The 144,179-nt window shown below is 33.7% G+C and overlaps 2 protein-coding genes and 1 long non-coding RNA gene across 4 annotated transcripts in view; 1 reads left to right on the forward strand and 2 right to left on the reverse strand.

Moving 5' to 3' along the window:
* Window positions 1–2,583: 2,583 nt before the first annotated feature.
* LOC102801116 (gamma-2-syntrophin-like) lies at window positions 2,584–105,722 on the reverse strand. 2 transcript variants are annotated; one of them, XM_085507802.1, is made up of 19 exons: window positions 105,511–105,722; window positions 64,386–64,557; window positions 24,326–24,451; window positions 23,339–23,371; window positions 22,244–22,300; window positions 18,544–18,601; window positions 18,220–18,263; window positions 16,035–16,076; window positions 15,192–15,276; window positions 14,721–14,800; window positions 13,553–13,692; window positions 12,926–13,055; window positions 12,189–12,227; window positions 11,012–11,128; window positions 10,296–10,367; window positions 9,806–9,958; window positions 8,436–8,528; window positions 7,832–7,945; window positions 2,584–7,548 (listed from the first exon to the last, which is right to left on the reverse strand). In XM_085507802.1, the coding sequence occupies exons 2-19, from the start codon at window positions 64,512–64,514 to the stop codon at window positions 7,411–7,413; spliced, it is 1,650 nt and encodes a 549-aa protein (XP_085363928.1). In that variant the 5' UTR covers window positions 64,515–64,557; window positions 105,511–105,722; the 3' UTR covers window positions 2,584–7,410. The 2 variants fall into 2 exon arrangements, with proteins under 2 accessions (XP_085363928.1, XP_085363929.1); XM_085507803.1 differs by lacking the exons at window positions 64,386–64,557; window positions 105,511–105,722 and adding an exon at window positions 49,734–49,967.
* Window positions 105,723–128,812: 23,090 nt separating this feature from the next.
* Window positions 128,813–129,972, reverse strand: LOC146734380 (uncharacterized). The gene is made up of 2 exons (XR_014931477.1): window positions 129,875–129,972; window positions 128,813–129,151 (listed from the first exon to the last, which is right to left on the reverse strand). It is a non-coding gene; the product is annotated as an uncharacterized LOC146734380 (long non-coding RNA).
* A 2,382-nt stretch (window positions 129,973–132,354) lies between these two features.
* Window positions 132,355–144,179, forward strand: part of LOC144349980 (transmembrane protein 18-like) — a 17,215-nt gene continuing 5,390 nt past the window's right edge. The window contains exons 1-4 of the mRNA XM_085507804.1: window positions 132,355–132,464; window positions 137,485–137,602; window positions 138,324–138,378; window positions 142,018–142,111. Of these exons, the coding sequence (XP_085363930.1) occupies window positions 132,375–132,464; window positions 137,485–137,602; window positions 138,324–138,378; window positions 142,018–142,111 (357 nt within the window). The 5' untranslated portion in view covers window positions 132,355–132,374. The remainder of the gene's footprint in view (window positions 132,465–137,484; window positions 137,603–138,323; window positions 138,379–142,017; window positions 142,112–144,179) is intronic.

A 144,179-nucleotide genomic window follows, 5' to 3' on the forward strand; every position in this document is an offset into this window, starting at 1 on the left:
AACAGTTTATCCCATGTGAGTGTTCATCTGTCTAGATGATGTTTGTATGCATAGTATGGACATCCTAACAGTTTATCCCATGTGAGTGTTCATCTGTCTAGATGATGTTTGTATGCATAGCATGGACATCCTAACAGTTTATCCCATGTGAGTGTTCATCTGTCTAGATGATGTTTGTATGCATAGTATGGACATCCTAACAGTTTATCCCATGTGTGTGTTCATCTGTCTAGGTGATGTTTGTATGCATAGCATGGACATCCTAACAGTTTATCCCATGTGAGTGTTCATCTGTCTAGATGATGTTTGTATGCATAGCATGGACATCGTAACAGTTTATCCCATGTGTGTGTTCATCTGTCTAGGTGATGTTTGTATGCATAGCATGGACATCGTAACAGTTTATCCCATGTGTGTTCATCTGTCTAGGTGATGTTTGTATGCATAGCATGGACATCCTAACAGTTTATCCCATGTGAGTGTTCATCTGTCTAGATGATGTTTGTATGCATAGCATAGACATCCTAACAGTTTATCCCATGTGTGTTCATCTGTCTAGATGATGTTTGTATGCATAGCATGGACATCCTAACAGTTTATCCCATGTGTGTGTTCATCTGTCTAGGTGCTGTTTGTATGCATAGCATGGACATCCTAACAGTTTATCCTATGTGTGTTCATCTGTCTAGGTGTTGTTTGTATGCATAGCATAGACATCCTAACAGTTTATCCCATGTGTGTGTTCATCTGTCTAGGTGATGTTTGTATGCATAGCATGGACATCGTAACAGTTTATCCCATGTGTGTTCATCTGTCTAGATGATGTTTGTATGCATAGCATGGACATCCTAACAGTTTATCCCATGTGAGTGTTCATCTGTCTAGGTGATGTTTGTATGCATAGCATGGACATCCTAACAGTTTATCCCATGTGAGTGTTCATCTGTCTAGGTGATGTTTGTATGCATAGCATGGACATCCTAACAGTTTATCCCATGTGTGTGTTCATCTGTCTAGGTGATGTTTGTATGCATAGCATGGACATCGTAACAGTTTATCCCATGTGTGTTCATCTGTCTAGATGATGTTTGTATGCATAGCATGGACATCCTAACAGTTTATCCCATGTGAGTGTTCATCTGTCTAGGTGATGTTTGTATGCATAGCATGGACATCCTAACAGTTTATCCCATGTGTGTGTTCATCTGTCTAGATGATGTTTGTATGCATAGCATGGACATCCTAACAGTTTATCCCATGTGAGTGTTCATCTGTCTAGATGATGTTTGTATGCATAGCATAGACATCCTAACAGTTTATCCCATGTGAGTGTTCATCTGTCTAGGTGCTGTTTGTATGCATAGCATGGACATCGTAACAGTTTATCCCATGTGTGTGTTCATCTGTCTAGGTGCTGTTTGTATGCATAGCATGGACATCCTAACAGTTTATCCCATGTGTGTGTTCAACTGTCTAGGTACTGTTTGAATGCATAGCATGAACATTCAAACAGTTTATCCCATCTGTGTGTTCATCTGTCTAAGTGCTGTTTGTAAGCATAGCATGGACATCCTAACAGTTTATCCTATGTTTGTGTTCATCTGTCTAGGTGATGTTTGTATGCATGGCATGGACATCGTAACAGTTTATCCCATGTGTGTGTTCATCTGTCTATGTGATGTTTGTATGCATAGCATAGACATCCTAACAGTTTATCCCATGTGAGTGTTCATCTGTCTAGGTGCTGTTTGTATGCATAGCATGGACATCGTAACAGTTTATCCCATGTGTGTGTTCATCTGTCTAGGTGCTGTTTGTATGCATAGCATGGACATCCTAACAGTTTATCCCATGTGTGTGTTCAACTGTCTAGGTACTGTTTGAATGCATAGCATGAACATTCAAACAGTTTATCCCATCTGTGTGTTCATCTGTCTAAGTGCTGTTTGTAAGCATAGCATGGACATCCTAACAGTTTATCCTATGTTTGTGTTCATCTGTCTAGGTGATGTTTGTATGCATGGCATGGACATCGTAACAGTTTATCCCATGTGTGTGTTCATCTGTCTATGTGATGTTTGTATGCATAGCATAGACATCCTAACAGTTTATCCCATGTGTGTGTTTATCTGTCTAGGTGCTGTTTGTATGCACAGCATGGACATCCTAACAGTTTATCCCATGTGTGTGTTCATCTGTCTAGGTGCTGTTTGTATGCATAGCATGGACATCCTAACAGTTTATCCCATGTGAGTGTTCATCTGTCTAGGTGTTGTTTGTATGCATAGCATGGACATTCTAACAGTTTATCCCATGTGAGTGTTTATCTGTCTATGTGATGTTTGTATGCATAGCAAGGACATCTTAACAGTTTATCTCATGTGTGTGTTCATCGGTTTAGGTGCTGTTTGTAAGCATAGCATGGACATTCTAACAGTTTATTCCATGTGTGTGTTCATCTGTCTAGGTGCTGTTTGTATGCATAGCATGGGCATCCTAACAGCATGTACCATAACTTAGGCTCAGTATGAAAATGCAGCACATGTCATGTAATGCAAATAGTAAGAATAGCTCTACTACTAGTTGTTGCAATAGACAAGATGTATAATTACTACATTACACAAACAAATAACATTGTTAAAACAAACAAGATCAATATGAACATCACCAAGAATTTATTAGAAAAGAATATGTAACTTAGATTTTGAAGTACAGTGATACAAAATGAAAATCTCATGATATTGTGAGTTCCTTGTACACATCCAAGGAAACATATTTTAACAGAAATGAGTGAGATAATCATTAAAAAAAACAAAAACATCTGTAATATGTTTTGTGAATACCAGTATGCAATAACACTAGCAAAAACAGCTCAAGATGAACACCAACCAGGTCACAACTTTTCATATGTATTTCTTGAAATGTAATTATGCTATAATATGCTATTATGTGTTAATCTGGCAATTGATGTGATTTCATATCAAGATCAAGATCACGCTACTCTTTATCTAATAAATCCTTGATATTTCTAGGATGTACTTACATATATAAAGTATGAAAAAAACACCTTAATTGGAATCTATAATATGTTATCCGTTTTATATTAGAAAAATTTACAGCTCAAAATTCTTAGAAATGTTTTATTTTTCACCCGAAGAAGGATGTCTTCCTTTGATCATAAAAAACACCTATAGTTAGACCAAAGCACAAAATAGATTCTATAAACCAAATACATTTTCACTGACAATTTGCAAAATGCATTGTTAAACATTTTTTCTCAGGACTCACAAAATTAACAGAAATTTGTGTATTGTGAACTGAAGTAGTTTTAAAATTTCTTTAGAGTGTGTAGTTACATTACTAATGAAATGACCTGTATTCAAATGTAGCAGTAATATTCTGCACTCATGCATGTTAAACAGCTAATTTGCATATACATAAAGTGAGTGCATATTTCATAGTAAACAGATAAAAAAAGTAGTGTCACATTACAAGTGCATTCAGCAAATATTTCAGCCATAGCAAATAGTATATTTTACTTTTCAAGTAAAAGATGCAATGTGAACAAAAGAAAATGTTTTCCTTCATTAAAGAATTCAGAAATGAATACATTTTTGTTGTATTGATATGATAGTTTGATTTTAGATGAAAGGAATAAAAATTCTGAGATACCAGATACTGGATTCTGAATACATGTATACTGACACAATGAGGCACTCATATTTGAACAAACAAGATTGATTAAAGCAACATTTTCGTACAAATAAACTTTTTATTTCAGACTAAATATGGACCTTTTGAACAAGATGATTTTTCTACCAAATTGTCATATTTATTTTTTTCAATAATTTCTTTGTTAATTTTGAACAAAATAAACATATTTTTTAATTACCAATTCACAGGTCTTGCTCAAACATTTTAGAGAAAAAAAATAAATGTAGGTTTATTTTGTGAAAGGTCATATTGTTTAAATATCCATACTAGGGGCTTACGCGATAAGATAAAAATCCTAATTTTAATATCATCCGGACATGTAACAATTGCTCTATTAGTTGCATAAAAGCTCAATTCAAAAACAACAAAGGTGTGTCTATAATCTATCAATGATCTACTATACAATTAATTCCATTTTTAGTTTTTATGTGCATTTCTGTTTGAGATGTACCTACTTCTAATAGAACAAATATTGGATAAATCCACTCTTGAAAATAGATGTGTGTTGGTGCAGTCATAATCTTCTTTGGAGTATGTTGTCATTTTCGGATATAAAATTAAATAAATTCTTTTTCGTCTGATTTGCACATTTCTTGTATTATATATCATGTAAAATGAACAATTAATTCAAGTATGCGAACATTTAAAGTCACCTCTAATGTATCTTTTTCTTAAATAACAAACATCTAACATCTCCTTCATTCAATTTGATTTGATCTATTCTGTCCATTCGATCCAAAAACAAGAAAAGAATTTGGAAAACCTTGACCAAATAGGTTGGCAAGTAAGTTAACATATTTAATGTATGTCTTGTTTTCAATCAATGGGCAAGTCTACAATAGTTTTGCTATGTTAAAGTAGAAGAGAATCATATATATACATAATAAAGAATTGTTAAACATTCTGACAAATAATTGCATAGATTTAACCCCCAAAATAACATTCTTTTTCAGATTGGTCAACAGCGCCACCTAGAGGCAGGAATCTTTTATTGACAATGCGTAGGAAAAGCCATAACTTAAAATCAAGTTAAACAAATGAACTTCAAAAAATTCTACAATTTTGTTTTGATGTACTGATTTCATCAATATCAATACTGATTTCATCAATATCAATACTGATTTCATCAATATCAATACTGATTTCATCATTATCAATACTGATTTCATCAATATCAATACTGATTTCATCAATATCAATACTGATTTCATCAATATCAATACTGATTTCATCAATATCAATACTGATTTCATTAATATCAATACTGATTTCATTAATATCAATACTGATTTCATTAATATCAATACATCATAAAGCGTAGGAAAACATACTTTTTAATTATACAAACAATTTGTCGTCATAAACTTTGATTGGTTAAAAAACCTGGCAGTATTAATGAGGTAAACTGAGGTAATTTAAATATATCATTATAAATCATTGCCCACAAACAGAATAACTCAAAATTTCAATTTAAACTTCAATCTTGATTTCACACTATTTGATTATTACAGAACAAATGTGGTAAGCTTATAATAAAAACTATCATCAATGAAATGTAATTGAAAAATGCATGTGTGAACATTTATTATTGTTGTTGTCAGCGTGGTATTCGTATCAGTGTGTTGACATTTGCTGTATACAAAGTGTTTCTTGATAAAACACATGGGCTTGGCCATTAAAATCTGGGGAGGGGGCTTGATATTGATAAAAATAAAGAAAGAAACTGTTGCCAACAAAATTTAATAGTGAAATGACAGAAAAAGAATAACATATAAAGGAAAAAAAAAAAAAGAAGACATTGGGCAGTGGAGAGCACCAAAAAAAAAATTGTTTACCCCTCCACCTGAGATTCTAATAGTCAACCCTAAAGCTAAAAACCTTACCTTGATCATCTGAGATTAAAACCAATATAATCTTATCTGGTATAAAAACTACCAGGTATACATGTTACAGGGCATCTACTGAAATGTATACACTTCTAATGAAGTAAATATAGAAGTAAAAAACTGAATACAAAAATTATCATTATCCTCATTTTTGATTACTCTGTGTATATATACAATTGATTGCATGTAGAAATAGCTATTAAACTTGAATGGCTCCCAAATAGTGACTTTTTATTACTTTTATATAACATAGTTAAACTCTGGTGACCTTGCCCTTTGTTATATAATATAATTCCCTTTATCATAGTTTGTTTCAATATGAATATGCATTGTCATAATTAATTTTGAATACAAACAAGTTTTGGGGTTGAACCAACAGTGGGGAATCAGTCTACCGAATGTCCTTGATTGATGTAAATATCTTACAAAAACATTGGTGCCAAATTTGTTCAATTATTTTAAGGGACATAATTTCCAGCTTTATTCAATGTAATTCAGATATTTTAGCATAAAAACAAATGCCTCATCTTGGAAAAAAAGTGCTGCATTTAGATGTGTATAGATTTATAAAACATGAAGATAAACAATTTGCTTAATTGAACACATACAACAATGCATATTTCCACTGAGATCAGTGACCTTTGAATGTGTATCACCAGTGATCAGTCAAGTCAAAATATTTTATCAGATTTTCACAATTTTTGCATGATATTTTCACACAGGACATCTGTCGTTCATACTAAGGGAAGAATTGTTACTGAAGAATTAGGTGACCAAGTTTGAAAAAATTTGGAAAAGAATTATTAAAGTTATTGTGCACACAATAACAATTTTCAACATCGATGACAACGACAACGACATTTTCCCCTTAACATATTCATCCCTTCCATCTTTGATGATACAGGAAATGTAAAAACCACTAAAAAGCTTGTCTAGATCATTGAGAATGACATTTTGTCACATCCTACTAACAAAGAAAATACTAATTGGAAGATGGTACAAATATTTATTGAGTTTGACATTTTTAATCTGATCAAGTGTATGTGTCATGTTTGACATGGGTCCCGTTCAATGTATACAACTTCTGTAACATACACTCAACTACATTTGATTTAAGTTCTATGATAAGATTACATTTTATCTCAGATTTAATATTGCGTTCTATGAAATTAATCCCAGGATATATATACCATATTTTCTTTATTAGTAGCACATACAGAGGTGTATCTATGCTTTAAATATTCAGCATATAATCTATGTAATTTTGAGTTGTGCTTCCAAAATAGCAAATATGGTATTAACAAATCTTTTTTACATCCAGTTCTGCAGGAAAATAAATTACTACTATATATCAAGTTTGGCAGTTTCATAGGTATAGTGTAAACCCCCCTCCCCCTCAAAAATTTTTTTCCAAAATATGATAAAAATAATATAAATAAACCTTGGTTAGCATAGACTTAAAATGTAATATTAAAATACAAACAATAAAATAGATTGCTGCAAGATTTATAGAAAAGATCAATGAGATAACTGAAAGCAGTACTGGTTTATAAAGGAAGCACTCCATAGAAATGTACTTCATAACCGTATTGTTGCCATATACACAATTGGTCAGTCTCTTGAAATACTATGCATAATTTTGCATATTCATAGACTAGATCAATCACATCACCACACACAATCAGGTGACACCACTTGACCAATCAAGTTCGACCATTTGATCACATGATGCAGGAAGTTGCATATTCTATCAATCGGAAGAGAAAAGTACATATACAATGCATGTATTGCTTGTAATACCACCTGACCGTCAAACAAAACAGTTTTCTGTGGGAACTTCGAGCTGTGCAGCATTCTTCATAAATACTGGATCAACAGCAGCGAGTTTGGAGGACAAGAAGCCATGCATACAGTAGAGTAACTTGGTGAGGTTTGGACATTCCAACTCCTGTAAAAAAAACCAATACACATTGCGGTTACGGCCTTATACATGCAGACTGACATACTAGATTTGGGTTATAGTACAGTACATCAGAGAAGTTGTGTGTTAGATCTCAGCAGTACAAATCTGAGTACACGCGGTATCCAAACAAGTGGTATTAGATTTAAGAGACTGGTTTGCAAATGCACTTGCAATGAGAACAAGAAAAACAGACACAGCAAAGAACAGAAAAACAATAATAGAACACTAGTATACATACATGTGCAGTTCTGTCATTTTTACAACTCACCTGTGTTTCTATCAGATTCACTGAGGAATTCTGAAAATGAAGCTTCACTTTGGCTTTGCCATCATCAGAAGATCCTTTCAACTGTGAAAATCTATATTTCCATAAAATTATTTGCTGGAAGTGAAGCACACATAGTACTTTAGGATACATTGTGGTTCACACAAAGTTTAAGAAAAGTTCATGTCCAGTTAAAAAGAGTCAGTTTTGTCTTATCACATTTAACCATTGTTTTCTGTAGTGTTTGTTTTATATGAAATCATGGGAATAGTTATTCAAGGACTTTGAAGCAATAAACTTCTTTGGGATTCACAACAAATCACCAAAAAGTAGCAGCCAAGGGACGTAGTTCGGCATGAAAACGTCTGCTCACATTGTCCTTATTTATCTATTTCATGCACTATATGCCAAATTTCCTGAAAAGTGTTATTATAAAAAACATCATGTTCGTGTAGTCACAGAGTAGACGTTTAATACTGAATGCGGTAATTGTTAAAGCTTTGGTTAAAAATGGGGATCCAGTTAGTGTCACATTCATATAAACAGAAAGGTCAAAATCAGTCCTAGATTTGCAAGCTTCTTTGTCCAAAAGCAAATAATTCCTCACCTTATTTTGTGCATCAAATAATGTAAAACCATTATTCCAATCTAACGTCAACCCAACAACTTTACCTCGCCATGTACATCCGTATGTTTTACTCTGAAATGTAACAACACCTAGATTACGAACGGTATGATTGGGTCTAAAATGTAACAACACCTAGATTACGAACGATATGATTGGCTTTGAAATGTAACAACACATAGATTACGAACAGTATGATTGACTCTGAAATGTAACAACACGTAGATTACGGGTGGTATGATTGGCTCTGAAATGTAACAACACGTAGATTACGAACGGTATGATTGGCTCCGAAATGTAACAACACCTAGATTACGAACGGTATGATTGGCTCTGAAATGTAACAACACGTAGATTACGAACGGTATGATTGGCTCCGAAATGTAACACCTAGATTACGAACGGTACGATTGGCTCTGAAATGTAACAACACGTAGATTACGAACGGTACGATTGGCTCTGAAATGTAACAACACCTAGATTACGAACGGTATGATTGGCTCCGAAATGTAACAACACCTAGATTATGAACGGTATGATTGGCTCTGAAATGTAACAACACCTAGATTACGAACGGTATGATTGGGTTGGTGGATGGAAAACAATACCCCCAAGTGATTCCTCAATCACAAACAATGCTAGCTACCTTTATTTTACAATTACTTCAATTAATTAAACAAGCGTTACGGCTGTCCGAAAAGAATATTGTGGTAGCCAAGTTGAGCAACACAGACCCATAAGATTGTTCTTGAAAACTGCCAGCTCAATTTGATATCAAGTATCAAAGCAATGAAGCTGGTAGTTTTCAAGAAGTTGTCGAAAATAGCATTTTTCAACAAAAATGACAAAAATATTTTCCAAAAATAGAGAATTGAAGATATCAGGAAATAAACAAATCGGACAGAGGTCCACCCAAGGTCCACCTACATACCAAGTATCAAAGCAATTGAGCTAGCAGTTTTCAAGAAGAAGTCGAAAATGCAATTGTTTACAGATGACGGACAACCACCTCATAAAAACCATTAATATTGGCAAATTATCATACCAGCTCAAAAGATGGATCATAGTACAGTTTGGGGTGAAAAAAAAGATGGCCGCCACCAACTTACCAGCTTTCAGGCAGATTACCTAGATTTCATTATCTCAAAATAATTGAATCTGATTAAGATTCTACTTCTCCCAGGAAAACTTACGCAATCTTGACGTTAACATACTGCCCTCATAAACCTGTACATGGTTATACTGAGAAGTCACATATCTGACCTTGGTAAAATACTATATTTTTGATGACTTGAATATTCAATTCAGCGATGTCCCAAGAAAGGTCTGAGTGACAGTGGTGAGTTACTTACCCCTAGTTTGGCTACAGCTGAATTAGAAGCTTTCTGTATTGCATTGAACCACACATGCATTTCACCTTTACTTTCACTACTAAGGTAATGCTCTTCATCTGAACCACTCTTCAAAGAAAAACTGTTCTGCCTGTCATCCGCAAGTTCAGACTCCTGAAAAAAAAAATGGTTGAAGATAGCCTACTACTAGGAATAGTCACATTCTTTCAATAAAACAATACTGAAAACATACTTTAAATACACTTGTTAATGCTCCAATACTATTGATACAGTGAATTGCCAACATTTTACTGTTTAATGGTGAAGCCATATTACCCTCCAAATTATTTATGTATTATTTCGGTTTTGTAATTTTGAGAAAGTCAACATTATTTCCCATTAATGAAAATTCTTGATCAAATTTATTGAAAAAGTATACAATTTATTTCGTGACAAAGGATGACTTTAGCTCCAAAGGTTGAATACAAAAACATAATCAAATTGAAGATACCTTGAATGTTCTGCATAGAACTTCATATAATTTGTAAGTTCTCTCACATCGGACCCAGTCTCTTGTATTGACCTAGAACAGATAAGAATTGATGATGACGATGGAGATAACTGTTCATCTGGCAACAATCAAAGATTGGCCTTATGTACTAGTTCAAATTATTGTTTATGATATTTTGAATTATAAGTGAGCAAACTTTGTGAATGTTTTCGTTACTATTATCTGAATAATTACATGCATGTCAGTGAGTTCATTTCGCACACAGAAATTTGACAACATTGATACCAGTGTGAAATCAAAATTGACCAAAATTTAAGTGCAACATTCGCCACATTTTTTCATTATTTTTTGAGGTTAATTTTGGACATAATTTTGGAGACATGACATAATTTCCAATTGGCTACAGATGCATTTTGTGAATACTGCTGTGATCCAGAAGGTTATAAATATACAATTGGGACAAATTTTTAATTGACCAACTTTGGTTATTTTTCCAGAAGAGACAAATATTAATTTTGTTAATATATGACATTAACAGAAAGTTGCACAAATTGCACTGCGTAATTTGGAGAGATCCCTGAGCAAACTGTACAAATGGGGGTACTGAGCAGTGGAACCACCACCCCTACTCCGACCCCGTGTGTCTTTCAATATTAATGACCTGCTACTGTTAGTCAATCAAATTAAGCTAGTAGTAACCATAGCAACCAACTTACTGGTGGTGATTCAAATAACATAATTTCTGATCCTCTTATTGCCATGAATTTTGATTTCCAGTGTTGCCATGACCGACTTGCTGGAAGACGCTCACTTATCCACCCCATATGTAGTACCTATGCAACAAAGACAAGAAAAGTTGATGTAACTATCTGAAAGTCAAAAAAAGTTGAAATAACTATCTAAAAGTCAAGAAAAGCTGACGTAACTATCTGAAAGTCAAGTTAATTCCGATTATCATGATCTTAACACACCAAAGAAACAAAGTGGTCGTAGAAAGTAGTGCAAAGTAGAAATTGAACAACACTTTGTTGTGTATGAATTTTTAATCATACAGGGAACATAAACCGCACTTATGTGAGGAAACATATAACAAACTTTTAAACCCAGTAGTGAATTTAGTGATAAATTTATACCATACGCAAGTATAAAAGTTTTACACAGATTTTGAGTATCGATAACAGGAAAAATTGAAAAAAGATGGGAGATAAAAAGTAAAATTATACACAAGCAAATCACTACGAATGTGATAATTTGATAAAGAAGCCATGCACAGATGACACATGTACATACCTGGTTCTATTGTGTTTGGGAGGAAGTATGATTGCAAAAGCATCTCATAAAGGAAGCAAGGATGTTAATAGGAGGAGAAAACAGATGAGGAGTTGATGATAGAATTAAATGCTGAATTATGATTGGCTGATATGGCCAGGTGAAGGTTCCAAATGCTAATGAGATGCAAATTTATTTCAGTGAGTCCACCAATGACAAAGCAAAGATAAAACAAAAGACAAGTCATGCAGAATGGTGAAGTAGTCAACATGCTTTTTATTTATGTTTTTTTAATTAACTTTTTGAAAGCAATAATTCTTCCCGCCAAAAAAAAATGATGCAACATGATGCACATTTTTATTTATAAATGTGGAGAAATGGTTACTTTGATCTATACAGTAAACTTTATATGTGCATCACACAACTCATCAACAATAAAGTTCGGTGATTAAATCAGTTTATCATTTACACAGTCAGTCAATAATAATAAAACTAAATATGACTGTTAAAAATATACGTATATTAGTTAGATTCTTAGCATTATGAAAAAAATGTGCTGATACCAACATATAATTGTAATATATAGCAGAAACATTCATATATAAATTCACACTTTAGGCTTACCTGATCAGTGTGTGGCAACAAATTATTAGTAATTTTCATCTGTAATAACAATTACAAATATATTTTATTAACAAAAACAAAAAAACTCTTATTTGGAAGTATTCTTGGAATACAAAGAATATATTCAGTCTAGGTATTTAAATCTAATTGGTTATAAATTTAAAAGTATTTAAATCTGATTGGTTGTAATTCAAAGATAATCAAATCTGATTAGTAATAATTCAAAGACATTCAATTCTGATTGGTTATAACTCAAAGATATTCAATTCTGATTGTAATAATTCAAAAGTATTCAAATCTAATTAGTAATAATTCAAATAACACTTTGAACACTACAAGTTTATTGCCAAAATATTTGTACAACATTTTACATATTTTTATAAATTTTTCTAGAATTGTTTTGTTAAGTTTGTGCTAAATGAAAAAAAAATAATTGGATACAAGTCTGTGGGTTTATAAAAGGTGACAAAAGTTGTTAATTCTAGCATTGATGGTATATTTGCATAATACACAATGTATGTTAATTCTGCCAAACATTCTTGGTACATTTGCACAATATGTTAATTCTACCCAGAATTGGTGGTATATTCCCACAACACTGAAGTTCTTTTCTTTCAGGTAAGGTAAGGATCAGTGAAAATAAAATTCAGTGAAAATATTGCTAAACACAACATTCATAACTAATTCACAAGATGTACTAAAGTTGTTGTCACGTTATTGACTGTTAAATCACTTACTGATTGCGCATTTAACGTGGCGATATTCGCCGATATTGCTTTCATCCAATCAACAAGCTCTGCTAAATCACTACAGTGTATGACACCTGATGATGTGCCGTCCATTGCACAGACCTCAAAGGCTAAATTTCTGAGAAAAAGAGGATAAATATAATGCTTGATTACCAAGTACCAAAAGATGAGTATCTGAAAAAAGATTCCCCTCTCTCGATCTATTCCCACCTCTGTAAAATTATAACAGAAACATTTCATGTGTTTGGATACAGTACAAGAACAACTTCAACAGGTTTTGTTACACTGAAAAAATAGTTATGATGAATTCAAAGGTTTTTGAGATTAGTTTCGAGTTTGTGTTTAAAATAAAATGTTGAATTTGCTTAAATTAACACCATCTTTGATTGGGGTGAAATTAACATGGCATCTCAATAACAGTTCACCACTTACAAAACTTTGATGGGTTATTTGTAAATCAGTTTCTTTGTCTGACCAAATTGTTGAAATTTGTAATACATCAATCTTTATTATACAACTTAATCTTAATTCAAATAATAAATTAAATATCTTCTCATTGGCATTTTTTTCTTTCATTTCACAAATCATCAGCTGCGCATTTGACGATATACATACCTAAGTTTATCACTACCAGGCATATATCTTGTTATCCGTGCCATTAATAACGGCACCATTAAAACATCTGACCACCTCTTTTCTAACTTTGGTGATGTCGTTGTTTCATCTATTACTATAGCATCAGCACCACTGGATACCTGTTATAAACAGTGTCCTCAGGAGTTTGTTACAATGAAACTTTTGTTTTTACAAAACATACATTGAAAAATGGAAAACTTTCTCAGTCAGTTCAAATATATTTCATAGTGACTTCATTAAGAGACAAAGTTGTCACATTTATAGAATTTTGTCATTCATTTTTTGACACTATAAAAGCTTGTTATGAATCAGTAACTTTTACAAAATTCAAAATGATCACTGCAGATTGAGTTAGCGCTCTTGTCCAATAATGCATGGTGATACCCAAGCTTTAAATAAGCAGTACTATTGACACTTTCAACTACTCACATCTTTCAAGCAGCATTTCTAGTTATAAATTTATGAAAAAGCACAGTATAACTTAACCAAGAATCTTGTATAGAAAATAAGAACAAAGACGTGTACCGGTATATGTTATTTTTAAAGTAGCAACATTGTCAGAAGCACCACACAGTCTGTTTGTACGGTATGAATTTAATTTAATTTTTGCTATATTTTTATTATTTTGTAATTGTTTTTATTATTATTATGTATTTTATTTTGTATTAATAACTATTGCCACACTTGTGCGCTTTCATGATTACCAAAACTTTTAAAAAACTGCCAGCAAATAAAAAAGAAATTCAAGTGTATGATAAAAATAAATAAAGTCCAAATTAGGATCTTATTTTAATCAGATTGACCTACAGATAGCAATTAATTGTCAGAGATATGCTGAAGTCAATTGCACATTTGCAAGCAAGCTTTATTAAGTATATTCAAACAATTGTTTTATGCTAGGTTGTGGTTAAATGTTTTTTGTGATGTACTGTAACAATGGTGATCACTGGTCAAGAGCAATGTTTATATTATGAGCTGCAAATAGTGCACACTATGCAGAAAAAGACAAACCAGAGAATAATAGAAATGTAGAATATGTAGTTATTTTAAGGTTCACAGTCATCATGCAGCAAGTGTTCACATTTTATATCAAACATAACACAATGCATTACAGCGACTTTGACTATCAAATAATACTTTGCTCTACCTCGCTTCCTGAGTCTGGTCCATTGAATTGTGAGTTTTCTAGTCCACCATTTTCATTGCTAGCTTCTGGGTGTCTTTTTGCTGGTGAATGAAAAAATACTGATTAGATAATAACATGGTGAATGAAAAAATAAATACACGTTGGATAATAACATGGTGAATGAAAAAAATACAGATTAGATAATAACATGGTGAATGAAAAAATAAATACACGTTGGATAATGGTGATCTTTTGGCAAATGAGATACAACATTTCTTCTGTGTTTCACATCGCCTAATGACGCTGTAGATATCAGCTATATAGCAATACTACTTTTTGTCTCATTGTTATAACAGTCCGTTAATCATAAATAGTAGATGGTATTTGTTCAGTATTTATAAGGAAGTACTTTTTCTTAGTTCCAAACAGTACTGGTTTACTAGTTTCTTTGCACAAGATTTTTGCTTGAAATATAGCGAGATGGTTTCTTACCGTTTTGTTTGAGATAAGGTGTTGCGGCTTTAAAATGACGAACTGTTAACGTAACTTCTGGACCTGCATTCTTTAATGCAGCTACCTGTAAGGATAATTATTGCAAATTTTTAGGAATGTTTGCAGTGTAATCAAGGAGTGCATTTATGTGCTTGTCATGAGAGAAATGTTTTTAGTTTTTACACTGTAGGTGATCAAAAATATGCATAACACTTAACTGCAAAACACAGACAAATATTGGAAGTATATTTTAGCCAATCAGAGAATGAACAGATAAACCATAAACCCTTTGAACACAATATCATTTTTGTGTGCAACATAATTATGTAGTTTTCTACAACTTCCTCATTTTGGATCAAATGGTCATCCTTTCTCATTTTGAAACAAAAACATTATGCGAGCTCATTTTGTGTCAAATATTAACTTAATAATAAATGTGCCATAAATATCAGATATCTAATTTCCAGGTTAATCTAGCTAAAATAACACATTCTCTAATAGACAGTACTTTTTAAGTACATATCAGGGAAAGGTTTTATACCTCCCAATTCTTGATGCATAGTCAAATGTATTTCAATTTCAGGGAATTGTAACATAATGAGGAAGATCTAAGTTGCCAAGGAAACAGGGGCAGAGCACAGAGTTACCATGCATTATTCAATCTTCATCAATCACCAACAAGACGACAGGTATCCTTGAAGATGACGGATAATGTTGATGCATAATTATAGTGCTAGAAACATTTTAACAACCGTGTCCACTTTTAGTTTCCTGGTAATATGACACATATAGCAACAATGAAACATATTTATATTGTGTGAAATGTAAACCTTGCATACTTACAGCATCGTCATGTGTGGCATCCTCTATACTGACTCCATTAACCTGACAAACAAGACCAGAGTTAATAAATTGAATAATAATGCATAGTGTATGAACGACAGGGAAGCAAACACGTGGATGTAAAAGCATAAATATAATTATTATAATTTTAATAATATGATGTCATACTCCAAATGCATCATGGTCATTTTGTCAGATACATGGTGGATATGAATATATATATTCAAATAAGTCATGAAAAAGAATTAGAACCTCATTGGTGTGTGCCAGGGCTTGGGTGGGTATGTGTCAGGGCTTGGGTGGGTATGTGTCAGGGCTTGGGTGGGTATGTGTCAGGGCTTGGGTGGGTATGTGTCGGGGCTTGGGTGGGTATGTGTCGGGGCTTGGGTGGGTATGTGTCGGGGCTTGGGTGGGTATGTGTCGGGGCTTGAGTGGGTATGGCTCAGGGCTTGGGTGGGTATGTGTCAGGGCTTGGGTGGGTATGTGTCAGGGCTTGGGTGGGTATGTGTCAGGGCTTGGGTGGGTATGTGTCGGGGCTTGGGTGGGTATGTGTCAGGGCTTGGGTGGGTATGTGTCGGGGCTTGGGTGGGTATGTGTCAGGGCTTGGGTGGGTATGTGTCAGGGCTTGGGTGGGTATGTGTCAGGGCTTGGGTGGGTATGTGTCAGGCCTTGGGTGGGTATGGTTCAGGGCTTGAGTGGGTATGTGTCAGGGCTTGGGTGGGTATGGTTCAGGGCTTGAGTGGGCATGTGTCAGGCCTTGGGTGGGTATGGTTCAGGGCTTGAGTAGGTATGGCTCAGGGCTTGGGTGGGTATGTGTCAGGGCTTGAATTGGCATGTGTCAGGCCTTGGGTGGGTATGGTTCAGGGCTTGAGTGGGTATGTGTCAGGGATTGAATTGGCATGTGTCAGGCCTTGGGTGGGTATGGTTCAGGGCTTGAGTGGGTATGTGTCAGGGCTTGGGTGGGTATGTGTCAGGGCTTGGGTGGGTATGTGTCAGGGCTTGAATTGGCATGTGTCAGGTCTTGGGTGGGTATGGTTCAGGGCTTGAGTAGGTATGGCTCAGGGCTTGGGTGGGTATGTGTCAGGGCTTGGGTGGGTATGTGTTAGGGCTTGGGTGGGTATGTGTCAGGGCTTGAATTGGCATGTGTCAGGCCTTGGGTGGGTATGGTTCAGGGCTTGAGTGGGTATGTGTCAGGGATTGAATTGGCATGTGTCAGGCCTTGGGTGGGTATGGTTCAGGGCTTGACTGGGTATGTGTCAGGGCTTGGGTGGGTATGTGTCAGGGCTTGGGTGGGTATGTGTCAGGGCTTGAATTGGCATGTGTCAGGTCTTGGGTGGGTATGGTTCAGGGCTTGAGTAGGTATGGCTCAGGGCTTGGGTGGGTATGTGTCAGGGCTTGGGTGGGTATGTGTTAGGGCTTGGGTGGGTATGTGTCAGGGCTTGAATTGGCATGTGTCAGGCCTTGGGTGGGTATGGTTCAGGGCTTGAGTGGGTATGTGTCAGGGCTTGAATTGGCATGTGTCAGGCCTTGGGTATGTGTGAGTGTCAAGGCTTGGATGGATATGTGCCAGGGAGTGTATCAGGGTTTGGATGGGTGTGTGTGTCAGGGATTGAGTGGATATGTGCTGGAGCTTGGATAGATATGTACCAGGGCTTTGATGGGTATGTGCCAAAGCTCAAATGGGGGAATGTGCCAGGGCTTTGATGGATATGTACCAGGGCTTTGATGGATATGTACCAGGGCTTTGATGGATATGTACCAGGGCTTTGATGGATATGTGCCAGGGCTTTGATGGATATGTGCCAGGGCTTTGATGGATATGTGCCAGGGCTTTGATGGATATGTGCCAGGGCTTTGATGGATATGTACCAGGGCTTTGATGGATATGTGCCAGGGCTTTGATGGATATGTGCCAGGGCTTTGATGGATATGTGCCAGGGCTTTGATGGGTATGTGCCAAAGCTCAAATGGGGGAATGTGTCAGGGCTTGGATGGGTATGTAGAACAACATAGCCAGGGTAAATTGGATTTTTTTGCTACAAAAATTTTATTTGATTATTTTGCATTGTCATGTGAACTTAACTGATAATGGTGAGTGCTGTAACAGTGTACATGCGTGTGTCTGTATGGGGTCACACACAGCGGATATACAAAGTTTTATAACTTTAATAATAATATTGCTCACCTTTATAATAGCATCTCCAACATAAATCTGTCCAGTTTGATCAGCTGTTAAAGACGTAAAACGACGACAATAATAAATAAACTCAATTTCTTTGCATTTATATAGAAAGATTTCAAAGAAGTGCAGGAATCTCAGAGAAATATAGTGATTTCAGAGAAGTGTTTCCAAGAATATAGAAGTGATAACTGAAAACTCTCTATAAATGACACTTTTCCCAGTCTCACAAACTATATACACTAAGCACCTGTCAACCAGACAATGTTCACAGACCCATTGATACTCAGTTTTTTACTTAATTTGATTTATTACATTATGAACACTAACCTGCTTGATCTTTGAAAATTCTTGAGACTAAAACAGGAATATTATGTTCAGCACCACCCTAGATAGAAAACAATATTAATAGTTCCAAAAATAAAACAAAAATGCTGCCAAGCTGAAAATGAATCCACCGACTGTAGAAGTATTAATTTTCAATATTCTTAGCATACTAATTTTCTATTGTAATTTTAGCATATTCAAATTCACAAATTTTCTATTGTAATTTAGCATTTTCAAATTTACAGATTTTCTATTGTAATTTTAGCATTTTCAAATTCACAGATTTTCTATTGTAATTTTAACATATACAAATTCACAGATTTTCTATTGTAATTTTAGCATTTTCAAATTCACAGATTTTCTATTGTAATTTTAACATATACAAATTCACAAATTTTCTATTGTAATTTCAGCATATTCAAATTTTCTATTGCAATTTTAGCATTTTCAAATTTTCTATTGCAATTTTAGCATTTTCAAATTCACTGAATTTCTATTGTAATTTTAGCAATTCAAATTCTCAGAACTTCTATAATTGTAATTTTAGCATTTTGAAATTCTCAGATTTTCTATCGTAATTTTAGCATTTTGAAATTCTCAAATTTTCTATTGTAATTTTAGCAATTTCAAATTCACAGATTTTCTATTGTAATTTTAGCATTTTCAAATTCACAGATTTTCTATTGTAATTTTAACATATACAAATTCACAAATTTTCTATTGTAATTTCAGCATATTCAAATTTTCTATTGCAATTTTAGCATTTTCAAATTTTCTATTGCAATTTTCGCATTTTCAAATTCACTGAATTTCTATTGTAATTTTAGCAATTCAAATTCTCAGAACTTCTATAATTGTAATTTTAGCATTTTGAAATTCTCAGATTTTCTATCGTAATTTTAGCATTTTGAAATTCTCAAATTTTCTATTGTAATTTCAGCATATTCAAATTCACAGATTTTCTATTGTAATTTTAGCATTTTCAAATTCACAGATTTTCTATTGTAATTTTACATGGATCCAATTTAGTGCAAAATAGCAAAATTAAGTTATAGTAAATGAATGCATTTACAGTATTTTTTTATAAACTGTTATACAGATAACATTTATTATGAGAAGGTTATGCTAATTTATACAGACAGGTATCAAATATATTATACAGTATAATCTTTTATGTACTTTGAATGGCATCATTTTGGCACAACATTTTTAAATATTTTTCTACAATTGTTATGTTAAATTTTGGATGAAATGATATAGGTACAGGTTTCAGTCAAAAGTTTGAAAAAAAAACCCTTGTATTAAAGATTTGTTTGTGAAAGGTGGCAGATTAACATAATCAAACAATGTAATGATACAGGCATCACAACGTAGTGTGATAAAAGCAACGCTCTAATACAAATCACAAGAACAAAGAAGAATACCAAATTTAAAATTGCAATGTTTCTTTACTTTAGTATTATATGGACTTAAGTGCTGTGACTATTTCAGACACACCACTTAACATAGTTTGGTTTCGGTTACATCATTATTTCAATGCCTGACATTCTTGTTTAAGTCCACCCTCTTCTTTCACATAACTCAGTCCAAAAAGTGGACATTCCATCTACACAAATACAAAACCATAATACTGTGTGTACAGGAATAAACTGAAAACACAATACTGATAATAAATTCATCTTTCAGTCAGAACTATGGTGACATGCTTGCTTTTATTGGCAACATCAGTGCTCCAACTGAATTCTATATCAGTTCAGTCCAACTGAATATACTTTAAACACTTTTAGCAATTTGTATTAATGTCATTGTCAGTGCAAGTGGTTCCTATTGTATACTGATTACACATCTGAACAAAAAGTGGAACTGTGTCTGCAGACTTTTGAACGCTTAACTTGAGTGAACTCCAGAAAGTGAGCCATTTCTACCAAGACTCTCCTTGGTTTGTAAATTAAACAGGGTATACCTAGGGGCAGGCAGGATAGGTGTGGACCCCCTACACCACAGTGAAGAACACTGTGTGTTCTTGACCAGATAGAATGTTGGATCTGATTTGTTAAAGAGTTGGTATGCTAAGTTTTTACTGAGAAACACCCTCCTGCTTTTTCTGAATGGAAAAACAAAAATTAATCAAAGAAAGCTTAGAAAGAACTCCCGTGTGCTGAGAGTTTTGGAGACACATTAAAAATTAATTCAAAATTACTTATACTTGAGATATTGATGGAATAGCTGAAAACTAATTATGCAAATAAGGTAACTAATATGAACAGATTTAAGTGTAAAACTAATAAGGTCTGCACAATGTACCAAGTTTCATTGAAATGTGATTAGAACCAAAAAAATATTAATTATTATGCTAATTAGAGAATTAATATGAACAGATTTTAACCCAAAATTAATCAGGCTGTCTATTGTCCTAGAGCATTTATGGACCAAGTTTTATTCAAATGTGATGATCAATACTTGAGATATCAGTATTAATTAATTATGTTAATTAGGTGATTAAGAAGCATAACTATTTACCAAAAACTAATATGGTGCATAGTCTTAGGTTCATTGAAATGTGATGGGTACTCTTTAAAAGTTTCATTGAAATCCAATGAGTGGTTTTTAGACATCAGTGCAACAGCCATAGAACAGCAACAAATTAACTAATTATGCAAATTAGGTAATTAATAGGCACAATTATTTATCCCAAAATTAATCAGGTCTCTGCATAGTCCTAGAATATCTATGTCGCAAGTCTCATTGAAATGTGATGATTAGTACTTGAGATATCAGGTGAAAAGCTGAAAATTAACTAATTATGCTAATAAGATGATTAATATGCACAAATATTTACCCAAAAACTAATTAGGTCTCTGCACAGTCGTCAAGTAACTATGTACCAAGTTTCATTGAAACATGATCATTACTACTCGAAATATCAAAAGCTGAAAATTAATTAATTATGCAAATTAGGTAATTAATATGTACTGATATTACCCTAAAAACTATCAGGTCTGTGCAGTGTCATATGACACCTATGTACCAAGTTTTATTGAAATGTTATGATTAGTACTTGAGATATCAGTGGAAAAGCCGAAAATTGATTATTCATTATGTAAATTAGGTAATTAATAATATTAACAGATTTTTACCCAAAACTAATAAAATCTGCGCATTAGTTCAGAGCATCCATGTGCCAAGTTTCATTGAAATCCAATGAGTGGTTCTTCAAAAATCAGTGGAACAGTCATAGAACAGCTTAAAATCAGTTTAACTTAATTATCATGCAAATTAGGTAAACAATATTCATAGATTTTTACCCAAAACTAATCAAATCTGCACACTAGTTCAGAGCATCCATGTGCCACATTTCATCAAAATCCAATGAGTGGTTCTTTAGATATCAGTGGAACAGTCTTGGAACAGCTAAAAATCAGCTAAGTATCATGCAAATTAGGTAATTAATATTCATAGATTTTCACCAAAACCTAATCAACTCTGCGCATTATCCCAGAGCATCTATGTACCAAGTTTCACCAAAATTTGATTAGTGGTTCTTGAGATAACGGTGGAACAAAAAAAGTGACATACATACATACATACATACATACATACATACATACATACATACATACAGACATACAGACAGGGTAACTGCAAAGACTCCCTTTTGTGCTTCGCACAAAGTACAATAAAACACAACAAAATTTATTCTCACCTTAATGCTGAGTCCTAGACCCCCGACTCGCTGTCTTTTAATACAAACTGTTCTCTCCTTAAAAAAACAAAAATCAAAATTACAGATAAACTTATCGCTGTGACAATTAATTTTGATGAATACCTCTTGTCCATTTGTTCGAAAATTAAAAAGAAATTATAGAAAAATACATAAAAATGTTCAAAACACATGCATGGTGGTTGGATGATGGTTAATTCATATTGTCTGAGATGAACATAAAAATATTCAACAATGAATTGCCAGACATCTGTGAATGGTTAGCTGATGATAGGAACCATTCAGTGGGACATACATTCTATATTGATAATTGCCTCATATTTGCTTTGTATGGGGGTCATGACCTGATATACGATTCGCTGACTAGACATAGTAGAGACAAATTGAATAATAGGATCATCCCTTGCCATTTTGGTAATTCAAGCATTGTATTTTAATTGCTATGACAGTCCCTTTAATGATTTTACTGAGGAGCCATATGGACATGTACTTCACTCAAGTACGATTCATGTCATAGGATTATGAGCTGCGTTTTTTGACTCCCAGCATTTCTGTTACTGATAGTGCCACCGACTTCAGTCTGACTACTATTCTATTGTCCTTTCATCGACAAATATATTTGTATTTGTATAAACTTTGTGGAAGTAATAACTTTATTGTTATCAAATCTGTTGAGATATAGTTTGTACTGCAAATAATACCTCAAAACAAATCCTGAGCTTCAAGAGGCAATATTTCAGGTCACATGGCTTATGCTTTACAATATGCAAAAATCAAGAAATGCATTGTTGTTCAAACAAAGATGAGCTGTATTTGCAGAAGTAAACATCCGGGCATTTTCATCAAATGACCACAGTCAGTGAAAACAGAAGCTGAAAACTCTTAAACAAGCATCCTGTTGCGAACACAATTGAAACATTTTTTTATGAGTCCTTATTTTTGTATTCAAGTACCGGGTACATCCTAAAACTGTTTGTCTCATACATATATTGGTACCAAAGCATCATGGGTCATTTTGCAGCCATTTTGAATTGCTACTTAAGAAGTGCTGTGTTAATACATCATACACTAACATACCTTTGTTAATTCTTCCTCATCTGGTAATGCAGCCTATAATGCAAAAATAAATATTCTAATAACATTTTTTTTGTCAGATTTTCTGTCATATCTGTGCTTGACCAACACAGTAGAAAAACTTTGCAAATTATTTGTTTTGTTGTGGACAAAGTCAGTTTTCTCTAATATCAATTATTTTGGGATTGACAATTAAAAACTCTGAGAGGAGGAATGGTGTGTTTTCCTTAATTTTGAGCTAGATTTGAGTTGCTATTATTTGATTATTTGATAGTTATTTTTCCTGAGGGATTTTTCTGTGCAGATCCTCCCCAAATCTACTACCCTGAGCTTCTAATGGCCAACCCCTTAACAAGTTTTTTGTTTTTTTATTCAGAGTCCCTGTTTGACCCCCTCCCTCCCCTACAACAAAAATGCACCCCATTCAGGATTTCATAAATTTCAAATGGTAGTTGTCCAATGAGTGAAAAAGGGTAATGGACCTTATATAATAATAATAATAAAAATATTTATTGCATCTTTAGAAATACATTTATTTCTATCAGTACAGTAGCAATAACAGTATAACAAAGTAAAATGTAATGTGTTAAATTTGTTACTAATACTAATAAGATTAATAATAATAAAACTATAAGACTAATAATAATAAAATTCAAAACTATCAACTATCTATCTTTTCTTGAAAAGCTTTGTAAATAAACTGTGAAACCTTTTTTATAATTTCACATTCATCTGCACTGAGCAATCGAATGAATGTATTGTGTGCATCATGTGATAGAAAATTAAATTCAGACATAAGTTGTTGGCGCAAGTTTCCATATTTTGGACAGATCATGAGAAAGTGGAATTCATCCTTAATCTCATTCATGTTGCACTGTTTGCACTTTTTTTCATTTATTGAATTGCTTCTATAGCCAATAAATTGTATTCTTCTGATAAAAATTCATGCCTTCATGAAGTTCACTGTAACATCAGAATTGCTCTACTTACATACTGTACTACTGGAACGCTTACAAATTCTTCTTTTTGTAAAATTAAAGCTTCTCTTGAAAGCTGCATTCGTACCGGCTCTGGTTCATGTTTACCATCACTTACAGAAAAGTAACCAGTCTTCACCTGGAAAAACAAATCAAATTTATCATGTCAATATAATATATAGAAAACTAGATTAAAGTTAAAACTACTAATTTTGATTGGCTGATTTGCATAATGACCGTGTCAATTTTGATTGGCTGAGTTGATTGGCAAGGTGACTAATTCAAGTTAATTTTGATTGGCTGATTTGCATGATGAACGTGTCAATTTTGATTGGCTGAGTTGATTGGCAAGGTGACTAATTCAAGTTAATTTTGATTGGCTGATTTGCATGATGACCGTGTCAAGTTTGATTGGCTGAGTTGATTGGCAAGGTGACTAATTCAAGTTAATTTTGATTGGCTGGACTGATTTGCATGATGAACGTGTCAATTTTGATTGGCTAAGTTGATTGGCAAGGTGACTAATTCAAGTTAATTTTGATTGGCTGGACTGATTTGCATGATGACCATGTCAATTTTGATTGGCTAAGTTGATTGGCAAGGTGACTAATTCAAGTTAATTTTGATTGGCTGGACTGATTTGCATGATGACCATGTCAATTTTGATTGGCTGAGTTGATTGGCAAGGTGACTAATTCAAGTAAATTTTGATTGGCTGGACTGATTTGCATGATGACCTAGTCAATTTTGATTGACTGAGTTGATTGGCAAGGTGACTAATTCAAGTTAATTTTGATTGGCTGGACCGATTTACATGATGACCTAGTCAATCTTGATTGGCTGAGTTGATTGGCAAGGTGACTAATTCAAGTTAATTTTGATTGGCTGGACCGATTTACATGATGACCTAGTCAATTTTGATTGGCTGAGTTGATTGGCAAGGTGACTAATTCAAGTTAATTTTGATTGGCTGGACTGATTGGCAAGGTGACCTAGTCAATTTTGATTGACTGAGTTGATTGGCAAGGTGACTAATTCAAGTTAATTTTGATTGGCTGGACCGATTTACATGATGACCTAGTCAATTTTGATTGACTGAGTTGATTGGCAAGGTGACTAATTCAAGTTATTTTTGATTGGCTGGACCGATTTACAAGATGACCTAGTCAATTTTGATTGGCTGAGTTGATTGGCAAGGTGACTAATTCAAGTTAATTTTGATTGGCTGGACTGATTTACATGATGACCTAGTCAATTTTGATTGGCTGAGTTGATTGGCAAGGTGACTAATTCAAGTTAATTTTGATTGGCTGGACTGATTTACATGATGACCTAGTCAATTTTGATTGGCTGAGTTGATTGGCAAGGTGACTAATTCAAGTCAATTTTGTTGTTGGGCTGATTGGGGTACATAATATATTTTAATTGTAGCAGTAATTGTAAAGAAACCAAACGATTTGTAATAATGAGGGATGAATATAATGAAGCAGACAAAGACAATTTTAATAGTTGTACAGTTACAGTTACAGAAACAAGCTACAAATTAATAAAAATCCAAATATTGCGATACATATTTCTTGTTTGTACCAAAGTACATGTAAAGAGAATAAATGTGTCTGGTTATAGTAATAGCATACCCCCATACAACAAAGTGATTGTCATTACAAGTGGCAGGTGGCTTTAATCACGACTCATTCAACTGTGAAATTGAAAATTTCATCTGCACACTTGCATGAAGAATGTTTGAATTCTTGGCTAGATTGCCCTCATTGAATGCAATACAATTTTGAAGCAATATTTTATGTATTTTTGAATAAATTCTTTTTGTACATGATATACATATTTTCTATTGGCTAAAGTACCCAATCAAAAGCAATTGGAGTAGTAGTTTTCAAGAAGAAGTCTAAAATAGCATTTTTACAACTCACTTTTACAATTCATTAAAAATAAAAAATTGAAGATATTTTTACAAAATGTTCAAATCTAATAGATGACCACTCAAGGAACATACTGTATGTACCAAGTATAGACTATACAGTTTTTAAGAACAGATCGTGGAAAAAAAAAGTTGACATGGGATGGCAATGGTCAACAATCATCTATATCAACAGCTTAGCTAGTCATCTTTGAAAGAGCTATAAAAGCTGATAAAACTTGCATGTAATTAGTATGCAAATTATCTAATTAATATGCATAATTTCAAAAGATTATTAGATAATGATCTGCACAAACAGTATGCATGAAGCTGTAATGATACAGAATAAAATCAGATCTTGTGTTCATGGTTTATAGCCATCTACCAAGTTTCATTCCAACCATTACGACACAAGATATTGGTGAAACAAGATTTGACACAGACAGACAGACGGACAGACATATGTTGGTATTTTCAATTAAATGTAAATTATAGAAAAATTTTGGCTAAAACAAAAATCACGACAAATGATGGATGCAGTACAGGCTTCACACCACAATTAGAAATTTAATTGCAAGTGATGCATAAAAGCAATTCCATTTATTTTCAGAATAACAGCTTGGATTTCAGCTTCATTCTGTAGATACCAGACTACAGTAATCTACATTGGTAGTTTTAGATTTGTGTACAGTTTGTGTAGAATGTTCAGTTTTAAGGAGATATTTTATTACACTAGTTTTTTGCTAGTATGTATTACCAGCATCTCCTACCTTTGAAAATTTTCCAAATTTTTAAAAAAATATGAAAAAAGTATTTTTCATTCATTATAAGACACACAATGAAGTGGGACATGTCTGTTAAAATTGTAAAACAAGCAGCCTATCGGCTGAGATAGCTCCGCTGTTAGAAATGCACATTTCAATTAAAGAACTGAAGACATCATCAGAAAATGAACAATATGTATAGTATCAAAGCAATCGGACTTACAGTTTTTAACAAGAAGTCGAAAATATCACTTTTTACCAAAAATGACCAAAATATTCACGAAAATTAGAGAATTGAAGATATCATCACGAAATGAACAAATCTGAGAAAGGTCTACATGTAGTATCTATATATGTAATATCAAAGCAATTGAACTTTTGGTTTTTAACAAGAAGTCGAAAATATCACTTTTTACCAAATATGACAAAAATATTCACCAAAATTATAGAATCCAAGATATCATCACGAAATGAACAAATCTGAGAAAGGTCTACATGTAGTATCTAAATATGTAATATCAAAGCAATTGAACTATTGGTTTTTAACAAGAAGTTGAAAATATCACTTTTTACCAAAAATGATAAAAATATTCACCAAAATTAGAGAATTAAAGATATCATTACAAAATGAACAATTCTGAGAGAGGTCTACATGTAGTACCTATATATGTAATATCAAAGCAATTGCACTTGCGGTTTTTAACAAGAAGTCAAAAATATCACTTTTTACCAAAAATGACAAAAATATTCACCAAAATTAGAGAATTAAAGATATCATTACAAAATGAACAAATCTGAGAGAGGTCCACATGTAGTACCTATATATGTAATATCAAAGCAATTGCACTTGCGGTTTTTAACAAGAAGTCGAAAATATCACTTTTTACCAAAAATGACAAAAATATTCACCAAAATTAGAATTGAAGATATCAACATGAAATGAACAAACCTAAGAGAGGTCTACCCAAGGTACATATACACCAAGTATCAAAGTATTCAGGCTTGTAGTTTTCAAGAAGAAGTCGAAAAAGTAAAACATTGACACGAACGACGACGGACAATCACTCACATGATAAGCTCCGCTTGACAAAGTCGACAGCGGAGCTAAAAACTGAGGCACACAGAGTCACAAACAACCATTTGTAAAATCGTCCTTTTTCATCATGAGCACACTCAGCAATCATGGAACAAGACTCGAGAACTTACATATTATAGGTACAAAAATCTATAAATAGACAAAAAGTAAAATTCACTACATACAGTCATTCCTCACGTTGTACATTTTCACCTATATTATTTTTATGGAAAAGCATTTTCTTTTGACATCCCCCACACCAAGCAAGATATTTATCAAGAGTGGCAAGTTGAGTTGCAACAGATATAGAAATGAACAATAAATAGGAAATTATCGGCTTTATTTCCCCTCAGGGAATTTCAATCAATCCAATGTCATTTCAAAATTCCCTAAGGGGAAGTTAGGAAAAACCACATGTTAATAAACTTTGTTCATTAAAGAGGGAAGGTCATATTTCTGGAGACCATATATTCATGTAATTTTTTTTATCACAAAAATAACTAATCTTACCTATAATATTTACAAGTCTGCACCAACCAACAAAACACACAGGATACTGGTCAGTATTTATTTCAATTCTAAAATGAGTTAAATTTAAATTTGTTCATTCACAAAAATTTTTTTTTTATGTAAATATTAATTTCAACACACATCATCAAATTCTCATTAATTTTCTTTGAACAGTTGAAAATTATTGGGGAAAAAATTGTAAATGATGAAAAAACAAGCAGCCTATCGGCTGAGATAGCTCCGCTGTTAGCAATGCACATTTCAATTAAAGAACAGAAGATATCATTAGAAAATGAACAATATGTATAGTATTAAAGCAGTGGGACTTGCTGTTTTCAACAAGAAGTAAAAAATATCACTTCACCAAAAATTACAAAAATATTCACTAAAATTAGAGAATTGAAGATATCATCACAAAATGAACAAATACGAGAGAAGTCCACATGTAGTACCTACATATGTAATATCAAAGCAATTGGATTTGCGGTTTTTAACAAGAAGTCGAAATGTCACTTTTTACCAAAAATATTCACCAAAATTAGAGAATTGAAGATATCATTACAAAATGAACAAATCTGAGAGAAGTCCACATGTAGTACCTATATATGTAATATCAAAGCAATTGGACTTGCGGTTTTTAACAAGAAGTCGAAAATGTCACTTTATACCAAAAATTACAAAAATATTCACCAAAATTAGAGAATTAAAGATATCATTACAAAATGAACAAATCTGAGAGAAGTCCACATGTAGTACCTATATATGTAATATCAAAGCAATTGGAATTGCGGTTTTTAACAAGAAGTCGAAAATATCACTTTTTACCAACAAAATTACAAAAGTACATGTATTCACCAAAATTAGAGAATTGAAGATATCAACATGAAATGAACAAACCTAAGAGAGGTCTACCGAAGGTACATATACACCAAGTATCAAAGCATTCAGGCTTGTAGTTTTCAAGAAGAAGTCGAAAAAGTAAAACATTGACACGGACGACGACGGACAATCACTCATATGATAAGCTCCGCTCGACAAAGTCAACAGCGGAGCTAAAAAAGGACAAGGTCACCAGAGTTCAACTATGTTTTAGCTATAGTCATTTCAATAATGCTATATTTTTTTCAATTTTATGTTCTTTAATCTTTGTAGTGAATGATTAGCATTTACTTTATAAATAGTTGTACTGAGGAATCATTCTTAGAGCTAACTTAGATACAGTATCTATTATTACATGTATGTTTTCACAAAAACCTAAGAGTACAAATCATTAGAAAAAATGCCAGACTACCTACTCAGTATTTTTTATCAGGTCGTTATTTGGCATTAGTAAATCAGGTGGGGAAAGAAAAAATCATTTTTAAGTGCTGCTCAATCATTGTCCAGGTAACAACTGAATAAATTCAAGTGATATTCATTAAATATTTATTTTTAGGTTTATTAGCTTTAGGCCTTTTTGATGAAAGATACACAGTGTTACGACAAACGACAAACGTAACGATTGAATGGACAAATATAAGCATTCTCAGCATAACAACTACCAACATGGCTATCAGGTGGCTTTGACTTTCGCTTTGACTTTTCTTGAAAACTTACAAAGCAAGTATTGTTGTCAATTTAAACATATTCTTTATCGTATTCACCCATGTTAATTATATGGGATATATTTAAACAAATTGCACAATTTTGCTAAGTCAGCCTAAAGCTACCCAAGTCAGCCTAAAGCTACCCAAAGTCAGCTGAAAGCTAGCTAAGTCAGTCTAAAGCTAGCTAAGTCAGCCTAAAGCTAGCTACGTCAGCCTAAAGCTAGCTAAGTCAGCCTAAAGCTAGCTAATTCAGCCTAAAGCTAGCCAAGTCAGCCTAAACCTACATGTAGCTAATTCAGCCTAAAGCTAGCTAAGTCAGCCTAAAGCTAGCTAATTCAGCCTAAAGCTACCCAAGTCAGCCTAAACCTAGCTAATTCAGCCTAAAGCTAGCCAAGTCAGCCTAAAGCTAGCTATAAAGTCAGCCTAAAGCTAGCTAAGTCGGCCTAAAGCCAAGTCAGCCTAAAGCTACCCAAGTCAGCCTAAAGCTACCCAAGTCAGCCTAAAGCTACCCAAGTCAGCCTAAAGCTACCCAAGTCAGCCTAAAGCTAGCCAAGTCAGCCTAAAGCTAGCCAAGTCAGCCTAAAGCTAGCCAAGTCAGCCTAAAGCTAGCCAAGTCAGCCTAAAGCTAGCCAACTCAGTCTAAAGCTAGCCAAGTCAGTCTAAAGCTAGCCAAGTCAGCCTAAAGCTACCCAAGTCAGCCTAAAGCTAGCCAAGTCAGCCTAAAGCTACCCAAGTCAGCCTAAAGCTAGCTGAATGTTAAGTTATGTCTGGACTTTATGTGTATGTATCTGCATTTTCAAATATCAACAAACCAAGACACACATGTTCTGAAGTCATGAAAGGTAACACAAGAACCAAACAAATTATTTATAAGATAAACTAGAAATGAACACAGGAGAACTGTCACACAACTATACTTAAACTTTAAATAAATATATCTGATCTGAGGGAATATATAACTGTAGTAGAATTCACAATATTTCAATTTTTATTTATAATGTGTATTTAATAATTGTTCTTACATCCTACTTTATTTTATTGTGAGACAAAAGTACTATAATGACACAGGTGTGAAATGTACATACCTGTGCTTAAAAAAACACTCAGACTAACAGACCGACAACACTGAACTCACATAAGAAGGATGGCAAGCAGGCAGGCAGGCAGACAGACAGACTAGTTTTCAAACAAAATAATTTGAATATATCACGGCCCAGCATTTAGCAAGAGAACTGCCCTAATAACCGCTAGAGCAGTGACTGTGAAATCTACATGGAATTACCGTATAATCAGTATAATAGATATGATGAATGTTCTGCTTTCCTTCACAAATAAAAAGGAAGATTCATTTCCAGCCTCATGCAGCTAACATTTTGTGATGTCACTGACAAATTGTGTATAGCAAAGAGACCTTTGGGGCGTCAATCATCTCAGAATCAAAAAATAAATATTATTACAACAGTTAAATTGTCACATGAATGTATTATAACTGCACGGTGTTCACAATTATTGTTAAAAATAATAAATAGCTACATGCCATTTTTGCGAATTCCATGAATTAAAATAACTGTTATAAACGGTATATTAATTTATCGGACTTCTAATAAAATCTTTAAATTTAAATAAAATTCTTATTACACACAGTGCATTGTGGGTGAGAAGAGCTTCCCATTGTAGAACTATTAAATATTCACATGTTTTTAATTTTGCAATTTCAAAAAAATTAATACTTGAACATTTTTTGTTGCATTTGTTCATCATGTCTATGTATCACATCTGTGCATCACGCCTGTGTATGCCAACTGTGTATCCATCTGGGCATCACTTATGTGCATCAACTCTGTGCATAACGCCTGTGTATGCCAACTGTGTATCCATCTGGGCATCACTTATGTGCATCAACTCTGTGCATAACGCCTGTGTATGCCAACTGTGTATCCGTCTGGGCATCACTTATGTGCATCAACTCTGTGCATAACGCCTGTGTATGCCAACTGTGTATCCGTCTGGGCATCACTTATGTGCATCAACTCTGTGCATAACGCCTGTGTATGCCAACTGTGTATTCGTCTGGGCATCACTTATGTGCATCAACTCTGTGCATAACGCCTGTGTATGCCAACTGTGTATCCGTCTGGGCATCACTTATGTGCATCAACTCTGTGCATAACGCCTGTGTATGCCAACTGTGTATCCGTCTGGGCATCACTTATGTGCACCAACTCTGTGCATAACGCCTGTGTATGCCAACTGTGTATCCGTCTGGGCATCACTTATGTGCATCAACTCTGTGCATAACGCCTGTGTATGCCAACTGTGTATCCATCTGGGCATCACTTATGTGCATCAACTCTGTGCATAACGCCTGTGTATGCCAACTGTGTATTCGTCTGGGCATCACTTATGTGCATCAACTCTGTGCATAACGCCTGTGTATGCCATCTGTGTATCCGTCTGGGCATCACTTATGTGCATCAACTCTGTGCATAACGCCTGTGTATGCCATCTGTGTATCCGTCTGGGCATCACTTATGTGCACCAACTCTGTGCATAACGCCTGTGTATGCCAACTGTGTATCCGTCTGGGCATCACTTATGTGCATCAACTCTGTGCATAACGCCTGTGTATGCCAACTGTGTATCCGTCTGGGCATCACTTATGTGCATCAACTCTGTGCATAACGCCTGTATATGCCAACTGTGTATCCGTCTGGGCATCACTTATGTGCATCAACTCTGTGCATAACGCCTGTGTATGCCAACTGTGTATCCATCTGGACATCACTTATGTGCATCAACTCTGTGCATAACGCCTGTGTATGCCAACTGTGTATCCGTCTGGGCATCACTTATGTGCATCAACTCTGTGCATAACGCCTGTGTATGCCAACTGTGTATCCGTCTGGGCATCACTTATGTGCATCAACTCTGTGCATAACGCCTGTGTATGCCAACTGTGTATCCGTCTGGGCATCACTTATGTGCACCAACTCTGTGCATAACGCCTGTGTATGCCAACTGTGTATCCGTCTGGGCATCACTTATGTGCATCAACTCTGTGCATAACGCCTGTGTATGCCAACTGTGTATCCGTCTGGGCATCACTTATGTGCATCAACTCTGTGCATAACGCCTGTGTATGCCAACTGTGTATCCGTCTGGGCATCACTTATGTGCATCAACTCTGTGCATAACGCCTGTGTATGCCAACTGTGTATCCGTCTGGGCATCACTTATGTGCATCAACTCTGTGCATAACGCCTGTGTATGCCAACTGTGTATCCATCTGGGCATCACTTATGTGCATCAACTCTGTGCATAACGCCTGTGTATGCCAACTGTGTATCCGTCTGGGCATCACTTATGTGCACCAACTCTGTGCATAACGCCTGTGTATGCCAACTGTGTATCCGTCTGGGCATCACTTATGTGCATCAACTCTGTGCATAACGCCTGTGTATGCCAACTGTGTATCCATCTGGGCATCACTTATGTGCATCAACTCTGTGCATAACGCCTGTGTATGCCAACTGTGTATTCGTCTGGGCATCACTTATGTGCATCAACTCTGTGCATAACGCCTGTGTATGCCATCTGTGTATCCGTCTGGGCATCACTTATGTGCATCAACTCTGTGCATAACGCCTGTGTATGCCAACTGTGTATCCGTCTGGGCATCACTTATGTGCATCAACTCTGTGCATAACGCCTGTGTATGCCAACTGTGTATCCGTCTGGGCATCACTTATGTGCATCAACTCTGTGCATAACGCCTGTGTATGCCAACTGTGTATTCGTCTGGGCATCACTTATGTGCATCAACTCTGTGCATAACGCCTGTGTATGCCAACTGTGTATCCGTATGGGCATCACTTATGTGCACCAACTCTGTGCATAACGCCTGTGTATGCCAACTGTGTATCCGTCTGGGCATCACTTATGTGCACCAACTCTGTGCATAACGCCTGTGTATGCCAACTGTGTATCCGTCTGGGCATCACTTATGTGCATCAACTCTGTGCATAACGCCTGTGTATGCCATCTGTGTATCCGTCTGGGCATCACTTATGTGCACCAACTCTGTGCATAACGCCTGTGTATGCCAACTGTGTATCCGTCTGGGCATCACTTATGTGCATCAACTCTGTGCATAACGCCTGTGTATGCCAACTGTGTATCCGTCTGGGCATCACTTATGTGCATCAACTCTGTGCATAACGCCTGTATATGCCAACTGTGTATCCGTCTGGGCATCACTTATGTGCATCAACTCTGTGCATAACGCCTGTGTATGCCAACTGTGTATCCATCTGGACATCACTTATGTGCATCAACTCTGTGCATAACGCCTGTGTATGCCAACTGTGTATCCGTCTGGGCATCACTTATGTGCATCAACTCTGTGCATAACGCCTGTGTATGCCAACTGTGTATCCGTCTGGGCATCACTTATGTGCATCAACTCTGTGCATAACGCCTGTGTATGCCAACTGTGTATCCGTCTGGGCATCACTTATGTGCACCAACTCTGTGCATAACGCCTGTGTATGCCAACTGTGTATCCGTCTGGGCATCACTTATGTGCATCAACTCTGTGCATAACGCCTGTGTATGCCAACTGTGTATCCGTCTGGGCATCACTTATGTGCATCAACTCTGTGCATAACGCCTGTGTATGCCAACTGTGTATCCGTCTGGGCATCACTTATGTGCATCAACTCTGTGCATAACGCCTGTGTATGCCAACTGTGTATCCGTCTGGGCATCACTTATGTGCATCAACTCTGTGCATAACGCCTGTGTATGCCAACTGTGTATCCATCTGGGCATCACTTATGTGCATCAACTCTGTGCATAACGCCTGTGTATGCCAACTGTGTATCCGTCTGGGCATCACTTATGTGCATCAACTCTGTGCATAACGCCTGTGTATGCCAACTGTGTATCCGTCTGGACATCACTTATGTGCACCAACTCTGTGCATAACGCCTGTGTATGCCAACTGTGTATTTGTCTGGGCATCACTTATGTGCATCAACTCTGTGCATAACGCCTGTGTATCCGTCTGGGCATCACTTATGTGCATCAACTCTGTGCATAACGCCTGTGTATGCAACTGTGTATCCGTCTGGGCATCACTTATGTGCATCAACTCTGTGCATAACGCCTGTGTATGCCAACTGTGTATCCGTCTGGGCATCACTTATGTGCATCAACTCTGTGCATAACGCCTGTGTATGCCAACTGTGTATCCGTCTGGGCATCACTTATGTGCATCAACTCTGTGCATAACGCCTGTGTATGCCAGCTGTGTATCCGTCTGGGCATCACTTATGTGCATCAACTCTGTGCATAACGCCTGTGTATGCCAACTGTGTATCCGTCTGGGCATCACTTATGTGCATCAACTCTGTGCATAACGCCTGTGTATGCCAACCGTGTGTCCGTCTGGGCATCACTTATGTGCATCAACTCTGTGCATAACGCCTGTGATGTCATGCATGCTCTTGATCAGTTAGCACTATAAACAGCAAATATAAATGAATAAATGACCATTACTGTTACTGTTATACCGGTACATAACAAATCACTAAAAAGTAACAGTGAAGTATTAAACACAGTTTTGGTTGATATTGCTGTTATTGTCTGTGCACGCTGTCCGCATTTGATTATCTTTTCTTTGTGTGGTGTACCATGTTTTTTTTTTTAAGTAAGATCTTGTAATTGTATTGTAAGAATGGTTTGATCCAACAAGATAAAAATAGATAACATAAATCTGTTAACCAAGTAGGTATAACAATATTGTGGTTTCATTGTGTAAAAATGTATGCCAATCACAGAAAATGTAACAAATGGAAAATAAATTATGTAATTTAATACTTTCAGTAAAGAAGCCAAGCTACACAACAATTGCATGATGGTGAACCTAACATCAACATGCTTCAGTAATTCACTGGCGTTATTTATTAAAACCATACAGATAACAGAAACCTATGCATACTAAATGGGTTCCTGCAGTGAAGAAACTCCATGCAGCTACTCAAGGATACTGCGAAGACAGGAACAAACCAAACAATTTAAAACTCTCTCTGACTGAACTCTAATTTCACAACAATAATAGCTGCAAGCCTAGCCAGAGGATAGTATGTTTTTTTTTCATGGTAGACGAAGCAGCTGACCGAGGTTGTCGAACCTACAATCTCCCCAAATGCTGAGTGAACACAATATGGTTGTTAGTGACCATTAAAACTTATTCCCAGATTTTTTGACGTTTACCATATGGCTTAATTTTATGTTGTTGCTCATATAATCTATAAAAAATGAATGTCCATTGAACAACTTTGTGCACAAAAAAAAACCCAAACCCCCCTGAAAATGGTGATATTTGAGCTATTCACTATCAGTCCTATACATGTATGGTAACAATATTTTAGTCATAATTCAAAATTGCATGTGCGTGCATATGATTAAAAAAACCATATCGGTAATTGAATGTATAAAATGAGTACTTATGGTTGTCCCAATTTCTGACAAAATGTGTTTATTTTTATGCTCCTTTTTCATATGTAAAATGTCACCCATAAAGTAGGAGTTTAGTGTTTGGATCCTTGTCATTCATAGTTTGAATGCAGGAAATATTGATTCAGATGTCTTTGTTCTAAATCATTAAAACATCATAATTCTTTGACATTTTGAATTAAATTATTCAAATTTCTGATTATTCTAAAAATCAATTCAGATTTATGATAAGTTGCCTTTTATCTCAGAGCATATACTTTTAACCAATAAAACACCATAATTATTCGGGACAAAATTTTGATATTGATATTTTCCATTGCCTAAAAAATAATTTTTTTGTGTAAAATCTGGAAAAAAATAAACTACCGGTATTATTCTTTTTTTTTTCATGTAAGTTATCACGAAAAAAGGTTGACATGATTTGCAACAAAGTTTGCTTGAACACAATCGGTTAAAGAAGGGAGCCAAACAATTAGAAATAAAAATACAGTATATTTGTGGAAAGTGTAAAACGCAGCAACTCCCCAAGATGCAAATAACGCTACATAGCAGTGTCCTGTAACTGTTGACAAATGCATCAAATCAAACTCAGAATCCGACTTGAAAGTCAGTTTGGCACATCATTTTAAATAGAAACAACTATTGAATTAAATATCCTGAGATTGCTATCATCTAGCACAAGATAAATAAAATTAATATTTAATTCAGTTCAGATTCAATAAATGATATGATATCATGCAATGAATCACTAAATGATTGTGTTTTGATGAAATAAGCCTGTTGCCATGGTAATACATCAATATTCTCATCACCTGCAATGATACTGAAGTTGATTAAAAAAAATCCTATCAAGTCTTAGCGATCTCATTGGTATCCACAACTTTCTTCATTTAATTGTAAATCTTACACGACAGTCTTTTTACTCAAAAGTCGCAGATTTACAGATTTCCTAAGGGTCTATGCAATTTTCCTCACTGCAATTGCATTTCAAACTTATTACATGCTTTACAATTTAAAACTAGGAATAAAGAATTGCCTCCAGTATTTTCACAGCTTTTATTCACAGATTTGATTTCTTATATTGGATGAACATCACGACGCTGGCAAATATTCATTATAGAAGATAGTCAGATAAAAGCTTAGGTGCAAACATGTGACACTGGCTGAGCAGATAACCAGAACAATGATGAAAAGTGGGTTGCTTAGTTGAAGAGCACAATTACATCAAGCTATCATCAGGAAGCATTTAAATAAGTTACAAAGAGAAAGCATCATGTTAAATACTACGTGTCTATAATTAAAAAATAAATTGTTTGCCCAGGTATATACAAAATTATGCTGCACAATGAAGACAACTACCATTGACCTATAAATGCAACATTGTGGACATTTGATAACCATTATATCAAAACATGTATTGTTGTACATAGGGTTTGTGCACTCCATAACCCAATGCCAATAGATACATGTACATCAGCTCTCTCTTTTTCAGGTAAGTGGATCGCTCATGAGTAAAAAAAAAAAAAAAAAAAAACTTTTCTTATTTCACATGTACAAAATTATTTCTGAACACATTAAAATGACTCCATGATTTGCCTCATTGCTTTTAGGATATTTATTTTTCACTCTCCAGCCATTTTCGAAAGGCGTCAGCATGAAAAGAACTGTTTAAATTATAAAATTACTTTGAAATTTTGAACTGATCAATTTTTGGAGTAAAAATCTGTGACTTATTATAAAAACATCAGGTAACGCACTGTGGAAAAGATTTATTTATGAATATGTAAAATACATTTTATTTGTTATCATGAATATCAAAAATTATGTCAATTATTTTTACTGTAACCGAGCATTCTTGTCCATCGGCTTTTATATGTTAGTTACAAAATGTTTTAATAAAACATTCATGTAATCCCATAGGTCACTTATATAGCAAATACGATAATTCCCATTCCAATTTAAAAAATCAAAGAAAGCTTAGAAAGAATAATTAATTCGTCTTATTATCACAGACCATCAATGTACCAAGTTTCATTGAAATGTAATGATTAGTACTTGAACTATCAGCGGAAAAGCCAAAAATTTACTAATTATGCAAATTAGGTAATTAGTATGAATGGCTATTAACCCAAAACTTGTCAGGTCTGTGCATTGTCCTATGTCCTAAGTTTCATTGAAATGTGATGATTAGCACGAAAATTTAATAATGATTATGCAAATTAGGTAATTAGTATGCACAGATTTTTACCCAGAACTAATAAGGTCTGCATATCGTCCAAGAGCTTCAATGCACCAAGTTTCATAAAAATCTAATCAGTGGTTCTTTCGATATGAATGGAACAGTCATGGAACAGCTAAAAATTAGCTAATTATCATGCAAATTAGGTAATTAATATGCATGGATTTAACCAAAAACCTAATCAAATCTGTGCATCAGCCCAGAGCACAGGAGTCAAAAACACAACCAATGTGTGAATGAGAAATACATGACAGAGCAGTTGATTTACTTTACATGCCACAAACTTAATCCAAATATTGGTATTTGAAAAAACTATAAAATAACTTAATTTAGGTTTAACTGGGAATGTTACAGATTGCTTAATTGTTTAGACATTCAGTACATGCAGGAACTATATGGAATCATTGCGTATTATCGATAGTTGCTAATATGATATTATCATTTCATATTGTGAATTATAATTGTTGTTCTTACACAATGCTTTATAAAACACGCTTTGAGTGCCAAGTCAAATTTGATCACCTTTCAAATAATAAACCCACATCATGATAAAATTATTAACATGCATAAAGAATTTACTGCCATACCAATCAGGATCAGTCAGAACATATACATCATAATCAGGTTCTTACAAAAATAGCACACTATGCTACAACTTACATAGCAGGCTTGGTTAAAAACATGACTGCATACATATACTGTAAAACTAATTTTCATTAATTGAGCATATTCACTGTGTTTTAATTTCAAAAATTAACATATTTATTTAATTTAGTTGATTTCAAGCTGTAAACAAAGATAAAATCCTAGCGACGACAAAATCTTATGGGTTTCAGATGCACTTGATCATTGGAGATACGGCAATTTGAAATAATGTTCTTCTGGTTGACTACATTGTATGTCCTTACATTAAGTGCAATCATTACCGTGAAAGAATTAATCATTAAGAACACCTAGAATACAAAATCAACAAGTCATCAAAATCAAAATATATCCTTATACCAATGTAGTTTTATGAAATACATATTTTGGGTGACATCTTGTTAGAATACCATCAATGCTTCATTTAATAAATTAACTGAAGCAAAAAGTAGAAAATCTGAGTGGTCATCCATAACTTATTCTCTAGGCATATGGTTGCTAGGTTACGGCATGTAGTGTACCCTGCAATAAAACAACATTACAAGTAGACAGAGGTCTCATATGGCAACAATCCTTAGGATCGGATGTGTCGCTATGGTAACAGCTAAACGCTAGTTGATTTTACATAACCACATTTCCTCTTCAGTGTTTAATTCTCACTCCGTTTATATCTGAAGAATTTTCAGCTTTTCTTTTCAACGTTTATGCAAATGGCAGTGTGTAGAGCTTTCATACTGCATGTCTTATACTAACTCATTGAAATATGGACTACCAGACTGAGTATATTTGTTTCAAAGTGATTTAGTTTTAAGTAATAAAGCTAATATAGGCACAATAACATACAGCTGGTCATTTCACAAGATCAGTTTAGACGACAGAAATAGAAGTGGAGTGGTATACATAGCAGTTGTTATATTTTGTAGATATACTAATAGAGATACTATACACAAAGACTGTACAAAGTCTTGTTGACCTGTATGTAGCAGAAGTTGTCACTAATTACTGTCTTGTTGCATACTTTGCGGATTGTCATAATAACCATATATGATACCTAGGACTGGGTAAGGTGGTGGAGTTTATTGCATTGAAGCTCAAAACATGCTTACCATTTTGGAAATATTGTGTTTTCATTTCCTGATATAATAGAATGCATATGTCTCGCGTTGCAATATTATAAAATTATACTATGCTGTAATGCGTTGCTACAGATGTATAACAACAAGCAGCCTTTCACTGTTAGCAATGCACATTTCAATTAGAGAATCGAAAATATCATTACAAAATGACAAATCTGGAATCGGTTCACATGTGGTACCGCAATCGGACATGTGGTTTTCAACAAGAAGTTGAAAACATCATTTTTTACCAAAAATGACAGAAATATTCACCAAATTTAGAAAATTAAAGATATCATGAAATGAACAAATCTAAGTGAGGTCTACGCAAGGTACATATACACCAAGTATCAAAAGTATAAAAGTTGACGCTGATGATGGACAATCACTCATATGATAAGCTCCGATCGACGCTAGCGGAGATAATAAAAATACAATAACTAAAGAATGTTAATTAGTGCATACAGCCCATAGTGTGTAAACGAGAATGATGCAACTATGTTATTAAAATTGTCCTTGAATCCCAGTAATACCAAAAAATAAATGTAAACTCACCCATGTAGAAAAACAGGTCATCTGTACATAGACATTGGGGTAAATTTATGCATTTAATTATCTAAGTATAATCTGACATGGTCACTGTGAGTTGCAGCATTCTCGTCAATGGATTCACTTCAATGCATGTCGGCTGTAACTCACACTGACCATGCCACACTATGTTGTTACTGTTGATTTAAACCATATTATATATTTACAAACTCCTGATGATAAAGAACCAAATATATCTCCAAAGGTGTACACTTGAATCAAAATGAATTGTAAGGACAGATTGCTATATGCTGCCAACTATGCAAAAAACATGTCACCTGCTCAAGACAAACTTGACTACTTTTCATATGCATTCAAACTCCCTGTGTATTTAGGGATCACTATGAGCTTGGTAAACAACTTTGATATGACCTTCAAACTTGATAAAGCCAAAATGGTGTTTTTTTGTCCAAAAACTCAAAATCTTTGTATCATAGCTTTAATGAATATGACATCATAAAATCTATATTGTGAAAGTATAGCTTTAATGAATATGACATCAGGGCAACCTTGTGACAGTAGTTTTATTAGAATATAAAATCAAAATTAAGAAAACAGCTTTATTTAATGACATCATAAATATTAACCAAACATACTGGTAGGTGCTGTGCCACATTAGGTCCTAGAAGTCTAATAAAGATCTAAATTCATTAACAGATACTAAATAATTTTAATGTATAATAATTAAGCACTAGCTAATTTAAACTATATGACTTTGACGACATTTATTACTGAATTAGGTTAAATTTTACTATCAGCAACCAAATCGAAGAAATATATAAAAAAAAAAATATCACCAATAAAATGGTGATTATTGAATAATGTGAAACACTAATTTAAAATTTTATAAGTTGCATTTTCACAAATCCAAGTTCTTGGCTAAGGTCAATAAAACTAAATATTGCCCTGACTACATTAGTTAGGGTAGGTTCCAATGAAAGTTATGACTAACATATGGTCATACCACAGGACTATAAAATTTGATCATAAAGTTGAGATACCATCAATAAACATAAATTTTATTGTAACATCAAAATTAAATCATAAACCGTGATTTTAATCTTATTTTACTATCCATGCAGTATTTCATTTTCATTTAATCTTTTATTAATAGAACCTAATTTTTCTGCTAAAATTTAGTTTTTTGATATTTTTTTCATAACTTATTAAAACAATTATTTTTATTAGGAATTAGTAACAGTGACAAATGCTATTTAAATGATAAAGAACATTGTAGGTGGTGGTCAACTGAAAATAAAATATCGTTTAAGTTCTTACATGCCTTAACAGACTTTAGTAAATATATAGGCAACATATACTGTAAAATCTGTATTAGAAACCGCGGCTTCTATTAAAATGGTACAATGCAACAGAGGGAATGCGGCTTCTATTAGAGCATCTACACATATGAGAAATGATGAATTTTTGGTTCTCAATTGTTCAAAAAGAATGGGTGCGACTTCTATTAGGGATGCGGCTTCTAATACAGATTTTACGGTACAAGTACATTTTTGAACAAGTGAGTTTAAAAGATAACGTCAAGCCCTGCTGATATTATAAATATGAGCTATCACTATTTTTGTTATAAGTTTACTTATTTCTTTATCTGACACAAATCCCTTCATGGATTGGGAAAATAAAGGCATGGATTAAATAACGACTAAGCAAATATTTGTAAAGCTTGATCAATCTATAAAGTAGGTTGACCACATTAAATGTTATAATGTGTATACAACTTTTTAGAATACTGGCCTTCTAATCTCCTTTCCAGATAAATTAAATCTAAATCAATCTCTTTTAAAATTTCATCAGGACAATTCCCAGTGTTAAAAGGTGATGACATTTGAACACATCTATTCACCCCAAAAAAACATTGATAGCTCTTGGAGGTACTTATTTACTCATGTGTGGAAGGACGCACTAAACAGTCAAGTGGCTTGCCCATGAGTATAATGCTGAATCGCGGGCGTGACTTAACCTCCTGATCTCTTATTGTGAAGTCAGTCTTCCCACCATAGAATAACTTGTTGAACACCAAAGGCAACTTCGTTCACTTTTTACAAAATAAAACCAACATTTTTTTTCATATTGTTCATTTGCTCTAAAATTATCAATTTTTTTTTTAGAAAAATGCAAAAATAAATGCAAAATGTTGTACTAAAATTATAGCGAGGAAAAGATGGCACACAAAGGGTCCAGCCATACATGTACTTATAATGAAAGGCATAGTACAGATGTTTCACTTGGGTCGAGGGAATCAAGGTACCTTTCACTGGGTTTTTTGGGAGTCACAGCAACTTTCACTGGGGCCTAGGGAGTCAAGGCACCTTTCACTGGGTTTTTTGGGAGTCACAGCAACTTTCACTGGGGCCTAGGGAGTCAAGGCACCTTTCACTGGTTTTTTTGGGAGTCACAGCAACTTTCACTGGGGCCTAGGGAGTCAAGGCACCTTTCACTGGGTTTTTTGGGAGTCACAGCAACTTTCACTGGGGCCTAGGGAGTCAAGGCACCTTTCACTGGGTTTTTTGGGAGTCACAGCAACTTTCACTGGGGCCTAGGGAGTCAAGGCACCTTTCACTGGTTTTTTTGGGAGTCACAGCAACTTTCACTGGGGCCTAGGGAGTCAAGGTACCTTTCACTGGTTTTTTTGGGAGTCACAGCAACTTTCACTGGGGCCTAGGGAGTCAAGGCACCTTTCACTGTTTTTTTTGGGAGTCACAGCAACTTTCACTGGGGCCTAGGGAGTCAAGGCACCTTTCACTGGGTTTTTTGGGAGTCACAGCAACTTTCACTGGGGCCTAGGGAGTCAAGGCACCTTTCACTGGGTTTTTTGGGAGTCACAGCAACTTTCACTGGGGCCTAGCATGGAACTATAAACCCCAGGAAGAACAACCACTTCGTTTCCTTTGAACTATGATAGTTGCCGCGATGTCGAATGTTTATTTTGACTGTTTATTTCGTCGCATTAAAAGTAAGCCGATTTACGCAAATGAACGTTTATCTCCGACTATCGGTACTTTTCGGAGTCAATCGGGCGACTTCGAGAGATCACGTGATCGAGTTGTTTCGGTTATAGCATAAAAAAACAATGGCGCCAAGACAAAAACACTGATAAATGAGCGACATTCAACGGGGAAAAAAAACACATTGCCACTTATGGCGATCGAAGGGAAACACGGAATAAGTCGGGATATCTCGACAACAAACAGCATACCAAACCCCATGTTTCGCAAACTTTCGCAACCTTATTTTTTTGAGGGTTGAAAAAAACAAGAAGTAATCTAAAAACGACATTGAAAATTATGAAAACTCGCTAAAACTCCGACCCGTTGCATGATTTCCGATACACTGAAGGTCACCCTGCAGACCGACTTGTTTGCGCATGCGTAGTGAACGAAATATTTTACTGCGCAGATATGAAATTTTTTTTCAAGTTTTCCGTTTCCAGCAAAGCGGTTGATACGGGCGTATCGGCGGCAACTAACATGGAGTATGACTAATGTTGTGGAAACAAAAGCGAAAGCACTGTAAGATAAACTAAGACAAAGGTTTTTTTAATCCTCTTAGTTTCGTTGTTCTTCCTGGGGTTTATAGTTCCATGGGCCTAGGGAGTCAAGGCACCTTTCACTGGGTTTTTTGGGAGTCACAGCAACTTTCACTGGGGCCTAGGGAGTCAAGGCACCTTTCACTGGGGCCTAGGGAGTCAAGGCACCTTTCACTGGGTTCTTTCAATATTTACAAATCCACATCTGTATCTGAAAGCTATGATCTGAATATTCATGTGTTCATATCTGTGTTTGGAAGCTATTATTTAAATTGGCAATCTTACACCCCTAAAATTGTAAAGCAGCTAAAATACTGTATGTGTTTTAATCTATAAATGTGCAAGGTCAAAATAACAGCTACATAACAACTGAGCAAATAAGTTTTTGTCACATTTGACCAAAAAAAATGGCATAATTTTTTTTTTCATATTATTTCAAAAATATTAAGATTTGTTGAGAATGGATAACTAGGTACAAAATTTGATAGAAAAGACTATACAGTGTTCAAAGACCAAAGCATTGCACTAGACAAGAACAACATCAGATTTCAGATCCATGTGAGTGAATTTGCTTGCAGCAGTAGACTCAATTTGAGTGGCAATAACAGTAATGGCAAATTAAGTCAGTTAGGGGTTGGCCATTAGAAACTCTGGTAGATCTACAGCATAAAATACAATTTTCCTTCATTGAGTATTATTTAGCTATTTTTACACATTGTGTTTTTGCTTTTCTCAATCAAATGTAACCCAGAAAGTGGAGTATATTTTTTTTCTGTAATTTTCCAAGTACAATTTTTTTTTTTTTGAACCCCCCACTTCTCTAATGATCAACCCCTTCATATAAATTAACAACCAACTGCAGATTTGAATATGTCTGACATTCTCCTCTTTTTTTAAAGATGAAAAGCAAGATTATCCAAATTATTTTTATGGAGAGACATTACAAAAGCAAAAATAACATATTCTGTACAAAAATCAACAAATTCTATCCAAGATACCCCATTTAAAAAAGAAAAGATGGATGCCAGTCAGCCATCTTTGATCCTATATGTATGTGCCAAATATGAATGAAAATGGTCCAAAATCAAGAAGGTCACCAGTAAGCCATTTTTGATCCAATTTTAAAATAAATTGTCATGGACATGTAATATACAATGCATAATGTATGTAACCAAATTTGAACAAATCTGATGAATCATGCTTAAGATACCACATTTTCAATAAAAAAAATTTTGTTCGAACAGGGACTAATAAACCTGAGTGTTGACAAACTGTCATCAAACTGAGGGCTACTGATGTACAAAACAAGTGCATAATTTAACGTAAACTAACATTTTGAAAATGCTACTGGCAATTTTTTGTAAACACAAAGACAGCTGAAACTGAACCGAAAAATAGGTCAATTTGACTGTCGCTCAAATGTTTTTGCATTTTCATTTGGGAGTAGGACAGTGTATAACACTATTATATAGCACAGATTTTCACTGAAGCCTCATCAGGTCTGAATATCATCACAAAGCATCATCAAAATCTATTGAAAGGTTCTTGAGATGAACTAAACTGCAAAGACTCCCATTGTATGTTGAAAATATATAAAAAAACTTGATGACCAAACATCACAATAATTCAGCTAATAGATTTTCAGATGTAGATTTTAAGGGATTTTCACTAAAACCTTGAAGTTATCAAGTTTAGCATTATTTGTAAACAGCTGTATACTCAGTTGTATTGAGTTATATTAGCGGTTCTTTAGTAGTGAACAGCCACATATACCGGTACATGCATCTCAAAACTAGGTGAAGGAAAAAAATAATTTTGCACAGTATTTCTATCCTTTGAAAGTTTTTATTGGTCCTACCCCACTGTTCCTCAAAACAGTTGATAATGATAATTATTGTTACCTCAATTTTCTAAATCACAGCCATGGTAGTTTATATGGTTGTTGCTATGGCAATTGCAATTTTGGTTAACTTGTTACAAACCATAGAAAAGTAATTGATCTGGTAGATTTTAAGAAGATGCTGAAAATAGCAAAAATGACAAAAATATTTGCTAATAATTAAGAATAGAGGTTATCATCACAAAATGTATAAATCTGACAGGGGTCAAGAAGTACAACTGTACACAACAAAATCAAGTAAACATGTTTTTTGAGAATAAACCACCCACAACCATCCAGACACTGGACACAGAACCACAGCCCACTGTACCTATGATGTATAAAGCTAAAAAAACATTACAATTTTCAAAAAGTCTCTTTTCCTGTGAAGCTGTACAACCAAGATTATTTAGTCAATCGAACGCGGCGCGTTCATACAACCTGTATCACTACACCTCTGCACACAAACCTCACAAAAGTGAGTGTATTTCACCATTGACTGAATGAAATCAGCCAGAAATTATTACCACGCAGGAGATTAATTGGTAAATCAAATGTGAAATGCATATATCGATTACAAAGCAGAATTGAACTTTAATTACATTTAGTAGATCTTATCTTATTGGAAGTATAGGTAGTCAACTGACCTACTTTTATCTTTGGTACAAGCTTACTTCAATACTGATGTATGTGAAGAGTATTTACGCAAAATGTATACATACTACTATTACACAAAGTTGACTTGTCAGCAGTCACCAAAATAAACTTGGTAAATTTTTTCAAAAAATGTTTAATATCAAGACCTATAGCCAATTACTGAATTAGTAATTATGTTTATTTAGTGAATAATTAACAAATTGTAGCAAACTACAAAGATTGTTATGAAATGTTAATAATGCAATAACTTGTGAAAGAATGCATTTCACATGAAATTAAAGAGTATTACAGAATACACTCAAGAAGAAATATTAATTTGCTGAATATACAATAAATGCAAATGAAATCTCAAGATGATATAGTATTGGGACGATAAAGCAGTAGATATGTCAACAGAGAAATGATGAGTGTGAAGTAATATAATGATAACAATAAACATACTCTGAATCGGGTCATCATTGAATTATGTTAACAAAAATAGCAGACGATAAATGTGCATGTATTGGTGGCTAAAAATAGATTTCAACCACCAGACACAAATATATACCCTCTACCCCTCTACGCCAACTGAAATGGAATATACCTTCAAGAGAAATTATATGTGTTCATATATTAGATCACAACAATTTGGAACCTGATTTTGCGGTGAAAGTGAAATTATAAAATTAAAAAATAAAGTCACAACATGTGAAAATAGCTGAGCAATACATTTGATTCAATGAATACATTTTAATCGATTTCTGTTCTTTATTGTATTGTAAAATTGAATAGTTATAGTAAATAATTTGAATTATATAAAGACAATTTCTGTTTAATTTTTGTTAGAAAAATTTGTATTTTAAATTGTAGTGGAATAAATTTAAATAATAAATAATTTAAATAAAGTTACAAGATACCACAGCATAATATATGTTAATCCTGAATGAAAAAAAAAAGAAAAAAAAAAATTTTCATCAGATCTCTAGAATGAAAAGATATACAAAGTGAACATTACAAAATGTTTAGGTAAACTGACGCTGCATTATCAAAATCGTCTGTGGCAAATTACAGTCTAGTTGTGATTTGTTTCAAAAAATCTGCTGGTTATTCAAAAGTTACTACATATTATTTGCTCTATTATTCACACATGCGCTCACATAAACGATAAAAGTTGAAGTTGTCTATCAACAAAATAAGAAAGATCCTGTATACAATAAATGTAATTCATTTATATTTTAAAGCAATTATGGTATGTATGCTATCTAAGTTACAATGGTTAATAACATTTCATCAAACAAAAAAACTAGGGGAAACAAAATTTAGAGTTTTGTGTTTTAGGCAAATGATTGAACACTGTTTTTGGGAAACAATATAGACATTTTTATGACAATTATCCTGAGCTCACTTTGTCTTCTAATAATTATTATTAAAGCAAACAAAAACTCATTGTACAAAAATTACACATTTTTTTTGAAAATCAAGAAATTTTTTTTTTTTCACAATTAGAGAATAAGTGGAAAAAATATCATAAATGAAAACATGTTTCATCATAAATATATATATTTGATGTTATAAATTTGAACAGAATATTTTGTTTTTTCGGTGAGTGACCAGCTATGTATTCTGATTGCAAGCATTGCTTACACACAGGAAGACAGCACTTAAAGCAAATTACTCAAGTACAAATCAGCTGTTTATACTATTGAAATTCAATCAACGGAAAAAACAACATAACTACACAGACCAATGTAGCCTTGAACTGCAGTTAAAGAAAGCACCAGAGAAGCCCTTTTTTGATGCGTATTGGTTTAACAATATGATACAAGCAGTCACATGGCCATATAAACAGGATTAACATTTCCAGATTTTATCTTTTACTGAGATAATCTACCACAGTTGGGATTAAAGAAAATTTTTTATATTATATTGTGAATTATGAGATTTAATTCCAAGTTTTTTGATTTTTTTTACACAAATGAATGCTTTTCCCAAGTTAATTTTTAACTAAAAATGAAGTATTAATTCAATTAAATGTATTAAAGTCATAACAATTCTTATAAAACTGCTTAATAAAAAAAAATGCAATGATTTGAAAATGGTGATAAATATTAAACTACCATATATTTAGAATTTATATTTATATATTTCCACACTTTGGTTTCAGTGAATGTTTCAGTGTTACACAGAACACTAGAAACAGACTACACTTTCAACACCGTCAAAGTAGAGCTTTCAATACTAAAGTAGTGAATAAACTCCCAGGAGGACTCATGCACTTTGAACTATGTCAAGGTAACGAATAAATAATACAAAAAAGTTACATAAGAGAGTTTGTTATGAAATATTATTAAACACAGGTGCTGCTGACAACTGAGACGTACGCTATGATAGACAGAAATGTAAACTCACCCGTAGTCCACCTCTGCGCCAAGCATGGCGATTGTCAATATCCATGATACAGCCACTAGTCCCTCCAGCCACACTACAAACATCAGTGGTCACACAGGTGACAACATACACCACTTTTGTAACATCGAGGACCAATAAACATCAAACGCTCTAAGCTATAAACATCACTGAGATCAACACCTTCACTCACTGCACAAATCTGTTGTAGCTTGAATCAGTCCCTCTAACTCGCCCATCATTTCCACTTGTTGATATTTAATTACACCAACTTAGGGGGAGCTAAATGTACTCCTGAAGCATGCTGTACGTTGTGAATCAGATACTTTAAAAGTACAGAGGAAACATGCACCCTAGCACTTTAACATATAGCTAGGAAGTTTTAAGCTAATATGTACTTATTCTGTAGTAGTTGCCAACAGAATTTAAACCAGAAAAGAATAAGGTATATGTACTTATAACAAGTTTAAACTAAATTTTAAATTTGAACTATATTTAGAACAAATCAAAAATGTGCAACACAGAGTTTCACATTTCTTCTCACTTTTTGCCAATTAGACAACTTAGGTATAATAAAACACCTTTATGTTTGTACTCTATAAAGAAATGAACAGGCTATGTTTCATGTTTAAGTGCTTGCTCGTTGCTAAAGATAGCTTCCTTGCCAATTGCTTGGAAAAATTTATTGATAAGCTTTAGTCAGAGTCCCTCTATCAGTTTATAGAGGGACTGTGGTTTAGTCAGAGTCCCTCTATCAGTTTATAGAGGGACTGTGGTTTAGTCAGAGTCCCTCTATCAGTTTATAGAGGGACTGTGGTTTAGTCAGAGTCCCTCTATCAGTTTATAGAGGGACTGTGGTTTAGTCAGAGTCCCTCTATCAGTTTATAGAGGGACTGTGGTTTAGTCAGAGTCCCTCTATCAGTTTATAGAGGGACTGTGGTTTAGTCAGAGTCCCTCTATCAGTTTATAGAGGGACTGTGGTTGAGTCAGAGTCCCTCTATCAGTTTATAGAGGGACTGTGGTTTAGTCAGAGTCCCTCTATCAGTTTATAGAGAGACTGTGGTTTAGTCAGAGTCCCTCTATCAGTTTATAGAGGGACTGTGGTTTTAGTCAGAGTCCCTCTATCAGTTTATAGAGGGACTGTAGTTTAGTCAGAGTCCCTCTATCAGTTTATAGAGGGACAGTGGTTTAGTCTATTTTTGTTTTTCTTGACCATTGATTTATTTAGGTTTTTGTTTTCATTCATACTAAATTTTGTATGAAATAAAAGTACAGTACAGTACATTTACACATAAGAGCTTTGCAAACAGACATATATGTTTACGTGTCTTTGAGACTCCATATTTTATATAAGTGTTGCTTCACATAGTAAGGAGTGGGTTATTTAAAACTAGGAGTCAGGGGTGGGGTGGTGTTCATTCGATTATATTTGAAAACTGAAAGGCATTCCAGAAAAAAATCTCTGCATTCATGGTTTATCTACTTTTAGTCAATTCAACAATCAAGATTGAAAGATATTGAAGAAGATGAGAAATAAACATTATTCTTTTGAAGAATAAGAGAACACAGACAATGCTGGAAATTATGGTTCCAGGAAAGAGTGAAATATAATCAGTATTCAGCTGTGGCACAATTTAAAGACGACATGAGGATGAAGAATAATGTCCTACCATAAAATAAATTAAAATAAAATAAACTGATCATAAAAATATGTAAAATGCAATTTAAAATTCAAAAGATTGAATTACCCACTCATTCAATTATTCCAACAATAAACTTCTTGTAACTTTGCAAATTTTTAATTTTCAAGTTCAATATCACTCTGGTGATTACAATTTATGAATTCATGAAAAAAATAATGTTTTGCTACATTTAAAACAACACGACTACATGATATGTACCTCTGATTAAATAGCTTGCTCAATATCATTCTACCTTTTTAAGTCTTTTAGATTTGTGTAACCTTAGTGAAAAACATTAACATTTGCAATGATTGTGGTCTGATTGAACAAAGCAGATAAACTGTGACAGGATATATGTGCTAATAATGGGCATTAGTGTGCAAATCGTTTTGCTAAGTGCTGTTAGCACAGTCTATGTCAACATAGTTTCTCATTTGTTGATTCTGACAATATGGCTTTGTATCTGTTGATTCTGACATCATGGCTTCACATATGTTGATTCTGACAACATGGTTTCACATTTGTTGATTCTGACATCATGGCTTCACATTTGTTGATTCTGACAACATGACTTCTCATTTGTGGATAATAACAACATGGCTTTGTATTTGTTGATTTTGACATCATGGCTTCTCATTTGTTGATTCTGACAACATGGCTTTGCATTTGTTGATTCTGACAACATGGTTTCTCATTTGTTGATTCTGATAATATGACTTCTCATTTGTTGATTCTGATAATATGACTTCTCATTTGTTGATTCTGATAATATGACTTCTCATTTGTTGATTCTGACAACATGGTTTCTCATTTGTTGATTCTGACAACATGGCTTCTCATTTGTTGATTATAACAACATGGTTTCTCATTTGTTGATTCTGATAACATGACTTCTCATTTGTTGATAATAACAACATGGTTTCTCATTTGTTGATTCTGACAACATGGTTTCTCATTTGTTGATTATAACAACATGGCTTCTCATTTGTTGATTATAACAACATGGCTTCTCATTTGTAGATTCTGACAACATGGCTTCTCATTTGTTGATTATAACAACATGGCTTCTCATTTGTAGATTCAGACAACATGGTTTCTCATTTGTTGATTCTGACAACATGGCTTCTCATTTGTTGATTCTGACAACATGGTTTCTCATTTGTTGATTCTGACAACATGTCTTCTCATTTGTTGATTCTGACAACATGGCTTCTCATTTGTAGATTCTGACAACATGGCTTCCCATTTGTTGATTCTGACAACATTGATTTTCATTTGTAGATTCTGACAACATGGTTTCTCATTGTTGATTCTGACAACATTGATTTTCATTTGTAGATTCTGACAACATGGTTTCTCATTGTTGATTCTGACAACATGGCTTCTCATTTGTTGATTCTGACAACATTGATTTTCATTTGTAGATTCTGACAACATGGTTTCTCATTGTTGATTCTGACAACATGGTTTCTCATTTGTTGATTCTGACAACATGGCTTCTCATTTGTTGATTCCGACAAAATTAATTTTCATTTGCAGATTCTGACAACATAGTTTCTCATTGTTGATTCTGACAACATGACTTCACATTTGAAAAAAAGTGGACGTGATGACAACAATCACCTACATCAACAGCTCTGTCTGTTATTTTTGATGACAGCAGAGCTAAACAAAATTCATGATATTTTGCTGAATGAGAAAAAATAAATTAATATGGTTATAACATTGAACTGAACCTGTTCCCATGGAAACACTAACAATGTAATTTCCCCATAGTTTGAAGTACTACTGTGGCAGCCATTTTGATTTAAAAAAGAGCCCCAATATTTTGTTTTTTATCTAAATCTTATCTTCTTAATACCATTGTATTGAATACTAATCCCCTGTCAATCATTGCTTCAATTTAAGAAATGTATGAAATGTCAGTTTTAATTGATATGTTTTGTCGCTGCCTGCTTCTAGAGGGTGCAAGTTTTTTAAACAATTTGTCTATTTTATGTTTTGGGAGATTTGGCCTGATATCAACTGTATTTTGATAACCATTCACATCTCTGCCTTAATGTTTGAACAAATGCTAAGTATTTACTGAGGCACAACCATAAAAATTATAATTTTATGCTTTTTCACATGGCGAACTCACAATAATGTATTATGGGTATGAAGGGAATTAAACAACAAACCTGGTGTCTTTTAACTATAGCACTGCATGCTGGGAGTTTGCTACTGAACTGCATGCTGGGAGTGTGGTACTGAAGGTGAGAATAAGATTCTATTTATAGTTATCTACACTAATCTATAAAACATCAGGATTTAATCTTCCCTTGATTAAACCAACAGAGATGAAGACAAAGATAATATTGCATTAAAGTGTATCACATTACAGGAATTCAATCAGAATATTATAAATACCAGCTGTAACACTAAAGTCACAATATAGTGGTGGATATGGGTTACTATGTATACAGAGCAGTGTTTGCATTAAATAAATAAATAACTGCTACAATTTAGAAGATGATTGCTACAGGGTTATACTGGTTTGTGGTTTGCAATTACATGTATATCTGGACAGCGCCATCAAGAGGTGACATAACGCAATTTCTATATGTTGCCAAGACCTGTATCATAATCAATAAAAATATATTTCACTTCCTAAGATTTTTTGGAGGCTGTGTTTCTTTCCATTTTTCAATATCTTGGCAGAAACCAGAAAAAAGTCAGTGGCCCCTTTTGCATGTTCTGAGCAGAACCAAATTATTTTTAGGGATCAAAGCTTGCATTGCAAATAGGGGATGTATGATTTGATATAAACCACAGTTTTGAATAGGTCACTTGTAAGTAATTATATATAATTAAAAAAAAAATGTTTTTCCAATCTGTACTGAATTTTTAAACACAACCTTTCATTGTTTGTTTATTTAATTCATTATTCACATGTCTTGAATAACCTTTATACACTCCTAGAACTCAAAACTTAGTTATTGCAAATGTGTTTTGTGCAATTGGAAGTGGCATTCCAATGATGGGAAAAATACATTCCCCCATTTTACCACCTGTGAAAAAGATTTTTTTTTACTATTTTTACTATATTGTTGTGTAGAGCCATTTTGAACATTTTAATGTGAAAACAAAACAAAACAACAACACAGTTCTACTTATACAACTACTATAGTTGTCTGGGTAGCGTCCATGCCTGGGCAAACACCCAACCCCAATTTTAATACAATAAAGAAATTGAGGTCATGTCCAGGCATACGCCTAAGGGGGTCTTTTTCTACACTTGTAATAAAAAAATTAAAAAAATCTATATTTGTTTGTTGTATTAACAGTTGATTTCCTTGCAGTCTGTCGTAATTGTGATAAAAAATAAATGTAAAATGAGGGGTGAACATGAGATAGCTGTGACAGCAAAATAAGTAATTTTGCATTTTGCCTTTAGGGCAGCGTGTTCACAGTTGTCTACGTAAATTACATTTATTTTTCAAGATATTTTTATCAGAATCATAACAGTCAGCAAGTCTACAAAATTGTATATTAAAGCAGAAATGTAGTTCTTTTTTCAAAATATGTTGTGGCCTTGAAAAGAGCCATTTGGTTTGTGCCTCCTTAGAAACAATTCAGGCAAATCTTACAGTATAAGGAGAGCCGCGAAGCAAGTGTCACACTCGTTCGGCTTTAGCATCATCAACAATGAAACCAATGTTGCAATATTGTAGGAACCCGTACCTAGGAGAGTGGCTGAAAGCACATTGTTTTGGCTTTAAATATTTGGTAGCAGTTTGCGAATCCATAACTGGGGCCAGCAATTTTGCAATGTCACGCCGAAGACTAACAACTTTTTTCCATAGTGTAACAATCCAATTGCCGAAACTTGCTGAATGTCCTTTGACCTTTGACCATGAGTGATGAGCATCTAGTCTGATTCATGTTGACTTGACTTCTATGAATACTAGTAGTGATGTCATTTTTGGTCATTCAGTAAAACAGATGCTTAAAGGTCAAAGATGACTGACATACTAAACAAAAGCTTCGTGTGCCATTGTAACATTGCGCGCGACCCCATTTTTCTTGTCTCTCCTGATTGTGATTAGAAATCAAATGTCAAGCATCAAGTGTCAAGTGAAAGTGTCAAGCCTGTGTATTAAAAGTGTTAAGTCTAGATTGTGTACAACGACATCAACGAACTTCAGGACAAAGCTGCTGGGATTTTGTTCGAAGGTGACAGTGACACTGATGATGGTGATGAATGTACAAATACAGATCTGAGAAGTTTTTTCAAACAACTATGAACTTTCATAGTTTTTATTGTGTAATTTTGTAAATTATTATTGATCTTGTTTGACTGTTGATCTGGTAATTGTCAAAACCGGAAATAATTTTTCGCAGTTTAACCTCTGACATTTTAATTCATTTTGAGTTCACGCGTATTGGGCGTGTTTGTCGGCGGGGAAATCCTAATTAAAATGATTCTTCATTATCGATTTTTATTATTTCTGGTTTATTTGTCACATTATAAGCACTAAATTATTTTTGTTATACTTCTAACGTTGCATATTTCTCATTCATTTCCGTTGCAAGGGATGTCCGGACATACACAAACCCTATTTTTTGGAAATTTTCCATATTCAGGACCCTGGGCGCTTACCCTGACTACTACGGTAAGTAGTAACTACTGCAGTAGAGAAATTTGAATTTCATTCTCAAAGCAGGTGCCCTCAAAAGTGAGGTTTGTAAGTTTGAACTCAGAGGGCGCCCCAACATACCAGAACCAGTTAGAAGGCATTAGTTTGCTCGTAATGACTAATATAACTGTATTAACCATGTAGGTTCTGTTTTTGGCACCATTCCATCTACACACTATATATTAATTGTTACACTACATATTAAGTTGGAGATTAGAGAGGATTATAACAGCTGATTGACAAGCTGAAGATATTAATCATAATCCCAGTAGATATTAATTTCAATCCTTTAAACTACTCGGCAAATCATTTATGTTGCAGAGTGATTATAAAAGCAGTTGTGTTCACTTTAGTCAGAACCAACATCATAATCATCTTGGGACACACTTGGCTAGTGTCGAAATCATGTACTCTTTCATTGATATGTTATTTGACCCAAACATGGCAGATGATAGACATATACATGTCCGATTCAGCAGCTCCTGAGAGTGAGGATTTTTTGTAGTTATGTTGGTGATCGTCGCTGTGTCTGCGGAAGTACTATGGGGGATTGCATGATGGGAATGATAAGTTTTTTGATCGGTAAAATATTTTTAGAAAAGTGAAAACTAGAGTGACTGTGAAATGAAGGTTGGTTTTAAATATTAAATATCATGGAATCTGGATGAGATAATGAAAGGAAATTGAACTGGTATGAAAGGGCAGTAATATAGCTAGAATGCAATATTAGAATCCAAGGGTCAAAATACGTCACAATACATTCATCATAGCCTGCAAAGTGTCAACAACTATGTGGTATTAGCCTCGATTTGTAGTTTTCATGAATGGCCGGGAGGGGGGGGGTATATGCAAATTCTGTGCTTTAGTAACAGTATTTGCTGCTTTTTTGGGCAATGAAAATTAATACAAGAATAGCTGTCAACAGAAATTTCCTTCTAGTAAACAAAACAATATTGGGAGGTTTATCCCTTGGAACAGTCGTTCTTGTGAAACAATGAACATACTTCTCCAGGGTACCAAGGGTACCAACCGCTGCATTATCAAACAGCAAAGTTCAATATCATTGGCCAGAGTAATTACCCAGCATATTAATGATTGGCCTAGGTTGAAGACAATTTTACAGAGATGACTCGCGAGAAGTATGCGCTATGACTCCGTACTTTTCATTCCAGTTTATACTACAACACTTGTAGAGACATTGTTTTCAAAAGTGTCCAACAGTGAAGATGTGTCATTGAGCATGATCCAGTAAATAGAATGGACAGCATTTTTAAACTTCCTGTTGCAGATCACGTTACAATATTAGGTTTAGTTTCCATGTTTTATTGTTTTTTGTTTCTAAATTTCAGTTTTTATTGTTCATTTACAGTAATAAAACAGTTTTCCATTCTGAAACCATGTCCAGTTATCATGATTGTGTACACAATTAAACAGGATGATATGTACGGATATGAGTGAGTATGTTTCATAGATTAATAGGCCACTTCTTTGCTTCAATTCCAACTATATCTCTGGAAATGTCACTTGCTGTTTATCATCCATATTTTGATATCCCACAATGTGTCTATTGCATGTCTGGTAATTCAAACTAACTACCGGTACTATTCAAGTTTCGTAAAATGTGCCCAGCCTTGCTATCATTTAAGTCAACTCCCACATTGCCCTTCACAGTGAAGGTTAATGCAGATATATTGTAAAATACATAGAGGTAACACTACAATATATTTCCCTTTCATTACACAATAATCTTTGTGCTGAGGCAGTTATGGTTCCACAACCATCACTAGATTTCTAGTGCTATTTGCTGTTATGGTATTTGTCATGAGTGCACATTGATGTAGCATTGCAAAAAGAAACCAGTTGCAGCAGCCGCACCGCTGACAACGTTCTGCATTCGTTTCATTCATTACTTCAGCATCCAATCACATTCCCTCTAGATGGTTCTGACCAGGCTGGCTGCACTTTTCTCTACCACCATATCATATGAATCAGTATATGTTTTCTCAAATTCACCACTGAGGGCGTGATTTCAGTTTTGGTTCTGACTCTATTTTTGGTATACTGTGCTAATTCAGTCTCGACCGTTACCGCACATGTTTTGGAATGTACTGACTCAGTGTTGACTATTGGCTTGTGCTGAGATCTGTAACATGGACACCATCTTAAGTCTGGCCGATTATATATTATGTATGCATTGTCGAAACAAAACTAGGGCAAAATTTCACGATTTTCATTGAAAACCGACTCTCATAAAATTAAATCTGTCTACAATTAGTTTTGTTTTCAATAAAATAGTTGACTCAATGTTTGGCAGAGGGAGAGGGATGCACTGCATTTTTGAAGCTGCAGGACACTCCCGGACTTTCCTCATATCAAAGTCACTTATATTACTTATATTACACTTATACTTTTATTGATGGGCATTGTAGTATAAAAGCATTAATTTTCACAGTGATTTTAAATATGCTCACTAGATATTTTGAACATGTGCACTTGGTTTTAAATTCACACATTCCTGTAACCTATTACATTCGAATAAATATTCTACCCATAATGCAACTTTTACAGACTGTGATTTAATGATTTTAGACAAAATGGCCATCAATTCGTTAAATTTGATTGTACCGGTATCACAAAATAACAAAACTTACAGTGAGGATAGTACTTGTGTGCAAACTTTAATCTGAATCAGACGATGTATTTGTCAGGAATCAGCAAAGACATGAATAAATACAAAATAGCTGCCAGTCGGCCATTTTTGTTTGAATCTCAAAAAAAAATTAATGTGCACCTGTAACCCATTATGTATGATCATGATAAAAAGTTTGAATAAAATTGACCCTTCCATCTCTGAGAAACATTTTTGGACAGGTTTAAATACTGGAATTTAGCAAATTTTAGGTCCGACTTCCGAGGGTGTCTGACACAGTAAAAGGAATGATGTCAAAACAGCTGCATTAAATAAACTCATAGAGTGCGATTCTAAGATGGTGGTCATAGCACGGTGTATGATATCAGAGGTACATTACTTGGGGTTTGCAACTCGCATAGTACTGTATGGTGACATCATGTCAAGATCCCATTCATGTCTCTTCTCGTAGATAGCGAGACTGAGGCTACGACCTTCTGACATGATATATATCAATGTTCAAGGTATGTAATGAAAAAATAAAACTTTTCTTGCCACTATCGTAGTGAAAAATGTAATACATCGAAAATGTACAGAAAATATAGTTCTCGTAATCCGTCATATCGTGGGCAGCTATTTTGATCCACCTGGACATCCCAGTATCCTAGTTACCTCGGGCATGCGCATTCGCATTTTTCTGAGTTGGAACGCTTATGCGAGAGCGAGATTGTAACGGGATCTTGGTATCATTTCACCGTAGTTGCAAACCCCAAGTAATGTACCTCTGGTATCATACATGATGATACCTGTAACAGATGGTTATAGAATATGTGGTGTTCATGAAAAACAACGATGATTTACAAATAATGTAACTGTTTTTATTGTTTTTTTTTAATTAATTGTTATTGGTAATTTCATGTTTGCTGTTAATATTAAAATTATTTTTTTTTGTTAATTTAGTATTTGTGTAATTTGTCTAGCATTATTACTGTACAGCTATCCACTGTTTGATTTCCTATTCTCCCCTTACACTGACTCAGATTATCATTTCCTTAGATATTAGTAGATAACAGCCACATATACACCCATCTTAAAACTCGGTAAAGAAAAAAAAATAATTTGCACATGAGTCTTACCCTTCAGAGTTGTTCTCTGTAGAATGTCTTCCTCTAAACAAAGTTTATAATGATCTATATAGTGATATACATGTATTGATGATTTGCTACGGATATTGTTAATAACATTTTCTTAAATCACATCCATGGTTTTCAGGAAGAAGTTAAAAATGACAAAAATATTCACCAAAAGCAGAGAAATGAAGATATCTCTATGAAATGTACAAATATGACAGGGGTCGGCCCAATACATGTGCACTATCAATATCAGACCAAACAGTGTCATAGTAGAAGTCATTTCAGCATTTTAATAGCTAATTTGCATAATTCTTTGCAGATAAACATCTCATTTCCAATATACTTATCAGCGGCGAAACAAGTAAAGTGTAAAAGAGTTAAGCGTTTTTTGGAAAGTCGCCCACATCCAGACATTCAGGCTTCAGTCCCTGGACACATCACCGTCTCTATACCACAGTGGATGGTTCATTGAGCTAAAAATTAACTTTATTAATTGAAAAACCGGTCACTAACGAATGCGACTTTGGGGGAACCTTGGTTAAGGTCTGCAGGTGCTTGTGTTCGACCGGGCCTGGTAGACACCAGGATAGCGCATTACAAATTGCCATTTGACAGAGAGATGGCCACACAGCCCTGTCATGTACATGTAGTCCCAAACATGAATATGACTTTTGTGGCAAAATGCACGTGTCGTCACTAGCACTTGCAATTTGCACATACAGAAAAAAAAGTCAGGAGAGACAAAAGTGACACTCAACGTCCAGAACTGTCGCCTGGCACAAAAAAAAATATTTAAAAAAAAAACAAAAAACTTTATTAATTGCCCAGGGTCTGGTAAGTCTCAGAATTCTATATTCTCATAATGAGAGTCACATGTATCAATTTACACAGCTGCTGACAACATAAACATGAGAGCTTGACCTTGGGTGACATTACTATAAATTTCTCAATAGTGAAAATATATATCGAGATTTTTTGTGTAATCGAAAACAATGATGAAGAATTTTCCACAGACCCTAATAATTTTTACAATGTAAATTCTGTTGATTCGTAAATAATATTGTTACAGTAATACATTTTTTTTTGAACATGTTTTGCTTTTTCATTGTTTCAATGATGATGCAAGTCATTTTGCAATTTTTTTTTCACCAAATAGATGTAACATACATGTATTCCCTAATCTGGCACCTGGTTAATCACAATTGTCATGTGAATAATTTCTTGAGGGGGTAATGTGGCTACAATGTTAAACAAAATAAATGTTTTATCTTTTCTGAAGTTATCTTTGGGTTTACGCCCACTCCGAGGTTACCCAATTCCAATGCTTTGGAAACAGGAATTTCTTGAAATGCATAAAACTAGACACAAAATGCACAACAAAATGTGATGCTGCCAGCAGTATAAAAATGCAGAATAAACAAAATAAAACCGACCAGCGGGAAAATGGTAAAAATACTACAAATGGTAAAATACTACAAGAGATAAAAAAGACAGACATTTCGAGTTCAACTTTTAGTCACTGACGAAGAGTTGAACTTGAAAAGTCTGTCTTTTTTTATCTCTTGTAGTATTTTACCATTTTCTCGCTGGTTGGTTGTATTTTGTTCATTCTTTCTTGAAATGCATGTAGTTTGTATTTCCATGGAAACAAGTTCAAGTATTCATTTATTTGATGGAACCTTTTACTGAAATTATCAAGAATTTGTAGTGGTTTTAAATTTTTACTCGTTAGCTAATTCAATACAATATGCACCAGTGCATCATGTGAAATTAATTAAATGCATGGTCTGACAACTGGGATATTTGAGGATCTGTTTGCTTTAATAAATTTAAGAATTGAATGTGTGAATGTTTATTTATTTATAACTTTCTCAGTCATTTTTTAAGACTTTGACATAAGTTTGACATACAAACTGGTGCTGGTTTCAAACAAATAGTGGAAAAAAGTTTTTTGCTTTGTGCTGTACCTCACAGTGTGTACATAGCCATTCACACCTCTTCCTCATTAGTGATGTTCAGGTTAGAGATGTTGGCACATGCCAAGACCCTGGACTAAGTCAGCACATGCCGAAATGTGTGAGTCTGCTCATGCCAAAAAAAACTTGATCTCAATCCCAATAGATGCTCAGGACTGAAACTCAGCATATAGTGAGATTTGCTGCCCGAACACTCGACACAAACCGAAATCACGCCCTCGGTGATGAGTTGAAGAGAATATACCGGTATACTGATTCAGTATGACATGAAGACAGAGGAAAGTGCAGCTATATGCAAATGTAATTAGCCATCTGATTCAATTAATCACTTCAAGATGTGTATTGAAGGTATTTGTGCCTGGCTGAAATCGAACATGTTGATTCTCAACCCTGACTAGATGGTTGTTGGAAATTATTTTTCATTGCGCTATAAAAAGAACATTGAGATGTTGAACTCATTGTGAATTTGAAAAAACAAAAATGGAGTTGAAAATGAAAATCGATTTTAAAAATGAAAGTGGATTTTAAAAATGAAAACAGATTTTAAAAAACGAAAATGTATTTAAACTGGTTTTTTAAATAAAATTAAATCGGCTTAAAATAAAAACAGATCTCAAAAAACGAAAGTGGGCTTTAAAAATTTATTTCAGAACCAAAATTGGTTATTAAAAAGGAATTATAAAATGAAAATGAATTGTGAAAATGGTTTTATAAAATTCCATGTTGTGCGACACCTCGGTTGCTGTAGTGAAGACTATAAACGGGACTACTTTGTGAATTTGTGATGAAAAGAGGGAACTGGCGGTGAAAAAGATAAACAAAAAAGATTTCATGATATGTATAGTTCACCACTTTTGTCTTAGCATGCTGGGAACATGGTCAGTTGGATTACAAGTGATAATGAAATCTTCCAATATTAACTACATGTATATGGGGCAACCATCTTAAATACGACTTGAAATTAAATAAAGAGATAATTTGTGAACCATGTTTTTCAGATTCTTGCAAATCAGGGGGAAAAAATCAAAGAAAGCTTAGAATGAACTTCCTTGTGCTGAGAGTATTGGAGACACATTAAAATTAATTTGAAATTACTTGTATTTGACATACATGTATTGATGGAAAAGCTGAAAACTAATCATGCAAATCAGGAAATTAATATGAACAGATTTGAGTGTAAAACTAATAAGGTCTGCACAATGTAAAAGACCACCTATGTACCAAGTTTCATTGAAATGTGATTAGAACCAAACAAATTATGAATTATTATGTTAATTAGGAAATTAATATGAGCAGATTTCAACCCAAAATTAATCAGGTCTGTCTATTGTCCTATGACATCTATGTACAAAGTTTCATTGATATGTGATGATTAGTACTTGAGATATCAATGGAAAAGCTGAAAATTAATTAATTATGCAAATTAGGTAATTAATATGCACAATTATTTACCCCAAAACTAATCATGTTTCTGCATAGTCCTAGAGGATCTATGTACCAATTTTCATTGAAATGTGATGATTAGTACTTGAGATATCATTGGAAAGGCCGAAATTTGACTAATCATTATGCAGATTAGGTTATTAGTATGCACAGATTTTCACCCAAAACTAATCCAAACCTTGCATTTTTAATAACTAGTCCTTAGAAAGTGAACTTTTATTAAATATAAAAAAAAATATGAAATTAGACAGGCAATGAAAAACGATGTTCCTTTATTTCAAAATTAATTTTACAAAATATATTTCAGAAGTGTTCTTGTTGTATTGGGACAAACAAGGAACACAATTGACAATAAACCAGACATATTTATTACACAATGTAATGGAGAGGGCGCCCCAATAACTGCTAGAGGGTAGTGTACCCATTACTATGGGAGGATACTAACTGAACTGAACCCCCTACAGACCATAGAGCATCTGCTGCCTAAGGCATGTACATGTACAGTGAACTGAAAAAAAGTGCCTGAATTAAGTAGTTTGATACAACAAAATTACATTATTAGGATATTGGAACTGAAACAAAAATTAAGGGTATCAGAAACAGAAGTCCAAAAATACCCCCTAAAATGGCCAAAATTAACATTTAACACTCGATTCTATCAGAAAATTGAAATCGAGAAATTTTTTCACATCTCGTGATCAGAGATATTAGTCATATTATTGATATTAATCTTAATATTATTAAAAAATAATTTTTTTTTTACAATATAGTGAGTTTCCAGTGTAATAATAAACTATAAAATTCTGTTATGATTTAATTATCAGCTGACAAAGACACAGAATTCGATACATGAAAACAAGTTTGTAATTGACTAATTTCATTTCACCTAATCTCACTTTAAACCAATCTATAAATAAAATGAAATTCAATTCTGATGTTACTTATTTTAACCTTAGAAGCTATATCACATGTGCAGAGAATTATAGCTACTTAAATATTGCCAGAAACTTAACAGCTTTGGGGTAGACACACAGCTGTTTACATAACAACAATAATAATAAATTGATGCTAGCATCTATTAGAAATAGTGGAATAATAAAACATCAGTCTTACCCCATACTGTGGCTTGAGAGATGGAACATCACTACCTGTGGCCGAAGGTTTAGACATGGTGCGGCTCATGAGTAGAACAATTGGTTCGAGGCCGACAGAAATCAACGTATCCTCAAACCAGATTGACATGACTACATCGCCTCACGTATACTTGCATGCAATCTTGCTGCGGCTGGAATGGGCAATTGATAAGTTGGTTAAAATTTGTGGGTGTCAAAATTCACATATCAGCTTGCAATAGAGTGCCAGCATAACAAGCAATGGTCAAGGATTGGACACCCCACTATGCGGAGCATTTCAATATCTTACAATCCAACTGTGACCCAGTCATAAAAAGTATCCCCAGCATCTATTTGTATAAATGCAAGTAATAATATTCACAACCGACATATAATACTCATCGTGCGAGGAAGAGCGGCGGTAGAGGAAAAAATAAGAGACAGGTAGTTAACATAAAAATCCAATCGAGCTCTTATCCTAAATCACAAATCCCTTGAGAGCTAGCTCTGTGATATCACGGACTAATCATATTAGCTGACTTCTGCACTCAATAATGTTCACAAGTTTTGAATTAAATATTCACCATCAATAAAATCTTATGTTACGGAATGATTTTTCCTTTGTTCTTATATTATTTAAAGTCATACTTGGCCCTATTTATAATTGGCTTTGTAGTAGAAACAATTAGAATGCTTTTTACTCTCAGCGAATAGTAATGTTTAGAAACTAACAACAGGGGAATAGTTGGAAGTAATATGGTAGTCAGAAAGCTTTACATGATAGCATTTGTGGAGGAAACTATACACATGGAAATTCCCAACACGGAATAAGACTAATGGCCAATCTCCATTTAGGTCACAGACTTGGAAGACGTTTTGTACACTCAAAATTTATCCAAGGCAGATTTACTAACAATTCAGGTTAAAATCGAGGTCAAAGCACACATTTTTTTAATTAAGATTCCAATTTGTCAAGATTGTGATTTCAATTCAAAATTACTAACTGAGTAAAGTATTTGGAAAATCACAAAACAGCTGTATCCATAGAGACAACTAAACCCACTTTTTGTTACTGACTTTCAATATAATTTTTGTTTCATATTTTTATCTACAAATATGTATAAATTCGAAAAAAATGAAGTACATAGTATTTAAATGACTGTGATAGCTTGTCAACAATTATAAAGTTCATTAACAAAATTTAAAAGAATAAATTAAATTAATTAATGCATATATGAAACTAACAGTTTATGGACCACACAGAACACATTAAAAATGTTACCAGATATAATTCTGGTGGATGAGTGCATGTTTGAAAAGGAAAGAGATGTAGGAAAATTCAAGGGGACTGATTAGATTTTTTTTCTGACTATTCTTGTTTTTTCCCACATACCCACATTAATTCTTATCATGGCAGTCATCTATCGAAAGTTGTTAAGAAAATTCAATTTAGGATTGTTTTATTTGTTCATCAATTGTAATTAAAGTAGTAACAAGATTCATTGGATGAATGAAGGAACAAATAGATTCAATTTCACCAGCTTATCAATTTTTACTTATGAATTATGGATTTTCCAAAAAACTGCTGATTTGATTTATTTAATTCTCTGACGAGACTATAAAAGGATGTACATGTTAATTACAAACACGAAGAATGTCAGAGAGCATCAGCTTCAAAAGAAGCATCGCCAACATTTAATTCCCACAAAAACTTGAGTGCAATTTTCTCTATCTATTTTCATGGTCAATTTTGAACAAAATAGATATAATTTGGGAGTGAATATATATTTCTAATGATAAATGTTTTATAAATTTGTTGAAATGATTGAAGATACACCAGACGACTTTTTTGCAAAAGATGATTGTAAGATGAATGAATGCTAATTTTAGCCACAATTGACTCTCTAAGGTGATGGATTAAATAATTGTCCCCCTAGGTCATTATAAAATCTCACATGCACCAGTGAGAATTTATTTCACATTATGATGACAATTGTTGAATGCTTAATGATACACATATGTGTTTAATTATTTAATTTAAATAAATGGAAATGGGTTCTGCATAATAATTAAAAAATTGAAAAACAGTAATATTCATAATCAACGCACCATGTGGCATCTCACAATATTTTATTCATTACCATGGAAACAATGTTATTGAAAAAACAATTTGTATATGTATTCATACCTTTTAAATTCACTTTAGAATCTCCTGAATAATTTTTAAGTTCAAGTGGTGTATGACTGTCAGGCTATGCGAGGTGATTATCTGCCTCAAATATGCTAATTTTCCCTGGAGAAGTCTTATTTGTACATCCACTAACCACTGATTACGGTAAAGTATTGAAACACTGCATTTACTTCAGAATGTTTCAAAGTTGTATTTAAGGGCAATGAAATACAACTGGCATATACTCTTGTACTCATGATGTGATTATTTTTATACAAGACTTTTTGGGTTGATTGCAGTCATACAGTAGTCAAGTTGCTTTGAGGTTAGTGAGCTTGTCCAATTTCAAAAAAACTTGATACATTGAAGTTCTAGGATGATTCACAGACCTGAATAGTTTTTGGTTGGACACAGTGCATATTAATTATCAAATTTTCATAATGATAATTTTCAGCTGATAAATGAAATTACATTAGATAAGACTAGGTAATTATTGATTTTCATATACTGATTTACTCCTACAGTCCCTTGAAACCAGAGTTTCAATAACACATTATTAACTGACTTACTAACCCCTACAGTCTATATTGAAACTCTGGTTTCAAGGGACTGTAGGAGTAAATCAGTATATGAAAATCAATAATTGCCTAGTCTTATCTAATTGTTGGGCTGGCAAGTCAATTTTTGGGGTTGGTAGCAACAGACCAGAAACAAAAATGTAAGTGTCAATGGCTGTATCAGTCTGCCATTACAAAAACACCTGATTCACACTATACAAGCATGCTATCTTTTGCCTAAAGTTATTTTCAAAATAGAGAGAATCACATTCAGGTCACCGGGACCTTTGATACAAATTATAATTGCGGTGTGAAACCTATAATCTAACATCATGTACTTACATGTACATAAAACGTCTTTTAAACATTAAATAATAACATTTTCTATTTTTATTCAAAAGACTCACTTAATATTGATAAATCAATGTAAACCACATACCCCTGTTACCCATAATACACTGCCCACAAAACAACTTTAAGTGAAATTGATGTATGAATGTTAGAGATACAAGAGTGAATGGACGAAGTACTGACATAAGCAACCTAAATTATCAGCATCCTTTCAGATGGGGCTAATAAAAATTAAAACAGGCAATCCAGTTCAACACTATGTCATCTTCAATAATTTAAAATTTATCTTGCTAATATGAGGTTAATACGAGGATACCTCAAAGTATGCATGAAGACAGTACAGCGGGAGTATTGACCGACGCACAGCATCTTTTCCTTCCAAGGATACATCATGGGAATGCCGAAATCCCAAAAGTTTAGAACAGATTTAGCGAACTTCTTTGTGTGGAGTCTGGTCAAACCCTGGTGGCAGCCATGTTTGTTTTTATTATTAGAGAACGCTCACACACGTAATCGCTCCATATATGGTATTCGCATTTCCTTATATGGTAGGATGAAAATACCCCGTAAAATACCGCAAAATTACGACACGCTGTAACTTATGGCGTTAGGGTGACAGATGTATAATAATAAGGAGTAACACAAGCGGAAGGTGACGGGTCAATAAGCTAAATAAAAAGTTGTTTTAACGCCATAAGTAAATCAAAAATGACCTTGCCAATAAACTCATAAATAGCATGGTACATTGTATAAATATGTAAGTCAATTATTTTGAATCTGAACTTGACATATGTAAAGTTTGATTTGGTGCTATTCTGGAATGGCCGAATTTGACATCATTCAGGTACATGTATCTTGTATTAGATTGCAGAACAAATTGCATGTGTGTGACATGATATATGATGTATTTCTCAAGATTGAACATAATTGGTCAAGGCATATTAGAGATATGCTTCTGAAATGCATTCATCAAAAAAGAAATGGCCGTCAGTTATCAATTGAATCTGATCTGAAAAACACAATGATGTGGCGTTCAAAGAATGTACTAAACTTAAACAAAATCCCTTTTTACCAAAAATGACAAAAATATTTATTAAAATTAGATAAATGAAGATATCATCATGAAATGAACAAATCTAAGAGGTCCACATGTAGTACCTACTAGTATATGTATAATATAAAAGCAATCAGACTTCGAAAGTCGAAAATATCACTTTTTACCAAAAATATTCGGAAAAATTAAAGAATTTAAGATATCATCACGAAATGAACAAATCTGAGAGTGGTCTCAATGTAGTATCTAAATAAATAATATCAAAGCAACCAGACTTGCTGTTTTCAACAAGAAGTTGAAAATGTCACTTTTTACCAAAAATGACAAAAATATTCATCAAAATTAAAGAATAAAAGATCATCACGAAATGAACAAATCTGAGAGGTCCACATGTAGTACCTATATATGTAATATCAAAGCAATCAGAAGTGCAGTTTACAACAAGAAGTCGAAAATATCACTTTTTACCAAAAATATTCATCAAAATTACAGAATTAAAAATATCACTATGAAATGAACAAATCTAAGAGAGGTCTACCCAAGGTACATATACACCAAGTATCAAAGCATTCAGGCTTGTAGTTTTCAAGAAGAAGTCAAAAAAGTAAAAGTTGACATGGACGACGACAGACGCTGATGGACAATCACTCATATGATAAGCTCCACTCGACTAAGTCAACAGCGGAGCTAAAAGTCCCTCAGACAGTGGTACATGTAGTAGCATCAACCTGTGCTGTCTCAACTCATTAGTTTGATAATAATTTTGTAGCAAAACCTCGTTTTAGTATGAAGCGAATTTATCTATTATCAAATATAGAACATTGTGTTGTTGTGTAGTTTTTAAGTTTCTGTCAGTTTCAATCAACTGTTTCAGATTCACTATTACAACCTTTAGCAGATATGAAGTCGTAACGCCCAGTGAAGGAATTTGTCTATGAGAATCTGAATGAATTCTTAAAAATATTAGAAAAAATAATTTACTATTTGTCATTCATATTTATTTATTTAATACTAATTGGAAATATGATTGGAATAATTAATATGGCATAATTCTTGGCCAAAATAAAAACATTTTGAAAATTTTAACAATTTAATAAATTTGCAATGTTTTTTTATTGAAAATATATACAGGTATAATGAACAACTTTATTAAACCTATTCAAAATTATTTTGGACACCATTACATGAATAAGTGCAGTTTGCAAATCTGATTCAAATATCAATTGAGAATTGCAGATTCATTCATATCTGAAAAAGCTGGGCAAACTATAAAAATACACTAGAAAGTACCGGTAGTGACACTGCAAAGCAAATGACAAAAGCAATTCAACATTCACTTCCTGAATGAAGGTTCAAATTTCCATATATGTTTGTACAGGAATTGTAAAATTAATTGAAAGAAAACACTGAATATTTTTCCATTAATGTTTACATATGTATATCAACAAAGACTTAGAATATTTATAACAATGTCAATGTGGGATAAAAATACACCAAATATTATCACCTACATGTTGTTTCCATGACAACATCACTTTTAATGAAATATAATTATCTAATGGACCTTGATTATTATTTATCAGCTCAAATGAAGTGAAAACCAATGTAATATCATTTTTGTGCAATTTCTTACCTATAAAGCCAGGAAATGGTCTGAGCTGGTTACACCAGAATTAGAGTCAGTGGCTATTAATGAGTTCTATAATCAGTATGCCAAACATGTTAAGTTAATGGTTTTCTTTCATCACAGAACAACAGGATGCTCTAAAAATCCTTGCAAACTAACTCTCCAACTGTACACTGACTGCTTTTATACTCATTCAGGGATGGAGGACACACACATAAAAAGTATAGTTTGGCAGATTCACAATTTGAAATTTTGAGTTTTTTTGTGTAGTATTTTGCTTGGTGGGTGGGGTGGGGGCATTTGTTCATGCTTGCTGTGGTTCTTTTCTTGTATTAAAGTGACATTTTAATAATTTAAATGGTTATTTTTCAAATACACACATATGACTGGTAAAAAACATTCAAACAGTATGTGTTCTCACATAAATGAAAATAGTCTTAGTATTTCATCCTCCCCCAACATTTTAAGTCTTGTTTTTTTTAATTATTCAGATTTTAATAATTTTTCGAAGATTTTTTCAAAAAAAAACATTTTATTCTTCTTAGCATTGAAAATTATGAATATCATCTAAATTAGGGAATTCCATATGAGCTTGTTGGACAACCACAATGATAAATGCTCTAAATATAATATCATTTTGTATTTAAAGGAAAATTTTACATCAATAGAACCTATACAGTGAATGAGAGTATACTTTTTAAAACAAATGGGCACTATTGTATTTGATTGGCTGACATGCTGTAATACTATGCAAGCATGCCAAGCAGTTCTGTGATTGGTCAACGAAGAAGAAAAGACAGACACTCATTTTGAATGTGAACATTTTATAAATATATTTTGAATTTATTTCCTGAAAAGCACAATATTTCAGATTTGATAATTTCTAAAAAAAAGAAGTTTTAAGTGAAAGTCGTAATAAATGTGGGGCCAAGTGAAGGAAATGAATAAACGTTTTAAATGACATATCAGTAGTGCATTACCTCCCTAATAAGTACATCCAATGGGCCATTCCAGTTTATATCTGCACCCCCCTGTTGATGAGGTCGGATTTCCAGCACTGTATGATGGGGAAAATACCCCGGAATTCCAACTGTATATGGAGAAACAGAATCTGGAAATCCAGACGAGTATGGGAAAAAAATTCCTGGAAATCCAGGCAGTTATGGCTACTAAATAAAATATGGCCATGTTTATCTCGCCACATACCGGTTGATGAGGTTGGATTTCCAACAGTATGACTAAAAAAACTGGAATTCTGACTGTATATGGTAAAAAAATTGGGCCAGTATGAAATAGTTATTACTGAAAATAGATAAGGATGGTGGCACGAATGAGCTCATCAACACCGTGAATCAGGACTAGTTTGGATTTCCATTATCAAATATAAAATTTTTAACTTGGTAAATTAGCATATGATGAAAGTTATATTTGGAAATCCTAATCTGTATGGTGTCACAAAGGAACTCATCAATACCATAAGTAGGAACTATAGTTTTGGATTTCCATTACTGTATGGTGAATGGTGATTTTGAAATAAAACTTTGTATGACTTATACACCCATGGAAATTATACCCTGTATGAAGTAAACACACAAGCTCATCAACAGGGGGGTGCAGATATAAACTGGAATGGCCCAATATAAGCGTACATAAACCAAAACTTACATGTGTTGTATACCAAATCATTGGAATATAACTCTTTTCACCCATAATGCACCTAAAATGGACTTTGGTCATTGGTTTATTTTCGTAATCTACATGTCTCTTTGTCTTTATGCTAATTGTAGACCAACCACACTTGTATTTCTATGCAGTGTAATTTTTACAGTTGCATTCATAAGCTAAGTATGATTGCTACAGATAACTGGTATATTTTGTAAGACAGCATTGTCTTTCTTAGCTACATAACATTGGTATATCAGACATTGCACCTTGACTGCACAGCTTTAGTAAAGGTACAACGTCTACAGTTAACGAACACAGTCTTCCTCCTCAATTATTGAAAAGTTGGGAAGGAAGGGGTTTGAATTCACAACATCAACCATAGCAGGTAGATTCTCTAACAACTGAGATTTGGATTTCCGATGGGTATTATAAAGGTCATGTCAATGTCAAGTGTTATGCATTGAATTATTCATGAGCTAATGATAAATTGTACAATACACTTGTTGTATAATATGTAAATTAACATACAGTGCTGTGCAATGGCAATGTAACTGATTGCTGAATCTTTTAAATGTATCAGTTTTTATGGTATAAATCTGAAATACTCACTCAATAGTGTGGGTTTACAGATATAACAACACAGTTTTGGTCAAAGTTTTGTAAATTGGATGCTAGCATCCTTGATCTATTTATCTGATTCTGACTGAAACAGTTTGTTTATATTTGTAAACTTACTTCACACTTTTTTGTGAGTGTTTCAGTTGAATTGATTTTTAGCTTGAACTGTTAAGATGTACATGTTATGTAAACACAGAGTGAACTGTTAGCATGTACATGTTACGTAAACACAGGGTGAATTGTTATGATGTACATGTTATGTAAACACAGAGTAAACTGTTATGATGTACATGTTATGTAAACACAGAGTGAACTGTTAGCATGTACATGTTATGTAAACACAGAGTAAACTGTTATGATGTACATGTTATGTAAACACAGAGTGAACTGTTAAGATGTACATGTTATGTAAACACAGGGTAAACTGTTATGATGTACATGTTAAGTAAACACAGGGTAAACTGTTATGATGTACATGTTATGTAAACACAGAGTGAACTGTTATGATGTACATGTTAAGTAAACACAGGTTGAACTGTTATGGTGTACATGTTATGTAAACACAGGGTGAACTGTTATGATGTACATGTTATGTAAACACAGAGTTAACTGTTATGATGTACATGTTAAGTAAACACAGGGTGAACTGTTATGATGTACATGTTATGTAAACACAGAGTTAACTGTTATGATGTACATGTTAAGTAAACACAGGGTGAACTGTTATGATGTACATGTTATGTAAACATAGGGTAAACTGTTATGATGTACATGTTATGTAAACACAGGATAAACTGTTATGATGTACATGTTATGTAAACACAGGGTGAACTGTTATGATGTACATGTTATGTAAACATAGGGTAAACTGTTATGATGTACATGTTAAGTAAACACAGGGTGAACTGTTATGATGTACATGTTATGTAAAAACAGGGTGAACTGTTATGATGTACATGTTATGTAAACACAGGGTGAACTGTTATGATGTACATGTTATGTAAACATAGGGTAAACTGTTATGATGTACATGTTAAGTAAACACAGGGTGAACTGTTATGATGTACATGTTAAGTAAACACAGGGTAAACTGTTATGATGTACATGTTATGTAAACACAGGGTGAACTGTTATGATGTACATGTTATATAAACATAGGGTAAACTGTTATGATGTACATGTTAAGTAAACACAGGGTGAACTGTTATGATGTACATGTTATGTAAAAACAGGGTGAACTGTTATGATGTACATGTTATGTAAACACAGGGTGAACTGTTATGATGTACATGTTATGTAAACACAGAGTTAACTGTTATGATGTACATGTTAAGTAAACACAGGGTGAACTGTTATGATGTACATGTTATGTAAACACAGGGTGAACTGTTATGATGTACATGTTATGTAAACACAGGGTAAACTGTTATGATGTACAAGTTAAGTAAACATAGGGTGAACTGTTATGATGTACATGTTATGTAAACCCAGGGTAAACTGTTATGATGTACATGTTAAGTAAACACAGGGTGAACTGTTAAGATTTACATGTTATGTAAACACAGGGTGAACTGTTATGATGTACATGTTATGTAAACACAGAGTGAACTGTTATGATGTACAAGTTAAGTAAACACAGGGTAAACTGTTATGATGTACATGTTATGTAAACACAGAGTGAACTGTTATGATGTACATGTTAAGTAAACATAGAGTGAACTGTTATGATGTACATGTTATGTAAACACAAGGTGAACTGTTAGCATGTACATGTTACATAAACACAGGGTGAATTGTTAGAAGGTACAATGTTATGTTATGTAAACACTAACTAGACAGCTGGAAAATTATTTTTTATTCACAAAAATTCTTTTCCATGAAAATTGCATTAGCCTAAAAAAAATTTATCAACACATGTGAGTGGCAGATATCCTATGTGTACGTTATATCAGGAAATTCATTATAAAGGTGTTCATTATAACAAGGATAGTATATGTCATGTGACTAACCATATTACCATGTGTTAATATGGATTAGTATTACACATTCAATAACAGACCATGCATGGCACAGTCCCTGTTAGTTATCAAATTTAAGATATATAGTTTTGTTTATACATGTATTAATATAGTTGGAACATAAACATGCCAGCAATATCCAGTTCCTGTTTGCCAGAAATGTTTGATTTTTGATGATTTTTTAGCTCATAAAAAGGCCACCATTTGGTCATTTTGAATCAGATAGTTGGTACATGATGTATAATGAATATATAACATTTGAACATAATCCTCGATAAACTTTCTTATTCATTTTTAAAAATACTTAAGACATTTAAAAATTCATTCATCAACATATTAGGAAACAATAAATTATATTCCTTAGTTACTAATACAATCCACAAAAAAAAACCTTGTGTAAACATTTTTTTTTGGATATACATGTATTTTATAGAATAGTTCACTCATTTATCAATGGGACAACAACAACAGAAAATTTATTTGCAGTGATCATTAAAAACTTTTAAAAATAGAAAACAGAAAGTATTTTCTGTCGCAAAAATTATATTGGTAATTTGACTGTATTCATGGTGATTAAATTTTATGAAATCACAGTGAATCCTCGCTTTTGCAACTAAAATTCTCTGTTTCCTTATACTGTGAAATTTGCTGATATGTGTTTCATTAAATGATAGCATTTACCATCATTTGCCCTGGGGAAATTTAGCCTATTTTCATCATTATATCTTACAGCTTATAAGTTAATGATACATTTTATTATAGAATTTACCAAGTGGAAATCTCTCAATCCGTGATTCTAATCTCAATCTACTTTACTAAGATAACAAGTTTGGGAAAAATAAAATATATCAAATCCAGAGTGACAAGGAATCTTAGGAGATACCTAGTATCTTCACTGGCAGCTATATCATGGTTTGAAAGTTTGCTATCTTTATACAGAAAACTGTTCAATATTTACTCCTGGAAAAATCCCAGACTTGTACCTTATTAAGTGAAATGATCACTGCAATAAAATTCTGAGATTTCCTTGCTAAGGAAAGTCTCTATCAGTTACGTAAATTTACCTTTCTCAGCTCTGCTTATGAAAGTCTCTATCAGTTACGTAAATTTACCTCTCTCAGCTCTGCTTATGAAAGTCTTTATCAGTTACGTAAATTTACCTCTCTCAGCTCTGCTTATGAAAGTCTCTATCAGTTACGTAAATTTACCTTTCTCAGCTCTGCTTATGAAAGTCTCTATCAGTTACGTAAATTTACCTTTCTCAGCTCTGCTTATGAAAGTCTTTATCAGTTACGTAAATTTACCCCTCTCAGCTCTGCTTATGAAAGTCTCTATCAGTTACGTAAATTTACCTCTCTCAGCTCTGCTTATGAAAGTCTCTATCAGTTACGTAAATTTACCTTTCTCAGCTCTGCTTATGAAAGTCTCTATCAGTTACGTAAATTTACCTCTCTCAGCTCTGCTTATGAAAGTCTCTATCAGTTACGTAAATTTACCTTTCTCAGCTCTGCTTATGAAAGTCTTTATCAGTTACGTAAATTTACCTCTCTCAGCTCTGCTTATGAAAGTCTCTATCAGTTACGTAAATTTACCTCTCTCAGCTCTGCTTATGAAAGTCTCTATCAGTTACGTAAATTTACCTCTCTCAGCTCTGCTTATGAAAGTCTCTATCAGTTACGTAAATTTACCTCTCTCAGCTCTGCTTATGAAAGTCTTTATCAGTTACGTAAATTTACCTTTCTCAGCTCTGCTTATGAAAGTCTCTATCAGTTACGTAAATTTACCTCTCTCAGCTCTGCTTATGAAAGTCTCTATCAGTTACGTAAATTTACCTTTCTCAGCTCTGCTTATGAAAGTCTTTATCAGTTACGTAAATTTACCTCTCTCAGCTCTGCTTATGAAAGTCTTTATCAGTTACGTAAATTTACCTCTCCCAGCTCTGCTTATGAAAGTCTCTATCAGTTACGTAAATTTACCTCTCTCAGCTCTGCTTATGAAAGTCTTTATCAGTTACGTAAATTTACCTCTCTCAGCTCTGCTTATGAAAGTCTCTATCAGTTACGTAAATTTACCTTTCTCAGCTCTGCTTATGAAAGTCTTTATCAGTTACGTAAATTTACCTTTCTCAGCTCTGCTTATGAAAGTCTCTATCAGTTACGTAAATTTACCTCTCTCAGCTCTGCTTATGAAAGTCTTTATCAGTTACGTAAATTTACCTCTCTCAGCTCTGCTTATGAAAGTCTCTATCAGTTACGTAAATTTACCTCTCTCAGCTTTGCTTATGAAAGTCTCTATCAGTTACGTAAATTTACCTTTCTCAGCTCTGCTTATGAAAGTCTCTATCAGTTACGTAAATTTACCTTTCTCAGCTCTGCTTATGAAAGTCTCTATCAGTTACGTAAATTTACCTCTCTCAGCTCTGCTTATGAAAGTCTCTATCAGTTACGTAAATTTACCTCTCTCAGCTTTGCTTATGAAAGTCTCTATCAGTTACGTAAATTTACCTTTCTCAGCTCTGCTTATGAAAGTCTCTATCAGTTACGTAAATTTACCTTTCTCAGCTCTGCTTATGAAAGTCTCTATCAGTTACGTAAATTTACCTCTCTCAGCTATGCTTATGAAAGTCTCTATCAGTTACGTAAATTTACCTCTCTCAGCTCTGCTTATGAAAGTTTACAGTTATGTATACAAGATTGTTCCTGCAGGTGGCCTATCACAGTGTATATCACTTATCAAAGCAAGGTTAATCCCACAGGACTAGTATCATTGCCATCCCAGTTTCTAAGTGTTTGAGAAAAATTAAACATAATCGTTATGAAAGATCCCTCCCCCCTCCTTAATACATGTAGTGAAATCAGACATGACAGGTTGGAGCTAGAATTCCAAGTTATTCTTCAAGCATTTAAAGATTGCCATAAAATACCAAAATCATAATGTATGTACGCTAATGTATTTATTAATTTTCTATCTTTCACATTAGCTATATTTGTCACCATGGTGATATACTTAATTCCTAATAAATTTGAACAACTAATTTGTGTATATATGATTCATATACGCATACATAGTATATTATGTCCTAAAACTACATGTATACAAAACATACATATTGTATTTGCATGTGATTTAATTTATATTTTTAATAAATGAAATTTTATGGTATTCCAAATTAAAAAATGTTTCAAAGAAATTTCAACACAATTCACAAGTTCAATTGATTCTATTTTAATTCTAGCGTGTGAAACTCGGCAATGTCTGCAGATGAGTGAGTATTTTATAGAAAATTCTGAGGAATCCAATAATAAATGTTATAAATGACTTACTTGAAAGTCTTAGTACAAATTTTGCACGCTATATCTCCGGAATCATATTAACTAAAAGCCTGATTAATCTAAATGTTGACAGTTTACAATTTAAAATGGTTGCCATGATTTTAAATTTAATACCATGGTAATATACATATTGAGTAACTTTTTTTTATTTACATTGTATTACAAAGCTTCATGAAGATTTCACAAATGACTATAAATAAATTTGTGTCAAGGACAAAATGTTAAAGAAGTGAATATCGATACATGCCAACTTTGGTAACATTCTCAACAAAAAAAAATTTTCCATTTTTTTTTCAAAAAAGAACTTATAAAAAAATATTTGAGTAGGTTCAAAATGTTGCACTCAAATGGTGGTAAAAAAAAACTATAGCATTACAAAAATGCAGGCCAGAGGGCCTTACTTTACATTGTTGACATAAACCCCAGCTAGATTTACAAATCATGATATCAATCTCACGGAACCCCTTGAGTATTATGAATACTTGACAAGGCTCATTTTTAGAATATTCAATGATTAATTGAATAACAATAAGTGCTTCAAACAATATCTGCATCAATCACATACTGAAATTACTGATGTTGGATTTCTCACTTCCACATCGCACAGATCAATCAAGTAATTTTAACATTTTAAAATCCTGTCAGAAAATTTTGATTCTGCTTTTTCTCATAGCTAGAAATTAATGCAAATAATGTTATGATAATTATAATCAAATTTTAAAGAAAATTACACTAGTTATGACTGGTGGATACAAAATGCTGTATAGAAACAGGAAAGTGACCTTATTTATATGACCTTGGCAGTTCAATTCCATATCAGTAGACCAGACTATTTACAGAACATGATATGGTTCAAACATTTCAAACATGTTGAACAAATTCTGCACTACATCTGAGAAGAAAACGAGCACAAAGAAAATGCCTGCATGCCTAAGTATGTGGCTGTGAGAATGTTCTGGACTAATTGTTACATTTTGACAAGCAATTATAGATATATGTTGGCGTCTTGAATTGGCTACACACACGCAATTGCACTTTAAATTGAAGACTTTTGATTGTAATTACAGAAACTCATCTGTTCCTATTGTAATTATTTATAACTGACAACGTCTATCATTACCAAGTTGGATAAGGAGCCATAGCTGATAATTTGAGTTCAGCTAGAATATCAACCTCCAGTGCTTTTCTGAACTTATAGACAATTAGTTTGTTTATCTTATACTTGTTTACATGACAACATTTTTATTTGAGGACATAAAAAGTAATGCTAACTCAGTTATCAGTGTAATCACACACATAGACATTACAGGAAATATTAGATATTATCACATCTCACGCCTGCTATGATTGGTTGAAACTTGATAGCATGACATTGAATAAAAATGGATATTACATGGTATATTGCCCGCCAAGTGGATATTACATGGGTATATCACATGGATGACGTCACTCAAACTACTGCGCAACGATATTGCGCATAACAAATTGTCGTTCGCTGCACTGGTGCTGCCCCGCTGTTGTTGCTTTCGGTGTTGCTTTCAAGGTTTTGAAGGAACTTTTAATAGCCATCGGAAATAAACAGCGAACGTGCCAGAATATATATTCAGTAAGATACTCTGTTTTGATGCATTTCTACGTGTTCAAGTTCCACGTTGATGCTAACCGAAAACGCTTTAAGTTGTGTGACTTGATAATAGAAGGTGTAGTACGTTCATGAGAAAGTAATTACAATCACTTCCACGGCACTCTGACATTTTTATCTGGCGAGTGGTTAAATAACTCGCATTTGAGAATTTCTCAATTCATTTCAAAAATGTTATACTTGATAAATTGAGTGGTTCACACTCAGTGCTGAAACATGGTTACTAAAAAATCCGTGAGTATTTCGCATTTTTTTCATTATCAATGTATGTATGCTATTGAGAAATGTGAAACTTGTTTTAATACATAAAATAGAATATTGCATAACTTCAAATATAAGTGTTGTCATCTATGATGACGGTGGAGATAAAAAATCTACCTATGTACAATGTACGTACAATTTGTACTTGCTTACGTATTGTTTTCGATTTAACTAAAGAGTACATACAGTGTACTTGTATTACTAGAATGCATAAATACATATTCAGTTGAATTACTACAGTATAGTAATTTATAATGTGCATGTACTAAAACAAAACAAAACTATTAATTTTATATACTCATTCAGCCGTATAATTGTGTACAAATCAGCTATAAAATGGTTTAAAATTAGTGTAGTTTTAATTTGCATTTTGCCTCGAGAGATACCCATACATACCTCGATATCAGATACAAGATATTTGGTAAATGGTCCGGGTTTACCCATACATACCTCGATATCAGATACAAGATATTTGGTAAATGGTCCGGGTTTACCCATACATACCTCGATATCAGATACAAGATATTTGGTAAATGGTCCGGGTTTACCCATACATACCACGATATCAGATACAAGATATTTGGTTAATGGTCCGGGTTTACCCATACATACATGTACCTCCATATCAGATACAAGATATTTGGTAAATGGTCCGGGTTTACCCATACATACCTCGATATCAGATACAAGATATTTGGTAAATGGTCCGGGTTTACCCATACATACCTCGATATCAGATACAAGATATTTGGTAAATGGTCCGGGTTTACCCATACATACCACGATATCAGATACAAGATATTTGGTAAATGGTCCGGGTTTACCCATACATACCTCGATATCAGATACAAGATATTTGGTTAATGGTCCGGGTTTACCCATACATACCTCGATATCAGATACAAGATATTTGGTTTATGGTCCGGGTTTACCCATACATACCTCGATATCAGATACAAGATGTTTGGTAAATGGTCCGGGTTTACCCATACATACCTCGATATCAGATACAAGATATTTGGTAACTGGTCCGGGTTTACCCATACATACCTCGATATCAGATACAAGATATTTGGTAAATGGTCCGGGTTTACCCACACATACCTCGATATCAGATACAAGATATTTGGTAACTGGTCCGGGTTTACCCATACATACCACGATATCAGATACAAGATATTTGGTAAATGGTCCGGGTTTACCCATACATACCACGATATCAGATACAAGATATTTGGTAACTGGTCCGGGTTTACCCATACATACCTCGATATCAGATACAAGATATTTGGTTAATGGTCCGGGTTTACCCATACATACCTCGATATCAGATACAAGATATTTGGTTAATGGTCTGGGTTTACCCATACATACCTCGATATCACATACAAGATATTTGGTAACTGGTCCGGGTTTACCCATACATACCTCGATATCAGATACAAGATATTTGGTTAATGGTCTGGGTTTACCCATCCATACCTCGATATCAGATACAAGATATTTGGTAACTGGTCCGGGTTTACCAATACATACCACGATATCAGATACAAGATATTTGGTAACTGGTCCGGGTTTACCCATACATACCTCGATATCAGATACAAGATATTTGGTAACTGGTCCGGGTTTACCCATACATACCTCGATATCAGATACAAGATGTTTGGTAAATGGTCCGGGTTTACCCATACATACCTCGATATCAGATACAAGATATTTGGTAACTGGTCCGGGTTTACCCATACATACCTCGATATCAGATACAAGATATTTGGTAAATGGTCCGGGTTTACCCACACATACCTCGATATCAGATACAAGATATTTGGTAACTGGTCCGGGTTTACCCATACATACCACGATATCAGATACAAGATATTTGGTAAATGGTCCGGGTTTACCCATACATACCACGATATCAGATACAAGATATTTGGTAACTGGTCCGGGTTTACCCATACATACCTCGATATCAGATACAAGATATTTGGTTAATGGTCCGGGTTTACCCATACATACCTCGATATCAGATACAAGATATTTGGTTAATGGTCTGGGTTTACCCATACATACCTCGATATCAGATACAAGATATTTGGTAACTGGTCCGGGTTTACCCATACATACCTCGATATCAGATACAAGATATTTGGTTAATGGTCTGGGTTTACCCATCCATACCTCGATATCAGATACAAGATATTTGGTAACTGGTCCGGGTTTACCAATACATACCACGATATCAGATACAAGATATTTGGTAACTGGTCCGGGTTTACCCATACATACCTCGATATCAGATACAAGATATTTGGTAACTGGTCCGGGTTTACCCATACATACCTCGATATCAGATACAAGATATTTGGTAAATGGTCCGGGTTTACCCATACATACCTCGATATCAGATACAAGATATTTGGTAAATGGTCCGGGTTTAGGTTTCAATCCTGTCCAAGCTATCAGTACTGATAACTTATTTTCACCTACATTGTATAATATTTCAGAACCTTACACTTCAATTATAATTTAGTATAGTAGTCAGGAAGTAAGACTTAATGGGCTCACTAAATATGCAAATAATATATTTCTAAGAAAGCATGCACAATAATGAGTTTGAAACATGTGTATACTTATACCGTTACACTTGGGTATCAATCTCTACTTGTATTACTCTACTAATCACACCATCACCACATAAGTAATAATATAGAATTGTTATTTTATGGGGGGGGGGTAGTTTTATCAACAGCAATTTTGTTAACAGCATGTATCTGTTTAACTTATCTGGTTCCTTCATACAAGTACTAGTAGTATGTTATTTCTGAATCACATGAATACCGTTATATTTAACTGTCAAGCTCCTATTGTTAACAACACAGTAAGTATCAGTGATATGTTCAGAGACCACAGTCACATATCCAAGACACGTTGTACATTTTAATAAGCTGTCCAGGTTATAGCATTTGTATCATTGAAACCATAATAAACCAAATAAATTTGATTTGATTATTTCTGAATATTCACAGACTTTGTTGATACTATTTATAATTGGATCGTCAAACCTATACATCTGTATATCTATGATATGAAGTATAATGAATATATAAAATTTGAACATCAGTCAAAGCACGTCAGAGATATGGCTCTAGAACCACATTTTGAATCTGAAAAATAAAATGATGCGCATAATGTCCAATGTATGTACTAAGTTTGAACAAAATCCATCTGTAAACAGCCGAGAAATGCTTGATTTTGATGATTTTTCAGAACAAAAATGGCCGCCTTTCGACCATCTTGAATCAGATCGTGAAACAAATTGATGTAAATATGGATAATATTATGTATGTGGAAAGTTTGAATGTAATTGGTCCAGGCATGTCTAAGATATATGAATGCATGCGCACACAGCTAGAGGTCAATTCATAGGTCCCGAATTTCAAACTGCATCCGAACGGAGACAAATATTTTTAAGCCTTTATGAAATCTACAGCCAGTCTCTGTATCAACCAGAAGTACATTACACATGCAGATTTGTTTCAACTGGAAATGTTGCCTAGAATTCAATGGTACAGACGTGGCTGATTGTACCCCTATTTAGTTGATACTAATATGAATATGCTAATTTTCCCAAATAATGAATGACAGTTATATGTTCTTTGCATGCAATGTATCAATTGATATTTTCTACAGAGATGAAACTTTAAATGACTGTCCCAATTTTTGTTATATTGAAATGAATTAACATGGTTAAGGATAAAATCAAAGCAAGATTTCCTGACTATTGGTAGTATAAAAAGAGCTAGGAACCTGCAGAATAATAGGAAATAATACATGTAGGTAAATTAACTAGCCTAAATCTTATAAATAAAATATATAGACATGATATTAAGTATTTAGCATTATTATTATTACTATTTTTAGTTTCTGAATTAGGATAGGACAGGATAGGATATTGTATTTGGCACATACACAATACGGAGCTAGTGTAAAGTCCAAAATAACACAAACAAAATAAACTAAAACAATTCTAAAACATGAAAAACAAATTTTGCTAGACTACTACAAATAAAAAGATCAGAAAAAATCAAAACAAAAATATCCTCTCTAGCTAATAGTTGTAGACTAGGCGCATAATCATGGATTGTTGTAAATAATGCATTTCTTAATTCCCTAATTTTGTCATGATTACATCTGAAAAGGTAATGTTTTTCATCACCAACTTCACTACAGTTACACAGATGACAGAATCTGTCTTCTCTTTTGATGCCTCTATGTCGACCTTTTTCGACTGGTAGCTGATTGGCTGAAATCCTGAATTTGGTTAGAGCATTTCTAAACTTCCTGTTTTTGGTGTTTTCTAAATATTGTTCAAATTTAATACAAGATTTAAAAGTGCTATAAATGCAAAGTTTGTTATTATCTGTTTGGGTGATTTCCTTCTTACATTTACTAAAGTAAATGTTTTCCATTTTTTCTTTGAACATCTCACCAAAGTCTTTCTGATTAAGGTCATCAACTGTAAACTGTGTAACCTGTAATTGTTGTTTGACATAGATGTACCATGAATCACAACTACTAGACTTAAAATTAAAAGCGGCTTCTAAAATAGAATTGCTTGTTTTCTTACAACGCAATCTTTGAAAATAACTCATTACTGTAGTACAGGCATTGATAATAATTGGATATCAACCCAATTCCCCCCTACAAGCATTATTTGAAGCTTTTCTGTTAACTCCCAAGACTTGTTTGCAAAAATTAATATCCATTTTCTCAATGAGCATTTTATCACTAAATAATTTGGAAAGAAACTTGTGATTGGTAATTACAAGTCTGTTATTTCATGTGCCATGAAATAAATTGAACATAAAACTACCCCAGATATCGGAACTGTAAAGCATAATTGGTTTTACTAATGAGTCAAATAATTTGCCTGCTAACCGCACAGAGTAACAATCATTGTTATCTCATAACATTCTGTAAATCTTGAAAAGTGCTTTGCGTGCTTTGTCATATAACCAAGCAATACCCACATCAAACTTCCCATTACAATGAAAGATAATTCCCAAATATATAGCAGTTATAGGAGTCAACACAATCAATACCATTGAAATTTTTACCCAAGCTATTGAAGATCATGACATTTGATTTTTTAATGTTAACTTTCAGATTCCATTTTTGACAATAATTTCCAATGCCATTAATACCACTCTGTAACCCTTCATGACTAGTTGATAGAAGTAACAGGTCATCAACATAAAGGATACAATTAAATTTAAACAGAATCAAAATTATTAACTTTGTCACAAATATTATTTACAAAGATGTTAAATAAACTCGGGCTGAGTTTCCAGCCTTGTTTAACTCCCCGATGTGAAACGAAATATGGTGTTACACCACAATTTAATTTAACACAATATTTAGTGGTACTATAAATTGACTTGTAAAATTTTCCACTCGCTCCTAATTTTAGGAGTTTAAATTTAAATAGTAGACCCTCACGCCATACCGAATGAAAGGCTTTGGAAAAATAAAAGAAGCATGAAAATAAGTAATTACCAAATTTGTTAATCTTACTATTAACATATTTGCTAATTACGGTACTAAGAATGTAAATATTATCTGTAGTTCTGTGATTTTTCTTAAACCCAAACTGATTATCTGTGACTTGGTTAGTCTGGTGCAAGTGATTAGTAAGCCTACTATTAAGTATCATGGTATAGAGTTTTGAGAGACAACTCGAAACTGCAATACCACGGTAATTATTAGTGTCAGTTGGGTTACCTGATTTAAAGATGGGAATTATATAGCTACAGTTCCATAATGTTGGGAATTATCTGACTTTAAAATTAGATTAAATAATTTACATATTAAATAACTTTAATGAAATGAATTAACACTTCGGCTGATGATGCTCTTTTTCTTATACATTTCTCCTATCTGTGGAGGCTTTCTGAAGACAATGTGTTAAGACTCCCTAGGTATAAAGTTTATTGAAGAGCAGGACCCACTAGGTTGACTTAAGATATGCCTGCATGGCCAAGATGTCAATGAGAGAGAAATATTAAATTATTTCTCTGCAGCTGGTAATCCTACGAGCACAGCTGTAAGTGTGCATGCAGCAACGAGGAATTAAGAGATTTACGAGAAATAAATGATTTAGATACAATGAGAATTCAACAATCCATTTGTGGTTTGCAAAATGATTAATGCACTATGTCAGTGTGTAATTAGTAAAGATGAACGATTAATAAAATCAATAATGTGATATTTCCATTCCCATTAGGAAAGAATGAGGCTCTTACATATCATCAATTAAATACATGTGTACTGCCTGCAATGTTTTCACTAGACAAGACAAGTAATTCTCAGTATCTAAATACAGCATGGCATGTGTACTGCCTGCAATGTTTTCACTAGACAAGACAAGTAATTCTCAGTATCTAAATACAGCATGGCATGTGTACTGCCTGCAATGTTTTCACTAGACAAGACAAGTAATTCTCAGTATCTAAATACAGCATGGCATGTGTACTGCCAGCAATGTTTTCACTAGACAAGACAAGTAATTCTCAGTATCTAAATACAGCATGGCATGTGTACTGCCTGCAATGTTTTCACTAGACAAGACAAGTAATTCTCAGTATCTAAATACAGCATGGCATGTGTACTGCCAGCAATGTTTTCACTAGACAAGACATGTAATTCTCAGTATCTAAATACAGCATGGCATGTGTACTGCCTGCAATGTTTTCACTAGACAAGACAAGTAATTCTCAGTATCTAAATACAGCATGGCATGTGTACTGCCTGCAATGTTTTCACTAGACAAGACAAGTAATTCTCAGTATCTAAATACAGCATGGCATGTGTACTGCCTGCAATGTTTTCACTAGACAAGACAAGTAATTCTCAGTATCTAAATACAGCATGGCATGTGTACTGCCTGCAATGTTTTCACTAGACAAGACAAGTAATTCTCAGTGTCTAAATACAGCATGGCATGTGTACTGCCTGCAATGTTTTCACTAGACAAGACAAGTAATTCTCAGTATCTAAATACAGCATGGCATGTATACTGCCTGCAATGTTTTCACTAGACAAGACAAGTAATTCTCAGTATCTAAATACAGCATGGCATGTGTACTGCCTGCAATGTTTTCACTAGACAAGACAAGTAATTCTCAGTATCTAAATACAGCATGGCATGTGTACTGCCTGCAATGTTTTCACTAGACAAGACAAGTAATTCTCAGTATCTAAATACAGCATGGCATGTGTACTGCCAGCAATGTTTTCACTAGACAAGACAAGTAATTCTCAATATCTATATACAGCATGGCATGTGTACTGCCAGCAATGTTTTCACTAGACAAGACAAGTAATTCTCAGTATCTAAATACAGCATGGCATGTATACTGCCTGCAATGTTTTCACTAGACAGGACAAGTAATTCTCAGTATCTAAATACAGCATGGCATGTGTACTGCCAGCAATGTTTTCACTAGACAAGACAAGTAATTCTCAGTATCTAAATACAGCATGGCATGTGTACTGCCTGCAATGTTTTCACTAGACAAGACAAGTAATTCTCAGTATCTAAATACAGCATGGCATGTGTACTGCCTGCAATGTTTTCACTAGACAAGACAAGTAATTCTCAGTATCTAAATACAGCATGGCATGTATACTGCCTGCAATGTTTTCACTAGACAAGACAAGTAATTCTCAGTATCTAAATACAGCATGGCATGTGTACTGCCAGCAATGTTTTCACTAGACAAGACAAGTAATTCTCAGTATCTAAATACAGCATGGCATGTGTACTGCCTGCAATGTTTTCACTAGACAAGACAAGTAATTCTCAGTATCTAAATACAGCATGGCATGTGTACTGCCAGCAATGTTTTCACTAGACAAGACAAGTAATTCTCAATATCTATATACAGCATGGCATGTGTACTGCCAGCAATGTTTTCACTAGACAAGACAAGTAATTCTCAGTATCTAAATACAGCATGGCATGTGTACTGCCAGCAATGTTTTCACTAGACAAGACAAGTAATTCTCAGTATCTAAATACAGCATGGCATGTGTACTGCCAGCAATGTTTTCACTAGACAAGACAAGTAATTCTCAGTATCTAAATACAGCATGGCATGTGTACTGCCTGCAATGTTTTCACTAGACAAGACAAGTAATTCTCAGTATCTAAATACAGCATGGCATGTGTACTGCCTGCAATGTTTTTACTAGACAAGACAAGTAATTCTCAGTGTCTAAATACAGCATGGCATGTGTACTGCCTGCAATGTTTTCACTAGACAAGACAAGTAATTCTCAGTGTCTAAATACAGCATGGCATGTGTACTGCCAGCAATGTTTTCACTAGACAAGACAAGTAATTCTCAGTATCTAAATACAGCATGGCATGTGTACTGCCTGCAATGTTTTCACTAGACAAGACAAGTAATTCTCAGTATCTAAATACAGCATGGCATGTGTACTGCCTGCAATGTTTTCACTAGACAAGACAAGTAATTCTCAGTGTCTAAATACAGCATGGCATGTGTACTGCCTGCAATGTTTTCACTAGACAAGACAAGTAATTCTCAGTGTCTAAATACAGCATAGCATGTGTACTGCCTGCAATGTTTTCACTAGACAGGACAAGTAATTCTCAGTATCTAAATACAGCATGGCATGTGTACTGCCAGCAATGTTTTCACTAGACAAGACAAGTAATTCTCAGTGTCTAAATACAGCATGGCATGTGTACTGCCTGCAATGTTTTCACTAGACAAGACAAGTAATTCTCAGTATCTAAATACAGCATGGCATGTGTACTGCCAGCAATGTTTTCACTAGACAAGACAAGTAATTCTCAGTATCTAAATACAGCATGGCATGTGTACTGCCTGCAATGTTTTCACTAGACAAGACAAGTAATTCTCAGTATCTAAATACAGCATGGCATGTGTACTGCCAGCAATGTTTTCACTAGACAAGACAAGTAATTCTCAGTATCTAAATACAGCATGGCATGTGTACTGCCAGCAATGTTTTCACTAGACAAGACAAGTAATTCTCAGTATCTAAATACAGCATAGCATGTGTACTGCCTGCAATGTTTTCACTAGACAAGACAAGTAATTCTCAGTATCTAAATACAGCATGGCATGTGTACTGCCTGCAATGTTTTCACTAGACAAGACAAGTAATTCTCAGTATCTAAATACAGCATGGCATGTGTACTGCCTGCAATGTTTTCACTAGACAAGACAAGTAATTCTCAGTATCTAAATACAGCATGGCATGTGTACTGCCAGCAATGTTTTCACTAGACAAGACAAGTAATTCTCAGTATCTAAATACAGCATGGCATGTGTACTGCCTGCAATGTTTTCACTAGACAAGACAAGTAATTCTCAGTATCTAAATACAGCATGGCATGTGTACTGCCTGCAATGTTTTCACTAGACAAGACAAGTAATTCTCAGTATCTAAATACAGCATGGCATGTGTACTGCCAGCAATGTTTTCACTAGACAAGACAAGTAATTCTCAGTATCTAAATACAGCATGGCATGTGTACTGCCTGCAATGTTTTCACTAGACAAGACAAGTAATTCTCAGTATCTAAATACAGCATGGCATGTGTACTGCCTGCAATGTTTTCACTAGACAAGACAAGTAATTCTCAGTATCTAAATACAGCATGGCATGTGTACTGCCAGCAATGTTTTCACTAGACAAGACAAGTAATTCTCAGTATCTAAATACAGCATGGCATGTGTACTGCCTGCAATGTTTTCACTAGACAAGACAAGTAATTCTCAGTATCTAAATACAGCATGGCATGTGTACTGCCTGCAATGTTTTCACTAGACAAGACAAGTAATTCTCAGTATCTAAATACAGCATGGCATGTGTACTGCCTGCAATGTTTTCACTAGACAAGACAAGTAATTCTCAGTATCTAAATACAGCATGGCATGTGTACTGCCTGCAATGTTTTCACTAGACAAGACAAGTAATTCTCAGTATCTAAATACAGCATGGCATGTGTACTGCCTGCAATGTTTTCACTAGACAAGACAAGTAATTCTCAGTATCTAAATACAGCATGGCATGTGTACTGCCTGCAATGTTTTCACTAGACAAGACAAGTAATTCTCAGTATCTAAATACAGCATAGCATGTGTACTGCCTGCAATGTTTTCACTAGACAAGACAAGTAATTCTCAGTATCTAAATACAGCATGGCATGTGTACTGCCTGCAATGTTTTCACTAGACAAGACAAGTAATTCTCAGTATCTAAATACAGCATGGCATGTGTACTGCCTGCAATGTTTTCACTAGACAAGACAAGTAATTCTCAGTATCTAAATACAGCATGGCATGTGTACTGCCTGCAATGTTTTCACATTGTGTTACGTTGTGTTAGTGTTCCGTTCCTTCAGGAACTCTGCGATAATAAAGTATTCAAGTTTAGTGTTAACGCTGTGATCGTGTTTCTGTCCACCCGCAAACTGTCCATTGCGGCAGTACCCCCAGATACTTATTCAGTATCAAATTGACCGTCCAACATGACAATAATACTAAAATCTCCTTGCCAAGGAAGATAATAGTCATAAATACTAGAGGAGTTACATGTATGTATTCTGAATACTAGCATGATCCAATTTGTGACATTAAAGACTGTGTATTGTGTTTTCTTTTCTGTCTACCTTTTTTAGTATTCAAAATTAATGAAGGTGATTATCAATTTCAAAAAGTCAGATACTTCCTTCAATTTCATTTTTTAGATATATTCAAAATGAAAGATCACTAACTTTTCATTCACACAAATTTAAATACGCCTGGTCGATGTCAGAATATAGCACATTAAATTTTCATAATTCCATTATGATAGGAAAATGGTCAGTGTACATGTTGTATTTAAGATATTCAGAACTGTCCACCACATGTGAATACATGTACATGGGATGGTGCAAGCAAACGCAGTGTTCAGATTTATACATGTACTCAGGTGTGCTTTTTCTGCATTATTGTAAACATTTCCTCCTTAAGCCTATTATCGCTATTATCAAAAATACTTCCTTCCAAAATATTAAGCTTTGACAAATCGGATCAAAACCTGTCATTAATTCAGTATGTTTGCTTTAAATCTAACATTGAAAAAGAAAAGAAATTAAATCCAAATTTGTTGGAAAAAAAAATATTGTGCCTTCAAACAGTCAGCAATAATTACTTTTTTCTACATAATGTTTAGACTTTTTAGAAATATTCAAAATATGGTTGAACAATTATTGAAACATTTTACAAGATTTGAAGAAAATGACAGGTGTGTGTGACAGATTTGATGACAATACAAACTCCAATGGTATGGTTACATTAACATTGTATGTCACAATCTAAAAATAGAACTGATGTAATGATGGTGTGTGGAAAAGATAAGACATTTTCAAACCCAACTGTGTTACTTTGCTGAGATATTTGGTCTTTTGTTGTGAATCCCAAGGAATTTTACTGACTGAAAGCCCTAGAGAAAATATTCTAATGCCACAACAGTTATTAATGTGTCTCTCACTATTTTAGTTTTTGTTTACTCATTTATTCTACCAAATAATTGATCACATGACTTTATGTAATGGTTAGATTTGAAACAAACAATATAGAATTATTTATGATTTGTTTCAAATAAGGTTAAAAGTAAGCCAGCTGTAATGTAACGTTTTAACAGATTTTTAACATTTTGCATGTTGTAATTACTGCAGACTATTAATGTGTAATACTATGAGTACTTAAAGTTGGCTAATTAATATGCAAATTAGGTGATTAATATGCAAAGATTTTTACCTAAAACTAAATAGTTTGTCGCTAGTCCTGAAGCATCTATGTACAAAGTGTCATTGATGTAGTGATTAGTACTTGACATACCAGTGGAAAAGCCAAAAATTTACTAATTATGCAAACTAGGTAATTAATAAGCATGGAAATTAACCCAAAACTGTCTGTGCATTGTACTATGACATCTAAGTACCAAGTTTCATTGTAATGTGATGAATAGTATAGAAAATCGAATAATCAATATGCAAATTAGGTAATTAATATGTACAGATTTTTACTCATTGACAAATAAGATCTGCACATTATTCCAAACTGGTTCTTCAGATATCGGTGGAACAGTCATGGCCCACTATAAATTTAATAGCTAATTATATGTATCATGAAAATTAGATAATTAATATGCAAGGATTTATACTAAAACCTACTCAAATCTGCGCATTAGCCAAGAGCATCTATGCATCAAGTTTTTTCATCAAAAATCAGCATGGTTCTTGAGATATCAGTGGAACAGAAGGGCACACATACTCACACACATACTCACACATATACACTCACACATACACATCTTACCATAAATGTAAGGACACACATTGGATTAACTTTTAATATAGTTGTGATATGAACTCGATTAAAACGCGTTCCTATATAGGGTTGCATTTTAATTAAACTCAATTACAATGCAATTCAACATAGAATTGCGTTTTAATTAAGTTATTTAGTTGAATTAAGCTATGCAAACTCAACTTAAATTTGATAAAATGTTGAATATAAATTATGAAAATAGTGAGGGTCATCACATTGTAGATCCTGCCGTCACAAGTTGGTGTAAACTTAAATTGAAGTCGTCACAAGGTTGGTACCACACACACATATACAGACAGACAGACACACAGACACAATAACTGCAAAGACTGCCATTGCACACAGGAGTCATAATACATAGTTACTAGAAAAATTGAAAAACCAAATTCATAAATCGTATTTACTCTATTACAGTGTTAGCACATGTAAATAAATGACAGAGCAATGTCTATGTTCAATAAATGACGGAGCAATGTCTATGTTCAATAAATGACGGAGCAATGTCTATGTTCAATAAATTACAGAGCAATGTCTATGTTCAATAAATGACGGAGCAATGTCTATGTTCAATAAATGACGGAGCAATGTCTATGTTCAATAAATGACAGAGCAATGTCTATGTTCAATAAATGACAGAGCAATGTCTATGTTCAATAAATGACAGAGCAATGTCTATGTTCAATAAATGACGAAGCAATGTCTATGTTCAATAAACGACGGAACAATGTATATGTTCAATAAATGACGGAGCAATGTATATGTTCAATAAATGACATAAATGACGGAGCAATGTCTATGTTCAATAAATGACAGAGCAATGTCTATGTTCAATAAATGACGGAGCAATGTATATGTTCAATAAATGACAGAGCAATGTCTATGTTCAATAAATGACAGAGCAATGTCTATGTCCAATAAATGACAGAGCAATGTCTATGTCCAATAAATGACAGAGCAATGTCTATGTTCAATAAATGACAGAGCAATGTCTATGTTCAATAAATGACAGAGCAATGTCTATGTTCAATAAATGACAGAGCAATATCTATGTTCAATAAATGACAGAGCAATGTCTATGTTCAATAAATGACAGAGCAATGTCTATGTTCAATAAATGACAGAGCAATGTCTATGTTCAATAAATGACAGAGCAATGTCTATGTTCAATAAATGACAGAGCAATGTCTATGTTCAATAAATGACAGAGCAATGTCTATGTTCAATAAATGACAGAGCAATGTCTATGTTCAATAAATGACGAAGCAATGTATATGTTCAATAAATAACGGAGCAATGTCTATGTTCAATAAATGACGAAGCAATGTCTATGTTCAATAAATGACGAAGCAATGTATATGTTCAATAAATGACGGAGCAATGTCTATGTTCAATAAATGACGAAGCAATGTATATGTTCAATAAATGACGGAGCAATGTCTATGTTCAATAAATGACGGAGCAATGTCTATGTTCAATAAATGACAGAGCAATGTCTATGTTCAATAAATGACAGAGCAATGTCTATGTTCAATAAATGACAGAGCAATGTATATGTTCAATAAATGACAGAGCAATGTATATGTTCAATAAATGACAGAGCAATGTCTATGTTCAATAAATGACAGAGCAATGTCTATGTTCAATAAATGACAGAGCAATGTCTATGTTCAATAAATGACAGAGCAATGTCTATGTTCAATAAATGACGAAGCAATGTCTATGTTCAATAAACGACGGAGCAATGTATATGTTCAATAAATGACGGAGCAATGTATATGTTCAATAAATGACATAAATGACGGAGCAATGTCTATGTTCAATAAATGACAGAGCAATGTCTATGTTCAATAAATGACGGAGCAATGTATATGTTCAATAAATGACAGAGCAATGTCTATGTTCAATAAATGACAGAGCAATGTCTATGTTCAATAAATGACAGAGCAATGTCTATGTTCAATAAATGACAGAGCAATGTCTATGTTCAATAAATGACAGAGTAATGTATATGTTCAATAAATAACGGAGCAATGTCTATGTTCAATAAATGACGAAGCAATGTCTATGTTCAATAAATGACGAAGCAATGTCTATGTTCAATAAATGACGGAGCAATGTATATGTTCAATAAATGACGGAGCAATGTCTATGTTCAATAAATGACAGAGCAATGTATATGTTCAATAAATGACGGAGCAATGTCTATGTTCAATAAATGACGAAGCAATGTATATGTTCAATAAATGACGGAGCAATGTCTATGTTCAATAAATGACGGAGCAATGTCTATGTTCAATAAATGACAGAGCAATGTCTATGTTCAATAAATGACAGAGCAATGTCTATGTTCAATAAATGACAGAGCAATGTATATGTTCAATAAATGACAGAGCAATGTATATGTTCAATAAATGACAGAGCAATGTCTATGTTCAATAAATGACAGAGCAATGTCTATGTTCAATAAATGACAGAGCAATGTCTATGTTCAATAAATGACAGAGCAATGTCTATGTTCAATAAATGACGAAGCAATGTCTATGTTCAATAAACGACGGAGCAATGTATATGTTCAATAAATGACGGAGCAATGTATATGTTCAATAAATGACATAAATGACGGAGCAATGTCTATGTTCAATAAATGACAGAGCAATGTCTATGTTCAATAAATGACGGAGCAATGTATATGTTCAATAAATGACAGAGCAATGTCTATGTTCAATAAATGACAGAGCAATGTCTATGTTCAATAAATGACAGAGCAATGTCTATGTTCAATAAATGACAGAGCAATGTCTATGTTCAATAAATGACAGAGTAATGTATATGTTCAATAAATAACGGAGCAATGTCTATGTTCAATAAATGACGAAGCAATGTCTATGTTCAATAAATGACGAAGCAATGTCTATGTTCAATAAATGACGGAGCAATGTATATGTTCAATAAATGACGGAGCAATGTCTATGTTCAATAAATGACAGAGCAATGTCTATGTTCAATAAATGACAGAGCAATGTCTATGTTCAATAAATGACAGAGCAATGTATATGTTCAATAAATGACAGAGCAATGTCTATGTTCAATAAATGACAGAGCAATGTCTATGTTCAATAAATGACAGAGCAATGTCTATGTTCAATAAATGACGGAGCAATGTCTATGTTCAATAAATGACGGAGCAATGTCTATGTTCAATAAATGACGGAGCAATGTCTATGTTCAATAAATGACGGAGCAATGTCTATGTTCAATAAATGACGGAGCAATGTCTATGTTCAATAAATGACGGAGCAATGTCTATGTTCAATAAATGACGGAGCAATGTATATGTTCAATAAATGACGGAGCAATGTCTATGTTCAATAAATGACAGAGCAATGTCTATGTTCAATAAATGACAGAGCAAAGTCTATGTTCAATAAATAACGGAGCAATGTCTATGTTCAATAAATGACAGAGCAATGTCTATGTTCAATAAATGACGGAGCAATGTCTATGTTCAATAAATGACGGAGCAATGTCTATGTTCAATGACGGAGCAATGTCTATGTTCAATAAATGACAGAGCAATGTCTATGTTCAATAAATGACAGAGCAATGTCTATGTTCAATAAATGACGGAGCAAAGTCTATGTTCAATAAATGACGGAGCAATGTCTATGTTCAATAAATGACAGAGCAATGTCTATGTTCAATAAATGACGAAGCAATGTATATGTTCAATAAATAACGGAGCAATGTCTATGTTCAATAAATGACGAAGCAATGTCTATGTTCAATAAATGACGGAGCAATGTCTATGTTCAATAAATGACGGAGCAATGTCTATGTTCAATAAATGACGGAGCAATGTCTATGTTCAATAAATGACGGAGCAATGTCTATGTTCAATAAATGACAGAGCAATGTCTATGTTCAATAAATGACAGAGCAATGTCTATGTTCAATAAATGACGGAGCAATGTCTATGTTCAATAAATGACGGAGCAATGTCTATGTTCAATAAATGATGGAGCAATGTCCATGTTCAATAAATGACGGAGCAATGTCTATGTTCAATAAATGACGGAGCAATGTCTATGTTCAATAAATGACAGAGCAATGTCTATGTTCAATAAATGACAGAGCAATGTCTATGTTCAATAAATGACAGAGCAATGTCTATGTTCAATAAATGACAGAGTAATGTCTCTGTTCAATAAATGACAGAGCAATGTCTATGTTCAATAAATGACAGAGCAATGTCTATGTTCAATAAATGACAGAGCAATGTCTATGTTCAATAAATGACAGAGTAATGTCTATGTTCAATAAATGACAACAATGTCTATGTTCAATAAATGACAGAGCAATGTCTATGTTCAATAAATGACAGAGTAATGTCTCTGTTCAATAAATGACGGAGCAATGTCTATGTTCAATGACGGAGCAATGTCTATGTTCAATAAATGACAGAGCAATGTCTATGTTCAAAATAAGTCATGTTTTAATGACCTACAAACAACAAATGTGATTTTTTGATTCAAGTATAATGGAAGTAAAACCTAACATTTCTTAATTTCCTGATATTTTCAGTTATTAAAAGGGATACCCAAACTGATACTAGAATGAATTCAAAATTTTACAAATTCAGACTTTGTTTTTATCTATGTGGAACAATTAATCAAAACTCATTTGCTTGTCAACAAGATCACATCCTGGATTCAACTCACAGGAAACATTTTGAAATCAATATGGCGCCAGTGTAATTTGCACAGATGTGAAGAAATAATACGATTACAGATAAAGGTCAAAATAGTTTTTTTTTGTAGTTTGATTCAATATTTTGTAATATGATACGAGACAGATAAAATGAAAATAGAAGTCAGACAATTTAACTTAGCAATTACCTGCAATGGGCCATTCCAGTTTATATCTGCACCCCCCCTGTTGATGAGTTTGTGTGTTTACTTCATACAGGGTATAATTTCCATGGGTGTATAAGTCATACAAAGTTTTATTTCCAAATCACCATTCACCATACAGTAATGGAAATCCAAAACTATAGGTCCTACTTATGGTGTTGATGAGTTCCTTTGTGACACCATACAGAGTAGGATTTCCAAATATAACTCTCATCATATGCTAATTTACCAAGTTCAAAATTTTATATCTGATAATGGAAATCCAAACTAGTCCTGATTCACAGTGTTGATGAGCTCATTCGTCCAACCATCATTATCTATTTCATACTGGCCCAATACAGTCAGAATTCCAAGTTTTTTTAGTCATAGAGTGTTGGAAATCTAACCTCATCAACCGGTATGTGGTGAGATAAGCTAGGCCATATTTTATTAAGTAGCCATAACTGCCTGGATTAGAATTTTTTTCCCCATACTCGTCTGGATTTCCAGATTCTGTTTCTCCATATACAGTTGGAAATCCGGGTTTTTTTCCCATCATACAGTGCTGGAAATCCGACCTCATCAACAGGGGGGGGGGGGGGGGGGTGCAGATATAAACTGGAATGGCCCAATGCAACTTGATACTTCTAAAAATGATATTTTTTTCTGAACATAACCCAAAGAAGGCTGATAAGAATGATGAAAGATGGTGGTTCATTAAAGTTGCAATTAGCTTTATGAATACATGACCCATAAAGGTCGCACATCTTAGCAATTTCTCAGGAGGTTATGCAAAGAAAAATATTATTGATGTTTCCAGTCACCTCTAGCTGCATCAGTTATTAGAAACAAGCATGTCACAGTGTTTATTTACAGTTTTTTTTAGTCATACAAAATAAGGACAAATTCAGTTTCTAGGTAAAATCAATATTTTTATAACAATTTTAAAATTAAAATTAAAATAAAAAACATTGATTTTGGAAAATAAATTAAAACTTTTTTTTAATGGGCCTGTTTCAATTATAGGAATGTTAAATTGTTTTTTAATTTCTAAGTGATAGTGACCCCCCTCCCCCCAAATATCTGATGTATGACCTTTATAAGCACAGGGTCATGTATTAGGCAACACATTACTTTTATGTCAATTGTATTTAGCCGGCGAAAACTGACAGACTGAAATGAGATTTGTTGAGACATATTGCGGTTTTGCAGATCAATAGAAAAACCTGAATATTTTAATAATCATATCAATTTTACAGGAGTACTGATTAATTTCTTTAGAGCAAAGAAAAGCAATCAACGAGCACAGACAGGAATGATACTTTAAAAATCAACAGTGATATCTATCGGTTGATAGAATGCCTGTGACACTAAAGTTAAATGTCCTATCACTTTTAAAATGTAGTCCTCTGAAAAACATTACATTGTCACTGTCATTTAATTCAACTGCCAATCTCCTATCATTACATTTGTCAACAATGGAACTATTACATTATGCACTGTTCCAGAAATTACAACAGATTCAGAATTCCAGAGTTTGAAAAATTAAATCAAGATTTTACAATTCATGGAATTCTGTGAATATTCATCTAAATGATACACTTTAAAAAGTACCTATAATATTTTTTATCTAAATGAAACAACTTCTGTACAGTTTAGTGTTCATAAGGCTGAGTCACAAAAATATAATTATATATCATTTTTTTGAATAATATTTTTGTGCCAAGCTCCCGGCATTTGTTTGTCTTTGGTGCTTATCGCAAGTGTGTACAAACCAGTCTCCCAAACCTAATACAGTGTGTTTGGAAGGCAGGGCTGACTGTCTTCGGATTTATACTGCTAACTGAACAGTCAAATCCAAATATCGAACCCAGATCCTCACTGGAGAGAGTTGAACATGCTATTAAACCACTGCACCATTGGCAGGTTAATAAATATTAATTATTTTTTGTTATTGAATCATTAATTGCAATTATTAACATGACGAAATGATTTAAATTGCTATAATATTCAAATACCTATAATTGTAAATGAATTAATTATTTTTGTTTTTAATTTTGCTAAATTTTACCTTTGCCAACCTACACATAAACTTAATATATCACTGGATTAACCATAAATTTAAATACCTAACAAATATGATCAAACATCAAAATATTGAAAAATGCTTTTATTTTATTTCTTGAGTCTGAAATCCATTACATTATGTACTCGTAAATTTCACCAGGTCACAGAGATTTTATACACACAACCATCATTAAAGTATTGAATCGTAAAAATTAAATACCAGTGAAAAATAATGTTATAAAAGTAAGAGATATTGTTGGTATTTAAAACACAGCGGGTGACAGAGTGGAGTGTGTTTGAAAAGCCAGTAAGTGGCACTTACATTCTCACATAAAAATCGTACATTCCAAACGACAGTCAATCTGAGTCCGATATTCACACCAGCAAATGTGAGGTTCAGCGCAAAAATACGATGGGAAAGTTATCCTTATTTGGTCCAAAATTACATAAAACTGCTAAATAGAGCGCTAGTTTGATAGTTATATACACTAACCGACCAAAGCTAACCGACAATAATTTAGTACATTAACCGGATTTCTAAACATTCTATGTTAAAGAGAAAATAAAAAAAAAAAAGGGAGGAAAATTTTGCATCCACAATCACATACAGAAACTGCAAAAACATAAAACAATTATAAACTATTAAGTGGTCCCATTACTGCTGCATTCTACAGGAATTGTATTATCTTGACATCATGTGTAGTCATGGCAACCTGCCAAACCAACTACTAATTAAACGGTAATTTTAAGTCACAGTCGATTTACATTGCTATATAATCCTATCAAATCAAGATCACTATAAAGCTACATGGGAACTTAGACAACCCTGACATTCCCCGTTGTAAACGCAATGCGAAAAATAAGACTACAGCCTACAAACACAAGAACCAACAAAAATTTACTTACACAGTAACAGCTGAAAGCATTCCAACTGCAGCCTGACCAGATATTGACTTAACATCATTACCAACTCAATTCTCAATAATATTTGAGTTACAATGAAGGAGTTTCTCGCTGATTAATAATAAAAATCAACAGAAGAGTCTCTCCCCCCTGCAGGCACATATGCAGTCAAGGGTAGTAATGTAGCTATGTTGTCAGCAGAGTGCGTTAGTGACAACCTTATTCTTGGCTGGTTAGATTAACTTGGCCAATTATCACCACATGGACATTGACGAAGGCATAACGCCTCCCAGGCTTACTCCTACTGACCTACTTTTCATGACAGCTCAGATACTTTCATACTTTTTGTTTCTATGGCAACCAGAAACACCAACAGAACTTTTTTTTTTCTTCCTTTATGCAAACACACATATACATGCACATATTTCAGTTTTTTTTTGTGTTTCCATCCGGACATGTTTAATGTATAGTAACAGCTGGATAATTCCTTGTTCATGTTTTAAAAAATAACTGTGAAACAACACAAGACTAATACTGTGAATTTTGATTGAAGTTAAGGTACTACAGAATGGACTCACACTTCAGAATATTGTACCAGCTAAAGTCAAAGTGTTTCTATTTTTTTGTTATACAGACGTTGCCAGTATTGTTATACAACAAGCCTGAATTGAGAAAAGAAAAAAAATCAATATTAGGCATGATATTAATTAAAATTTTAATAAAAAACATGTGCATCAACAAAAGAAAATTGAATACAAACTAAATTAAAGCCAAGTTAAAAAAAAAAATATTTCTAAGCTAGCATAGCATGCATGAAATCTTTTAATTAATTAATCTAAATAAATCATTAATTATTTGTCAATATAAGCATTTTAATCAGGGGTGTTGATCAACTCATTATTAAATAGCACTGTTTTTTAAGTATTTACAATATTAGCTATAGAGAGTTCAAATTTAGTGATAAGTTTATAAATAAAAGTATAGCTAATTATCCCCACCAGAGGGCAGAAATCATTTAAATTTTCTATGTAGGTATACACAATGGTGAGCTAGTTATACAATTTTTTTTTTTAGGGGCATCAGTTATTTATAAAAGGTGAAATGTCTAAGGACAAATTATTGTAACCATGGAAACAAATTTTGTGTAAACAAACAAAGTACATGGACTATATTACATGTACTTTGAATTTATGAATTATTTCTGAAGGGAACAAATAAAATATTTGTTAAATAATCAAAATGTAACAGTTTTGTTTTTAGTTGCTAATAATGTATTTATGGTTAACAGTATTTGTAAATGGTAACAATGGTAAAAATACATTCATACTTTCAAAATATTATTAACGAATATATAAAAATTTCATTATTATATATTATGATAAAACAGTGACATGCAGATGACCAGTTTTTTTAAAACTTTTTCAATTTAAAGTGGGTCCTGATATATGTCACATGGATCCCAATATCATGGACTGTGTTGTTCTCAATGTTGTACTTCTATTGACTTTGAGGGTGTGGTATACTGCAATTCAAAGGACAGTCAACTTTATTTAGCCAATGTTGAACTTTGTAGAAAGTATATCTGTATATAAACAACCTACACTGTAGTGTATCAGAGTATGTCTGTATATAAACAACCTACACTGTAGTGTATCAGAGTATGTCTGTATATAAACAACCTACACTGTAGTGTATCAGAGTATGTCTGTATATAAACAACCTACATTGTAGTGTATCAGAGTATGTCTGTATATAAATAACCTACACTGTAGTGTATCAAAGTATGTCTGTATATAAACAACCTACACTGTAGTGTATCAGAGTATGTCTGTATATAAACAACCTACACTGTAGTGTATCATAGTATGTCTGTATATAAACAACCTACACTGTAGTGTATCAGAGTATGTCTGTATATAAACAACCTACACTGTAGTGTAACAGAGTATGTCTGTATATAAACAACCTACACTGTAGTGTATCAGAGTATGTCTGCATATAAACAACCTACACTGTAGTGTATCAGAGTATGTCTGTATATAAACAACCTACACTGTAGTGTATCAGAGTATGTCTATATCTAAACAACCTACACTGTAGTGTATCAGAGTATGTCTGTATATAAACAACCTACACTGTAGTGTATCAGAGTATGTCTGTATATAAACAACCTACACTGTAGTGTATCAGAGTATGTCTGCATATAAACAACCTACACTGTAGTGTATCGGAGTATGTCTATATCTAAACAACCTACACTGTAGTGTATCAGAGTATGTCTGTATATAAACAACCTACACTGTAGTGTAACAGAGTATGTCTGTATATAAACAACCTACACTGTAGTGTATCAGAGTATGTCTGTATATAAACAACCTACACTGTAGTGTAACAGAGTATGTCTGTATATAAACAACCTACACTGTAGTGTAACAGAGTATGTCTGTATATAAACAACCTACACTGTAGTGTATCAGAGTATGTTTGTATATAAACAACCTACACTGTAGTGTATCAGAGTATGTCTGTATATAAACAACCTACACTGTAGTGTATCAGAGTATGTCTGTATATAAACAACCTACACTGTAGTGTATCAGAGTATGTCTGTATATAAACAACTTACACTGTAGTGTATCAGAGTATGTCTGTATATAAACAACCTACACTGTAGTGTATCAGAGTATGTCTGTATATAAACAACCTATACTGTAGTGTATCAGAATATGTCTGTATATAAACAACTTACACTGTAGTGTATCAGAGTATGTCTGTATATAAACAACCTACACTGTAGTGTATCAGAGTATGTCTGTATATAAACAACCTACACTGTAGTGTAAGAGTATGTCTGTATATAAACAACCTACACTGTAGTGTATCAGAGTATGTCTGTATATAAACAACCTACACTGTAGTATATCAGAGTATGTCTGTATATAAACAACTTACACTGTAGTGTATCAGAGTATGTCTGTATATAAACAACCTACACTGTAGTGTATCAGAGTATGTCTGTATATAAACAACCTACACTGTAGTGTATCAGAGTATGTCTGTATATAAACAACTTACACTGTAGTGTAACAGAGTATGTCTGTATATAAACAACCTACACTGTAGTGTATCAGAGTATGTCTGTATATAAACAACCTACACTGTAGTGTATCAGAGTATGTCTGTATATAAACAACCTACACTGTAGTGTATCAGAGTATGTCTGTATATAAACAACCTACACTGTAGTGTATCAGAGTACATGTATGTCTGTATATAAACAACCTACACTGTAGTGTATCAGAGTATGTCTGTATATAAACAACCTACACTGTAGTGTATCAGAGTATGTCTGTTATAAACAACCTACACTGTAGTGTATCAGAGTATGTCTGTATATAAACAACCTACACTGTAGTGTAAAATAAAATAACAACATAAAGTCATCGACCAAACTATATTGACAACTAACAAAATAAATCAACCAGTCATGGTGTAATGATCCACATAAGCAACTAATAATGTCCATCACTGATGACAAAACTGACTAATAAAATTATGTTGGCTTGAAAAATTGACAAATCACAAATGAATATGAATCAAACAAGTATGAATTTGAAAGTGTAATCCTACATACAGGAATACTCCTTGAGGTAGCAGTCATTGACAGTAAACATTACATCACATTGCACAATATTAGGTAGCAGTCATTGACAGTAAACATTACACCACATTGTACAATATTAGGGAGCAGTCATTGACAGTAAACATTACATCACATTGTACAATCTTAGGCAGCAGCCATTGACAGTAAACATTACATCACATTGCACAATATTAGGTAGCAGTCATTAACAGTAAACATTACACCACATTGTACAATATTAGGTAGTAGTCATTGACAGTAAACATTACATCACATTTTACAATATTAGGTAGCAGTCATTGACAGTAAACGTTACATCACATTGTACATTCTTAGGCAGCAATCATTGACAGTAAACATTACACCACATTGTACAATCTTAGGCAGCAGCCATTGACAGTAAACATTACATCACATGGCACAATATTAGGTAGCAGTCATTGACAGTAAACATTACACCACATTGTACAATATTAGGTAGCAGTCATTGGCAGTAAACATTACATCACATTGTACAATATTAGGTAGCAGTCATTGACAGTAAACATTACATCACATTGTACAATCTTAGGCAGCGGTCATTGACAGAAAACATTACATCACATTGTACGATCTTAGGCAGCGGTCATTGACAGTAAACATTACATCACATTGTACAATCTTAGGCAGCAGCCATTGACAGTAAACATTACATCACATTGTACAATATTAGGTAGCAGTCCTTGACAGTAAACATTACATCACATTGTACAATATTAGGTAGCAGTCATTGACAGTAAACATTACATCACATTGTACAATATTAGGTAGCAGTCATTGACAGTAAACATCAAATCACATTGCACAAACTTAGACACCAGTCATTGAAGTAAACATTACATTACATTGTACAATATTAGGTAGTAGTCATTGACAGTAAACATTACATCACATTGCACAATATTAGGTAGCAGTCATTGACAGTAAACATTACATCACATTGCACAATCTTAGACACCAGACAGTAAACATTACACCACATTGTACAATCTTAGGCAACGGTCATTGACAATAAACATTACATCACATTGTACAATCTCATGTCACTTATCAATGACATGTAATGACTAAATGAAAATGCCAATTACAAGGACTGTTGAATTCAATGTTTTAAACAGTGCATGGTCTGTTTAAAATCACACCACATAAGAATAATGTTGACTGATTAATGACAAAGCAAAGTGCTGCAGGGTATACAGAATATATACAGGTAAATCAAAACAACCGGTACAGCTTGTAAATAGGGAAAGAGGAATCAGTGAAAACAATGAGGTTTTTCTGCATTAAATGGTTGTTTTAAGACTCAAATTACCAGTTTGCATGTCTAGTGAGATGGCATTTTACCTTTGTGGTGTATATTTAATGTCTGCTATGATGAATAGAATTATGCAAACAAATAACAGCATGTTTATCTTGCAGTCATCTAACATTGCGTTGGCAGGATACAAGTAAAGTACAGGATTGCCTCTCAAGGTTGTTGCGTATATCTAGCTAACATTATAAATTCACAACTGAGTCACACTTGGATTCAAATCAGGCCTGAAAAATGATGTAATCTGTACAAGTTTGGTATCGTCTCCTAAAATCATGGCTGAGCTATGAATTCGAGTTCATGATTTTGTGTGTGCATGGCTTCATGGTGAATACAAATAAATAATCTACCGTACTCATTTTGTGTGGCATTCGCATTGGATTTAGGCACCCAAAAAGAATCAAATTAATAATTTTTTGCCAGTTATAGTATATGAACCAGTTGGAACTTGAAACCCTGAAACTGGGGGCTACTAGTCCATGTGGGTTGGGTACATGTAGTATTAATTTCAAACCAAAATGCCCATGTGAAAACTCACCTGTATTCAGCCGTACAAACGATGTCCAAACTAGAGCGGTCTATACAAGTAAAATCACCGAGTGATCGTTCTGCTGGTGACTGTAAAACTAACTACGTCAATAAAACTTACAAGCCATGCATGCCACCATACGGAAGTAAGGTTAAATGTTGAATAAAAGGTATCCAATAAGAGTTTGATTTATTTGCACAGTTGAGACGGAAGACTTGTTGCCCTTTGCCGTGTCATTGTGACCAACCTGTTGCCCCTTGTGATTCAAATCTCTGTATACTTATATGTTTTTGCAATCAACTACATACCCACTAGGAGACGGAATTTTTGCAAAATATTATTGACAATTTGAATTAGTTTATGAGTATAATTAATATTATGAGGATAATATTAGTACATTTGTTATCAATAACTGAAAGATTGAACCTGTCAGAAGGCCAAGCATGCCGTTTTGTTTATTAACACACACTGCATTCAAATTTATAATGACATAGGGATGTTCTCAAATTAACAAATGTACAACAAAATCACTGTCAGTAGTCTGCTGATAAAATGAATTTTTTGTCACACAATAAGGGCATGGTTCATAAATTTGGATACTGTTTATTGGAACAAAAACACTACAATTTGTGAGGTTGATGATTTTGTAAAGCACATTTTTAAGAAGAACCCTTACCAACTTGTGTGTTCTGCATGCAATAAATACATTTAGTATTTTGAAGTATGGTAAAGTTTGTTTTAGTATTTTGTATCAAACTACAAATAAACATAGTGGCACAGATATTGCAATGTCATTCAGGTCTTAATGCATTATTATAACAAATGTAAATTGTCAACACAAACTAAAACAAAAATTGCATGGGTTAAACAGATAACATAGAAACACTGTTTTACTTAAGAAAATAGTCTTACTGGAAATGTATAACAACACACCACACAACAGACAAAAATACAAATTTATGTTATTTCTGTCAAAATAGTTTGAACTGACTTACAACATAGAATTAAATAACCATTGTTCGTTTTCACACATGCCTATACCTTATTTATTTATTTATTTATTTATTTATTTATTTATTTATTTATTTATTTATTTATTTATTCATTCATTCATTTATTCATTCATTCATTCATTCATTCATTCATTCATTTATTCATTCATTCATTCATTTATTTATTTATTTATTATCACCATACAAAGATTATTTAAATGTAATATATACTTGGATATTAAATAAGTAAGAGAGACTTTCCCGTCAACAATGACATCAAATAGCCACATATCCCTTATAATTACAGCATAGAATATGTAGGGATGGGCAATGATTACGGTTGGAGGGGCAAATTATTTGTTAAGTTTCTGGAAAATGTCATTTTTTCTTTCATGTGCGAATCCTCCATGAATCCTTTCATGAAGGCTTTTTCTCAGCCAAATCTTGATTCTTTACTGTTGATTTTTATTATTTCTGGTTTATTTGTCACATTACAAGCAATACATTGTTTTTTTTTACTTCTAATGTTGCATATTGTTCATTTATTTCCGTTGCATGTTTTTATTCGCCGTTCTATTCCCTGTTGCAGTTTGATCTGCCTGTTGTCAATTTGCATAATTTTTTTTTCAGAGGATGTCCATTGGCATCAGGACCCTGGACTTTTATATACAGTATATATCATGACAGGATGTAGTTTACTAAAGCAGTTTGACCTTTGACCTTGTCACCGACCTAAATAAATCAGTAAGGAGAGTGCTGTCCTACCTGAATCACACAAGTGCACCCTAAATATATACAGGTGATTAATGACCTAACACTATCTAGCCATTAAGAAAGTTTGGCTCATCACGGGTATAAAATATTGGCCTCTGACTTCACAGTTATTGACTGATTTACACCCTCACATAGTAAAGCTGTACGTTTATGTCATTTGACGCTATGGTAACAAACTAATATAAAGTTAAAAAATAATTACAAGCTTTGGGGAACAAAGGGCTTTTGAAATGAGCACCCATTTTTGAGGCTAGATTTGATGGTATATTGTGTATTGAATATCTGTATTTTCCTAAGGGCAACTTGTTGGGCATCATCATTGGCACTTTCCTTGATGCCTCCGTGAAGCCTTGGTTACAAATGCAGTATAAAAATATATTTTATCTGCCAAAGAAATTATTTTTTGGGAGAAGGTTAACCAGTGTTTAATCTGATTAAAATACTGTAAAACATGTTGAAAAAGCGACATGTAATGTTAGCGAAATGTGGTAAAATGACATAATAGCGAAATGTTGATTTAGTGAATCTCTCTTGTCATTGTTGATTTCCTGTTTTCACAATACTTGTCTGTTGTGCACAAAAACAAATGCACAGTTATCATCTTCCATAAAAACAAAGAATCAAAGAAAGCTTAGAAAGAACTCCCGTGTGCTGAGAGTTTTGGAGACACATTAAAAATAATTCAAAATTACTTATACTTGATATATTGATGGAATAGCTGAAAACTAATTATGCAAATAAGGTAACTAATATGAACAGATTTGGGTGTAAAACTAATAAGGTCTGCACAATGTACCAAGTTTCATTGGAATGTGATTAGAACCAAAAAAATATTAATTATTATGCTAATTAGAGAATTAATATGAACAGATTTTAACCCAAAATTAATCAGGCTGTCTATTGCCCTAGAGCATTTATGTACCAAGTTTTATTCAAATGTGATGATCAATACTTGAGATATCAGTATTAATTAATTATGTTAATTAGGTGATTAAGAAGCATAAATATTTACCAAAAACTAATATGGTGCATAGTCTTAGGTTCATTGAAATGTGATGGGTACTATTTAAAAGTTTCATTGAAATCCAATGAGTGGTTTTTAGACATCAGTGCAACAGCCATAGAACAGCAAAAAATTAACTAATTATGCAAATTAGGTAATTAATAGGCACAATTTTTTATCTCAAAATTAATCAGGTCTCTGCATAGTCCTAGAATATCTATGTCACAAGTCTCATTGAAATGTGATGATTAGTACTTGAGATATCAGGTGAAAAGCTGAAAATTAACTAATTATGCTAATAAGGTGATTAATATGCACAAATATTTACCAAAAAACTAATTAGGTCTCTGCACAGTCCTCAAGTAACTATGTACCAAGTTTCATTGAAACGTGATCATTACTACTCAAAATATCAAAAGCTGAAAGTTAATTAATTATGGAAATTAGGTAATTAATATGTACTGATATTACCCTAAAAACCATCAGGTCTGTGCAGTGTCATAGGACACCTATGTACCAAGTTTTATTGAAATGTTATAATTAGTACTTGAGATATCAGTGGAAAAGCTGAAAATTGATTAATCATTATGTAAATTAGGTAATTAATAATATTAACAGATTTTTACCCAAAACTAATCAAATCTGTGCATTAGTTCAGAGCATCCATGTGCCAAGTTTCATTGAAATCCAATGAGTGGTTCTTCAAAAATCAGTGGAAAAGTCATAGAACAGCTTAAAATCAGTTAATTATTATGCAAATTAGGTAATTAATATTCATAGATTTTACCCAAAACTAATCAAATCTGTGCACTAGTTCAGAGCATCCATGTGCCAAATTTCATCAAAATCCAATGAGTGGTTCTTCAGATATCAGTGGAACAGTCTTGGAACAGCTAAAAATCAGCTAATTATCATGCAAATTAGGTAATTAATATTCATAGATTTTTACCAAAACCTAATCAACTCTGCGCATTATCCCAGAGCATCTATGTACCAAGTTTCATCAAAATTTGATTAGTGGTTCTTGAGATAACGGTGGAACAAAAAAGTGACATACATACATACATACATACAGACATACAGACAGGGTAACTGCAAAGACTCCCTTTTGTGCTTCACACACGGGAGTCAAAAACTGTCAAGTGTAATTTAATTCTGTTCGCAATGATAAAAAAACTGATTCAACAGGGATTTGAACAAGCAGCCTATCGGCTGAGATAGCTTCGCTGTTAGCAATGCACATTTCAATTAAAGAACTGAAGACATCATTAGAAAATGAACAATATGTATAGTATCAAAGCAATCAGACTTACAGTTTTTAACAAGAAGTCGAAAATATCACTTTCTACTAAAAATGACAAAAATGTTCACCAAAATTAGAGAATTGAAGATATCATCATACACCAAGTATCAAAGCATTCAGGCTTGTAGTTTTCAAGAAGAAGTCAAAAAAGTAAAACATTGACATGGACGACGGACAATCACTCATATGATAAGCTCCGCTCGACAAAGTCGACAGCGGAGCTAAAAAGCGGGTATCGTTACATCCAGAATATTGACCTTTTATATTCGGACTTAAAAATTACTAAGTACTACTAATTTCCATCATAATATATCAGTAACGCTTAATGACCACAATGAATACATTTATTTTTTTGTGTTAATTTACTTTTCAATAAAGTGTATCTATCATGTGTACGTTTTTTTTGTTTGTGTTGTTTACAAAGTGTGTGCGGAGAAAAAAGACGTTGCTTGGCGACCATTTTGAATTTATAATAAAGTCATTAACGACATCTTGAATTAGGGAATCAGTTCTCTCACTAAATTCGCTAAATAGACATGCTCGCAGAAGATATGGTCGGCTGGGCACATTGCCTCAGATCAAATGACTAATGCAAATTGTTTTCTTGCAGCTTGATGAGCTTAGGCAACGAATTAGAAAGTACCTTACTAAAAATCAGTATGCAACACAAGATCTGATTGGATCATATGAGACTAACACATAATGTAATTGGTTAGATGTAGTAGATATTTACCATACATTAGCTCGAGTAATCAATCTGAATATGTAGAATTACAATAGTGCATGTTATTACGCTGACAAATCAATGAATTTAAGAACCAGTGAAAATGCTTTAAATATCAATATAATGAAATTAAATCCCAATGAAAAATATTGCTTTTACTGTACTTTGGACAGGTCAAATACTGCCCTCTATTACACAATTAAAGAAAATGATCAACCAACCACCAGAGGGCGCTAAATTTAATATACATATTAACAGGCAAATTAACACTATGACAATTATAGAATTTTAGTAAATATTTTTCTCATTTCAGCCCATCAAATATTTTAAATACTAGACCCACAAATAGGAATGATATCAGAATATAATGCTAGAAATCACTTAATTGAACTGTAATAAAAAATCTAACAGGATACAGCTTTAATGGTCATGAAGGTCAAGTTGAGGTGATTCTGAGGTCATGCTGAGGTCAATGAGGACAGGAAGGAGATGATACATGTACTAAAACTATTAATGTGTTTCAATTGATCCTGCATACTGGTACCTGTAATAATTACTTCCTGTGTTCAGTTCGTTAACAACCTTATACAGATCATAGTGATTTGTCAAGTTACGGAACAGTCTAAATTGGTATCAGTGCAACAAAATGATTTGTCACAAATTGGAGAATCAAGCTGTGTTTATATAATTTGCTACAAATTACATACAGTTTGGAATAATGATTCTTCAATAAAAATGTTACCAAGTCAAAGAATATTTGCACATAAATGAACACTGACAGTTAAAACTGGCACTTCAAACCGAGGAAACGGCACCCTTATATGGTAATATTTCGCCCCCACAATGATATTTAGCAAAATCTCTTCTACGTAACATTTCATTTTTCAGGATTTTGAATGTTTTTTACACTAGTACTTCCCTATAAAGTAAAAAATATACAAGGCAACCACAGTATTTTTATCTTAGAAAAAAGACAATCTTTGATACAGCAATATAGTGTTTGTTATGATTACGAGAACTGACGTAATCATAGAACATTGTTCAGTTGCGTGAAGTAGATCAAATGTAGACAACGTGTACAGACGTGAACAAATATTTTGACTTGACCATGTTACTGTACTCCAATGTGGTATTTTGATATCTTGTTGAAATCACAAACAATTTGTTATTACCTAAACAAAACCCTTGCTAAATAATTATTATATCACAGCAGTTATAAATAAGTCTATTTTTTACTGTATTTGCTCTTTTAGAAGTGTAATGTGCTAATATAATGATAGACAGGTGTCAAAGTAAGTCGATGTATAATAAATACCATTTTGTGTCTATAGGTGCTTCTATTGGAAATTCACTTCTACTACAGGAAATACGATTGATTTGTAGAAATCAAACACCTTTATGAATAATCACATAATGAAATGTTTATTTGTGAATTATCCTATTCAGGTGATTCATGCATATTAGCTTTTGTACCAGGAATCTACAAACCCAAATAGTTGATGTACCATTTAATAAATTATCATAAATAAATTCTGGAGGCAGGACCAATGTACATGGTAATCTTAATAACATTAAAAAGTTAATTGAAAATTTTGTCCTTGTTTAAAATATTTCTATATGGAAAGCAATTATATATCGATTATTGAAGAGATTGCATTGTGCTATCTCTTAGTAATACATAATTTATCGTGTGCTAGACCACATGATGGATTGTTATGACACTAGAAGCCACAGGTGTCGAACCATTAGAATAATGATGGATGGGATGGAATATCTATACTTTGTAAACTTTATCACTACCTGGTTGCTATGCAACACTGGAGGTGACAATTACCAAATTATGGTAAAACTTGACAAGTTGACAGGCTGTTAAGTCAACGATAAGGCAAACAAAATTGATAAATTTTTAATGTGGGCTCACATTTATTTGTTTTCGAAATTTTACCAAAATCCTTAAATAAATTGTCACACACATACACATTTTTAATAGATCTGTGAAAAGATATAATAAATTATTATAAGTATAAATTAAATATAGAGCAGAATAGCTGAATTTCTCTTGAGAAATCATCCTCTGACCTGGCAGCCATTTTCTTCAAAGCATGTCGTCCATTTTTTACGATCAAAGTGGAAACAAGAATTAATCCATTTTCTTTTCTAATGGAATGTTGGTAAATCACATTTATAGTGAGAAATAATGCTACATTGGATCACTGACTCAACATAGATTCTGGATTTAATTTTATGAATTTACTACACTCAAGTGCAAGTGTAAAATGAACAACAACTTGACACATCCTTGTCAGCTGCGTGAGCAAGTTTTCTTTAGTTCAACAATTCCTACACAGAATTAAACTGCAATGGTAAACCTTCCATCTGTTTAGTTATCACTGTCATTCCTTCCATTACTTTAATATGTAATTTACTCTAATCTGATTCATTTGTTAAAACAGAATGTCAATCGGAGAAGATAAAAACACATTAGACTGATGTCACACGTGTGCATTGATTTTGAATAGCAGTGTCAAGTTCTGTGTTATTGTGTGTTAAAACCGACAAGAACATTAGACTGATGTCACACGTGTGCATTGATTTTGAATAGTAGTGTCAAGTTCTGTGTTATTGTGTGTTAAAACCGACAAGAACATTAGACTGATGTCACACGTGTGCATTGATTTTGAATAGTAGTGTCAAGTTCTGTGTTATTGTGTGTTAAAACCAACAAGAACATTAGAATGATGATTCAGTGGCCAACACCCCCTGTGTATCATAAACATATAGAATAGTGCCAGTCGGCAACTTTTTGTTCTGGTCAGAAATTCTGAGAGCCGGATTCTAGCGATCGGTGCTAACAACCGTGGGATCATTATGCAACCACCTGTAGAACAGTTTGTTGACCTGTCATATCCACTGTGCACTCAGCTTGAAGTGCCACAGTTGTCATTTTGCATGGGACCCATATAGAACATGACGTGAAGCATCAATTATATGATGCTTTAATATGAGAAAGATAAAACGCAGATTAAGGTACATGCCTACTAATAATTTTTGAGAAAGTTTGTTATAAATCGCAAGACAATGTTCATTGGTTTATTGTGTAAAATCATGAAGGTATTGTCCCATGGTATCATGAAATAGCATTCTTTTGTGTGTTACAGTGACTATTTTGAGAAAATTGGCTTAATATTTTCAAAAATATTTATGTTGAAGAAAAATTGCACTTTTGCTACTTTTTAAAACCCAGATTTTTTAAAAAAATTGTGAAAACAAAAGGTACCCACCCCATCATTAACACTAAATAAGTTTTTCGGCCTATGTCACCAGCCTACAATTTAAAGTGCCTGTGAAATGGCTGCTATTTTCACGCCTAAAATTATCCATTGATACATAAATATTATTAATTTTTATGTTTCTAAGCATGAATTATTTTTTTAAGTGAAAAAATGTGTTTTAAACTCAATCTACTGCAACTTTATTTTGTGTATTTTAAAACGAGGCTCCTCATTAGCTTCTCATTTGCATACAGAAATTCCCCTTGTGACGTCAGAAGGGGAAGTCGCATGGCAGCTACGCATTGCCGATACGTGTAAATAAGGCAAATTTCTTGTGCAGTTTTCTCGTCTTTGACTAAATTTTCACTTATGTACTTGTTCGTCGAGGAGGAATGGACCATAATGAACACATAGTATCAATTTTTGTTGCATGGGATTGAGTTAGATGCGAAATATGTCCGTGCTGGCGTCACCGGCGCACGTTTGTACACTGTCGCTGGACAAAATAGAATTTGACGTCGGAATTATCTCGTTATTTAGCAGGTTACTAGGCACGTCACTACATTGTTGTATTTCATCGATCGTCTGAGTAAAACTTTCAAAATTAAAATAAAAGAGAACATATTTTGACATTCTAAACATTAGACTATAGTGATCACTATAAAATAATTAAAAAAACGACAAATCACAGTTACTAAATAAATGACAGCCGCGTAGAAATAAATTGAAATTTTGTTGAAATAGGTGAACGCGTCGGGTCACGACGAAGGCAAGTGCGTTAAAAGTGGCGTTTAATTGGATAACAAAAATAATCGAGATCGACACACATACTGATAAATTCAGAGTGGATTCGAGTTAGCGTGATCCATGGCGTGATTGTCATAATTATAACATCATATTAAAATTTTATTTAGTGGAAACACATTGACCAAGCCCAGATTCTTATTTCATAAATTATTACGCAGATCAAGCTGCAAGCATGGAGGTAAAAAAGAAGAGAGGTGTGAATTCGACATTCAACACCAATCACCAAACAATTCAGAAACTTTTAGCCTTCGAAAATGAAAACACATAGCAGTGTGTAAGGGCTGTGTAATTTCCTGTTTGTCCGACGCTTCGTTTTCGTGTCACTGTCAAAATTATTGCTACCTTTTACCTAACAGGGACTAAATGGTCTCTAGAAAACGATAATCAGGATCGCAAAAAAGTCAACTCATTTGAAACACTTGCCGGACGTCTCTCTCTCTTCTGAAATCCACCTCGGTGATCATGGTCCGGAATCTATTTCTTTCAAAAGTGTTGCGCCAGGTTTATGTTGTCGACGTTGTTTTTTCATGGACGACGACAGTTTCTCCAAAAAAAAAAAAAGAATCTGAGGTTAAGTGGCTTTCGTCCACTGATGTCGCACCTTCGGGTCGATTAGAAACGTGTGAATACTTACACTATGACTATATGTTTCACTGCAACTGCCCACAACACAACATCTAAAAACTATCTCTCAAAAAATTAAAATAGTCAAAAAAAAGAAAAAAAAAAAACGACGACCGAAAATTACATATCGTTTAAAAGTATACTGAATGACCAGTGTTATTACGGCTCAGGGTTATGACTTCCTCTCACATTTTGGCATTTGGTGGCGCACTTTCGGCGAGAGTCAGAAATCCGGAAACAGTTGACCGTTTCAGGATAGGTGGGCGTGGCTACAACACGAGAAATATCCTAAATTTACTTGGATACGATTAATCATTTTCGGCAAAAAAATCAATAACTGCCCATTTCAATGGGACACAGATCTAAAATGGGAAACGTGAGGATGGGCATCGCACAGGCACTTTAAGATATAACGTATTATCTCTGCCATAGGAACCTATGGTAAAGACACTATAATACTGCCAAAATGGCCAATATCCACTAAAATACAAACATTAGTTACTGGTAAGCTGGTGAAGCTCAATATTTTTTAAAGTCAATATCCTTATATTGCACAGAAGTACAATTTATTGGAAAATGTCTGGATATTTTAACTCATGATCAGGTTTCTACCTTTAACCATGAAAAGGTTAGATTGAAAAAAAAGAATTAAGGATAAATTACTACCTCGCCTTTTAATAGTACATGTCAGGTGAAATATACTGCAGGAGAGAACCATTTTAGTTGTCATACTCGCATAGTTAAGTTGCAGAACATCATTGAATAATCAACAATAAACACTTACCCATATGACAAATGAAAATCATCATTAGTACAAACACAAAGCAATAACAAGCAAAACAGGTTTACTATATACAGTGAACCCTCGCTAAGTCGTGTCGTAGTAAGATGCGATTTTGGCTAAATCGCGGGTAGTTGTCCATTGGTGTTTTGTGGCAGTTTTGAAGTAAAAGAACTAATGTTTTGTTGCATTGTGTATTTAATTGGCTGTTAAGAGGCTGGAGGAGTCTTTACGTACTTCTCGTGTGGTCCCCCTTTGATATACATATTGAACTATAAAACTCGCTACAATGAGTTGAATCCATCATTCTGATTTCTATTTCTCAACTGAGCAGCACGCTTACGCGAAAGCTATCCAGTCTGTCTGTACGTGAAAAACTTGCAGCGATCGACTGTGCCAAGATAGGTGAAACCAACGCAAGGGTTGCATGCGATCTAGAAATCGGTTAGTTCAGTAATTATGGGTAATGAACAATGCAGAAAAAGTAAGAACAATTTTGGTCGAAGATGACCGAGAGGTGAAATTTTCCTACAATGATTACATCGATAGAGCTGAGACTCTGCGATGTTTCAACAAAGCAAACATACATATGCTTTTTATCTGTTTTCAATGCTTGAACCTCCCTTTCACAAGGTCCCTTGGTAAGTCGTGACCACTCGATAAGTCACAGTATTTGCTTGGATCCTGACACTTGTGACTTAGCGAGGGGTCACTGTAGTTAATTAATTACTGACGCTCGTAATATAATGTACTGCTTAAAAAAGTAGGTTGAGAACTGGTTGAAAACTTGTACTTAAACTTGGACTCGGGTGACCAACCAGTAATTTCAAACATTGGTCATGAGGTTGAAATTCATCGCTACCTTATATGAAAGCCATGAGTGACCCAATGCGTGAATTCACAAGCTCGGCTGATGTTGATTTCAGTTTTTCAATTTCTGATCCGGTCTGACAACAAACCTCCATTATTTATTTTTGTGGCACCAAAAAATTGCCAAGGTCCATGGGTCATCCTCCACAGTGATCGATCTTTCAGATAAATATGGTAATATACTAGTTACCAAATTAGAAGAATGCATCCCTTATAACAACAGAATGGCTATGCAATCTATCAACATAAAATATCACTTGTTTTAGGGTATTTATGAGATCAAATGAGATAGCAAAAGCTATTCAAATTTTCCCATTTCCAATTATGCATTTTAAATACAATAAATATTTTATCATTATTGAAAAATATGATTTATTATCATGTCTCCATCTAGGAAAACCTGAATGTTTCCATAGCAACACTGATGAATTCATATTCGACACTTGGCCCTTTTCCATTGCAGGTTCTATGGATAATAAAACTTTATTGAGAATTGATTACACTTGATGTATATTAATTTTCCACAGAATAGATACTATGCAAATCAAAAGTCTTGTGAATTATGTGTTTAATAAATGTTGTAATCACTCAATTATACATAAATATGTTTATTTTTACTTATAATGTGAATATGCACAATCTGTACAGTACTCAAATAGAGGTGAATCCAATAAAACAACATAGTTGAACTCTGGTGACCTTTGTTATATAATATAATTCCCGTTATCATAGTTTGTTTCAATATAAATATGCATTGTCATAATTAATTTTGAGTACAAACAAGTTTTTGGGTTGAACCAACAGTGGGGAATCAGTCTACCGAATGTCCTTTAAAGATGTAAATATCTTACAAAAACATTGGTGCCTTATTTGTTTAATTATTTTAAGGGACATAATTTCCAGGTTTATTCAAAGTAATTCAGATATTTTAGTATAAAAACAAATGCCTCATCGTAAAAAAAAAAAAAATTGCAGCATTTAGACGTGAATAGATTCATAAAACATGCAAGATAACAGAAAATCTTAGCTGGCTTTTGTCCAAGTATTTTGTACAGGTGTCTGTAAAAAATTAATGATTCACTGAGACAAATATGAACTGCCTCATTGTGTGACTACTGTATTACTGTATTATATGAAAAGTAAAAAAAAAAACGCCCTTTATGAATAGCTATCATGTTGCAAGCTCTGCTTTGTATGCAAATCAACTTAAATAGTTAGTTGGTGTCCAGTGAAGGAAGAAGTCAACAGTACTGTTGTCTCCTGAGAATCTACATCTTCAAACACTGCAATCTTTGAAGTGCGTTTTTAAACCAGTATTATAAAAACTCTATCATTCTGTTCTAATAGCTGAAACATATTCCTGTGAGTTTTCATTTGTCGAATGAACTGCTTGTCAAACACAGAATACATATATTTTAGAACAATTTTCTTTTTAAAATGTGGATGAAATGTTTTGCTTTTTATGTATTTTTTATGTAATGTTTTTGATTTGATAACTTTGAACTAAACAGATTTTCTATTAGCTTCAGATCTTGGTCAAAGTTTGGCACCCAGTTCATAGGAGAGCTTATATTGATTTTCTGACATCTTGTTTTCTGTAAAGATTTTATTGGTAGGTTTGCAAATGTGTATCAGACTGTGCAAAAACTCTCTCCATGAGTTGGTTTTGAAACCCAGTATGGGATTCTGAGATACATTACCAAGGATATTATTACAAGATAAATAATTTGCTTCATTGAATACATACAACAATGTATATTTCCACTGAGATCAGTGACCTTTGAATGTGTATCACCAGTGATCAGTCAAGTAGAAACAGTCAAAATATTTTATCAGAGTTTCTCAATTTTTGCATGATATTTTCATAGAGGACATCTGTTGTTCAAACTCAGGGAAGACTTTATACTGATGAATAAGGTGACCAAGTTTGGTGAAGTTTGGAATAGAATTAGTAAAGTTATTATGCACACAATAAAAATTATTAACGACGACGACGACAACAACGACAACGCTGGACAAAATTTTCCCCTTAATATACCTTTCCCTTCCATCTTTGATGGTACAGGCAAAGTTAAAAAGTCATATTTACATTATATAATGTAGCAGGAGCTGCAAAATAAATATAAGATAAAAACAAGATTTTCTTAAGTGCCATATGAGTTGAGAAGTTGATTTTATCAGGGAACCACGTGTTATTTAATATTTAGATTTAAAAGTCAGTGAGTTCTTTGTAACATACTGTATTATGTCCTGCTATATTGAAAACAAGAAAGTGTAAACCCGTATTTCAAAAGGTCAACCATAAATCTGTTATTTTGCTCACTGTTTACAACAAAAATCCTTATCTGATTTGGTGAACAAAGTTTGGCTGATTTTTCTCATCATTCAAATCAAATTTAATTTAAAATAAATTTTGCTCACAATTTTTTAACCTCTTTATCATCTGCAAATGTTCGTATTTGGTTTTATTTTTAGTTCTACTATTCTTTGTTGTACTGGTAGTACCGGTATGATGCTTACTTCAAACAGCAGACAGTTTTTATTCAGTATCCTTTGTCTACATTTACTAAAGAAATTACTTTGTTTTATAAGTTTTTACTCGGAAATCACATTCCATGTTTACTAGTTCCAAACAATGTTTATTTACTGTTTCCTTATTTTGTGGTTTAATTCAGCATATAGCTCATTATTATACATCAGGTGTGACATCTACAAGTCATTGCCAAAAAATGTATAAAACTTGACAAAATGCCAGTACAGAGAACTATAACTAATTTCTCAGATACATCATCCAGACATTGTTTTGTATATAATTTGCATAAATTTGTATATTTGTTAACATTTAAATTAGTATATAGAATTTGCAAATTTAATATATAATAAATACAATACAATACAATACAAATATTATTTGCATATATACATGTATTTATGTTACATAACATTTACACATTGCACACCCAAGTATATGTTGCATAAAATTTACATACAATTTGCAGTTCACACATAATTTTCATATAATCTGCATACAATTTACATATAACCTGTATACAATATATATATATATAATCTACATATATTTTGACTACATAACCGACATACAATTTGCATTTAATCTGCATACAATTTACATACAATCTGCATACAATTTGCATTTAATCTGCATACAATTTACATATATATTGACTACATAATCTGCATACAATTTACATATAATCTGCAATGTTTTGACTACATTTATTACAAATATATATAAAGGTAAACATAAGAAACATGGATTTTTGCCAAGGTAAACAAACTTTTGACGAATAAATTCTTAAGAAATGCAAGCACACAAGATTCTGGACAAAGCCATGTATTATTAAACAAGTAGTCTTCATAGAATACTTAATCATTGGTTTTCTAGGCTGAGTAGTCTCTTGATAATGTTTATAATCACACTTCATTACTTGCCAATAAAATAACCTTTTAAAGTTCTACATGACCTTCAAATCATCCAGTTGCTGGTAAGAATGACTAGTGAATCTAGATAATGGAGGGGATGATTAATTCCCACTAAAGTAAAGTTTTCATGATTTCACATATAGGAGGAAATCACAAAAAATTTTTGCATTTAATATAGACATCATGAATGCCCTCAAGGGGTCAAATTGCAGAATTATTCATTGTATAGCGGTTTAAATTTTAAAACCTGTCTAAATTAAATTCAAATGGAACTGAGAAAATTGTTGAGTTTACAGAGCCGTTATTTTATTGAGTGAAACCTGTTTAAATTGAACTTACATAGGACAGAGAAAATTGTTCTGTTTACAGAGGTGTTTATTTTATAGAGTGAAACCTATTCTGAACTGAACTCAAATGAGACAAAAAAAATTGTTCTGTTTACAAAGGTGTTATTTTATAGAGTAAAACCTGTTTTGAACTGAACTCAAATGGGACAGAGAAAATTGTTCTGTTTACAAAGTTGTTTATTTTATAGAGTAAAACCTGTTCTGAACTGAACTCAAATGGGACAGAGAAAATTGTTCTGTTTACAAAGTTGTTTATTTTATAGAGTGAAACCTGTCTGAACTGAACTCAAATGAGACAGAGAAAATTGTTCTGTTTACAGAGGTGTTTATTTTATAGAGTAAAACCTGTTTTGAACTGAACTCAAATGAGACAAAAAAAATTGTTCTGTTTACAAAGGTGTTATTTTATAGAGTGAAACCTGTCTGAACTGAACTCAAATGGGACAGTGAAAATTGTTCTGCTTACAGAGGTGTTATTTTATAGAGTGAAACCTGTCTGAACTGAACTCAAATGAGACAGAGAAATTGTTCTGTTACAGAGGTGTTTATTTTATAGAGTGAAACCTATTCTGAACTGAACTCAAATGAGACAGAGAAATTATTCTGTTTACAGAGGTGTTTATTTTATAGAGTGAAACCTGTCTGAACTGAACTCAAATGAGACAGAGAAATTGTTCTGTTTACAGAGGTGTTTATGTTATAAAACCTGTTAAAACTGAACACCAACATGACTGAGAAGTTTTATAGCAGGGAGCTAAGATCAATCATGAATATTTCAACCTATTAAATAGGGTATAAATTTGATCACAATATTTTGTTTCAAAAGTGCTACCTAACTGTAGTTTTGGAATATATGCCATAAACGTTGAGTGTTTTATGTGATATAAATCATGATTTCAGAGACAAAAATAAGCATTTTTGGAACAATTTTCATAGGAATTCATGTAAAGAATTAATTTCATGGAAGTTACCCAGAATTTTCTAGTAATTAGTGACAAACCTAGTGTAAACCTCAATATCGATACTAATACATACATGTAAGCAAGAAATTAGAATTTAATTTGGTTTAGAAGGTTTAAAGCTTCCACCAGGTTTAGTTTATACACTGTGATGTGTTATCTGACAAAATTGTTGCTAGGAAACAAGAAGCTAATATGATATGGCAGTGAGACGTTTGGATATTTAATGAAGTCTCAACTCTCATGTCAGTTAACGTTAGTTACTGAGGGAGTTATAAGAAATTGAAAAGGGAATACCATTACTGTTTATCAATATTTAATACATAATATTATCTTTACTTATTATGACTTATATTATGACTATATCTATAATACATTATAAATATGCAGTAAACAGGCACTGATCATGCATTGTGTGTTTTTAACCTTAAAAAAAAAACAGTTGCCTGTCCAAAAAATAAGTAGATAATGAGGGCAAAAATAAATAGTGCAGTTCTGGTGACCCAATGCACCTAATGAAAAGTCCTATCTCTGAACATGTTTTAGCTTGCTTTTTGAAATCACCCCAAAACACAAGATTTGTGAGAATTTAAGCAAATCTTACCTGTGAGGGCTCACTTGCTGTTTGTATTGCATGCCAATGAAAAAGTGTGATCATGTTGAAAAAAAATATTAACCATTCCTTGACATTTTGAACAAACAAACATTCAAAGAACATCATTCTTGTTTTCCTGAATGTAAAACATATTCTATTAAAATAGAGTTTGCAAGTCAACTTGTAGGACCACGGTCTGAAATTTTACATACAAATTGGCAAGGTCACAAATAACAAATAAATAAAAAAAAAAAACTCCTATTTATTCTATGTAAAAAAAAAACTGTTACCAGGCCACAAAGCTTTTTTTATGTTTCTCAAAGCAGACAACATAAATGCATGGGTAACGACAAAGCAACTAGAAACACAATTATCCTCCTACCGTGATGTGAGTCCAATTTCATGAGGTTGTCCACAAGAAGCAGCCCTGCATGTTACACCATACTGTTATACAAAAGTGTTTTGCAAATGCAATTTGTGCAGCAAGCAGCTTGAAACAGTAAGTAAGTTTTTTACATGTATGTGCCTAGCCATAAAAAGATACAGAGTAGCAGGCAGAATCTAGGCAAGGTTGGCTTACTGGAGAAAAGATTTTTGTGTCATTATTATTAAAAAGGAGAGGAAAAACAAGCCATGGATGGCACAGTCTCTCTTAGTTATCAAATTTAAAATACCGATATAGTTTTCTTTATAGTAATATAGTTGGAATATAAAATGTCAGAAGTATGGATCCAGAAGATGATAGTTGATTATAATGATTTTTTAACATTAAAATGATTAATATCTTGTATCTGTCAAAGGTCAAAACATAAGTCCCCGTTTTCAGACTTTTCGGACTGCGTCCGAACAGAGACTAATTAATTATGTGTTTCAGTTGTATATTAAAGCATTGCAGTTAATTTGCATATTATGCAAACACACTTTCATTTCATTTTTCTGTTGTGTTTATTTTTTGGCTATAAAAACTCAAGCCATAAAGTTTGCAGAATTACATAGTATTCATACAAGTCAATATATGGTAATCTGATGTTCCAATGTATTTGCTCGACTGCCTTATTTGGTGTTAGAAGACATACTTGCAGTCATATCTCATAAGTAATGATTATACTAACCAATCAGAAAGCTGCCAAAGTGACAAGAAGGTCCTACTTTTTATTCAGTGAATTTGCAAATACTGCGATGACAACTGTTGTTTGTAGACAATGACAATATGTGTACAGAGGGTTCTATATATTCGTATTAATTGTTCAAAGAATAATGCTGTACAGTCAGCAAATATTTGTCTAGCTTACCCACAGGGGATTGCAAAATAATGTATTCATGAAATTTACAATTTTTCTGTAATTGGTATGTTTTCTGAACACTGACAATTCGTCACACACAAGATTACTGATTATTCCGCTCATCATCATTACCCATACCATTTAGAAACATTTTTTACAATTCATGAACCAGTTAAGCGCGCCACATATGGTAGAGTAGGGAAATGTTCTCTTTCAGATTCTGTCTTCAAAGCATATAATTATTTGAGAGCATTTGGTAATACATTTTAAACCCAGCATAATCATAAATCTTGTTGTTTTGGTATTAAATAATTTTAATACAAACTTAAATAAGCTATCACAAAAACCTCTATGAGTAAAAAAAGCAAACAAACTGGAAATGACAAAAAGCCAGTCAAGGATGTGAGAGTCTGATACTGATTATGTGTTCATTAATTTGCAGTGCCTATACCATACCAGAGTCCCAGAGGACACTGTATTATTTTCCACTTCACAAGTATCCATCCATCAATGCTATCTATTCTAATGCAACCACATGTGTAATATTTAATGGTCCAAAACACCTCACGTCATACATGTCAATTTCATACTTACAATCATCTGTTGACAGTTTCATGTCACAATTATTTGTAACATTGAGGTTCTTTATTTTTTAAAAACTTTTTATACAAAAATTCATTATACAAGTAATTTAACTAGGATAGCTTATAATATTTCCAATGCATCAAGACTGTATGTTACTGCATTTGTTTAATTCATCATCCATTCAAAACCTTGTCTATGGGTGATGTCTTGAAAGGTGCACAATCTTTTGGTTGCAAAAAAATGTTCTCAATTTATGAGTGATCAGTCATAGAAAATATCCTGTGCAGATAAAATTTTCAGAAATGTACCATAAGTATTCTAATTTAGGAATTATTTTTAGAACTATTCAATAAAATTACAACTAGTGTGAATGAGTTAACTCTGTTTTCACATTGTTATCAAAAAAGTATTAAATACTTTTTCAATTATCAGTTTACATGTATCTCTGGAAAATCTAAATTTTCCTGTTCTTGTTAAAGAAATTGTTTTTCATTGCAACACTTATAAAACACTTCCATATTGTGTTGTTTTAGCCATTTGATGATATTTGGAAAATTTACGAATACGATTGGCTGGCTCTATCTAACATTCTGATTGGTGAAAAACCAGCTTGACCTACAAGGTCAAATGGTGAAGTTTCATGTCAACTTGTGAAGGACAATCACAACGGAGTAAATTAAAATCATGGCATTTTTTTGACAGTAATGCTGCTTTTTTTATCGTAAAATGTCAACTGTTTGTGACGCACATTTTGAACCAATTTAAGATCTTATTTTTGCCTAACACCACTGTAAATTAGAATACTAATGGCAATATTCTTGTTATCATGACTACTGTATATACCGTACTTGACCGCGTTAGCACCCAGGGGCCCCAACTCAGAAAATCACGATTTATTAGGGGTGGGCGCTTACCCGAGCACCCCCTCGAAAAAGAGTGCAAATATAAATTTGGATTCATCAAGTAACAAATTACGTCTTTGAGGGAAAATCAAATTACTAAATTAGTTACGTCGTCATTGATTTTCACAATGAAAAAACAGAAATGATCACAAAAAATACGCACATTTTATTACAATATTAATTACGTACCATCATAATTTACTGAATTAAAAACATTTGAGTCTGTTGGAACACAGTCGAAGTCAAAATTGTCATATTATTTCCGCCATGATGCATTTGCAGATTTGACCTACAGCAGCGTCCTTTGACCTAATGGGTCAAGTTGGTTATTAACTAATCAGAATGCTGTGTTTTGACTGACGCAATTCTTCGGAAATTCCCGAAGACTTTCCGATAACACAATGCGGAAGTGAATTATCGATGTCGAAGTACGATTTGTTGGAATTGATTTCAGCAAATAAACGACATGGTTTTTCCAAAAAAATAGTAACTAGCCATTTTTGAGAGGTGAACTGAATATGGCATGAAATATTTATCGCATTTTACTTTTATTAACAGGTCATTGTCGAAGCGTAGTTTACACACAGTTATCGTATTCTACGCATTCACAACATGTTCACAGCGATCGACATCCACGCTGTATCATATAAAAATGATTACCAAGATTCGTTACGCAAGACCAAGTTTTAAATTAGTTGCATTTTGAAGGGGTGGGCGCTTTGCCGAATGTGACCCCAAATATAAAAATTGCGCAAAAGTGGGGGATGGACGCTTGCCTGGGCATGGGCGCTAACGCGGTCGAGTACGGTAATGGATTAAAGTGGAAGGGTTGTTACCTGTAATTGAGTCCCAAGCGACGATAACAACACACGCTAAAAACGCAAATACTTATGGGTAGACGCTTGTTTGTAAACAATGACACGCTACGGCATCTGATGCATGCGCAGGTGACGACTCCCCCGCTTTAAAATAGGGTTTAAAAAGGAACCATCAAATTCAGTTTTGGACCTCTAAAACATCAGCCAAGTAGGATATTAGACAAATAAGATAATTACAATAAAATACCTTGCTGAAATTATTACAAACCTGATTATTATTATTAATTTTATTATTATTATATGATATTATTGTAATAATTATTACAATTAATAGAATAATTAATTAGTGTAGAAGAAATCTAGCAAACCATATACTATACACATCACATATGTTGTCAGTTGAGCTTCTCGAATTGGGCCATTCCAGTTTATATCCCCCCCCCCTGTTGGTGAGCTTGTGTGTTTACTTCATACAGGGTATAATTTCCATGGATGTATAAGTCATACAAAGTTTTATTTCCAAATCACCATACACCATACACTAATGAAATCCCAAACTATAGTTCCTACTTATGGTGTTGATGAGTTCCTTTGTGCCACCATACAGAGTAGAATTTCCAAATACAACTCTCATCATATGCTAGTTTACCAAGTTCACAATTTTATATTTGATAATGGATATCCAAACGAGGCCTGATTCACGGTGTTGATGAGCTCATTCGTGCCACCATCCTTATCTAATTTCAGTAATAACTATTTCATACTGGCCCAATTTTTTTACCATATACAGTCAGAATTCCAAGTTTTTTTAGTCATACTGTTGGAAACCCAACCTCATCAACCGGTATGTGGCGAGATAAACTAGGCCATATTTTATTTAGTAGCCATAACTGCCTGGATTTCCAAGATTTTTTTTCCATACTCGTCTGGATTTCCAGATTCTGTTTCTCCATATACAGTTGGAATTCCGGGGTATTTTCCCCATCATACAGTGCTGGAAATCCGACCACATCAACAGGGGGGTGCAGATATAAACTGGAATGGCCCATTGGTCAATGGCAACTACATGTACCATTCTTGGCAACCAAAATATACAATACTTAGCTGATATGCTTGGCTGGACTAATATTAAAATCTCTATAATCATATCAACCAACATTTTACATTTTGTCTCCAGGGTCCAGTATAATAAATGTAAAGCTTCGAGGGTTAGCACACACATAATAGATGTATCCACCTATAAACGGTATTAACAGAAATTGCATCTGAATACAAAGAGACACTAAGGCTTTTATGAGCATATGTAATTTTGTGATGTTCACGCAGTTATTTTAAAAATTGTAGTTTACATAACAATTAATTATAAATATATTCCAATATCACATTTAGCACAATATATTATTTAACATTCTTTAAGAAGCAGTATTTGCATTTGTTCTAAAGTGTATCTGTAATCGTTTAATTTGTTGTTTGTAAACAACAGAATCATTTTTTGAAATTCCTCACAATTGCGTAACAGACAACAGGCCAGTAAGTTATCACACCTTCTTAAATAATTATTTATAATAAACACACAAACAATGCATAATTAAAATTTTTACTTCAAAATTTGTTTTCACAATCTTTGTATCAGAATGGCATTTGAATTTATCCAATAGTATGAGGTTATTATGAGGATACCTCAAAGTATGCACAAAGACAGTACAGTGGAAGTATCGACTGATGCGCAGCAGAGATCGATGCGCAGTGTACTGTCTGAGTGCTTATTATATATTATTATACATCTTTTCTTTCCAAGGATACGACATAAGAATGTCGAAAACCAAGAAGCTTAGAAGAGAATCAGCGCACTTCTTTGTGTGGAGTCCGGTCACCCTAACCCTGATGGCAGCAATGTTTGTTTTTATTACAGGAGGATGCTTACATGCGTAATTATTCCATTTTTGGAATTCACATTTCCTTTTATGGTAGGATGAAAAAACCATGTAAAATACCTCAAAATTATGTGTGACGGAAGTATAATACATGTAATATTATTTAATAAAATGACATTGGTAAAATTTTTCAAATAAGGCAGACAATGACAAAATTTTACCAGACCACATGCCATGTAAGTTTTAATTTTTACCAGCCCAACTGGAAAATTACATGATCCAGGTTATTGATGTAACAATCACACACTTTTTTTCTTTGTTAATATTCAATGCACATATTGCACTAGCGAAACATTTTTTGTTTCCCTTTTGGGCTTTTATTAAATCATTGTTACTAAAAGTGGGAAAAACGATGTTACCACAAGAAGGCCAAGTATGCTCTGTGATCATTGCACTCCCATACTGATAGACACATACCTTCAGGTTTTTACACACTATAAATTCTAATATACATTCTAATATACAGTGTTACTGAAAAATTTCACCTTACAATTTTTGAATATTAATAACAGAAGTAGTACAATAGGCTTGAAACTGACAGGCTACCTTTAATTTCAAAGATTCAAATTCAAACTGTCATGTACTACCAAAACATTAAAAACAATGGTTCAATTAATTTTACTTTCCATGCAGTTAAAAAACTTGAAAATAACTGCTATAAAGGATCATGGTTGGAAGACATTAACAAAATTAAAGACCTGCATCATATTGATCTCCCGACTGTTTCTAGCAATGTACTCTACCAGAAAACTAAAAACCATTATACTAACATGTGGATTAATAATATCAAGAGACCAGATGCCAAACTCAGATCTTATAGTCTACTTAAAAGTGATATTAGCAGTGATTGATCTAGGAATTCATTAAGTGGGGCCATTGGGGCCCCTCTTGTATGAGAACAAGGGCCATGAAAAATTACTGGGGGCCCAGAAGTTGGCATAGCAATGGCGTGCTCATAACCCTGAAGTGTTCACTTGGCACAAATCAACCAGTTTACTGGTTGTCAGGATTGTCTGGAGCATAAGTGAAATATAGCAATCTAGTGACAGGTCTGAAGAATTTTCCAGCATTTAAAAGCCTGAATGCATAAAAAATGATATTTTTATTTTTATTGGGCAACATTATATTGAACACTCACTTGTTGTCCTATAAACAAGTTTTATAGTACTGAACAGTGCCCTTTACTAATACCTTCTTCATGACCACATACATCTACCTACTGGGACAATTAATGGAACATTGACAAACGGAAGCTGCAGAAGCTCCAGTGCTTGCTAGAAAAGACTACATGTAAGCAAGTATTTCAGTTATTTTTTTATTTATCATAAATTGCAACAAAACACAATTTGGGAAGACACTTCAAAAACAAATGTTGCAACAAAATGCATGAGAAAATAATATATTTCACTATGGAATACTTATAATTTCACTTTTTGGGTATAGAAATCAAATCAGCTGGGTTAAACTTTGTTGGATACCAATTCACTGCTTTTTACTTAGTGTTGACAGTTTGTCAGTATTATACATAACATTGAAATGTCAATTCTTTACAGGTGGTAATGGATGGGTTCTGGTGTGACACTGACAGTGGGTGCTACATTATTTTAACACAGTCTGGGGATAACCACCTTTCCTGCAAGAAAAAGAAAGTTGGAAGAGTCAAGATAAATTCTAATATTGTAACCATTGTTATGTCTGTAAATCATTTTGCATAGATCAATAAAAATATTTTTTTTAAATTTACAGGTTTTTGGGTAGTTTTTAAGACCTATGCGTTTTTTATAAGAAACAACACAACATCACCCAGAGTTCTTGAATTATATTTTGAAAAAACGCCATAAAATTAATTCTGATAGCCAACTAAAGCATTCTGAAGCTTAGTGTGTGTATGCAATAATACATAGAAAACTGTTTCAAAACTAGAGAAGAAAAACTGAAAACATTATAGTCAGCTATCTCAAGATAAGGTCATGTACATGCATTAGTAATCCAAACATTCACCAACACAAATATGAAAAACAACCCAATTTATTTTTTTCCCTACTTATATTTGCTTGTCAGTTTTTATTTTCCTGTGTGTATTTTTATTCTCATCTTAATTGTTTGTTTATCTTTATTAACACAATAAAGATAATTATTATTTCAAAAAATAGTCTTATATTTTGGTTTCACGTGAAATGTAATGTTGACCTACAAAACACTTCGCAACTTCACTTTGATTTGATAATACATGGTATAGTACTAAGTAGGCTCTTTTGCTGGTCATAATTTTCAAAGTAAAAGGGTAATTTATTAAAATAACATTAGCATTGAAAACGATGAATACCGTAACAGTGTTATGATTGTGTTTACGTACCTGTGGGTGCCGCCGATTAACATCGGAACTAGTATCACTGCTAGTTACCGTTGTATCTGTTATCTCATATTTATCCGGCCCTCCAAACGTTCAGAAGTCTCAGAAACTGTTTCTGCGGTATCATTATCTTTCATAGAACGAACTGATGCCCGAAGATGACCTCATTCATCAACCACTGGCTTTTATTCGCCATGCTGTTTAATTGCACACGGTCCACTTGAAGTGGTCACGTGGTGAAATTTGCGACATTATTGTCGCAAAAGATTTCGCCACGAAGTAAGTAATGGGTCGTTAAGGTCAATCAGCCTCTTTACGGTAAAAACAACGCAACTACGTAATTGTTTCATTAAATTGGCAGGAAAAAAATGTTGCGCCCAAACTGGCGCACAGTGTTATGAATAACGCGTCAACTTTGATTTTTTTGCGCAAATTGCGCAATGGCGCAGCCTAGATCAAACACTGTATTAGTCAAGCTAAATACCTACAACTGTTAAATAATAGACAAGATATTAAATTATTGTCTCAATTGAGACTTAGTTGTCACAAACTCAAAATAGAAGTAGGCAGACATAAAAGACCTAAAATCTCATTAGAGAACAGGATTTGTGATAAGTGTAGGAGTGACAGTATTAAAGACCAAGTTCATTTAATAACAGACTATAGCTATTACACTGATGAAAGGGATACTATGTACACTGAATTTACCAAGGAAATCCCCACTTTCCAGTCTGAAAACAATATCAACAAGTTTATTATCATTATAAATACTAACAATCCTAAACTAATTAGACATGTGACACAGTATCTGAAAGTGTGTTTTTAAAAACACACACTGCATTAATTTAAACTGCCTAATCTTATGTTATTTTAACGTTCTGGTTTTTACCTTATTACTTTGAGCCAAAACAGAATTTGTATTAATATAAAACTGTATTATTATTATTGGATGTACATAATATGATGAACGAGAGTGACGATTTATAAAAACATAAGAAACATTGTTTTGCGATGGATCAAATTTCATCTGGGCCCCTTTGCCAGTCAATGTGTACCACTAAAATATAAATATCCACCAGCTTATCTACAAGACTAAATCTTTGAACACTGGTAGTTGTGCCATCCATATATTCTTGAAAGTTGGCAAAGTTATAGCAAGAAATAACAACTTAAAAACAAATGATGACTTCAATACTTTACACAATAATTAGAATGATTCAACACAATACCAACAATTTAATATAATATTGTAACAATATCTAACAAAAACAATTGAATATTTTGAATAGTACAAATATTACATGTAACTTCTTCAATATAATGCATTTGAAACAGTTATTTGAAGTTATAAATAATATAAGAATAAATAAATAAATAAATAAATAAATAAATAAATAAATAAATAAATAAATAAATAAATAAATAAATAAATAAATAAATAAATAAATAATCAATAGACATACACTTGCTTTAGTGCAAATAATTATTTTTTTTCTGTGAATATTTATTAGTCCATATGATCAGAATAATAAATATTGTGTTTATATATAATAGTTATATATTATATAATAGTTAATATTTTCTGTTACTATGAATTATAACATAAATATCATACAACAAAGCTTAATTAATTTACAGCAAAGTAACAGAACCGGTTTTTTTTTTTTTTATTTTTTTTGTCGAACGTATTTAAACAGAACAGAATGCAAGGAAGGATGAGTTTATACCCAGTTATAGATCCCCGAAAACTAGATATTGGCAAGACACTAGTTACATTGTAATTATATAGTCTTACTTTTACCACAGTAAAATAGTGTTATGTTCCGGACGAACATCATTGCAACTGCCGTCGTAAGGGCACACATATCTACATAGCCACCGACCGTTGAACAGTATGCAAACCCCGACGTACATGAGTTGACGATTGTAAGAAGTGCGTCCAGAGTATATATTTGGAAGAGTATTATTACCAGTGAAAGCAATGAATGAGACCTTACCCTTGCCATGGTGGTGGTGTGCAGCTCAGAACATGTGCACTTGACACAAAGTTTCCGTTTAAAACTAGTGATATTTCTTCACTGTCAAAGAAGCGACAGATTCGGCTTTGCTATACGTTCCTTGAAGCAGTTAATTATATGGCAAAGTGTCCCACACGATGTCCGAGATCGGTTGCAGACTAAAAAATACAGCAGAAAGAGTCAGTCTCCGCACCATAACAATGTTTATTTCACGATGACTTGTATCGCTATTTATGATTGGTTACCGCGCAATATGCAAGCATGCTCTTACACAGTTCATTCACGTCAGGTGATAATTAAAAATAAATTTCAACAAATTTTCAAAACAAAAAAAGTATTATTCATCGGATAAACATCACGTCCTGGGCTGGAAAATGGTTTTGCAATTCAAATTGTTTCGCGAAATATTTAAATACATTTTATATTATGGACCAATCAGAGCTACCGTTAAGAAACCTAATTAGCTTCCTATGTAGACAAATCCCATGCGTCCCCAAACCGGAAATAAAATGGCGACTCCAGCTGATGCCGTGCGTGTAGGTGAGATCGACGGAATTTTGCCATTTCTGAGCGCAGTGAGTATTATTTTTCGTTAATCCACAGACCAAAGTGCTTTAATAACTTAGGAATACCCAACGATATCATAAAAATGAAATGTTTCTCTGCGACAAGCAGTAATTTACAAGCAAATCTGCGTAATCTCGTTTTGTTGTTATGGATTATATGCAACGTGGCCAAGCGAGACCTTTGTGACGGTCAATACTGAGGAATAACTTGTAAGAACTTGTCAGTTTTTCTGTGTTTTTTGGGCTCTTTCTCAGTTATGTCACCGTAGATTTCCAACAATTCTTGTAAAGACACCATATTTTGTGCGTTGTTTTGTGCGTGAAAGAAATTGCAGACATCGACGACTGATGGCGCAATTTCCTCATCAGCATCTATTGCAGTATTCTTGCCCATGCAAATGTACAATAATCTAATCTAATCTAACTCCATCATGTTTCCAGATTTATGTGCAACATTTTTACGAATTTTAATGCTAATGTTCATGCATTTTGTTATTTTTGGGCAAAACGAACATTCCCTTTTTTTCCCTTTTGTGGCCATTGGCAAGTTTGAATTTCTGGTCTCCAACTAGAAAATTTAGCAGCCGAGTTAAATTTCATAACAACAATTAAAGACGGCAGATTATGAAATGCTAATGTAAAAAGTGATGAATTGAGGGTAGAGTTAGCAGGTAGATGTATCACCAGACAAATTTTATTTAGGTCACCTATGGCGACTTAGTTTCTCTTGTTACTGACTGATCGAGATCTGTGTGTCCGTTGGTGCATGTGTACCCACCTCTATCTTGCACATGCCTGGGATGATTGCATTCAAACTTCACCCATGTAAATCATACATCTTGAGATGTATATGAACATCCATTTGTTTCAGGATCTGATTCAAGATGGTCTAATGGCTGCAATTATTATGCTTAAAATTCATGACAATCAAACAATTTCGACCATTCTGGAGCTGAATTTGATTTGTGTATGGATTTGGTACATACATATAGGATAATAAGACTTTAATGCACATCATTTTGTTTTTTAAATATTGTTCTGGAACCCATATCTCTGACATGCCTTGATCAATCACAGTCAAACTTTATATTATTATAACTTTATTACACTACTAAAAACCTTCAGAGGGTTTTTGTATGGTAAGGAACATAAATACAATGAAAATAAAAACATACAATACATAAGAGATAAAAATAAAATGTTAGTAAAATAAAAGAAAAAATAAATTAATTACTTTCTGTGGTTTTAAAAATTGTGCTCTTTAAGTATTTTGCTAAAGCTATATTATTCTCCTTATTCTTTTTAAATATGGAATTCACATCCATTGTGTAAATATTTATTGCACACTCATCAAACAGTTTTTTTCTTTGTTCTATATAGGTACTTGTACATATTACATCATTCACGTCACATTGTATTTGTTTGACCATCAATTTCAAGATGGCTAAATGGTGGCAAGCTTGATGTTAAAAATTCATCAAAATCCAGCATTTTTTCCAATTAGGAACCAGATTTTGGTAGTGTATAGATGGATTTTGTTCCAACTTGATTCATAGAGTGATGGGACATTGATGTGCGTCATTTTTTTTTATATCAGATTACTGATTGATCGATTTCATCACAAATCACTTAGAAATTCATACATCTACCAAAAATAAAAGTGTACATACACCAGATGCCTTCAGTAAAGGAGTGGTTGTCATTGATTTTAATTAAAGTGTGAATCGTCATTCAATGGGTGTCTATTTTCACAAATGGCTTACTAAATTTATCAGTCAGTTTATGTCTAGAAACTGAGATTTACAATTTTCCAAAAAATAACTTCATTTAATGAACTATTATTATACATCCATCACTATATCGTCATGCTGTAATCTTGTGGTATTAGACATCATATTTACATCCTACTATGTCAGGAAATGCACATTCCAAATATGGAACAAACAACTGTATTTTCAATATGGTGGACATTTTTGAAAAATAAGTTCATAGCCGAAGTTCTAATAATTCACATCATTTTGCTCATCTGTGGGATTGCTATATCAAGCAGTTCGTTCACAAAGATGTATAATAATAATAATAATAATAATATTATTACTAGGGTACTCCAACGTACATGTATATATACTCAGACAGTACATTAGTTGCATAAACCTCCATTACCAGTACGAATTAGTTGATACGTCCACCGTACTATCTTCGTATATACTTTGCGGTATCCCCACAATAACATCATATTATTACATGTACAAGTTTATTTTACCTATGAGCACTATGAACATAATATTGACAATAATGTGTATTGAATAATAATTCTAACAACATGAGCTTAGAAACATTCTCTATACAACTACAAGCAAAGTAAGGGCCAATGAAATGAAAGGTCAGGAACTGTCTTGACTTCAGTGTATGTCTACTGAAATGCCACAGTGTTCTCCCCAGGAATTTAAACCACTGTGGCGGCATAATTTGCAAATATTTTGCATATCATTTAAATAATAATAGAAATTGACCAAAGCACATTTACACCCACACAATGAACAACATATATTTTCAAAAACAAAGTGGCAGATATTTATTTGCTTCACAGTGTTATAAACACTTTTATTTTGGGCACTTTTGTAATATTAATGAGCACCGTCACAGTGCAAATATTTTTTTTTGCAGTCAGATAATTACGTTTCACAATTTAGAAGAGTTTGAATTTAAAAATGAAACATTCTCGAAATGCAAATGCTGCAGACTAATAAAAAAGGTTGAATGAATGAAACGCATCTGAAACGTTTCAGCCAGGATTATGTTCACGACTTTCATGATCTTATTTACTACAAAATTCTCCTTCAAAAAATTGACCACGTAATTATTTGGCGGATTGCTGGTTACTATTCCGACCATAAGCTTCTACAACGTTTACATTTACAGTAAATGAACGAACAAATAACACTTCCAAACGATCATCAAAGTTACGACGTGACATAACTTACTTCGCGATGTTATACACCAGTTATACCAATAATTCCTCTTACCCAGTCCTCTTTTTTTTATATGAAAAAAACGTAAAATTTGAACTAATTTTATCGGGAGAAATTACTTTTGATCACGCGTTAGTTGACCGCATGTGTCCTTTGACCTGGTGGGTCAAAAACGCCATTAACCAATCAGAATGCCGCATGGTAATGCCGGTAGAACCCGAAGTTTTCCGAATGATCATGATCATAAAAATTACATTGCGGAAGTAAAGCGATGTCGTAGCACGATGTGTTGGTATGGATTTCAGATGAAAACTACATGATGGTTTTCGAAAGCGGTGATTAGCAATATTTAAAATGTAAAAGAAGTCCTGAAAGAAGAGTTTTTACATGATTCACGATGATAACAGTTCAAATGTATTTTACCCAATCACGTTTTTTCTTGAGTAGCGTAAACTGATCGTGAACTCCGCTTTGCCAATGTTACATCGGGGTGGAATTGATTTTGAAAGAATTTTAGCTTTCAATCTAAAGCGTCTATCGTCAGAAAATATTTACTTACTTACAAAGAAAGAGGTGCTAATTTTACAAAATTGACTTGTATTGTTTAAAGCCACTACCACATCGCACGACTATGTCTATTGTTTACTAATTATTTTCACGACTGGCAGGATGCTTGTCGGTCGGTACGCAAGTATAATAACAATATGACAATAATCCTGGTCAGAAGCGTTTCCGTGGTGGTCGCTAATTTTGAGTGCCAGTCGGGCTGACCAGCGTGACGAGATCCCCAATGAAAAAAGCACTATGGCGGTCTTGCTAATCACTGTGGCGGTGTCAGACCGGTGTGGCGGCAAATCGAAGCACTGTGGCGACACCGCCACCCTGTTTACATCCTGGGGAGAACACTGTGCCAAATCACAATAAAACTAAGTTATTTTAAAACTTTTAACAAGGGATTTTGAGTTGGTGGTCTTCCCAACAACTGTTATACTTTCTACTGACCCCTTGGGTATGAAGAGACAAAATAAATCAAATCTTTTCTTGCATGCAAATGATATCACCTGACTTGCATGTTATGCTGAATTTCAATTATGCATAAACATTTTATAAATTTCATGTGGCAGTTGATAACAACTTGGACAACTCCTTAGCAGATAAATAATGCTTGTATAAAATGTCTGCTTTTGAACAATAACAGCAATTTTCCTACTAGAATAAAAATTGTTTTACAATTTAAACATTTCATACAAATGGCAATGATGATACTATTAATCAGGAGGTCAAAATTTTTTACATCATAAATATATATTTTTTCACATTTTGATCTCAAAAAACAAATACAATATCAAAAATACTGACAAAAATCCAAACCTAGAATAATAGTACAATTGCATTTCTAAAAATAATAATGAAAATGCATTTCGTACACACTGGAAACATTGTGGCTTTTGACCCCAAGTGTGATTGTATCATTTGCATATGAATATATGTTTGGCAAAGAGCATTTGACACTTACGGCTTACGGCTTTGTCTTTATAGAACTGCTTTGTTTTTTAAAACGAAATCCAACCAAGAGAAATAGTGATTATCCCTGGAAATTGGCGTTAATACAATGCATTTGTAGATTAACTAGTTAGCCAGGAAACATACAGTCTGTGAGAGACTGAAGAAATCAGATCACGGGATAAATAATAGCATCACGGAGGAAACGCGTAGTGTCGCGGGCAAATCCAATAGCGCCGCGGCCGCAACGCTATTTTGGCCTGGGGAGAACACGTATTTGTACAAAATGTTATATTTAAAGTATATTCCTGCAAATGATTAGCTTGAACCATTTTGAATGCTTTATTTTGTAGAATAAATCTCCTGGTATTGAAGGATAGACTTAGAGACTCATAGGTAATGAGCATTACCAACGGTTTTCTCTAGCCAATAACAATGCTGAATTGAATGTAACATTTCTTAAAAAATAGTTCATGTTTAAACCAAAATTAAGTTTACTTCTCACACATCTTTCCTCCATCATGTCTATAATTATATGTATTGTTCATATACAGATTGATTGGTCTGAACCATTCATGATTGGATTGATAGTCTTCCATGTGTTGTGCCTTATTACTACCATAACAACCAGAAAACACAGTACTGTGCAGGCTGTTTACTTCTTTATCTTGTGTGAGTATAAATTTCAAATTTGACATTAAACCTCAGAAACTGTGAAGGAAATATCTTAATATAGATTTACTGCTGTAAAACACTGCTCTATTGAAACACATGTAAATTGCTGACAATAAATAAATGCATACATGTAAATTACCAATACGACATACTAAAGTGGGCCCGACCTCTGGCCTCACTAGCAAGGTACTCAAAGTTGTCATACCAGGTGTACATGCAATTCCTGTTGGTTGAAAGATAACATTGCCTTTTTCAAACACCCAAGTGAAGAGGGCACACTTCATTTGACCATTGGCACCCATTTTCAAATCATTATAAATGCCTGTATATGTATGTATGTATGTATGTATGTATGTATGTATGTATATATATATATATATATATACACACAATATACTCTGGTATTTTAAAACTATCATGTTGAAACAGCTTTACTACAAAAATGACAACGTTGTGAATTGCATATTTCTGGGACACATTGAAATAAGTATGGGATTGAACTGAATTAATTCACATTAAAATAGCAACATTGTATATTCATCTAGTGCTTATTAAAAGTGGACAAATAAGTTGTATTTGCTGCTGTGAAACCTAAAGTGCATTGAGTCAAATGAACAACTTAATCCAATTCACTTTCTTATGCATCCTCCTTAATACATGAAAATGTATGTAAATGATTCCACATTTAATAACTGACTAGTACTTTTCTGTTTTTCAGTGGTACTTGTTTACTTTTCAGAAAACGTCAATGAAATATGTGCTGAGAATTACAAGTAAGTATAAGGATAAAAAATGATTTGTTACCATTCTTTTTTTTGTTTATTTTCTCTTTTATACAATATTTTTACAGAAACCAGAAACAAGTTATGAGCACTCCCTTTTGTTCCAAAACATTTTGTTTTGTATCTGTGTTGTATGTATACATATATATTTTAATCTCATGATCTTTATTGCGTAATATGTACAGTCCAGGTTTTGAAGGAAAATCCAAGGAGTATTAACTGAAGTATACAATTGAATTTCAAGGGCGTGAATAGAACTGCTATGTTGGAGGGCAATATGTTTTGAATTACACACTGAATCATTGAACCACACGCTGATTAATGTATGTTGGAGGGCAATATGTTTTGAATTACACACTGAATCATTGAACCACACACTGATTAATGTATGTTGGAGGGCAATGTGTTTTGAATTACACACTGAATCAATGGACCACACACTGATTAATGTATGTTGGAGGGCAATATGTTTTGAATTACACACTGAATCATTGAACCACACGCTGATTAATGTATGTTGGAGGGCAATATGTTTTGAATTACACACTGAATCATTGAACCACACACTGATTAATGTATGTTGGAGGGCAATATGTTTTGAATTACACACTGAATAAATGAACCACACGCTGATTAATGTATGTTGGAGGGCAATGTGTTTTGAATCACACACTGAATCATTGAACCACATGCTGATTAATGTATGTTGGATGGCAATGTTTTGAATCACACACTGAATCATTGAACCACACACTGATTAATGCATGTTGGATGGCAATATGTTTTGAATCACACACTGAATCAATGAACCACACACTGATTAATGTATGTTGGAGGGCAATATGTTTTGAATCACACACTGAATAAATGAACCACACACTGATTAATGTATGTTGGAGGGCAATGTGTTTTGAATCACACACTGAATCATTGAACCACACACTGAGTAATGTATGTTGGAGGGCAATGTGTTTTGAATCACACACTGAATCAATGAACCACACACTGATTAATGTATGTTGGAGGGCAATATGTTTTGAATCACACACTGAATCAATGAACCACACGCTGATTAATGTATGTTGGAGGGCAATGTGTTTTGAATTACACACTGAATCAATGAACCACACACTGATTAATGTATGTTGGATGGCAATATGTTTTGAATCACACACTGAATCAATGAACCACACACTGATTAATGTATGTTGGATGGCAATATGTTTTGAATCACACACTGAATCATTGAACCACACACTGAGTAATGTATGTTGGAGGGCAATGTGTTTTGAATCACACACTGAATCAATGAACCACACGCTGATTAATGTATGTTGGAGGGCAATATGTTTTGAATCACACACTGAATCAATGAACCACACGCTGATTAATGTATGTTGGAGGGCAATGTGTTTTGAATTACACACTGAATCAATGAACCACACACTGATTAATTTATGTTGGAGGGCAATGTGTTTTGAAGCACACACTGAATCAATGAACCACACACTGATTAATGTATGTTGGAGGGCAATATGTTTTGAATCACACACTGAATCAATGAACCACACACTGAGTAATGTATGTTGGAGGGCAATGTGTTTTGAATTACACACTGAATCAATGAACCACACACTGATTCATTTATGTTGGAGGGCAATATGTTTTGAAGCACACACTGAATCAATGAACCACACACTGATTAATGTATGTTGGAGGGCAATATGTTTTGAATCACACACTGAATCAATGAACCACACACTGATTAATGTATGTTGGAGGGCAATGTGTTTTGAATTACACACTGAATCAATGAACCACACACTGATTAATTTATGTTGGACGGCAATGTGTTTTGAAGCACACACTGAATCAATGAACCACATGCTGATTAATGTATGTTGGATGGCAATATGTTTTGAATCACACACTGAATCAATGAACCACACACTGATTAATTTATGTTGGAGGGCAATATGTTTTGAATTACACACTGAATTAATGAACCACACACTGATTAATTTATGTTGAAGGGCAATATGTTTTGAAGCACACACTGAATCAATGACCACACGCTGATTAATGTATGTTGGAGGGCAATGTGTTTTGAATTACACACTGAATCAATGAACCACACACTGATTAATGTATGTTGGAGGGCAATATGTTTTGAATCACACACTGAATCAATGAACCACACACTGAGTAATGTATGTTGGGGGGCAATGTGTTTTGAATTACACACTGAATCAATGAACCACACACTGATTAATGTATGTTGGAGGGCAATATGTTTTGAAGCCCACACTGAATCAATGAACCACACACTGATTAATGTATGTTGGAGGGCAATATGTTTTGAATCACACACTGAATCAATGAACCACACACTGATTAATTTATGTTGAAGGGCAATATGTTTTGAAGCACACACTGAATCAATGAACCACACACTGATTAATGTATGTTGGAGGGCAATGTGTTTTGAATTACACACTGAATCAATGAACCACACACTGATTAATTTATGTTGGACGGCAATGTGTTTTGAAGCACACACTGAATCAATGAACCACATGCTGATTAATGTATGTTGGATGGCAATATGTTTTGAATCACACACTGAATCAATGAACCACACACTGATTAATGTATGTTGGAGGGCAATGTGTTTTGAATCACACACTGAATCAATGAACCACACACTGAGTAATGTATGTTGGAGGGCAATACGTTTTGAATCACACACTGAATTACTGAACCACACACTGATTATTGTATGTTGGACGACAATGTGTTTTGAATCACACACTGAATCACTGTACCGCACACTGAATCACTGTACCGCACACTGAATCACTGTACCGCACACTGAATCACTGTACCGCACACTGAATCACTGGACCGCACACTGAATCACTGGACCACACATTGAATCACTGGACCACACGCTGAATCACTGGACCACAAGCTGAATCACTGGACCACACACTGAATCACTGGACCACACATCGAATCAATAGACCACACATCGAATCACTGGATCACACACTGAATCACTGGACCACACATTGATTCACTGGACCACACACTGAATCACTGTACCGCACACTGAATCACTGGACCGCACACTGAATCACTGGACCGCACACTGAATCACTAGTCCACACATCGAATCACTAGACCACACATCGAATGACTAGACCACACATCGAATCACTGGACCACACATCGAATCACTGGATCACTCATCGAATCACTGGATCACACATCGAATCACTGGATCACACATCGAATCACTGGATCACACATCGAATCACTGGATCACACACTGATTTGACTGAATCACACACTGGACCACACACCGAATCACTGGACCACACACCGAATCACTGGACCACACACCGAATCACTGTACCGCACACTGAATCACTGGACCACACTGGATCACACACTGAATCACTGGATCACACACTGAATCACTGGATCACACACTGGATCACATACTGAATCACTGAATTACACACTGGACCACACATTGAATCACTGGACCTCGCACTGAATCACTGGATCACACACTGAATCACTGGATCACACACTGGTAATGAGTACTTCCATCTCTAATTTCAGATTATTTTCCCGAATGCAGTATTTTGATTCCAATGGTTTATTCATATCTCTGGTTTATTCAGTGCCAATGCTGTCAAACTGTTTAGTTATTGTGGTATGTATATTTCTAATACATTTCAATTGTACATTTTTGTCTCTCCAAAGGCTAGATTTTCACAATGACTCCATGTACATGTATGTGCAAAATTCCAAATTTACACCGTCTTACCTGTGAGAACACAGTCACATTTTGACCCAAAAAAATTGTTACTACATGTACATTTGTACAGTAAAGCTGTCGCATAGAATCTAGCTTTTCTCTACAGCATCACTTCAGCTACGCGTAAGCAAAAGACAGCTTTGCTACAATCGCCTCAATTCACTACGTTCAATTACCTACCATAGACTATGGTCAGTCAAAATGACTATTTTGAACTGTAGGCATTAATCTGCTATTCAGCCAATGACTGAGAGCGATATCTAGGTCAGGTGAAGCCTAATGACCTCATAGATTTTCCTTCATGTCACAAACATGGTCTGGTCTGGCTAGCTGTCACCTGCGTGGCAGCCGGCACTGTGGCTGGTAGGATAAGTCTTTCTTATTTTTTACCCCCATGTCGCCTTTTTGTGTGCATTGTTTACAAGAAAGAAAAAAACTTGGGTGAAGCAATTTTGACCACGTTGTTGGATCTCTTTGTGTCAGCTCTTAACTGTAATTTGTTCCTCTCGTGCATGTCTTTTTCATTTTTGACTCCCATGTGCGAAGCACAAAATGGGAGTCTTTGCAGTTAGTGTGTCTGTATGTGTGTATGTGTGTATGTGTGTATGTGTGTATGTGTGTGTGTATGTGTGTATGTGTGTCCGACTGTTCCACTGTTATCTCAAGAACCATACATCGGTTTTTGATGAAACTTGGTGCATAGATGCTCTGGGCCAATGCGCAGATTTGATTAGGTTTTGGTAAAAATCCATGCTCGTTAATTACCTAATTTGCATGATAATTAGCTAATTTTTAGCTGTTCTATGACTGTTCCACTGATATCTAAAGAACCACTCATTGGATTTTGATGAAACTTGGTACATAGATGCTCTGAACATATGCGCAGATTTGATTAATTTTTGGTAAAAATCCGTGCATATTAATTACCTAATTTGCATGATAATTAGCTATTTTTTAGTGGTTCCATGACTGTTCCACTGATATCTAAACAACCACTCATTGGATTTTGATGAAACTTGGTACATAGATGCTCTGAACTAATGCTAGGTTTTGATTAGTTTTTGGTAATAATCCGTGGATACTAATTACCTAATTTGCATAATGATTAGTCAATTTTCGGTTTTTCCACTGATATCTCAAGTACTAATCATCACATTTCAATGAAACTTGGTACATAGATGTCATACGACACTGCACAGACCTGATAGTTTTTATGGTAATATCAGTACATATTAATTACCTAATTTGCATAATTAATTAATTTTCAGCATTTGATATAAGTAGTTAGCATTACATTTCAATGAAACTTGGTAATTACATACTCAAGGACTATGCAGAGATTGATTGTTTTCGATAAATATTTGTGCATATTAATCACCTAATTTGCATAATTAGTTAATTTTCAGCTTTTCCACGGGTATCTCAAGTACTAATCATTGAATTTCAATGAAACTTGGTACATAGATCCTTTAGGACTATGCAGAGACCTGATTAGTTTTAGGGTAAATAATTGTGCATATTAATTACCTAATTTGCATAATTAATTTTCAGCTTTTCTACTGATATCTAAAGTACTAATCATCACATTTCAATGAATCTAGAATTATGCAGACCCAATTAGTTTCCGGTAAATATTTGTGCATATTAATCACCTAATTTGCATAATTAACCAACTTTCACACTGATATCTCAGGTACTATACATCACATATCAATGAATGTACACAGATGCTGTAGGACAATAGACAGACCTGAATAATTGTGGGTTAAAATCTGTACATATTAATTACCTAATTTGCATAATTAACCAATTTTAAGCTTTCACACTGATATCTAAAGTACCGTAAAAACTCCAAAATTTCGACCGGTTTTAAATAATTGGTGTTAGAAATGTGACGTGTTTTTAGAGTCAAAATTAAGGTGCATTTTCGGACGGTCGAATTTTTCAGAATAGAAATCAGCAA

Source organism: Saccoglossus kowalevskii, chromosome 14, assembly GCF_978046115.1.
Source record: "Saccoglossus kowalevskii chromosome 14, keSacKowa6.1, whole genome shotgun sequence".
NCBI lineage: Eukaryota > Metazoa > Hemichordata > Enteropneusta > Harrimaniidae > Saccoglossus > Saccoglossus kowalevskii.

Coding starts and splice junctions, on each gene's coding strand:
- LOC102801116 (XM_085507802.1), bottom strand. CDS start 64,514: ATGTCAATCTGGTTTGAGGATACGTTGATTTCTGTCGGCCTCGAACCA. Junction 24,452..64,385: donor CTCTCAAGCCACAGTATGGG/GTAAGACTGATG, acceptor TTGTTTTTCCAG/GTGAAGACTGGTTACTTTTC. Junction 10,368..11,011: donor TGTTATTTGAATCACCACCA/GTAAGTTGGTTG, acceptor TATCTGTTCTAG/GTCAATACAAGAGACTGGGT.